Source organism: Dasypus novemcinctus, chromosome 6 (genome assembly GCF_030445035.2).
Source record: "Dasypus novemcinctus isolate mDasNov1 chromosome 6, mDasNov1.1.hap2, whole genome shotgun sequence".
In the NCBI taxonomy this organism is placed as follows: domain Eukaryota; kingdom Metazoa; phylum Chordata; class Mammalia; order Cingulata; family Dasypodidae; genus Dasypus; species Dasypus novemcinctus.
This window is the reverse complement of record NC_080678.1, coordinates 79,713,891-79,849,870: the sequence shown is the minus strand read 5'-3', so window position 1 is coordinate 79,849,870 and position 135,980 is coordinate 79,713,891. Positions and strand designations below refer to the sequence as shown.

Here is a 135,980-nt window from a genome sequence, read left to right as displayed (position 1 = left end):
ACTCCTTTCCAATCAATGCTTTCACTTTGACTGTAGAAACCCTGGGGGGTTCAGATTACTCATACTATGAGTCTGAGTTTGATGCTCAGATATTTCAAGCCTCTGGCTACAAGAGACAACATTTTCTTTCAGAGCACAGGTCAAAACTTGCCCATCATTCATGTGGTGATTAAGTTTCAAATTTGAAGCCTTTAACTCATCTCTTTCTTTTTTAACAATATCCAGTTTATCTAGGAGGAGCCAGCCAACATCAATAAACCTTTTGACTAAGCAAAACTCTGTTAAGGAAGCTGGCTAGTAAGATAGGGAATCAATAGATGGATCTGGAACCTGGCAGAGAGTCCACGTGGACATCAGTAGCCCCAAGACGGCTGCTGGAAGACCCCCCCCCCCCCCAAGATTCTGCCTTTCTGAACAAGACTTCCTCCGGAAGCCAGGAGAAGCCCCAGATATTCCCCAAGGACTTTATCCTTGGGCCCTCCTAGGGGATTGATGGGTGGGGCAATCAATCAAAACAACAAACAGCTGGAATTCCTCCCCTGCCATTAGCAAAGGGGTGGAATAATTAATGGTTCAAAAAGCAGGTGCAAGGCCTGAACTAACTTTCTCTCGCCTTTGGACCCTGATTCTAGCCGCCTTCTCCCCCCCTTGGATCAACATGCAAGTAAACCCTGGGGTTTATAATCTATAATGGGAAACTGTAATGTGTAAATCAGCCCTCTTTTTCACTTTTCAGCCCCTTCCTCTCTACCTGGGGCCCATGGTCGGTTATTTTCTCCCATTTCTCTTCCCTCCCTACCTGAATAAATTACTGGCCCAGCTCACTTGACATCTCTTGAAATTCATTTCTGCAGCAAAGCCAAGAACCTAAACAAAATCCGGTAACATATTGTGTTGAAAACACTCTCAATTACAGAGTAAACTATTATCCACATGGTGCAGCAGTGCTCCAAAATGTGTTCACCGAGTGCGGTGAGTGTGCCACAATGATGGGGGAGGTTGTTAGTGTGGGAGGAGTGGGGTGGGGGAATGGAGGGTATATGGGAACCTCTTATGTTTTTTATAATGTTACCTTTATTGTGATGTATGTATCTTCAAAAAAATACAATTTACAAAAATGACGGGGGTGGGGGAGTGGGGTGTGGGTTATATGGGAACCTCCTATTATTTTTTAATGTAATGTTCTATGTGATCTATTAACTTTAATTTTAAAAGTTTTATTAAAAAAATAAAATATTAAAAAACCAAAAAAAAGAAAAAAGAAAACACTCTCACCCAGATCCTTACTTCTTATAAGCGTGGAAGTAGGGGAATCCAGTGATGATATTTTGTGTATCTCTGTTGGTTTTTTAAAGATTTATTTTATTTATTTCTCATTAGGCGGCTCCGGGAACCAATCCTGGGAACTTCTGGAGTGGCAGAGAGGCAATTACTCTCTTGCGCCACCTCAGCCCCTCTGTTGAGCTACATCTTCTTATTTTCTCTCCTCTGTGTCTCTTGTTGCATCATCTTGCTCCACCAGCTCTCCGCTTTGGCTGGCACTCCTGTACAGGGCAGCTTTCCTGCACAGGGCAGCCTTCCCATGCAGTGTGGCACTCCTGTGTGGGGCTGCATTCCCACATGGGCCAGCACTCCACGTGGGCCAGCTTGCCCTTACCAGGAGGCCCTAGGCATCAAATCCTGGACCTCTTATATGGTAGATGGGAGCCCAATTGGTTGAGCCACATCCGTTTTTCATGTGTATCTCTATTGCCAACTCATGCCATGGACTATTAGTGGCCTCTTCATTATTTGAAGGGAGTCATTAGTACCCTTGAGTCCAATTAGAGTAGAGAGCCAATTGCAAAACTCCCAGAACCAGCTCAGACATCCCATGTTTAAGACTGTTCCTCAAGAACCACTCCCAGTATGAAGTTTTATTAGGCAGGGTTCTCTAGGGAAAATGGAATCAACAGGAGATATCTGTCAGTAGCGAAAGATTTTATTAGAGTCTCTTACATGACCCATGACCATGGGGATGCACAAGTCCAGATTCCGCAGGCAGGCTGCAGCCAGGGGCTCCAATGAAAGTCCAGTGAAGGTTCTTGATGAGTTTCTGGGAGAGGTTTGCTGTTCAAAGACCAGCTGGGAAATTCTTCCTGAATGCTGAAATCACTTCCTCTTTTAAGGCATTCAACTGACTGGATAAAGGGTCACTCCTTGCTGATGGCAATCTCCCTGATTGATGTAAATATAGTCAGCTATCTATGCAGTAAAGTCTCTGGTGACTAAAGTCCATAAATGCCCTTGCATTACAGTTAGCCCAGTGCTTGCTTGACCAAACAGGGGGGCATAATTACCTGGCCGAGTTGACACATTACTCTAACCATCGCAGATAGTGTTCTCACTTTTTCTTAATATTTGGCATTTTGAAATGATTCCTAAAACGATGTACAACCATCATGAATGGGAAAGCTACAAACTCAGCCTGATATGGAAGTGCCGCCTTAGTGACTCATCAGCACTACCATCAGGGAGATGATTTTCTAAAGAGGTAGATCAGGAGTTGATCTCGTTCCAAACAAAATGGACAAGTTACACACAACTTGCAACATGGTAGTCTCATTCCAGGCAGAATAAAACCATGTTTAAAAAAACAACAACACAACAACACTTTCTTATGTGTAAAATGAAGTTGAATCATGGGCTAACATGGTTATAAACTGACTTTTTACTTATGTGAATGTTCTCGTAGGACATTCAAAAGATGTGCAGGACTCAGGACAATTCTTCAAGAGCTGCTCTTGCCATTTCTGCATCCCTATATCCCAGGAGACTCACCCCCATCATCGTTACAACCAGCACTTTCTTAATTTCCAAAATGCCCCTCAGGGGGCCGCTCCGCCCCATTGAGAACTGCTCCTGTGGCCTGAGAACAGGAGGGCAGGCACTCCCCATTTACAAGCCTCTTTTTCGTGTCTACAGCTGAGTATGTGTCGAGCTGAAGGGACTTCAGGACCACGGAGGCTCCAGCTTCCCAGCCAGCCTGGAACATCACAATCTCACCAGGCTTTGCCAGTGCTCTCCTGCAGACCCACTGCCCCAGCAACAGGGCCCAGTCACCTGTGTTTTGTACACCTCTGATAGGAACTACTAAATTCTAAATTCTAGCCCAGACACCCAAGCCCAGAAGATGTAGTGAATCCTATGGGTTCTTGTGCTGGCTTTGGGACTCCCACTCAGTGCTGCTTTGGATGAACCATATACCTCTCTGGGCCTCAACACAAAATTGGGTAGTGAGGGGAAGCTGCTTTCCAGCTGTCAGTCTAGAATTCTCTGTGCCCTACTCAGGTTACACTCCGTTTGGTAACTCCCCAGGAAAGGGCCTCAGGCGCATGGTTATTTGGTTGGGGAGGGTGCCTGCCCTGCGCCTGCTCTGAGGACCGGCCGTGTTGCCAGAGTGCCTGGGAGGCCTGACCTCCTCCCTGCCTCCCCGCCAGTGTTGACACAGATGGGGCCTGATGAAGAGGTCCAGGGTAATATAAGCCCTGGGTAAACAGGACTGAGGGGGTCATGGCGAACCTTGGTGCACAATTCCTCAGCCCCGCCCTGCAGAACCAATTTCCAGGGTTGTCTCAGAGGGGCTGGGCTGGGACAGCACCCGCGTCCCCAGCTTAGCGGTCAAGGTAGACATCCCTCTCCACAAGGTGACAACAAGCCTCTTTTTGTCCTTAAAAAACCAAACTAAAGAATTTTTTTTGAAGACCTGACTTCAGGGCAAAACTCTTCTCTATCCTCAGGAGGAAGCTGAGGGATAAAAGACAGCTTGTACCAAGGGCACAGGATGAGCAGGTGGCAATAAGGCAGGGAGGGCAGGAAGAGCTTTCTGGCCGAGGGAGCTGTGCGTCAAAGTCCAGTGGTGGGAGGAAGGGGGGCTGGTGTAGCCTGAGAGCAGGAGCAAGGGCCAGGGGGGTGCGCAGAGCGACTGGCAGCGCCGCCATCAGGGGCGGGTGTGCGGGGCTGGAGGGGCAGGTGCATTTGCCTTCAGGGGGCCGGGCAGGTGATGCAAGGTGACTGTGCCCACGTGGGCATGTAGGAGGCTCAATCATTCATTCATTAGTTTGGTCATTGAACTATTATTAAATGCTAGGTTGCAATATCCTGGGCCTGGGATATATTTTTGAGCAAAAGACAGATCCCTGCCCTCCTGCCACTGGCATTCTAGTGTAAGGGGACGGACAGATAAACATAAAAAATAAGTAAACTATATGGTAAGTTAAACAGTGCTAAGAGCCAGGAAAAAGAAGCCGCAGAGCAGAGTACTGGGAACGGAGCACGTGGGGCCCAGGACCGGATGTTGTGGGTACTGCAGTTTTAAATAGAACGGGGAAGGCCCAACATCACAATTTTCAAAGGAAAACCAGAAATCTCCAGATTTTTTTATGTTAAATCTTTCCAATGTAAAGTGTTAATGTTTTAGGAGCCCACCAGAGTCAGAGGTTATTCTCATTCTCTTTCCTAGGCCTACTTTTGTTCTCTATGTTAACCAGTGAGAAGTTTCAGGACACCAAGAGACAGAGCCCAGTTAAAGCATTTGTCACTGCCGGGTTAGTCCTTAATGAAGACAATAGAAGCCACCACCTGATAATCCCCCCAGTGCTTTTGAGCCATCTCGGGGAGTCCTTTCTTTCTGCCTATGTCCAAGCTGTTAGCAACTCCCATTTTCTTGGGGCAGACACAGAGGGGTTGCCCGCAGCCTCCTGCTTGCCCGAATTCTTGCCAAGCTCTTGCCCAAGACAGGGCTGTTGCTTCAAAGGGGAACAGGGCTGACATCCAGTCTTATCTCCCTGCCTCCTCCAAGCACTGAGGCACAGACACAACCGGCAGGCTACTCTTCATTCTAAGCAACAAGAAACAGCAAGCCAGCACAGCCTCTGGGCAAGAAGACAGTACTCACAAGAATTTTGGAGGCACATATTGTTTTCTTGTTGCAAACTGCTTAACTTATCTTGCGATTGTGATGTGACTTGCTGAATCACCTTGGTGTGTTAATTCCATTTTTTTTCTCCAACATAAAAGGAAAAAAGTCTCTAGTGGTATGTTGATTGTCAAGAGAGCTAAAGTTCATAAAGGGAAATATGACCAAGGTACCCCCAGAACTTTGGATGACTAATTCATTTTTTGGGGGGTGGGGGGTGAGGTTGTTTCTGTTTTTTTAAGAAGGTCATTGTAGTTTTTATTGGAATTGTGTTGAATCTGTAAATTGTTTTGGCTGGAATTGACATGATAACAATGTTTAGTCTTCTAAAACCATGAGCACATGTTTAAGTCTGCCAAAGGGTGCCAAGGCAAAGTACCAGAAATGTGTTGGTTTTTATAAAGAGAATTTATTTGGGGTAAAAGCTTATAGTTCCAAGGTCATTAATATTAACTTTTTAAAAAATTGAAATACGCCATGTGTATACAAAAGTCCACAAGTCAATGTTTAGAGCTCAATGAACTTTCACAGAACACCACTGTTCAGAACCCTGTTTAAGAAGTAGAACGCCAGGAAGCAGATGTGGCTCAAGTGATTGGGTACCTGCCACTACATGGGAGGCGCTTCATTCGGTTCCTGGTGCCTCCTAAAGAAGACACCGAGCTGGCACGACAGGCAGGTGTGGCACGCTGATGCCACAAGAGACACAAGAAGAAAAACACAGGAGAGAAACAAAGCACGGAGTGGAGGTGGCTCAAATGATTAGGCGTCTCCTCCCCATATCGGAGGTCCTGGGTTTGGTTCTTGGTTCCTCCTAAAGAAACAAGGAAGAGGAACAGACACAGCAGTGCAAACAACGAGGGGGTGGGGAGAAATAAATAAATCTTTAAAAAAAATAATGCAAACGTCATCAGTTCAATTGTTTTTTATTAAAAAGATTTATTTATTTATTTATTTACACTTCCCTCTTCCCCCACCCCGGTTGTCTGTTCTCTGTGTCTATTTGCTGGGTCTTCTTTGTCTGCTTCTGTTGTTGTCAGGGGCACGGGAATCTGTGTTTCTTTTTGTTGTGTCATCTTGTTGTGTCAGCTCTCCATGTGTGCGGCGCCATTCCTGGGCAGGCTGCACTTTCTTTCACACTGGGCGGCTCTCCTTATGGGGCGTACTCCTTGCACGTGGGGCTCCCCTACGCGGGGGACACCCCTGTGTGGCAGGGCACTCCTTGTGCGCATCAGCATTGCGCACGGGCCAGCTCCACACAGGTCAAGGAGGCCCGGGATTTGAACTGTGGACCTCCCATGTCATAGTCAGATGCCCTAGCCACTGGGCCAAGTCCGCTGCCCCCCGCCTTTTTTTTTTTTTAAAGATATATTTATTTATAGTTCAATTGGTTTTTACATGAATGCAGCTAGGGGCAGATGCAGCTAGGGAGCCTCCAGTTTGAAACCTCAAGGTCCTATAGGATGTAGTATTTTGATCTGTATCCAAGAGCAGGGAGCAGCCATTGAGGTCATTTTAATCAAGGAGATGAAAAGTATCACATTTGTGTTTTAAAGCAGTTCCTCTGCCAGAGTATGGAGAATGGCTGGACAAGGATTGGAAAGTGATCTGAATCTGCAGACCAGTTAGGCAGCTTTTGCGTTCATCCAGGTAGGAAATGAAATTTCCTGATTCTAAGACGAAATAATGGCATGAGCCTAGAAGACGGACCCTTGTAAAGTAAGATGGTGGAGCAGAACGAGACCTCCAGAACCACAGGTAGCCCTGGGTCCCAGCCAGCTCTCTCCCACCTGTGCCCTCAAGCCAGGAGTCCCAGGGGAGAAGTCACATATGTAGCTCAATGCAAACTAACCCACGTCTGAGTTACCTGTAACCTGTTGTGGCAGGCTTGAGGTGCCTCTCCCTTAACCATCAGATTCTTTCTGATTTCATAGTCCTCATAAAACAGAGTTGGAAGTAGCTGTTGACAATAGACCAGTTCCCTACATGATGACACTATTTCTATATACTGTAGATTCCCAGGCTATCCCCAATCCTGAGTGGTTTGGGCAGAGCAAGAGTAGGAAGGGTAGGGTGATGAGACCATGCCTCAGTAACCTCGTGTCCCCTCTGGAGAGCTTGTGTCAAGCAGTCAGAGGGCTTCAGAAGCTCTGGAGCCTGCTACCAACGGGCTTCTGGTCAAGTCAAAGCAGCAGCAGTTGGCCAGAAGTTGGTCTCTTTAAGGGGACTGCTACATCCCATTTTGGGGTACAAACCAATGCTTGCCACTTAGGGACAGATGGTGCAGAGGACACTGCAGAGGGAACCACTCACGTATTTGAAATGCCCACTCTTACTATCCACTCTCCATGTAGTTCAAGCATTTCAAATGTTTAAATCATTCCCACTGGCTGCCCACTTCAAAAATCTGATTCAACACCCAAGGTTATTGCAGTACCTTAGAGCCAATTAAACTCACTTCATTTGAATATTCTTGCCAGTCTGTCCAAGACACAAACCATACAATCCTTTAAAACAAGTTGTTTATGGCTAGTAGGCCTGCTCCTGACTCTAGCTATCGCTCTCCAGGGAAGCCTTTTAAAGTTTCTAGAGGGGAACTGAAGGCCCTGCGGGGATTACCCAATGTTGTCCAGGACACAACCTCACAACCACTAAAAACAAGTCAAACCGCAAGACCGATTAGCAACGAGTCAGTGATAGGGCTGTATAAACAAGGATCAGCACAGGGTGCCTGACTGTGCCCCAGGCTATGTGGAAGAGCCCTCTGAAAGCCATGATCCAAGCATAATCACCTCCTGACCTGTGTATTGATCTATGAATTAGGTCCTATCTGCAGAAGACAAGCTCAAAGAGAAAGAAACCCTACCAACCCAGTTAACTGGGGGCTCCTCTTGAACTTGGCCCACGAGTCCCTTCTAAAGGACTTCTGCTTCCCTCTGGCTTCATCACCCTCATTTCCACCTCACCCTGACTTCATATGCCAGTCACACTTTTGGTGTCCATGTAATTTATCGCCCACACTGGGACACTTTGAGGCTGAGAGAGGGTATGTTCATATGTTTACTGGGATAACAGGCAAAAACATTCTGTTATGGACAGCCCAGAATCTAAGGTCTCACTTAGAGTTCCCGTAACATGCCACAGGCTCTTATACCTTGAGACTCGCATATGTTATTCTCCCTTCTTACAACATCCTCTCCTCCTTGGTCTGCTCAGAGCAAATGCAATGGTTCTCTTCTCCACAGAGGCGTCCCCAAGGCCCCGGGGAGCTTGAGCGTCTTCTCCCTCTGTGTTTTCACTGTCCCTAGCTCTGCCTACATTCTATATTCATTTCTTTTGCTCCCCACAAGACCAGTAACCTCTTGAGGACAGATATTGCAGCTTTGCATTTTTGCATTATCTAGCTTATATCAGTTCCTGTGTTTAGTTGTAAGCACTCAACAAAAAGGAGTCTGATTAGGCTGGAGAATGGGTGTGTGTGAGAACTAACTTCAAAGATCTGGAGGGTTGTTGCTACAAAGAAGACCTAGATTTGATTTGATTTGTGTGACCATTAAAGATAGAAAAAGTATACCGATTGAAAGTTATATTTCATTTCAAAATTAAGAACTTTCTAGGCAACAGAACTACACAGAAACCAGAGAGGTTTAATTGACAAATATTAACAAACACTTGGTAGGAATTTTGAAGCTAATGTTCAAGAATGTAGTGGAAGAATGGCCTGGATAACTGTCTGAGAGTTTGTGATTTATTCATTAATTCATTCATTCAAAAACTATTTAGGGGGAACTAAATGTACCAGGAGCTTGATGAGTTAGCATAAAATAAGCAAACCCATGGAACCACCACATAGATCAAGGCCCTGTGCTTGGTGATGAGCAAGACAGATGTGGCCTCTCACCTCTTGGTGCTTTCAGGTTTACAGGAGAGATACATGTAATTGTAATTATTTGGACTAAAAGAGAGTATGAGGGGGTATTAGAGGGTAGGAGTCAGAGACATTTAAGTTAGAAACTGAAGGGCAGATGGAGGAAGCTTATTTGGTTCTGTGACCTTGAACTTTCTGGAGAGCTCAGCCTTCTCCTCCCCCTCCTCTGTTGTCTGCTCTTCCAGTTGGGCGACCTTCCTGAATTCTGGCTTAGACCAGCCTGGTAAGAGCCCTGCTCGGATGACAGGTAACCAGGTAACTTTGATCATTCCAGGGGAGACAGGTGGGTAATAAGCCCTGTGGGGTCGTTAGTCACACCCTCTTCTTTCCTCCCCACTTCTCTGAAGGGCCATCAAAAGGCTACTCACACAGAACTCAGGACAATAAAGGCACAGACAATGTCATGACTGGTGTACCCCAAGAGCCTGGCAGAGGCTCAGATTCTCAGCTGACCCCTGTAGCCCAGGAGTACAGGCTATAATCCAGAATGCCATGATCAGAGCACAAAGGACATAGCAGGTGACCCAGGGGGCGTGCAGTCACAGGATTTCCTCCTGCACACTGATGTGCAGCAAGATGACACAGCAACCATCTGTGAGATGTTTACTTTATTTTGGTAAACAATAATAATAAAAGAACTACCACATACTAAGCCTTTACTATGGACCAAGAACTTCACTAGGTGATTACATATGCATTATCTTAATTAATCATTAAGCTGTCTCATAAGGTTGGAAGAATTATTATCCCTATTTTACAGATGAGAAAACTGAGGCCTAGAAGTGGTCAAAATTAGCCTAAGGCCACAGAGCTAGAGAATGGCAGGTCTGAGTGTTTCTGGAGCCTGTGCTTCTAATCTCCGTTCTATGGAAACTTTCATGGGGTTAAATGAGAGCCCAGCAAAGAGTGGCTCAAAATAAGCTATGCTCTTTGAACCCCAAAGGTGGGTGATTAAGTCCTCAGCAGAGAAGCAGTTTAGCAGGGAAGGAACATTAACCCTGGATTCACAGCATAGACAAAGACAAAAGAAAAGCAATAACCTAGAGATAAAACCTAGAAAAAGAAGAGTAAAACCAACTCAAAGCAAACAGGAAAAGGAAAGAATAAGGATAAGAGCAGAAATCAGTGAAACTGGAAACAGAAAAACATTAAAGAAAATCAATGAAACAGCAAGCTGGTTCTTTGAAAAGATCAATAAAATTGAAAAACTTCTATCAAGACTGACAAAGAGGGAAATGGACTTTGGCCCAGTGGTTAGGGCGTCCGTCTACCACATGGGAGGTCCGCGGTTCAAGCCCCAGGCCTCCTTGACCCGTGTGGAGCTGGCCCATGAGCAGTGCTGATGCGCGCAAGGAGTGCCATGCCACACAGGGGTGTCCCCCGCGTAGGGGAGCCCCATGTGCAAGGAGTGCACCCATAAGGAGAGCCGCCCAGCGCGAAGGAAGGAGCAGCCTGCCAAGGAATGGCGCCACCCACACTTCCCGTGCCGCTGACGACAACAGAAGCGGACAAAGAAACAAGACGCAGCAAAAAGACACAGAAAACAGACAACCGGGGGAGGGGAGGGGAATTAAATAAATAAAAATAAATCTTTAAAAAAAAAAAAAAAGACTGACAAAGAAAAAATGAAAGAATCACAAATTACCAACATCAAGAATGAAACAGAATGAAACAGCAGATACCTCTACAGACCCTAAAAACATCAAAAGGATAAATAAGGTAATACTACAAACAATGCTACACAAATAAATTTGACAACTTAAATGAAAAGGCCTATTCCTTGAAAAACACAAACTACCACAACTCACCCAATATGAAATAGATCTTTTGAATAGCCCTGTAATTATTAAGGAAATTGAATTCATAAATTAAAACAAACAAATGAACAACAACTCCATGGGAAGTAAATGTGACTCAACCAGCTGGGCGCATGCCTACCACATTGGCAGTCCCAGGTTTGGGTGCCAGTGCCTTCTAAAGAAGACAAGCAGATGCCCACACCCGCTGCAAGAAGCGAGACACTGCACCCCGCTGCAACAAGCAGACACCTAAACAAGCAGTTGCCATAAGCCAGCAGATGCTGCAGCCCATGGAGAACCGATGTGGTTCAGAGCACTGGGCAGTAGCCTCCCATGTGGTAGGTCCTGGGTTTGATTCCCAGTGCTTCCTGCAAAAGACGAGCAAACAATGAGCAGACAGACGAGAGAACTATCTAGGGGAGGGATGGGATAAATATAAACAAACATGACACATCCATTGCACCCGGCAAGTACATCTCTGGGCATCTCTGCACTTCATTGTCAATGGTGTCATGATGAGGGGAGTGAGTGTTGCTGGGGGGGGAGTGGTGGGGTGGTGGTGGTGGGGCTGAATGGGACCTCATATATATATATATATTTTTTTTAATGTAACATTTTTACAAAATCAATTAAAATATATATATATATAAACAAACAAATCTTTTTTAAAGATGAAAGAAGTCCTATTGTAATAAAAAACAAAACAAAACTCCAGAGGAGCAGTTGTAGCTCAGTGGTTGAGCACCTACTTTGCATGTTTGAGGTCCTGGGTTCAATCCCTCATACCTCTTAAAGACACAAAACTCCAAAAAGAAACCTCCAGGCCCAGACGATTTCACTGGAAAAGTCCATCAAACATTTAAAGAATAATTAGCACCAATTCCACACAACCTCTTTCAGAAAAGAGGAGAGAACACTTCCCAATTCATTTTGTAAAGCAATTATCACCCTGACACCAAAACAAAAGACAATACAAAAAAGAAAACTACCAGCCAATATCCCTCATGAGTATATATGCCAAAATCCTTAACAAAATATTAGCAAATAAGAATTCAGCAATAAATAAAAAGAATTATACACCATGGCCAAATGGGATTTATTCCCAAGATACAAGGCTCGTTCAATTTGCAAAAATCAATGTAATCCACCATACTAATAGGCTAAAGAAGAAATCACATCTTAATGCAGAGAAAGCAAAATTCAACATTCGTTAATGATAAAAACTCTCATAAAAAAAAAACAGGTATAGAAGGGTGCTTCCTCAACTTGATAAAGTGCATCTACAAAAAAAACCTTACAGCTAACATTATACTTAATGGTTAAAGACTGGATGTTCCCCCTCTAAGATTGGGAACAAGGTACAGATGTCCACTCTCAACGCTCTTTTGTGCTGGAAGTTCTAGCCAATGCAAGAATGCAAGAAAAGAAAGGGCATACATATCTAAAAGGAAGAAATAAAACTGACCCTATTTGCAGATGTGATGATTGTCTGCATAGAAAATCCCAAGGAATCTACAACTAATGTAGAACTGATAAGTGAGTTCAGCAAGGTCTTAGAATACAAAATAAAAGCCAAGTGCATTTCTATTCACTAGCAAAGAACACATGGTTCCTGAGATTAAAATTACAAAACCATTTATAATTGCTTAAAAAAAAAACCCAAAACACCCAAAAACCTGAAATACTTGGGTGTAAATCTAGTAAAACAAATACAGAGCTTATATGCTGAAAGCTGTACAACACTGATGAAAGAAATTTTAAAATTCTAAGTAAATGGACATACATACTATGTTCACGGAAAGGAAGGATCAACATAGTAAAGATAACAATTCTCCTCCAAATAGATACACAGGTTTAACCCAATTTCTATTAAAATCTAGCTAGATATTTTTGTAGGTATAGATAAGACTATTCTCAAATTTATATGGAAAGCAAAGGAAGTAGAACAACCAAGTCAATCTTAAAAACAAAGCTGGAAGTTTTATATTTGCTAGATATCAAGTGTAAGATATAGATATATAGATATATAATATGTATTTTTTAGGCAGTACCAGGAATTGAACCCAGGACCTTGTACATGCAAAGCAGGCACTCAACCACTGAGCTAAACCCACTCTGCAATATCTGCTGGATATCAAGATGTATTTAATGTTACAGTGATTAAGGGATTGCAGTATTGGTGCATGGATAGACAGAGTACTGAAAAGAACAGAGTCCAGAAATAGACCCACACATATATGAATACTTTGATAAAGACTTTACTGCAGAGAAGTGGAGAGAGTTGTGTTGTAAATAATGGTGCTAGATCAGATGGATATTTATATGGAAAAGTATATGAGTCTTCTCATATCATAAGCAAAAATAAATTTCAGGTTGATTGTACACCTAAATGTCGTTGGTAAAACCATAAATCTTCTAGAAAATAACACAGGAGAATATCTTCCTAACCTTGGGTAGGTTTCTTAAACAGGACACAAAGCATTAACCATTGAAGAAAAGATAGGTAGATTGGGCTATATTAAAATTAGGAATTCTTCCTCATCTTTTAGAGACAGAAGAACAAGCCACAGAGAAAAGAATATATTTGCAATACATAAAGCTGACTGAGGGTTTCTCTGATCGTTACTTTCCTCATCTATAGGGTCTAAAGGGGTCAGCCTACAGGAAGCATTCCATAAATACTTTATTTTGCTCCTCTTATATCTACAGCATCCAGGTAGGAGGACTGTACCTCAAACCATTTTTGGGCAAACAGAAACTCCCTCCTTTTTTTGTCACTCCACCGAGAGCCAAGGCAGAAGTGTCTGCTTTTATAAACCTTCCAATGTTGAAAACATTTCCCAAGTTCCCACCTTCTTCTGCCCAGCTGCAGTCTGCATGCAGAACCCTGTTTTCTGTTCTAAATAATAAAGTGGAATTGTTAAGAGGCAGCAACAAGAAGGATGAGTGTGGGTTTTACTCTCATCTGGCTGAGCTCATGTGGTAGGAAATTCCCCAAGAATGCTGAAAGCAGCAGAGAGGGGGTGGTCAGAAGGTAAGAAAGTCCTCTCTTGTTTCAAACATAATATTATTAATCAGAGCAGTCACCAGGATTTTCAGAAGCACGGAAGAGGGGCTTTCCAAAGGGGTCACCTCAATCCTGCAGAGACAGGCCCAGGAAACGGCAGAGCTTAACAAGGAACGTTCTGGCCTGTGTGGATGGAAGAGCATTTGGGGACAAGGCCAAGATCAGAGGCCACCGCCACCCCATGGGCCACCAAAGTGGTTTGACTCCTCCCCAGGCCTCGGGATGGAAGAGAAGGCAGGATTTTGAAGGGCCTGGGTTCCACCTCTAGCCACCCTCCCTCCTTTCCTCGCTCCGACTAGGAGAGTCTGGAAGGTTCAACGTGAAGCCAGGGAAGAGCAGAGACGCTGGAAGAGGCCCAGCCCCCCTTAGTTGTGAGGGCCACGGACCTCATTCCTTGCACGGCATCAAGCACCATCTGCAGACCTTTCCAGGGTGCACGGAGCCTGTTTTCCCTCCTCAGGACCTCGAATCTCAGCACAATCGAGGACGAAGGATTTTCCTTACCCCCATTTTATAACCATCCAAATCGAGCCTCAGGGAAGTGAATTACACAAGGAAGTTCCAATGACTCGTCCCTCTATATAATCCTATCCCCAATCAAGTTACCAATAATTATGATTATTATCACTTCTCAGCATCTCTTTGGTGCCAGGCAGATGACCTGGCTATTTGTCCTTCACAACAACCCCAGAAGTAGGTGAGAATACTCCATTTAATGGGCATAGAGAAAGTAACAATAGTAAGAGATAGTGCTGGGTGCCAAACAGTCCTAAATACTTCAATGTACAGAGTAAGTCAATCTTTACTAACAATCCTACAAGAATAAGTGTTAATATCATCTCCATTTTAGAAAGGCTCAGAGTCATCAGGTAAATTGTTTGAGGTCCCATAGCTAGGAAGTAGTAGAACTGGGATTTGAACTCAGGATTCTGCATCTCTAGCAGAATAGGCAACTTACTCAAGGGGACACATCTAGGGCCCCTCTGAACCCAGGCTGAAGCCCCTACCCAACTGAACACCCCAACTCTTTCCACCCAGCAGTCCTGCCTGGAGTGGGCTGGGGGGTGGCTCGGGGCAGGTGGGCAGTCTCTTTCTCGCCACCTAAGAGACAACTCTCTGGAAATCAATCCCCAGAAACAGGACCTGTGGAGACAAACGCCTCCGTGGGCATCAGCTGTTCAGGCTGACAAAACGGGGACCCAGCCCAAACAACGGCCTTTGCCAGCTTTTCTCTCTGTCTGCGGCTCGCTAGTTGAAACAACCACCAGCCCTGGACTCTTGCTCTGTCCCTTGGTGCCCGCTGTCAGTTCCGAGGTGAGCCCAGGTGCCCCTTGGGGAGGGGGAAGGGGCGTGGGTGGGGGGTGAGGGAGAGGGGCGCTGGGGAGTGGTTCTGGAGTTGTTGGGCAGGGGTAGCCTAGCAACCACTGGGCTCAGTGCAGTCACAAAGCAGACAAACTTGTCCACAGAACTGAGGAGACTTCATGTTGATTTGCCTCTCCTGCTCGGGTAGCGGGGCTTCTCACCCACACACTCTAGCGGGCACTTTCCCTGGTGAGTCCAGAGACCTCTGTGGGGAGGAGTGGACCAGAGAGCCTGGCCACGGCCCAGAGGAGGGCCCGGGGGGTGGAAAAGGGGAAGAGGGAAGTGCTGGCTCTGGATTGGAATAAGCGTCCAGACCCCTCTGGCCTGACTTGATGGGAACCAGGGGGAGAAAGGAAGGGGGCAGGGCAGGGATGGACCCCAGTGGGGCTCGGCCTGTCCCGCCCTGGAAAAGGCAAGCCTGGCCTGGTAGAGTCCCTGTTAATCTCTACAGCACTGGGGATTGTGACCCATCAGCGACTTATGCAATCAAGGTAATGGGTCAAGTCTAATGCTTGCAAAGCAAAAGCAGTAAAACAGGATAAACATATCACTGTGCATCAAACATGGTAGGGTAAGTATTGCTTCAGGACTTTCTTGTTTTAGTTTCATATACACACAAGCGTGTGCATACACGTGTGAATTGGGTCATGATGTGAAAATGAATTTCTTACTGTGGTCACAGTCAAAAGCACTTTAAAGTCTCTGGTCTACAAAGTACCTTTCACAGGTGAATCCAGGGCTTCCAAATGCCCTGCCTTCAAGCCGGCAGCATCTTAAGTCTAGAGCCCAGCCCAAGGATATCCTTAAGATATCTGCTGTTTTTCTCTTTAGAGAAAAGAACAGGAGCCTTCGAATCAGGTTGCTGTGTGGCCTCTCCCTTCCCTGATCTCAGCCAACATTGACCCATCCACCCTAGCCTGAAGAAGGGCTGCCATGGGAGGACTTCTGGGGTCCCTGCAGGTCCCTGCAGGGTTAATTCTCAGAATGTCCTCTGATTTCCAGGCCTACTGCCACTCCATCCCTGGCACCTGCAACTCCGGTCCTTTGGTTGTACATTTATGTGTATGTGCATGTGTGTATACATATATGCATATGCAGACACATATACATGCACATGAAATATGTGTGTATATATTTTTCCAGGTCCGTAGATTGTTAACCACAATTCTGGGATTTGACACCTATCATCTTTCATCTATTTTATTTATTAGTTTCTTTAATATAAATAACACCAGTAAATGCAACACCCAAACCATAAACTAGAATATTACCAATAACATATCTCCTTCCGAATAACACATCTCTTCTACCCCATCTTCCTGTCTTCCCTCGGAAATAACCACTACCTGAATTATGCACTTAGCATTTTTTTTTTCATTTTATCACATATTTATGATAACTTTTCTTTCAACTTTCAACCTTTCAACAAAGGTCCCATACTATGTGGTATTCTCAAACTTGCTTTCCTTCACTAAGCATTACATTTGCATGATTCATCCATGTTTTTGCTTGTGGCTATGGTTTATTCATTTTCATTGCGATATAATGTTTTGTTGTTTGAATGTTCCACAGCTTGCTGATTCATTCTTGCACTGGACATTTGGGTTGTCTCCAGGTTTTTGCCATTTTGAACATTAGTATAGATGTTCTTATAAATAACCCCCACAACACATACACAAGAGATCCTCTTGGTATTATATCCGGGAGAGAAATTGCTGGGTCACACAGCATGCCAGTGTTCAATTTTACCTACTTTTGCCACGTGTCCATCCTGTTCACACTCCTATCGCCAGGTCCCGAGAGTTCCTGCCACCACCACCTCTTCAGCTCTGGTTTTTACTCCATTAGCAATCCTGCGATGGCTTCGGAGGTGAGAACCCAACTGGCTGAACACCCGTTGATGAGGTAAGGCCCCCAAAGCTGGCCCCGATGGCCAAGGTGGGGGCAGGGTGGAGGGAGACACGGTGGCCTTGGTGGCCCCCAGCAGGCGGGGCTCCAGGAGAGGGAGCTCCCGGGTCTCCCCCTGCCGGGCAGCCACGCCTCCAGGGGCTTCTCAGCTAACTCAGGCCTGGGGCACAGGGCTCTGGGTGGGGAGAGGGCGGCGGTCAGGGGACAGGAGCACTGAGTACAGGAGCCCGGGGCTTTGCAGGGGTGATAGCCTCTGACAGCTGGGGGAGAGGCCAGCTAGCTGTGACTCTCAGAGAAGGTTCACTTTGTTTCTTTAAGTCCCAGATGCCTTACAGGCGAATCAAGAACGCAGCGGGAAGCTCAGGGGCCTGGTCAGCGAAGGCCTCAGAGGGTGCCAGGGCAACACACCTTGCTTAGCACTTCCAGAGTCCACCTGGACTCCTCCAGAGGGCCCCCCCCCAGCCAGGGCCCCCAGAAGGCAGTGCCGACTGCGAGCAGGCAGGTGGTCTTACTAGGGCCCATGCAGGGAGCAGCCCACCTTTGGGTCCTTGCTGGACTGACGTCCTCCCCCCGGGGACAGAGGCTCAGCATCCTCAGGAGGGCGGAGCGGGCACAGAGGAGAACCTGAGCTGGCTTGTCTCCAGCGAAGCGAGAGCACCACGCTTCCCTGCAGCGTCACAGCCTGACAGCTGCCCCCAGCTCCTCCTGGGTGGTCTCCTGGGAGGGGCCTCGCAGGAAAAGTACCTGCTTGCGTGGTCTGGCCTCGGCCCAGCTTTGGCCTGTGGACGCAGAGTCGGGGCTAAGACTGCCCCTGCGGCTGTGGGGGGAGGTGGTAGCCCCTAGATGGTCTCTCCTGGGCTGCCAGCAGCTTGCTGGGCCCGGCCCCCGCCCCTGGGGTGTATATAAGGTGCCTTTGCTCTATCGCCGAGTATTTGGATGCAAAGGTAGGTCTATGGCTGCTCCTTCTGGCTTTAGAGATGGTCTCTGGGAGCAAACGGGGGCCCTGGGAGATAGCACCTGAGGGATCTCAGATGGATTCTAGCTCCCTGCTTAGGCATCTTAGGAAGAGAGAAGGGTCGCTGGGACTGGATTGCATCAGGTGGGAAAAGACTCTGGGGGAGGCCCGGCTTTGGGTGCCACAGGGAGGGGTGGTAAAATCCTGGAAACCAGATTCCAGGGTACTGCAGAAACGGGATCTATAGCCAGCACTGAGCGGTGAGCTCTGGTGGCCCTGCTGCCCGAAGGAGGCTCCATTAGCGTCTCCTTGACCCTCTCCTCCAGTCCAAGGGCTGAGTCGAAATCTGAGAAGTCAGGGCACAAGCCAAAGAGCAGCGGGGATGGCGGGCAACAGAAAGAACTGGTGATACCGGGGATCGTGGATTTCCAGCTGAATGAGGCAGGGAGGACCCCTAAGCCCCAAACGCCCGGCACCTACCGCTTTGGCCGCCTCAGCCACCACTCCTTCTTCTCCCGGCACCACCCCCACCCCCAGCGGGTGACCCACATCCAAGGTAGGGCCGGGGTCAGCCAGGGCCTGGCTGCTAGGCGGGCTGGGGGAGGCGGGGAGGCAGGAGGGTCATCACTGATTGGTCTTGAGGACTGGAAAGGGATTCTTTGCTCCCGTCCCTGCTTCCAGGCTGAGGCCCAGAGAGGGTGGAGACATGGCCAGGGTCACAGAGCTGCCAAGTGACCAAGCCAGGACTCAGACACCCTCCTGGAGGCCAGGCCAGGCTCCCTCTCAGAGGGCAGGAGAGCAGCACAGGCTACAAGGGCAGATCCCTCACAGGATTCCCCACTGCTGGATTTCCCCCATTTTACAAGTCAGGGAAACCCGTGCATGCTCTGCCCCAGATCTGAGCTCCGTTCTCCAAATCAGGCTGCCTCATTCACTCAACCGTTCACCCATCAGATATTTCTAGAGTGAAAACTATCGAGTCAGGCGCTTTTGGGGGCCTTGAGACATAGCAGTGACCGAAGTAGGCCCAGTCCCTGCCCTCATGGAGCTGACGCTCCGTGGGGAAGGAAAGTGAAGGTAGGAGACATCAGAGAGCCGTAGGGCGGGCAGGGGAGAAGGCTCTTTTTAAAAGGTGGTCAGGGAAGATCTTGTCAAGAATGTGACGTTTGAGCCAAGATCTAAAGAGAGAGATGTGTAACCCACGTGGCTGCTAGGAGAAGGAATGTCCCAGGCAGAGGGAAGGGCGAGTGCAAAGGCCCTGGGGCAGGAGCGGGTTGTCTATTTGAAGGACAGCAAGGAAGCCCCAGAGGCTGGAGCAGAGTACGGGAGAGGGGAGAGAGGAGAAGACATCAGAGGGGCAATGGGGGCCCAGGTCCCGGGGGCCACGTAGGCCACCGTAGTCGCCGTGCAGCCGTCTCACTGAGGTGGACAGGGGCCGCTGGAGGGGTGAGAACCAAGAAGTGACCGGATGTGGCCTGATGGTGGCTTGGACGGGGAGGGCAGCAGTGGAGGATGTGGCCTGATGGTGGCTTGGACGGGGAGGGCAGCAGTGGAGGAGTTAACCTGTAAACCTGCCTCCCCACCTCCTCCAGGCAGCCCCCACGTAGCCTTGCTCAGGTTGACAAGGGAGCAGGAACGTTTCTCCAGAGGATCTAGCTAAATCTCTCTCTGTAATGTGAGCTCGCACCTCTGTCACCACAGCCTGTAACGTCTTCATCCTTACGCCGCCTCCCCCCGGGTCCTCACTTTAAGCCGCCTCCCCGTGTGCTCACACCGCGATTCCTTGCCCTGTCCCCGGCAGTCAGGACCGCCTCTGGGCTGGGCTCCAGGAGGGCCTCGGCCCCAGCGCGTCCCACCTCCTCACCATCCGAGAGCCCCGCGGGTGAGGTCTAGGTGGCGCTGCTGTAGGGGCGCGGAGGCCTCGCCAGCTCTCCTGAACTGGGAGGAGGGAGGCCGGCCTCCCCCTGCCCACCGGCCTCCTTCCCACAACCTCCGACCCTTCGCAGATCTCACCGGAAAGCCCGTCTGTGTCGTCAGGGACGAGTTCTCTCTGGCCCCCTTGCCTGAGACCTCACTCTTATCCCACTGTCTGATGGGGATGCCCACCATCTCTGTTCCCATTGGAGACCCGCAGTCCAACCGGGACCCCCGGCTTTCTTCTGGTGGGTACTTGGGCCATGCCCCCTCCCTCTCCCCCGAGGGCTGCCCCACTCGGGCAGGTGCCTGAGGAGGGGGCCGCTGCTCTTCGGGCCGTGGAGCCCCGTGGAGGACGCGGCTTTTCTCCTCGTTTCCTGGGGCTGACGCACCTCTGCAGTACTTCCTGCCTCCTGTGCTAACCCGCAGAAAGGCACCCCTCCTTGGTTGACAGGTATTTGAGGAGTAATAACAAGCAGAGGGCAAGCAGATGTGACCTACAGCTATAGACGGGAATGAGAGTTGAAATGTTTAGAAACTGCTGTGCTCACACATGGGCAAGCAGAGCACACCGGGCGCTGGGGCTGCGTCTGGAGACCTCTGCTCGGCCAAGCCTTGCGACTTCAATTACTGGAGTTGGTGGGGACACCCTGAGCAAGGATCAGGACAGCCAGGGCAGGACAGGGGGGTCTGGAAGACTTGCAGCAGTGGCTCTTTATCAATCTATCTGGGAAGCATTTCAATATTCAATACTGGGTCAGCCCCATCGACCGAATCTCGGGCCTGGCAACAGGTACCTAAAAGAGGCCAAACCGCCTTGAAGCAGTGCCTCTTGCCTCACATAGCCAAAGGTCCTCGAGCATCTCCCGGTAATGCCACAGGCTAAGACCCAACGCCAGCCCTTTCTGGGAGCCACGTGGCCCTCAGCCGGCTTTGATGCCGAGCCTCCTCCCTCCAGGGCACTGCCTCCCCCTTCCCCTTGAAGATACACGGCAGGAAGGCCGGGAAGGACGGGAGGCTCTTCTTCCTCCACCCACCCTCCCCTCCCTTCACCTGGTGCCAAGGGAGGGGAGGGAGGCTTGGGGCAGGTACCAGTTGGCAGGCTCTTGTCCCTCCTCCCAGAGGCCTGGAGGAGGGAACTGAAGGACCTGGCAGCCCGGGTGGCGATCTTCACCAAGGAGAATGAGATGAAGAGCAAAGAGGTGAGTGTAAAACGCAGGAGCTGGCCCGGGAGGAGAGGAAGGGCCACCCCTTCGTAGAGGAATCCCCCTCGCTGGTCAGCCCAGCCTTAGAAGCCCTGCTCTTGGCCTGGGAGGAGGGAGCCGAGACACACCGACAGAAGGGAGGAGGGTCACAGGGAGGGTTCAAAGGAGGGGGAGAGAACACCTCTTGGTGACGATATCCAGGAAGGTTTCGTAGAAGAGGTGGCATTTGGAGGCCTTCGGCCTAAGTGGGACGTTTACGAGTGGACTGGGGACGTTGTCTGAACAGAGGCAACGAGCACAAAAGCACGGAAGCTGGCAAAGACAGGCCACCTCTGGAGACCAGCAGTGCCGGAGTGCAGCACAGAAGTGGGTGGCGATGGGGGATAAGATCTTTGACTACCGGGAGGAAGAGCTTGTTCTTATTTTCTGAATTTAGTTTAATCTCTAATCTCATAAACAGGAGAATATCACGGAAGGTTTCAAACAGGGAGGGGGTGACATCATGGGCCCTCGTTGGGGATATAGTGAAGACAATTGGGGGGTAGCTTGCAGGTGGGTAGAGAGGTCTTAGGACAGCCCTGGACTACAGAGGCCAAGTCTGGCCATGGCCTTGGTTTTGGGCCACCAGAGTGGAGGTCAGGGATCCGGTTTCTCGTCCCTCCTCTGAGGTGAACTCATGGAGGGCTCTGGGCCCCTTGGCTCAGTTTTGGGGTCTCACTTTAAAGTCGACGTAAGGATATTGCCAGTCTTAACTGGCCTTGCAACAGCAGGAGCCCCAGAACTTGTGCCCGGGGCCTGGCTTGGGGTGGGTTTCCCAGGGCAAAGAAAAGATGCTGAGCTGGGGGGGAGGAGCTGGGGGCAGCTGAGCTAAAAGCTAAGATAGGTGCAGGGCCCTGGCACAGGATACTGTTCTCAAACCCTGATGGGCCAGGGGTGGGGCAGCAGGGAGGACCCGTCCGGGCTTGGGGCTGAGTGAGGACCACCGGAGAATGTCCAGCCTTCAACCCTCCCAGCCGAGCTCAGGGAAGAAGAGCTTGTGTTGCTTTGAGCCCACCTGTAGCTGAAGGGCTCAGCCCCGGAGCGTGGGTCAGGGATGTCGAAGGAGGGGTGGAGGACGGGTGGGGCGGCCTGTTCCCCTCACCCCTGCGATGCTGTGTCTCCGCAGAGGAGGGAGGATGCTAACGTGCTCGGCAGGGCTGAGAGCAGGCAGGGCTGGGGGACTCGGCCTCCCCCTCTCCAGCCCCTGCCTGCTGCCCCCCACCACCCTTGCCATCCCCCTTCTCTCACTACCTGGAGTCTCTGGCCACTTCTTTCCCAGCTGAAGGAGGACCCTCCGCGGGAACAGGGAGCAAAGTACTCCACGGAGACCGGGAGGCTCATCCCAGCTTCCACCCGAGCTGTTGCCCGCCGCAGCTCCCGCCAGGGCCAGCGGAACCAGCCGGCAAGCCGAGGTGGAGGGGTCCAGGCCTTCATCCTGCAGGACCAGGACCTGCTGGTGAGTCCCCGGGAGGGCTGTGCACTGCGAGCCCTGGGGAAGCCCTGCTCAGAGAGCTCCAGCCGCCGGGCTCACAGCTGTCCCAACCAGGCCTCATAAATCTGCTTCAAGGGGTGGCCTTGCCCAGGGATACGTGCCCCTAAGGCACTGAGGCTCAAAACCCCAGACCTGGGAGCCAGAAGCCTGGGCCCTGGCCGCAGCTGCCTCTCGGCTTCTGCACATGTCCCTTCCCCTCTCGAGGCCTTAGTTTCATGAGCCATACAAACCAGGAAGCAAGAGCACACGATCGCCTAAGGCCTGCTCCAGCCCTGGCATGTGTGAGGCGGAGAGGGGGCTAGAGCATGGAGTGGTCCCACCTCGTTAGTTCTGGAGCCACACCCCAGTACGCTGTGCCCTGCAATTCTGCGGGGCCGGTCCCAGCTTTGTCTTTCCCACTCTGAAAGGGGTCGGTCCTGTGCTTAGGCAGGGCACAAAGCCCACCTCCGCCACATTCCAGTCCCCCCCTCTCAGGGCCTGAAATGGGTCCATTGCCCATGCTGGTGGGTTGAGTCTTTGAAGGTCCTTGTCAAACGTACACGTGTTCTCCAGGATCTGTCAGGCCTGTTGAGCCTTCCCTGTGCCCAGCACTTTCAAGCACGCAATCCCTTTGGAGCTTTAAGACAGGCCAGTGGAGAGGAGAGAGCAGACAGGGTCCAGGATCCCCGTTCCAAAGATGGGGAGGCTGAGGCCCTGCCAGGTGATATTCCTCGGCCCAGGTGCCCGAGAGGGAGCAGCACAGCCGGGACTAGAATGCAGTGCTTTCTCCACCATAGGGCGGCCTCACCTTGCCTGGAATTAGGTTCTCGGGCCCCGTGGGGAGGGGGCACAGGGCAGGTAAGTTGGATGCAGAGGCCAGAGATGGGCCCCAGGGCCGACCAGGGTGGGTCCCTGCAGTGAGTGGATACCGGGGCTGAGGGTGGGCGCCCAGGCAGGCGGGGGCCTGGGGACAGGCCTTGCCCATTTCCCACTCTGCCGAGAACGAGGCAGACCTGTTGGGAATCGGCAGGCCCCGACAGGTTCTGGAAAGACTGACCACCCAGCACTGAAGGGACCCCATTTTCCTAGGGCACCAGGGGCTCCTCCTCCCACTGCGGGCCCCAAATCCAGCCAGCCATAACCGCTGCCACCATCAGCCACCTGGCCTAGCAAGCCCCCATAGCCTGTCCGAGCTGCATCTTTTCCCGGTGACACTTGGCTGGAGCACGCAGAGAGAAACGGGTCCCGAAGTAGCAAAGATGCCCAAGGCTGCGACAGCAGCCGGGAGCCCAGCGCATGCGCTGCTCTGCAGGAAGGAGCCCCCATCCGGGCGGTTTGCAGCACCACCCGACCCCGACCCTCAGGCTGACCGCTGGGATTGCCCCTCCGCTGTGCTAGCACCTGCAGACTCGCGAAGCTCCAGGGCGGGGAGGCCCCTGAGGTTCCCCAAATCCCTGCACCAAGGACCCAGGTGTCGGGGACGTGGGGCGTCTCTGAGGAGCTGGCTGGCTGGCTCTGACTTAGTCCTCCCAGCAGGGACCCCGGGGTTCCAGCCATCGCTAGCAGAGCCCAGAGGGATGAGGGGTCCCCCCACCCGATCACTCCCACAGCTCCCCATTCGGCCGCTTCCTCCCGGGTGGCCTCTGACTCCTCCCCGGCCCTTGGAGAGGTCAAGCATCTCCCTCCAGGGCTGCTGTGAGAGAAAGCCTGCTGTCAAGTGTGCACTGCCAGGCGGAGGAGACCAGTTGAGCCAAGCGAGGGCTGGCTGCCGGGGAGAGGCCCGTGCCGCCCTCCCAGCCCACGGCCAGGGCTCCGGGCGGGGACTCGCCGACCAGGCTCCCTGAGCCAGGCCTGTCTCCTCCCACAGATCCTGGAGCTCCTCTCTCAGATCCTGCAAACGGACTCGCTGAGTGCCATCCAGTTCTGGCTGCTCTCTGCGCCCCCCAAGGGTGAGGACACAGCGCCAGGGCCCTCTCCTTGAGGGAAGGCTGTTACCCGAGGACTTGGGCCTCCAGGGGTCCATCCTCGCTCTCTGGTTCTGTCCGACTCAGCTGTCACTTGGGCGCACTTGCCCCTGGGCCTCTTCTCCCTCTGGGGAGCTCCTGACCAGCCCTTGGCAGCTGGACAGGGTCACCACTACCTCCGCCGCGTACCTTGGCAGGATTTCCATGGCCCCTCTCCCTCCTGCTGAGCGCAGACCTGGGAGCTGGGAGAAGAAACCCAGGCAATGACCTCGAGGCAGCGCTCACAGGAGCACGGGGGACACACACCCGCGGAGAGAAACCCACACAGGATGGCCCATGCGGCCCGTTCTCGCTGTTTGCAGTGGTTGTATTCTATAAAGTCACAGCCAATGCTCCCCTTGCCTGTGCTGCACCAGTGCTCCCAGGCGAAGCAGGGCGGGCGGGTCCTGTGAGCCGCTGGAACCAGCTTCATCACTGATCAGCGCGAGGCCTTGTTTTAGGTGTGTTCTGTTTAAAGGTAGACACTGAACTCAGCCAATGGCACTGCCACTCAGGCTGAGCAAAGCTTACCCAACACGGAATTTTCTTTGCAAGACACAACACAGCCTTCTTCTCATGCTCAGGAAAAATAAACAGAACTTTAGCATGACACTTGGGGACCATTTTAGACAGCAAAATCACCAGCAAAAAGCCCTCAAATGTGAGAAACGTGGTAGTGCGTACACCACGAGAAGGGCTCTTTACAGCAGGAGCTGAAACAAGAAGGCCGAGCGCTGCCTTGTTCGACCTCGGCTGGAACGAGGGCAGCAGGTGACTCGGAGTCACTCAGAGCCACCTAAATATTGACTTTGGAATAGCAAATAAATTTTAGCTAGTAGGCTAATCCACAAACAGAATTTGTAAATAATGCGCATCAACATTATCTGCACATGACTCAGGAATACACACGCGTGTAACTCTGGTACAGAGCATGAGGGGCGTATCCAAGTGGGAGAGTGAAGAGGGGTGAGAGCAGGGGAACCCACTGGAGAGGGCTTCCTGGGGGTGGAGATTGGAAGGAAGTGGGGCGTGGCTTCCCAGGCAGGGCAAGAGGGTGTGCGGGCAGGAGGGTGGGGGAGCAGGAGGGCTGGGGGGCAGGAGGGCTGGGGGGGCAGGGCCAAGAGCAAGGTCCACATGGGTTGTGTTTGCGTGGTGGGGGGGTGTAGAGGGCTGGGGGCTCTGCACACCCAGGAGCAAGGTGGGGTGGCTGGGGAGAGCTGATCTGCCCAGGGTGGGGCTGAGGAGCTGGGGGCCCTGCTGGCCCCACGCAGGGGTGGGAGAGGGTAGGGGGCATTCATGTGAGGAATCCCCCCACCTGTGCTTACAGAGAAAGACCTGGCGCTGGGGCTCCTGCAGACAGCTGTGGCTCAGCTCCTCCCCCAGCCCCTCATCTCCATCCCAACAGAGCAACTTTTGTGCCAGCTCCAGGAAGTCCAAGAGCCTCCACAGGGGACGCAACAGCTGCAGCACAGGTGGGCTTCTCGCCCCTCACGTCCCAGGTGAGGCCAGCAGGGCCCAGAGAAGGGAGCCTGGCACCGACCAGAGCTGCCTGGCTGAGCCTGTCCTGGAGAAAGAGGCCCTGCCCCTCCCACGGGGACCCCGCGGGTCCACCTATGGTGCTGGAAGGCCTGCTCTGCTTGCTGAACGCAGCTGCGGGTGCCAAGGAATCACCACTGTGGGTCCTAGCGGGAGAGGGCGGGACAAGACACAGTAAGTCCTCCACAGTTTCCGGCTCGTTGGCGATGCTCCTCTACGGCAGGGCATTGGGTGCCCTGGACAGCCAGAGGAGAAAGATTAATTACCAACTGGGCAAAGGGTAGAGGAGGGCAAAGCCTCACGGGCCAGGTGAGCAGGGCCTGGATGTCAAGGCTGCTTGGCGCTGGCCTGGCCTGCTGGGTGTTTTACGTATTTCTGGTCCACACAACAAACTGAGATCGAGTTCCTCATTTCACAGATGAGAAAACCTGAGGCTCAGGGGCAGTTAAACAACATTCTCATGGTCACTCAGCTGGTCAGCCCGAGAGCTGGGTCAGTGGCTCTCAGATTCACCTGGAACTTGTTAACAACGCAGATTTCCTGAGATCCTAATACAGCGTTTGGGGGGGCAAGCACAAGGGTCTGCATTTTTCACCATCGCCAGGTGTTTCTGCTAGAGCTTGGGAAGTACTGCCAAGGGATGGAGAGGACTTGGGCGTGCAAAGGGGAAGGTGAAGATGAGCATCCAGAAGTGAGAGCAGCCTGGGCAAAGCTGGGCGTCACAATGTGCATGGTTCAGGGGACGTGAAGTTGGATATGGTTGGTGACAAGAGAAGGGAGAGGCGGGTGGCGAGAAAGAGAGGTCGGAGTCAGACCGTAGAGGGCCTTGAATGCCAGGCTACGGAGCCTTCTTCTAAGGGTAGTGGGGAGCCAAGAACGGTTTTGTCTTGTTTTGACATTGAAGGAGGGAGGCGAGCAGCAGAACAGACCTGTACTCTGGAGAGATGATTCTAGAAACAATGGGGTGGGAGGGTTGCGGGCCTGGGGCTAGAGTGATAGGATGCGGGGGCTGAAGGCAAGGCAGAGGTGAGGGTGCCTTCCACAGTCTCTCATTGGCCAGGACAAGATCCAGAATCTTCCAGGAAGGGCTGGGGGGTTGGGAGGGGGGTGCTTAGGTTTGTTGAAGGGTCGGATTCTTGCTCTGACCCTGGACTTGGTTTTCCTTTCCACCTTGAGAGGCCAGAGGAGGCACGCCTGGCTGTGACCTTGGGCACACTTCCTTCTCTCCGTGAGCCTTGGTGTCACCGTCCCTCAAAACCCTCTCTCCCAGAGTTGTAGGGAAGAGAAATGACAGAGGGGACAAGAAAGGGCCGGGGGAAGTGTAAGCTCAATACAACATCAAGCACATGATTCATTGTTTTAGTTTCCCAGGCTGCTCAAGCAAATCCCATGAAGTGGGGCTGGTGGTTAAACAATGGGAATTTATTTGTTCATGGTTTAAGGCTGGGAAAAAGTCCAAAGCAAGCTTCTTCGGGACAATGCTTTCTCCCCAAAGATTGTGGTGTTCTGGGGCTGGTTGCTGGCGATTCTAGGTCCTTATTTTATCACATGGCAAGGCATGTGGCAGCCTTTCCTGATCTCTCCCCTCTTCCGGTTTTCACCAATGTTCAGTCTCTTGCTTCCATGGCTTTCTCTGTGTCTGAATTGCACTTGGCTTATAAAGGACTCCAGTAATGGGGCTAAGATCCATCCGGATTGAGGTGGCCACCCCTTAACCAATGTGACCTCATCAAAAGGTCCTACTTCTACTGGGTTCACACCCACAGGAATGGATTAAATTTAAGAACATACAGCTTCCAACCACCGCGCTCATGTTTGTAAGCAATTCCTTAGGAAGCAGGGGTTCTTGTCTTCTCTGCTCTCACAGGAAGGCTTCTTGTCTGCGAGAAAGTCAGGGAGCCAAGGGAGGAGCTGGAGAAGGGCTGGTGCCAGTGGCCTCCCCTTACACCCAGGGATTGGTGGGGCCTTGATGCCCTGTGGCCTCAGTCAGCCGTGGAGCCTCAGTCCTCTGGGCCCTCAGTGGGGCAGGGCAGGCAGGCCAAGCCACGGACAGATGCTTCCTGCCTCTCTAGGAGAGGTCACTCGCCTCTCGCTGCCGCGTACAGCTGCCTGCACGCTGCGCCACCCTCCTCACCTCTTGCCCACCTCCTGCTTCAGTGCACTGGGTTCCAGCCTAACCTTCCCAGCCTCTCCTTTGTTTTGGTTACAGCCAATCCCCAAAGAAGACAAAGACACCGCCCATACCAAAAAGCGAAAAGCCAGGTAAGATGCCACGCAGTAGGTCAACCTGGAAGCCCACCCTGGCGGATTCCTCAGGGGACTTCAGGCACTCTGGAGATGGGCCTCTGCCCAAGGAAGCCTCTCATCCCACCCACCCACAGATCCATCCACCACCCATCCATCCATCCATCCATCCAACCACCCACTCACCCACACCCACCCATCCATCCACCTACCCATCTACCCATCCATCCATCCATCCACCCACATATCCATCCACCACCCATCCATCCATCCATCCACCCACCCACCCATCCATCCACCCACCCACCCATCCATCCACCTACCCATCCACCCATCCATCCATCCATCCATCCATGCATCCGTGCATCCATCCACCCATCCATCCATCCATCCATCCATCCATCCATCCATCCATCCATCCATCCAACAAATACTTATTTAGCACCTAGAATGGGCTGGGCTCTGGGAATCCCTGGGAAAGCTCAGACCAATTTCCTGCTCATATAGAACTTATATTCCAGTGAGGAGGGGCCAGACAACACAGGAAAACATCTGAGGGGGATAGATGCTGTCAGGAAAAGAGTCAGATGCTGTGATAAATAATAAGAATGGCTGGCAGGGTGAGAGAGGGCTCCTTGACCAGGACAAGCTCAGGTGTGGGAGACCCCCTGCCAGCAGAGCTCACCTGGGCCTGGCCTATTCGTGGAAGAGCCAGCGGGCTGCAGTGGCCGGGGCCACATGAGTGAGGGAAGTGGTCAATGCGACAGGTAGGCAGGGTGTGTCACAAAGGCCTGGGGAAGAGGCAGTGTGTGTGGTTTTCCTGCCCAGCACGGTGGGAGCCAGGCTCGGATGACCTAGCGACTTTTAAAAGACTCCTCTGACTGCTGTGTGGAGAATGGACTGGGGGCAAGGAGGGAGACCAGGGAGGAGACTCTTAGAGTTGGGTGTTGGAGGAGAGCCAAGCGGGCGGATGGCCGAGGTGTGCCTTATCCCACCCACCCCCACTAGACTGCTAGGCCCCTGAGGGCCACCCGAGATCCCCAGCGCCCAGCACAGGGCAGGCTCTTACTATTTGTTCCCTGGATGCTGAAAGAACAGAAGGTGGTCGGCTCAGAGAAGGGAGCCAGCTGTCCCTGGCCACCAGCAGAACTGAGAGCAGAGGCTGGGCTCGAGTCACGCCTCCTCCCTCTGCCCAGGACTTTGCAGGGAGGAGCAGTCAGGAGCTACCCCGCCAGCTCCCAGGCAGGGGCCCGCCCCTCCTCCCTCTCTCCTGCCAGCTGTCTCTCCCCTTCCCCCAGAATACATCGGGAAAGCACAAGTCCTCCGGATGCATTCAAGCCAGAACTCAGAGGAGAAAACGTCGAAGCCAAAGGCAGAGAGCTGAGGCGTTCTCGCAGCTTTGCCTCCCAGGCTCAAAAGCCGCCCGCAAGGTTAGGGGTGCTTCCATCCCTACCGCCTCCACGGCAGCACCTGCTTTCCTACTGCACAGAGTCCATTCAATAAAACGCTGTCCTCTCCTCCTTTGGGAGGACAATACAATGCTATCCGTCGGTAGTAGCCATGTGCTTGGGGTTGCTTATTCCAGGGGCAGGGATGGGCTGCCCTGAACCATCCCCACTCCCCTGGAGGGAGCCCAAGTGCTACGTATGGGTCTCACCTGGTTCTCATGTTCTAGAGAACAGGAGAGCAGGGTCTTTAGGGAGGCCTGAGAAGGGGGCTCTTCTGGAGCCAAGAAACACTGGGCTCTGGGCAGGTGGGAGCAGAGGTCAGGGAACAGGCAGGTCTCCTGAAAATAATAGTCATTGCCAATTATTGAGCTCCTACCATGCCAGGCACTGAGGCGAGGACTCAGATAATAGCTGGTGATGAATTGCTAATAGCTGGCATAGGTAATAGCTGGCACTACACGAATTTGTTCTACACACTTCATATGCAGTGATGTATTTGATTCTCCAAAAAGCCCTGTGAGGGGTGTGGATGTGGCTCCAGCGGTTGAGCACCTGCCTTCTATAGGTTCAGTTCCCTGTGCCTCCTGAAAAAAGGAGCTAGTAAAACAAAGGAAAAACCAACTCAGGGGAAGCTGATATGGTGCCAGCTTCACACATACAAAGTCCGGGGTTCAGTCCCTGCCCCCCGATACCTCAAAAAAAAAAAAAGCCCTGTGAATGGGTACTGATATTATGTCACCCCCATTTTACACATGAATAAACTGAGGCTCAGAAGGTGAAGTGACTTGCCCAAAGTCACACAGTTAATAAGTGATGTCTGGCTCTAGAGTCCCAGATGTTTTTTTTTAAAGATACTTAGATTACATAAATGTTACATAAAAAACAGGAGATTCCCATATGCCCCACTCCTTACCACTCGCACATTTTCCCACATTAAAAGCATCATTGGTGTGATACATTCATTACAATTGATGAACACAGTTTGGAGCATTGCCACTAAACATGGATTGTAGTTTACACTGTAGTTTTATACTCTCTCCTGTACAATTTTGTAGGTTATGGCAAGATACATAATGACCAGTATCTGTTGTTGCCCTGCCATTCAAGGCAATAACTGAGTCCCCAAAATGCCCCCATATTACACTTGTTTTTCCCTCTCCCTCCCTTCAGAACCTCCAGTAGCCACTGCCTCCACATCAATGATATAAGTTCTTCCATTGCTAGAATCACAATAAGTCTATAGTAGAATAGTAGAATATAGTAGAATACCAGTCCATAGTTCATGCCCCAATCCTGAGGATTCTAGAATGGTGATGGCTATTCTACCTCTAATTGGGAGGGTGCTTCAATCCCATAGAGTATATGAACGAGACTATCTTTCTTGCAGTTGCAGATTCTCTCTGTTTCTTGTGATCGTTATTGTTCACCATCTCCTTGTTAGTTGTCCCGGGTGAGTCCAATGAACTGGAGAATAGGTGTTTCAACTCTGTTGAGATTCAGGGCCCAGGTGGCACATGGACAGCCCAGAGATTTAAGTCTCCTGTATGTACACCTATCAACTCCAGGACTAACTATAGGTTGAAATAGAAGGGGCAGAAGAGCCATGTGTAGGGAAACCACAACTGAGTCCAACTCTGTCACACTTAGGAGCATAAACTTCAAAGTAGGACCCATTGGCAGGGCACCAAACTCTTGAGCTGTCTGCCTGCCAGTAGTGTCTGGATGTCTTCAGAGCCTTCAGGAGCCCTGCTATTTGAGGTAGTATTTACTTAGGAAGCCAATGAGATCCTGCTGAGATATGCATAAGCATAACCTCTGGAATGACCTCCCAACTCACTTCGAAGTCTCTTAGCTGTACAAATTCATTTGTCTTTACCCTTTTCCCCTTTTGGTCAAGGTCTTTTTCCAATTGCTTTGCTAGTTGGTGCTTGGTAGTAATACTCGGTGTCAGGGAGGCTCATCCCTGGGAATCATGTCCCATATTGGGGGGAAGGTAACATATTTATATGCTGAGTTTGGTTTGGAGAGATGCCACGTTTGAGCAACAAGGAGACTCTCATGAGGTAACCCTTAGGCACCCTATAATACTAGGCTAAGTTTCTATTTCAAAAGTAAAGGTTCATAAGTACATTCATCAATATCAAGGGCCCATCAATGGACCATCTTCCTTCACTAGTTACTGCCTGTGTACTTGGGAGATTCTTGCTGTTCCATTAGAGAATGTGGCAGAGCTCCCCAGGATGAGAATTCAATATAGTTTCAGTTATTGTGTGACTCTCCACCCACCATGACAATGCCCATGAACACTTGAACACATTTATGTGCCCTATAGGTATGCTCCAGGTGAACCTCCTCCCATGCATCCCCCATCATTGACACCCCACACCAGAGATCCTCCCCTGTCGTAGTTGTAACCCTTCTGTGATCCAGAACTTCAAAAATGAAGCCAACAAAATAACCAAAACAATAAGAAAGTGAAATAATAATGTTAGTTTTAAAAATTAGAAGTAAAAAAATTTTTAAATAAAAAATTTAGAAAAAAATAATGAAAAATTATTTTTAAAACATTTTGACATTGTCATCACTGTAAGATCTGTTGTCTTGCATGTGCAGTGACATTTTCTTCAATTTATTCCCCCAGTGTCTTGCTTTTTTAATTTTGTCTTCAAAATAAGTTTACAGAAAAGTCATGTACCAGAATATAGGGGATTCCCATATACCCAACATCCTCTCCCTTTTCCCCTTTCCCTTATTAACATTTTACACTTGAATGGTATATTTGTTACAATTGATGTACAAATATTGAAACATTGTTACTAACCATGGTCAATGATTTTCATTATGGTTTACATTTTGGACCATACACTTTTATAAATTTTGATGAAATTTAACATGGCCTGTACCCATCATTGCAAGATCATGTACTGCAATTCCATTGTCCCCAAAATGTCCCAAGTTCCACTATTCTATTCCTACCTCCCCTTCCCTGAGGACCTACAGCAACCACCATGCTTTGCTCCTGATGAACAAGATTCATTGTTACTTGCAATGACATTGAGGGCTTGACACACTGGCCTGTCCTCCCCTATTAGGCACTGACTGTGCTCTTGAGAGACTCCAGCCCCTCTATATGAGAATATAGCAGGACTCCCCAGGACGGGAGTCCAACACCTTCCGGCTCATTATGTGAGTCTCCACCCACTGATACAACCCATTAGGACAAGATGAACCCTGCACACTCCCTAGAAGCCTGCCCCAGGTGTGCCCTGTCCCACGTCTCCCACATCCAACATCCTAAGCCAGTAACCCTCCCCTGCCGTATTTGCCGAAAGAACATTCCCAGCATTGTAGTTTCAACCACATACCCACAAATCCCCCGAGTTCACCTGCTCTCTCCCAGCCCTCCCTCCAGTTCCATGAGTCCCAGCTTTTAACTGCTGTTTACTGCCTTAAGAATAGCAACCGTCACCAAAAGCTGTGGTTCCATGTTTGAAAAGTTAAGGGTTAGCACAGTGGTGATAAGGCGAGACCAAGGAGGAAAGTGCATCACAGAAATGTAACCCAGAAGTCAACTAGACCAGATGGCCTTGAAGATCTAGGGAACATGGGTTTGAATCTCTGGAAAGTTCAGTGTCTTCCTTGAGATTGCTGAAAATTCCCTGGAAGTGGGTGTGGGAGGTGGTGGGTGTTGATTTACAGTTTCCTGGTCACCCATGGCTGTGAGCACCTACTTCTACCACTTAGTTCGCCCGTGGGCAAGGGCTCCACTCTACATGCTGACCCTGCTCTACCTTACATCATTTCACGTGGATTCAGTCCTCTTGGATTTCCAGAATTCCTCATTTGCACAGAACATTTTTGCGCAGCAGGCCTCAGGGTATGGGTGGGGATTTGTTGTGTGGTAAACAGCTCCATGTTGAAAATTAACTCACCTTCATTTCAAAAGTCCTTTGCCCACCCTTCCTCGGGGATGTTTCACTGCCTACAGCCCCCTTCCGTGCAGCAGTTCTCAGTGTCCTCCAGCCTCTATGCCCAAACACTCTTGTCCAACCTTGTCAAGAGGATGAGCTGTGCAGGGTGTCCCCCACATCGGGGAGCCCCATGCACAAGGAGTGCGCCCCATAAGTAGAGCCGCCCAGCATGAAAGAAAGTGCAGCCTGCCCAGGAATGGCGCCGCCCACACGGAGAGCTGATGCAGCAAGATGACTCAACAAAAAGACTCACATATTTCCGGTGCCACTGACAAGAATACAAGTGGACACGGAAGAACACAGCAAATGGACACCGAGAGCAGACAATTGGGGGAAGGGGGTAGGGAAGGGGAGAGAAATTTTAAAAATTAAAAAAAAAAAAAGAGGATGAGCTGAACAGAAGTTCTGCTCACGAAAGAGGAGCCAGTCTCCTTGCTGCTGTTGTGATTGTAAATATCATTGTCCTCCGTAACAATATGTAAAATCCGCACAGTAAAAATTCTAGATTTATGCTTCTAAAATAAACCATACTTGTTGGTATGAAAACTTTGGCCCTGTAAATAATACTAAAATTAAATCATTTTAATTTTTCAGAAAGTATGACTGTGGCATTCATATTTGCGACTGCAAATTTTCCATTTCAACCACTCCCAAGCATACAATTTGGTTGGATCAATCACGTTCACAATATTGTGCTACCCTCACCACCATCCATTTGCAAAACTTTTCCATCACCTTAAATAGAAACCCTATACCCATTATACATTAACTCCCCATTCCCCCTTCCCAACCAGTACTCTAGTTTCTAACTCTATGAATTTGTATATTCTATTTATTTCCTATAAGTGGACTCTTGCAATATCTGTCCTTTTGTGTCTGACTTATTTCACTTAACATGATGTCTTCAGAGTTCACTCATGTTTTAGCAAGTACCAGAACTTCATTCCTTTTCACTGCTAAATAATGGTCCATTGTTGGGCTAGACCACATTTTATTTACCCATCAGTTGATGGGCATTTGTGTTACTTCCACTTTTTGGCTATTATAAACAATGCTGCTATGAACATCCATGTACAAATTTTGTGTGGACATGGTTTTTCAATAGTCTTGGGTTTACACTTGGGAGCGAAACTGCTGGGCCATATGGTAACTCTATGTTTAAACTTTTGAGGAACTGCCAGACTTTTCAAAGTGACTCCACCATTTTATATTTCCACCAGCAGGGTATGAGCATTACAATTTATCCAACCTTGCCAACACTTATCCATTTTTGAGTATAGCCCTTGTAGTGGATAAGTGGTATTTCATTGTGTGTTTTTTTTTGTTGCTATTTTATCTTTTGTTAGGAGGTACAGGGGCTTGAACCTGGGACCTAGTACATGGGAAGCAGGTGCTCAACCACTGAGCTACACCTGCTCCTCTCTTGTCGTGGTTTTGATTTGCATTTGCCTAATGGCTAATGGTGTTGCCCACTGTTCATGTGTTCATTGGTCATTTGTATGTCTTCAGAGAAATGTCTATTCAGATGTAGTTTCGTTTTTAAAAACAAAAAAATAATTGTTTTGTGTATGAGGATACTCCTTCTTATCTGGAACTTTCCTAAATCTAGGAGGGATGCCCTACAGGAAAGGCCTGCCAGTTGTTTTGGTCTCAGGGTCTCACGTTTTGTTTGCTTTTGATGTAGCTCAGCATTGGTTCATTCCATTCAGCTGAAGCTTTTGTTTACTATCAGACATCATTAGCCCAGGATAATTATTGCTTACATACTTTATTTCCTAGCAACTGGGAGAAACACACACACAAACAGTGCATATAAGAAGTTCTTCCAACTGCATCTGGGATACCTGTTATCCACAACGGGAGAGAAGTGCCAGGGGTTAATCTGCCCCTGTCTGCCCTGAACCACCCCAAGCCCCAGGCCTTGTCCCAGTAACTGAGGGGTACCTGAGAGGTTGTAAAGCTTCTCTTTGCCTAATTGCTATGATTCCAGCGCGTTCAGGGAACAAGGCCTGTGTCCATTCCTGGAGACTTCATTCCCTCTGGCCTAAATTGCCCCTCTCTAGATGACCCTTGGGGAAGCGTGCGGCTTTCGTTGGCACCCTTCCCAGGTTCCAACACTAGTGGCCCATCCCTTGCTATTTTTATTTTCTTTGGGTCATGTCAAGCTGCAGAAGGAAATAGAAGCAGCAACAAAGATGCTGTACTGGTAGTTGTTTTAATTATTGCTGTCTGGTTGTGAAGGAGTAAAGACCTGACTGGGACCGAAAGAGTGAAAATCAGCTGGGACTGAAAAAGACCACAGCAGCCTGCCATCCCACAGGCTGGGAGACCCACGCAAAGCCAGCTGCGGAGCTCAGAGGAAACAGTCCTTCTTCCCGAGGCCACACGGCAGCTATAAAATGCCCAAACCACCCCTTCTCTGAGTGACTCTTGCGTTCTTACCAGCGAGGCCCCAGAGCCGTTCTGCTCTTCCTGCATTACCAGGGATACCCAGACCCTTGTCTCATGACGACACCCAACCCCTCGTCAGCCGCCACCTCCTGATCCTGCCTCAGAAACAGCTGCCCTGCTCCCCTTACCCTCCTCAGAACCTTCAGTGGGAACCCAAACCTCACCAAAGGCCCTTTCCTCCCTGCTGAGTGACACCCCCGGTTCCTCTGCAGGGCCACCCTCGTCGCATCAAGTCAATAAATCCAATTTTGTCGAACTCCAGGCTTGTCTTCGGTGGTCTGTGGCTGACTGGGCTTTAAGAGTTGGTATTAAATTGTCGTCGCCCAGCTTTGATTTTTTCTTTTCAGCTAAACTTTTATTTGCCCTCAGAGATAACTGACTCAGAGTAATCATTGCTTAGTTTGACAGTGGTGCCTATTAGTAACTCTCAGATCTGTTTGTCTGGTCTAGGATAGGACTGTGCCACTAAAATTCTCATAGGTAGCACTTTTCCTGTCCATACAGAAAGGTGGACAATCATCCAGTCTGGAACATGGAAAGCACATGGGTGAAGGGCCAGTAATCTCCCAGAGCCCTGCCAGGGTCCAGTGTGGGCGCCAAGGCTGGTCCCTCACCAGCTGTTTGTTCCTGGGCAAGTCCAGTCTCCCTTTGGGCCTCAGTTCACTGCCCAGCTCACTGTGGTCATTCATCTGTGATTCTAAGTTCAGAGTACAGAATTAAGTCATAACTTAAATAAATAAAGTCATAACTTTTCTTAAGTGTTTCCTGTGTCTCTGGACTACAGTTTATCCAGAAAGCTTAAGTAACTCAGTGTGTAGCTAGTAAGTAGCAAACCGTGCATTTAATTAGCACTGACTTCCTAAGTGCCCTGGAGAGATCTCTCCGCACAGCCTGGAAGGCAAAGGAGGGTCTCCCGAGAAAAGAAAAAGCAGCTCTTGGTGCTGGCGGCTCCGGGAAGGTCCAACTCAGCCCACGGTCCCGTCCCACTCTGGCTCAGCCTCTCTACCCAGCTCAGCTTCCCAGGGCAGGATTATTGATTTGCTCTGACCCAGGACAGGCAGTGTGACGGCTGTGCCTGTCACCTGGTCACAGTCCCTCTCGGGACACGTGGGTGGGCAAGCCACGAGGGTCAGTTATATCCCTCTCGCCCCTCCCTGTCTCTGCTGGACTCTCCATGGCTCCACCAGCCATCCTGGGACCACAGAGGCCACCCCTGTCCCTTTAGCCTGGCTTGGTCTAGCCCTGTCTCCTCCATGCCTGCTTTCCAGAGCAGCCCCTGCCCAGGTCCACCTGGCACGCCCACCTCCCCAGCCCCAATGTGTACCTGAACATGACTCACATGTTGGGCTCCCAGTGATCCCAGGGGCCACATTCACTTACTTGAATTGCATGCAGCACCTTGCGGTTTTGTTCACCACCTCAGAGGCAAACTGGAGAGCTGTACTCCTGGAAACCAGGTAACCAGAGAGTCTCAGCATTAAAGGGCAACTTTGGAAGTCCTCTAGCTGCATCCCGCTATGCACAGCATCTAGCCCATCCTCAACCACCTTCAGGGAAGGGAAGCTCACTAGCTCACAGTGATTTCGAATGGTTCTACTGGTTTCTGCTCCTCAGGTTGTGAAATAGGTGGTTTTGCCTTACAGACGTGAAAATCTGGTGGTCTTGAGTCAGCCTTGTCCTGTCTCTGGGAGTAGCTAGCAACGATCCCCACTTGGAAGGGACCGCCCCTCCCCTCTTCCCATATGCTCCTCCATCCTGCTGTGAGTCAGAGCCAGGCACCTGCCTAGCCTCTCTAGCCAGAGAGCACCAGCTCCGGTCTGGCTTCCTGCCTCTTGTCCTCGCCCTTCTCTGGGGTCCATGGGGAGCTCCAGCCTGCCCCTCCCTCCAGGGTAGCAGGATGATGACAGACCTGCGCCCACCAAACCAGGGAGCAGCTGCTGCAGCCACAGGCAGGACCCCCAGATGTGGGGGCACGGGGAGTGGGTGGTGAAGGACGTGCCCAGGATACCTCTTCCTCCGTCCGTTGCAGCAGACCACGAGCCCACGACTCCAACCCAAGTCACCTCTCGGAGCAGAGCCAGGAGGAGGTGGGCTTACTTCTCCCTGTTCCAGAGGGGTGGCAGGGGAGCTCAGGGACCTCCCTACCCTCACCCACCAAGTCCTAGAAGCACAGAGCTCAGACCCACCAGGCCATCCCACACACCAAGCTTTGCAGCCGGTTGTGTTTGACCTTTGGACTGTTTAATTTTTGCTAACATTTTAAAATCAGGATTCAAAACTTCTCCTGAAACATCAGAAGGTCGGGAAACACGGACTTCTTGTCCTGCGTGGTGACGGTCTGCTGGTACGGAATGAGGGCATAAGCTCATCGACAGGATTTGCCTTGAGCTTGAGAGCCCTGCTCTGGACACAAGCCTCCTCTAGGGCGTGTTCTGGCTGGCTGAGCACTCAGCTCTCTAGCTCCCCCATCCCTGGAGTTCTGCAGCTCCATGACCATGACCTCAAGGCCCCAAGACCGTTGTCCTCTGTCTCATCTGAAACAATTACCTAATGACCATTTATGTCAATCACCTGTTTCACAGAAGACACTGAGTTCTTCAGAGGGAAGGGTTTCACGGACAGTCACAGAGCGGGGGAAGTTCCATGCAAAGTGTATTTTACTACATTCTGAATCACAGAAATCAGGACTATGGAGGTCAAATTCCATTGCGTGCAAAAGGCGCTTGTTGACCACTGAGTTTTGTCCAGTTTCCAGGACTCTAGTTGGAGGAGTGGAAGGAGGACACTTTTAGTGGCCACTCACAGCCTGGGTGACCCTCAGTGGTTTCATCATTCTCTGAGCCTCGGCTTCTTCGTGCATATAGGAACTGTGCTCAGTCAGAATCTCAGTAATCCAGTATGGACTATGTTGATTAATATCAATATGTGGACTCTCTGGGCTCTGATTTCAGTACTAAGAAAGTACTAAGCCAAGGCCATCTCTTTCAGGAACACTGTCACTTACTGGGTAACAGAGATTGTCCTGCACATAGAATTCCAGCAACAGCATGGCCTTTCCTCAAACCGCCTGTATGGAGATTGTCTGCACCCATCGCCAGCTGTGTGACTGTAGGCAGGTTGCTCAACGTTTCTGAGCCTCCGCGCCTCATCTGTGAAGTGGGGCTAAGAACAGCACCCACTTTGTAGGCTTTGGTGAGCTGTTAGGATAGTAGGTGAAGGGTATAGCACAGTACCTGGCACATGGTATGTGTTCACTAAACTATCAATTGCATTCCCCTTCACTGAAGCACTCTTTTCCAGAGAATTCATTGAAAATGAAAGGCACATTATTACTACCATGCTCACTTTCCTAACGGCTCTTTACACAGGGGACATGCTAGTGTTCACGAAGTGCTCTCACGGTCACTCTCTCATACAATCTTGACAACCATCCCATGAAAGAATCAGGCCAGAGGTGGCTGCCCCCTTTTTCCAGTAGCAGGTAAAATGAGGCACTAAAGGTCTAACATTACGACAGGCAGAGCTGGGCTAGCCCAGGAGATCCTGCCTCCCCGGCTCTGCCTGCGTGTCTGCCCGGTCATTTAGCAAGACAATCGACTTGCACTGAGGATTCAGAAGCCACTCGAGTGCCCCAGGCTTTTGGGGACGTCATTACAAATGCTACTTCTTGCCACGCCCCGATGGCATTATAAACGGTTCTGATAATGGCATCTGTTTGGATGGCCAGGACTATGTACATGTTTTGAGAGAAGATAAGGAAAATCAAAACATTTGAAGTTTGGGTTATCCATTAAGGCGACTAAACTTTGAACATTGCCGGAAGGCAATTTGGAAATGCATATCACTATTAAAGTATGTTTGGGTACATAGTTCTCTTCAGTTCACTTCTAGGAATGTTTCCTAAGGAAAATTAGATAAGCATACAAATTTTTACCTTATGAAAATGCCCACTGTTGTTTATGATACCAAAATTTATAAGTGGTTTAAATTTCACTAGTTGGAGATTTGGTTAAATAAATTCTCACCTAGTCATATAATGAGTTACTATATAGGCATTAAAAATAAAGATATAGCTCAATAAATATGAAGATGGCAAGAGGTCCTTACTTGGGAGGGTGGGGAAAGTTACTGATAGCATGAATAGTAATATCCAATTTATGTGTGTGTGTGTGAACAGACACACACACTCTTACACGTGCTCATACATGCACATAACTGGAAGTATAAATAAACTGTTAACAATGGTTATGTAGGTAAAATATGGATTTTTTTCCTATAAGGTTTGTAAAACTCTCATTACACACGTTATTTGTGTAATTTGTGTAATTAAATTTTTTAATTAGCGTGGTTGTATGTTTACAGAAAATTCATGCAGTGCTAAGTACAGAGTTCCCACATATACCCCCCCACACACACATACACAGCAATCCCTATAATTACACTTATGCATTAGAGTGGCCCCTTTTTTTACAATTGGTGAAACAATATTATTTTAATCACATTATTAATTATAGCCCACCATTTACATTAGGGCTCATTCTTTGTTTTGTAAAGCTCTATGGACTTGTAATTTTTTAAATTGTGATAATATATATATGACCTAAAATTTCCCATTTTTCCCACTTCTAAGTATACAATTCAGTGGTGTTAATTACATTCATAATATTGTGCTGCCATCAACACCAGCCACTATCAAAATGTTTCCCTCACCCCACAGAGAAACTCTGGACCAATTAAGCATTAACTCCCCATGCCCCAGCCCCACTTCTGCCTCTGGTAATCTGTGGTCTAATTTCAGACTCTATGAATTTGCAAATTATAATTATTTCCTGTAAGTGAGATCATGCAATATTTGTCCTTTTGTGTCTGGCTCATTTCATCCAACATGATGTCTTCAAGGTTCATCCATGCCACATGTATCAGAACTTCATTCCTTTTTATGGCTGAATAACCTTCCCTGGAATGTATATCCCTCACTTATCCATTCTTCTGTGGATGGACACTGTTGATAGACACTTAGGTTGCTTCTACCTTTTGGTAAGTGAACAATGCTTCTGAGAACATCAGTGTGCAAATATCTATTCAAGTCCCTGCTTCCATTTCTTTTGGGGGTATATACCTAGAAGTGGGATTGCCAGTCCTACAGTAATTCTATGCTTAGCTTTCTGAAGACCCGTCAAGCTGTTTCCCACAGCAGTCATACCATTTTACATTCCTACCAACAATGTATGAGGGTTCCAACTTCTCCACAAATTTCACCAACACTTGTTATTTTCTGTTTTTTAAATAGTAGCCATTCTAGAAGGTGTGAACTGGTATTTCACTGTGATTTTGACTTACATTTCCCTAATGGCTAATGATGTTGAGATCTTTGCACAAGCTTATTGGCCCTTTGTGTATCTTCTTTGGAGAAATGTCTATTCTGGTCCTTCAACCATTTTTTAATTGGGTTATTTATTTCTTTGTTGTTGAGTTGTAGCTGTCCTTTATATATTCTAGATATTACAATCTTATCAGATATATGGCTTATAAATATTTTTTCCCATTCTGTAGGTTGTGTTATCTTTTCACTTTCTTGATGCACAAAAACTTTAAATTTTGGTGAAGTTCCATTTATCTGTTTTTTTTCTTTTTTTGCACATGCTTTTGGTATGAAGTCTGAAATCACTACCTAATCCAAGCTCCTAAAGAAGTTTCCCTATGTTTTCTTCTGGGAGTTTTATCGTTGTCATTCTATTTAGGTCTTTGATCCATTTTGAGTTAATATTTGCATACAATGTGAAGTAGAGGTCCACTTTCATTCTTTTGCATGTGGATATCCAGTTTTCCAGTATCATTTGTTGACAAGACTGTTCTTTCCCCCATTAAGTGCTCTTTGTTCTCTTGTCAATAATAAGTTGACCATAAATGTGAGGGTTGATTTCTGAGATCTCAATTCAATTACATTGGTCTATATGTCTGTCTTTGTGCCAGTACCATGCTGTTTTGATTATTGGCCTTTGTAATAAGTTTTAAGATTGGGAAGTGTGAGTCCTCCAACTTTGTTCTTTTCCAAGAGGGCTTTGGCTATTTGGAGCCCCTTACCCTTCCATGTAAATTTGATGATTGACTTTATATTTCTGCAAAGAATCTTGTTGGAATTTTAATTGGGATTGCATTGAAGCTGTAAATCACTTTGGGTAGAACTGAAATCTTAACAATACTTAGTTTTCCAATCCATGATCATGGGATGTTCTTCCATTTATTTGGTCTTCTTTGATTTCTTTCAGCAATGTTTTGTAGTTTTCTGTGTATAAATTCTTCACATGCTTGGTAAGATTTATTCCTAAATATTTGATTCTTTTAGTTGTTATTGTAAATGGAAATGTTTTCTTGATTTTATTTTTGGATTGTTCACTGCTGGTATATGAAACACTACTGATTTTTGCATGCCGATCTTATATCCTGTCATAGTGTTGAATTTATCAGTTTATTAGCTCTAGTAGCATTCTTGTATATTCTATTTTGTATAAGATCATGTCATCTGCAAATAGGGATAGTTGTACTTCTTTGTTTACAATTTGGATGTTTTCTTTATTTTTCTTTCCTAACTGCTCTAGCTAGGACTTTCAGATATTGAAGAGCAGTGGTGAAATGGACATCCTTGTCTTGTTCCTGGTCTTAGAGGGAAAGTTTTCAGTGTTTTACCATTGACTATGACGATAGCTGTGGGTTTTCCATGTATGCCCTCTTTTTAATCAAGAAAACTGGTTTCGGGCGGCGGACTTGGCCCACTGGTTAGGGCATCCATCTACCACATGGGAGGTCCGCAGTTCAAACTCTGGGCCTCCCTGACCTGTGTGGAGCTGGCCCATGCCCAGTGCTGATGCGCGCAAGGAGTGCGGTGCCACGCAGTGGTGTCCCCTGCGTAGGGGAGCCCCACGTGCAAGGAGTGCGCCCCGTAAGGAGAGCCGCCCAGTGTGAAAGAAAGTGCAGCCTGCCCAGGAATGGTGCCGCAACACACGGAGAGCTGACACAACAAGATGACACAACAACAATAACAAAAAGAAACACAGATTCCCATGCCACTGACAACAACAGGAGTGGACAGGGATGCTCAGGGGGTATGGTCTGATGCGGCACGGACTCCGGAGGGAATGGCTGAAGGCTCATTTTGCCAAGGTGGGTTCTACCATTGGGTGGGGTGGACCCATATCCTGGGGAAGACTAATGCCGTCGAATAGAGAGAGCTGTATCTCTCGTGAGAAAGGATGGCTCCCAGGGCATTAGATTGGCAGGCGTTGTGGGCCCTAAGGGGAGGGGAAAATGGATGTGCAATGGATGGAACAAAGGTAAATAAGGGGGCAAAAGAGGAGTTATGTGAGAGTACACGAGGATGAATATAAAACAGCTAATATTACACCAAAAACATATAGGGGATGACAGACTAATAATGAAATCCATAAGACAAAACATAGGATAACTAAAAAATTTAGAAAACTGTACAACCTAAAGTATGGACCACATAGTAAGCACAAATGTTACCTTGTTTGAAAACTATAGTTTCGGAATCTGTACATCAGTTTCAGGAAATATGATATGAATAAGTTAAAAGATTATTGCTGTAGAAGGGAAAAGGTTTTATGGTGGATCTGGGGAAATACTGTATATTGTATATAAGAACTTCGGTGATCTAAGACTCTTCTGAAGCTGACATTATGTTGGGATTCACTTTACGGGAAGTTTTGGATCACAGAGTGGTTCAACAATGGCAGCGGAGGAATACTGATATGGGATGTTATTGACAAGATATATATGGTTGACAGGGAGTTTATACAGGGCATATGCCCAGGGTATATGGTAATGTCTATATATACTCATAGTGGAAACAATTAAAAACAACAGCTGGGGGGGTACTGGGCTCCTGGCCGGGGGGTCACTGTTGTGGGCCCTGGGAGAGCAGCGGCAATCCTCCAGGTGCAACGGCAAGAACCAGGAAGGAAGGAGGGCCCAACAGTGGGCTCTTGATACTAATGGCTACACTTTTGAGCCTATACACCTGCAATAAGAACAAGGCCTAGAGTAGCATTGTGCCTGGGGGTTTCCTCCTGACAGCCTTCATGTTACTCAAATGTGGCCACTCTCACAGCCAAACTCAGCGTGTAGATGTGATGCATTCCCCCCAGCGTGGGACACGACACCCGGGGATGAGCCTCCCTGGCACCGAGGGATCACTACCACATACCAGCTGAAGAAGCAACTAGAAAATGACCTTGAATTAAAGATTCAATGCGGAACAGCAGAATATACCTGTCTACATATAATAACATGACTTCGGGAAGCGGTTTGACCTAATGTAAGGGGGAAATGGAAAGGAGAAATGAGATTATAAGGCTGTGAGTCTCTAAAAAAGAGTCTGGAGGTTGTCACAAGGAATACCCCTATGTACAACTGAACAGAGTCTAAGAGACAGATAAGGTAGATACAACCCCAGGTATTGGTTCTTTTGAGTCTGCGTGATGGAATTGGACTCAGAGGGGATCTCTTTTCATAAGACTTGCATGCTACTTTATTGGAATTGTAGTTGGTGCTGGGTTTGAGATATATGTAGGGGATTTGAATCTCTGGACTGATAATATGACACCCAGGCCCAGAGCCTCAACAGACTTCAGCTCCTACACTTTGATTTATTGGACTTACTCCACTCAGCTAACATGGAGTTGAAGAAGGTCAACCACCACAACATGGAGCCTAGAGTGTCTACAACTAGAAGCGGGAGGAGTGCATCCAGTACCCATGTGGAATCTAAGCCCTCACTTGACATAGGTGTGCAATGGACACAACCAATCCAATGTCCACAGAGAAAATGTGGAATGGGTGTGGGAACGGTAGCCATGGGGGCTGCTGGGTGTGGGGAACGGGAGGAAGAGATGAGATGTGGAGGCATTTTCGGGACGTGGAGTTGTCCTGGATAGTGCTTCACGGACAATTACGGGACACTGTAGATCCCCCCAGGGCCCACTGGATGGAATGTGAGAGAGGCTGGGCTATGATGTGGACCATTGACTATGGGGTGCAGTGATGCTCAGAGATGAACTTTACCAGGTGCAATGGATGTGTCATGATTATGGGAGAGAGTGTTGCTGCGGGGGGAGTGGGGGGGGGCGGTGGGGTTGAATGGGACCTCATATTTTTTTTAATGTAAATTAAAAAATAAATAAATAATTAAAAAAAAAAAAAAAAAGAAGACGCAGCAAATAGACACAGAGAACAGACAACCAGGGTGGGGAGGGAAGGGGAGAGAAATAAATAAATAAAGCTTTAAAAAAAAAAAAAGAAAACTGGTTTCAATTGAGGTGATAATGTAGGTTTTTTCCCCCTTCGTTCTATTAATGTGGTTTATTACATTGATCGATTTACTTATGTTGATCCATCCTTGCATTCCTTGGATAAATTCCACTTGGTTATCATGTATAATCCTTTTAATATGTTGTTGGATTTTGTTTGCTAGTATTTTGTGGGGGATTTTTGCATCTATATTCACAAGAGATATTGGTCTATAATTTTCTTTTCTTATGATATCTTTACCTGGCTTTACTATTAGATTGAGCCTCATAGGTTGAGTCAAGAAGTGTTCCCACCTGTTCAGCTTTCTGAAACAGTTTGGGAAGGATTGGTGTTAATTCTTCTTTGAGTGTTTGGCAAAATTCCCTAGTGAAGCCATTCGGTCCTGGGCTTTCCTGTGTCGAGAGGTTTTTGATTACTGAGTCAATCTCTTGTCTCTTTATTGTTAATATTATTGGTTGAGATCTTCTATTTCTAGAGACAGCTTAGGTAATTTGTGTGCTTCTAGGAATTTGTCCATTTCATCTAAGTTATCTAACTTGTTGGTGTACAATTGTTCATAATATCCTCTTTTTTTTTTGGTCTCTATTTATTTCTTTAACGTTACGTTCAAAAAATATGAGGTCCCCACACACCTCCCACCCCCCTCCCTCCACTCCTCCCCCCACAACAACAACCTCCTCAATCATCATGAGATATTCACTGCACTTGGTGAATACATCTCTGAGTACCGCTGCACCTCATGGTCAATGGTCCACATCATAACCTGTAGGAGAGTGTGGGCTATGATGTGGACCATAATCCTCTTGTAGTTCTTTTTTTTCTCTAAGATTGGTAGTGGTGCTCCCCTTTCATTTCTAATTTTTATTAATTGTGTCCTCTCTCCTTTTCACTTTGTCAGCCTAGCTAAAGATTTGTAAATTTTATTGATCTTTTCAAAGAATCAACTTTTGGTTTCATTTATTCTTTTTGATTGCTTTTCTGTCTTCTATTTCATTCATTTCTGTCCTAATCTTTATTATTTCCTTCCTTTCCTTTGGGGGTGTAAGGTTAGGTTACGGATTTGAGATCTTTCTTCTTCTTTTTAAAATCCCTGCCCTTGTGTAGTTTACATTTTATTAACTATCAAACTTTGTAGGAGTCTTATAAGCCAGACACTGTAGTAAGTGCCTATCTTATATTTATTTCTCTCAACAACTCCTTGAGTTAGATACAGTATTCCCACTTTGTTAATGAAAAAAATGGGACATATTGAGAGGTTATGTAATTTGTTGATTACACAGCCAGTAAGTGGCAGTACTGGAATTTGAATCCAGGCAAGCTGTCTTCAGAATCAGTTCTTTTAGCTGCTGTGGCATATTGACTACCACTTTCTTCTTCTAACGTAATCATTTACAGGTATAAATTTCCCTCTTGGTACTGTCTTTGCTGCATCCCTCAAGTTTTGGTATATTGTGTTTTCATTTTCATTTGCCTCAAGGATATTTCCTAATTTCCCTTGTGATTTCTTCTTTGAGCCATCAGTTGTTTAAGAGTGTATTATTTAATTTCCACATATCTGTGAGTTTTCCATTATTGGAAATAATTCCATTATTCTATTATTGATTTCTAGCTTCATCCCATTGTGATCAGAGAAGATATTTTGTATTGTTTTAAACTTCTAAAATTTATTGAGACCATAACCTGTAGTCTATCTTAGAGAGTTATCTGAGGGCACTTGAGAAGAATGTGTATTCTGCTGTTGTTGGGTGTGGCACTTTGGAGTTTTGTGGACACCAGAAAATCCTGTTCTTAAAGCTAATCCATTCCTTTGTGTGTAAACCTATGATAGGCAGGCTATTTTGATTAAATTACTTCAGTTAAGGACCTTTGATTAGATTACATGACCCAAGGGTAGTCTTACTCCTGTTATTAGAGTTCTTTATAAATGGAAGAATAAGAAGCCACTGACACAGTAAAAGAAAGCTGCAGAGACAGAGAAGCTAAGGGAGAAGTCCCTGGGAGTGAGAAGCTGAAGTCAACAGAACACAGAGGCAGAGAGGATGCCACTTTAGCCAGAAGCTGAAAGCAACGAGGCCAGAGGAGAGGGGAGAGATGAGTGGACACCGCCATGTGCCTGATACAGCTGCAGCTCAGGGTGAAAATACCTGATGACGCCTTGATTTGGTCAATTTCATGGCCTCAGAACTCTAAGCTTTTAAATTAATAAATACCCATTGTGAAAGTCAATCTATTTTTGAGATATTGTTTGGCAGCCTTTAGCTAACTAAAACATTGGCTGAAGTGTGGTATAATGTCTGTTATGTCTAGTTGGTTTATAGCATTGTCCAAATCGCCTATTTCCTTACTGATCTTCTCTCTAGATGTTCTTTTTTTTTTCTTTCCAAATTCTACTCAATTTATTCATTTAAAAAAAAATTACATTAAAAAAATATGAGGTCCCCATTCACCCACACCGCCCCCACCCCACCACTCCCCCCACAGTAACACTCTCCCCCATCATCATGACACATCCATTGCATCTGGTGAGTACATCTCTGGGCATCGCTGCACCCCATGGCCTGTGGTCCACACCATAGCCCACACTCTCCCAAGTTCCATCCAGTGGGCCATGGGAGGACATACGACATACAATGTCCGGCAATTGTCCCTGCAGCACCACCCAGGACAACTTCAAGTCCCGAAAATGCCTCCACATCTCATCTCTTCCTCCCATTCCCTGCACCCAGCAGCCACCATGGCCACTTTTTCCACACCAATGCCACATTTTCTCGATTATTAACCACAATAATTCATGAATAGAATATCATTATCTAGATGTTCTTTTGCTGTCCTGTCCATTCACAGTGTCCTCTTGCAGTGTTCTACATCTTAAGAAGGGTGTGGGTACCTGTGGCCTGAGGTGTGGCTTGGACTCTCAAGGCTCCCAGTCCAGGCAGGCTTGGGCCACCATGGGAGAGGGCCATAGGGAGACTGGAGAAGCAATAGGATTCCATGGGTTGAGGTTTGGAGTTTCTGGGGAACCCAAACCCTGACTCTTGTCCTCATCTGTGGCACAGCCAGCAACTTACTCTATCCTCTCAAGCTGTCTAGATCCCTTAAGCTTCATCCCAGGAATAACCCAGCGACTGGTGTCACTCCTGGGCTCACCACCACCACCACCATCAGTCCAGCACCGCACATTCTCTGGTCACAGGTTTTCAATGTGTTTTCACAGGTAGGCAAGGCAAATGCATTCACTCCTGTTTTTCAGATGAGGTGATAGGAAGCCTCAGAATATTTTTCTTTTTGGGGGGAGGGAGGGATGCAGGGATTTTATTTTATTTCGATTATTTTATTATTTTATTTTATATATATTTGTCTTACTATCTGTCCATCTACTTGAGCAGCCAGGACCCTTAACTCCTCCCTACTCTTCCCAATCTTTTATATTTAGTAAGAGAACACAACTCTCAAAGAACCGTAGGACAGGAAGTCAGTATAAGAGAGTAGAAAGTGGAAGCTAGCAGTGGTGCACATATTACTGTTGCAGTAATAGCAGCCTGAGTGTCTGTTCAGGATACCAGCCTCAGTGGTGGAAGGCCTGTGCTGTCAGCATGGGTGCCACGAGCAGAGGGGAGATACGAAAAACAACCACTGGATCTTAGAGACCCCAGACTCCCTAGAAATCCCTCATCCCCACACTGGGCTGTTTCTCAGAGGCCGGTTTCTGGGTCCTTATTCCTTGACTCAAGCACTGCAATCTTTCCTCTAGATGTTAACCTTCTGCTTGAGGTGTTGATTGAATGGAGGTCCCCATTGCTGTAAAATTCAGACTTACTGATCCAGTTCTGCACTCTGGCCCCTTGACCTGGTATGGCAATTGTTCAGTGGTCACTACCTGGTATGCTATGTTAAAGAAGGATTCTTGAGGGGAATCCAGGGAAGAGATCAGCAATAGATTAGCAATGTCTGCCGTAGACATGATAAAGGCATGTCAGCATTCAGCTCTGGATTAGCAATGCCTGCCATGGGCATGATAAGGGTATGTGGGCATGCATTTTCCATGTGTTACCCCTGCCCCACCCAATGTGTCAGGACTGCTGTTAGAGTTATGTTGCTGTGGCCCCATTCTGGCCCCTCTCTGCCCATATGACCCTGTGGGCAAGGACTGCACTGGGCTAAGGGGAGGTGGAACCCACAATCTGCTTCCTTGCAGACCACACTCTGGGTACCTGGGTCCACATAATTCCTGCCCGAACCATCCTGAGCCCAATTCTGAGCCCTGAGCCAGCCTCTGCCTTGGGCCAGTCTTCCTAAGTTCTGACCAGGTTACCCTAAGCCCAAAGAGTAGCCAAAAAGAGGCTTTTATCAGAAGGATAGAACTGGACTGTCCACACACGTGCAGGATGAAGTCAGATGTCAAAGAGAGGTAGGCTCTGGGCTGGGGAGGTCTCAGTTTGTGCTTTTATCCTGGACCCCACAAATGTTAGCAATGGGCCTATGAAATACACTGAAAGAGTGTGGTGATGGGCTAGTGATGTCTGCCATGGGCAAGGGTGAGGAGTGGTCAGTAGTTTCATATTAAGCCTCCCTGCCCAGAAGATGCATCGATTTCTACTGCACTCTCATGCACGCTCTTGGCCCACATTCTAATCCACGTTCGCTCAGACTCTCACAAAGGAAGACCGTACACCACCTTCCAAGGAGACCTCCCTGGCATGTGTGAACAGCTCTGAGGGTTGGAATGGTCTTCCCTAAGCTGATCCCAATGCTGCCTCCCTAGCACTTATACCCTTTGGCCCAAATTCTGGATGGGGACTTGCCCAGGGTCACAGAGCTCTCAGTGGCAGAATCCAAGTGGGACCCCAGGACTCAGCCCTGTTCTTGCCTCTTCACCCTAACTTGATGCTCAAAGGAGCCTCAGGATGAGGAGCGCCAAGTTGGGGGAGCAGGGCATCCAGTCTGTCCCATTCCCCACTCCCGATAATCTTGCCAAAGTGTAACACAATAATAAAGAGGAAAAAAAGAATACACACAACACAAACTTTCAGGGATCCAAATAATACACCAAGGACAATCTTAATAAATACTTAAAATTTAAAAGCTCTGGATGTCAAAGGCACAAGAATTTACACACCTCAACACTGGCAGGCTGGGTTCTCACGGGAAGGATTCAATGTGTGCACCAGCATCCCAGAGCGGGACTGCAATGGGTGGAGAAAGCACCTGCGGTCACCCTCTCTGGGGCTTCTATTCTCCAAGGGGGGGTTCAAGTTGGGGGACCCCCTGCTCCTATTCATCAGGGCCGGCTCAGAACAGCCCCCTTGTCCCGGCTGAGGAAGGGGAAAGAAGAACCGACAAGCACCTGTCTTGACGTGGGGGGGTCTGGGTGACCCTCTCCATGAGTTCTGGGAGTGAGGACCCCTGGGAGGCATCCTGGAGCCTGAGCAGCGTCCTGAGAGTCTAGGGATGGTGCCGCCCCTTGGCGATAGCCCGGAGGGCAGCTGAGCACCGCAGGGGCCTGGCAGGACTGCACCTCAGTGTCTCCTCCCTGCCCCAGGGGCGCAGAGGCTCCAGGCCGGCCCTTGGCCCCAGTCGCCCTTGTCATCCCCGAGGTCTGGCTCCGAGTGGACTCCCTGGTCCTCAGCCCTGGGGCCTGGCCAATCCCCACCCCCCACCCCCACCCCGAGCACCACAAACCTCTGGCCAAGCTTGAGCCAGGTGGGAGAAATGCCGGCCGGCTCCAGCAGGAGTGTTCTTTGGTGGGGGGCAATGACTGAAGCCACGGTGGGGAAGGGGCATGTGCTCAGGGCCTGGCGCGGCCTGTTAAGCCGTGCACCGCCTGTGGTCCCCGAAGTCCCCTTCCAGGCCCACCTCCCTGCAAGCCCCAGAGCGATGACTGACGCAGCCACTCCTGGTCCAGGCAGGGGTCAAGCACCAGTTTAGAAACCCTGGATGAGGAGGACATGGTTCCAGAGTGTTCCAGACCCCTTCTCTGCGTGTAGGGGTGGGGTCCCAGCTTGCTCCAAGGCCGACCCGTAACCTGGAGCCACCAGAAGCAACAGGAAGAAATAACTTCAGGGACACAACAGGGCTCAAACGCTGCTCTCACGCCGGCAGGGGCGAGCTGGACTCTGCTCCTTGCCTTGGCCAGCTCAGTGTTGGCAACTAAGACCTGGGCCTGAGCTGGCCTTACCTTCCCTGTCCCCAGCCCTGAAGGGGGAGGCCTCATGGCCAGATTCACCCAGACTACCCTTGTCCCTGGCCCCACCTTGCCTTCCTGGGCAGAGGGGCTGTCCTGGCGAAGGTAGGAAGCGCTGACGGCCTCCAGCTTGGGCGACAGCCCTGCCCCGGGCCCAGGGGCTGTGAGGAGTAGGTAAGAGCTGGCCCGCGACCCTGGCAGGTGAACAAACAGGAACCCCTGAGAAGTTCAATTCTGCTGCCTGGGGCCGCTTGCTGAGGTATTTCTGGTTAGGGCTTTCCCTGATCTTTCTCTTCTTTCTATCCCTTCATGGGTGAAGGGTGTCCCACCCTAGACAAGAACGACAAGGAAATAACTTAAAGGGAAGTCTGTGCTTGCCCCTGTCCGCAGTATGCATTCTCTGCGCCAGGGCCCGGGGGCAGCACACGACGTGTAAACTTGACTGCCAGAACAGGAGGCAGGGCTCAGGTCACGGGGGCGGGGTGGGGAGCTTGGTGCCTGGGAGCTCCCGGCCTTCCCGGGGCTGCCCTGTATCCTGGGAGCCTGGCATGGGCGCCGCAGTCGAGGCCTGGGGCAGCCCCCAGAGGGTGGGAGGGAAAGTGCCCCAGAACGCCCCAGGGCTCGGCTTCCGGGGGGCAAAGCGGCTCTGGGTCACTGCGGAGCTTCTGTCCAGAGGCTCTGGGAGCTGTGTGGTGAGGTCCTGCCGATGGCCGGCTGGCCCCGCCAGCCCCCTGGTGGGCGCCACAGCATCTGGGGGGGCCTTGGGTCCTGCAGAGAGGCTCCCGGGGGTGGTGATGGGTGGTGGTGAGGCCAAGCCGGGGTCCAGGCTAGCATCAGAGGCTGGCACCTTCCCGGTGCAGGACCCACAGCACAGCCGGTGGTAGCCGGGGATGGAGCAGTAGCGGCCGAGCGCTTTCATCTGGCAGAAGATGGACCTGTCCCCCCGGCATGGCTCCACTGCAGGCACAGCACAAAGAGGGGCGCGGGAGGGGAAAAAAGGGCACCCGTCAGCACGGTGGTGCTGGACAAGGCCCCCTCCTCCCACCACCCCGCCAACCGCCGGCCCTCCGCGCCCTTCCTTGCTGGACTCACTGTGAAGCTTTTCCTGAGGAGGGACCACAGGGCTCCCTGACGGGAGGGCCAGACTGAGGGAGGGAGCCCTTGCCAAATGCAAGAACTAAAATCCTCAAGATCCACGTCCTCAAAGCGGGGCTCCCAGACCCACAGCCCCTGCCTCACCCGGAAGCTTGTTAGAAATGCACATTCTTGGGCCCCATTCAGACCTATGGAAGCAGATGCTCCAGCGGAAAGGGACCAGCTCCGTGTTGTAACAAAATCCTCCAGGTGATTCTGGGGACGCTAACATCTGAGAAACCCGCCCTACATCATTAGTCCCCGACCTTGGCCACATTCTGGAATCACGTGCAGAGTTTTACAAATGACCGGTGCCCAGCCCTGCCTCTGACCGTCTGGGGTGTGGGAACTGGGGTTTTTAGAAGCTCCCCAGGCCCAGGAGATTCAAAGCTTGAGAAGCTGCTCTAGATGGAGTTAGAACACTCACCCTTCCCAACCAGCCCCAAATTGTCTGCTCCACTCTAGCCTTGGGGCAGGGGGGGACGGAATGCCCACGGGCTCACAGTTCTGGCACGCAGATTCGATACCGTGCCACCAGGTAGCACGCATTTGAAACATGCAATCCTACACCAAGAAAGTGCAATTCAGTAGATCTAGGTTCAGATCCAGGCTCCACGACTTAAAAACTGTGAAGCCTTGGGCCGGTCCCTTCAACTCTCTAAGCCTCAGTTTCTTCACCTGCAAATGGGGAAATGCTGACGACAGTGAATAATCAAAGGAAATTTCACATTTGAAGTGCCTGGCATAGAAGCACTACACCGATTTCCTTTTCTTTGCTTTCTCTAAAAATGTCTGTGTGGTTACTTCAGGTATGTGAAAGCGGGACTCTTCAGACTGCGTGTGAAGGTGGGACCTTTCTACTCATTTTTGACTATGGCAGAGAAAAAGAGGCTCAGGGGAAGCCCGGAAAGAGCAGGGAAAATGGGAAGCCGCTAGATGGCGCCAGAATTCTAGGCCCAGAATCAGAATCCAGGCCTGGGGAGGAAAGGGAAGGAAACCTGGGGAGTCCGCGGGCTGGAGCCGCAGCCCAGATGCACAGAAGCTGCAGTCTGGAGGTCCTTGGAGCTCGCCCGGTCCAATCCCTTCATTTTACAGATGAGGTCACCGAGCTCAGAGAGGTTAAGGGGTTTGCACACGGGTGTGTATGCGTGTGTGTTTGTGTCTTTCTGAAAAGCACCTTGCTGGACCCTGGTCCTTGGGAGGGTAGGGAGGGGAAAACGAAGGCGCCTAGAAAGGCGACATGAAACCCGGTGGCTGGCGCAGAGCAGGTGCCCTGTAAATACTGGAAGGACAGTGCACGGGAGGGGGGCAGGCTGAGCGATGGGCAGGGAGCAATACTGCCTCCCTTGGGGCCGTGCTTGTGGCTCGCGGCGGCCGCGCTCTGTCCATCATCTCAGCCGCCCTGTGAGGACAGCTAGGTCTGCTGTGGTCCCTTACCCAAGTATCACGGAGCCAGGCATGAGTCAGAATCTGGAGCTTTCGGAGTTTACATATACTGTATGCTACATAACGTCCCCAGTGGAGCCTGGGCCATCGCCTTATAACCAAATAGGGCAATGGTTCTGCAGCCAAAAAGGCCATTATCTCTTGTTAGCTCAGATCAGATTTTACCGCCAAAGGAGTTTGCACCAAATTTAGGACAAAAGTTTCAGCATTTTGGAATTGCAGATAGTCTTTGGGATCCTGGCTCATGATACTTGGGCTTCTGGAAGGTTTGGGATAAGGGGTGGGGGTGAGGGACTGCACTTACTTGATGATACCTTGTTGATGGGGGGTAAAGGACCAGATTGTGGTGCCCACTGCCCCTCTGGGGTCACCAGTTTCCTGACGTCATCCTCTGCTGTGGAGTTCTGGAGCCCTCCTGTGGGCGGGAAGAAGGGGCTCTAGCATTTGGGATTTCTAGGGAGCGAGGAGGCAGAGGGGGCTGGGACTCAGGTGGAGGCCAGAACTGGGCCTGTCCAGCCCATTGCACCTGCTCACCCTCACACGCGGGCAGGCTGCAGACTTGGACGCTGTCTGGCTTGTCCCCGTCACACTGCCCGAGACTGTTGGCACTGGTCCGGCACACCACCTGCCGCTGCTGGATGCCCTCCCCACAGGTGGCGGAGCACTGCCCGCGGGAGGGCCAGGCCACAGCAGCCGGGGGGAGGTAGAGAGACAGAGGAGGGGGACAGTGAGCACCAAGTCCAGCCAAGGCCCGAGGGCAGAAAGGGTACAAAAGAAGGTGCCAACTCAGTCTTTGCTTGGCCAGAAGGGACATGTCAGGTCTTCCAAATAGCCAAGCCAGGACACCACACCTGTGGCCAAATACTCCTGTGCCAGTTTGAGCTTAGAACCCCATGGGCCTTTCCCTGAACTAAACAGTTAGCCCCTGGCTCGGGAGGGCACTCCCAGGACCCCATTTCAGCACTACTGCCTGCATCCACTCTGTCTGTCTGTGCCTGGGTTGTAAAGTATTTTGTGTGTCACTCCCACTGTGGTTCACCTCACTGCGCAAACCGGGGCAGATCTGCTTACTTGATGGTCTCTCACTTACAGGATGTGGGGGCCCAGATTGTGTCCCTACTGCCCCTCGGGCCATTTCCAACTCTAAACTAAGAGAACTGGGTGACAGGGTCTTCATGGACCCATCTAGCTCTGACAGTCAATGACTTAGTGACTCAATTTACCAAAAATCAGCTTGAGAGGCATTCTGCCCAAGAGGGAAAAGCATGGGTACAAGAAGCAGAAGGCAGACAGATAACAACTGCTGCAAGGGCAGCCACACCTACCATCCTCGCACCTTGCACACTGATGATGGGTGGTGTGGGGTGCTGGGGGTGAGGGGCGGTCCCAGACAAGCCAGAGGGCCCAGTGTGACAAGGGCACTGGGTCGTTTAGGCACTGATCATGGACACTCTTGGTTGGCTGGGGAAGAACTTGCAGGCCCCACTTCTCACACCAGGACATGGGACAACCAAGGGAGACCCGAGAGTCACGGGAGCGCAGAGCCATGGGACAAACATGGCTCTTCCTCCCAACATGGACAATTAGCGACCCCAGCTAACATCTCAAGAACTTCGTCAGTCTTGCAAGTGGTAGCTATCGCCACAATCTGTCGTCTCTTAGTTTTGTCTGTGAAGTCCTTTGTAGACTCAAAATTTTTGTTTTATATTAAACCAAATAAAGATATACATTATGGATATCTGGATTTGGGGCATTTAAAAATACTTATTTTGCAATATTCCAAACAGAAAAGAATAGGGAATTTAGCAAATGCACATTCAAATGCTACCATGAGCTTTAATAAATCAGCAATTTAACATATTTTCAAATCTTACTTTGTGTCTTTTGAAACTTTTAAGTAAAATGGTATCCTATTGGGAGTATCCTACTTCAGTGCTTTTACTCTCCTACATTAATTTTCCTGAGATTTATCTATACTGATATGTACAGTCCAAACATTCATTATTCTTACAGTATAATATTTTATTGTATTTATTGAACAGACATAATTTCTTTGTCCAGTCTCCTAGAGATGGACTTTTTAGGATATTTCCTAATGTTTTGCTATTATAATAAGCATCACTGTGCTTTTCTCCTTGATAAAATTAGTTTTTAAGAGAAAATGCATGTGTGATAGTTAATTTCATGTGTCACCTTGGCTAGGTTACGAGGTTATGGTATCTAGTTCTTTGGTCAAGCACTGGCCTGCTTGTACTGTGAGGGTATTTCAAGATGGGGTTTGCCCCTATGCTCAATGATTGCATCTACTGTCAACAAAGGAGATTGCCCTCAGCAAAGTGGGCATCTCCTCATCCAATCAGTTGGAGGTTTTAAGAGCCAGAACTCAGGATTTCAGAAGTCAGAAGAGGAATTTGGACTCAAGTTCAGCATTGTTCCTGCTGGAATTCCCAACCAGCTAGCTTCCCTGGGGAATTCAGACTGAGGTCCTTGGCATCATGTTTATCAGAATTTCCAGCTTGTGGCCTGCTTCAGAATTTGGTCTTGCCAACCTCCACGGTTGTCATAATAAATCTTATATATGTACATACACACATGTATGCTGTTGCTCTGGAGAACCCTAAAACATCACAACATAAAATATTTTCCTTTGCGGCAACCTCCAGGGCCCAAGGCACTAGCAGCTGTCTCCTGAACTACTCTCCTTCTTATTGCCTCCCTCTCGCTCTCCTGGTCTCCCGACATTGAACTCCTTATGGGACCATCAGAGTGATCTTTTAAACCTGCAATCAGATGGTGCAGGACCTTGCAAGGAGCTTGAATGTATTCCAAGAGCACTATCTCACTCTTGCCTGCCTCTCCAATGTCATCTTGTAGCCCCCTGCCCACCCCACCTCCCACCCCGTCAAGCTCCAGCCCCACTGTCCTTACGGTTTCTGGAACACTGCCAGGCTGCTGCTGGCCCGGGTCCTTTCCCCACCATTCCCTCTTCCTGTGGCTCGTCCCTGTAGCCACACGTGCACGTCACCTCCTCTGAAAGGTCTTCCCAGTCCGCTCCCCACTTGGGGTCACATTCCCTGCTTGGTCCCCACACCCCACCTGCAATCTGCAGATACACCTGCTATTAGCTTACTCGTCTATTGTGCCTCCCTTACTAGACACGAAGCTTCGTGAGGGCAAGAGCCAGGTCTGTCCACTCTCTGCTGGACTCCCGGCATTCCTAGTACAGTGCCTGGCATGGAGGTGGCACTCAGTAAACATTTCCAGAATGTGCTTCAATTTGTGTATCTGATACACACGGACACTGACCCAGGCCTCAGCGCAGGGTGAAGCTTAATGTAAATGACTGTGAAGGCCTTGCCCAGAGCCACAGCAAGGGACATGGGAGCTATTCAACCTGGTTTTGAGAAAAGCAAGATCCAGTCTGGGGAAAAAGATATTCAACCACAAAGTCTCTGACTGCTGAGAGCATGAGAAGATCCCTCAGAAGCTCCCCCCGAAGCCCCGAGAAGGTGTCCCTTGGGCCCAGTCTCCCCCTCCCCGAGGGCAGCTCACCTGCGACCAGGCTCCCGTCCTCCACTGGGCTGGGCAGGGCACGCGGAGGCAGGGCCGCCGGGCCTCGGGACGGTCCCCAGGGCAGGCCGTGGCCAGCAAGGCCTTGCGGGTACCGTTGGAGAGGGGCAGCAGGCACTGCACCAGCCGAGTCTGCACCCCCAGCTTTCCGCAGCTCCGGCTGCAGGCGCCCCACTCCTCCGTCACCCACCTGGAGACAAACAAGGTGGGAGATGGAGGGGAGGTGGGATTTCCTCCAAGGTGTGTGGCCTCCCACCCACAGGACGGCTACAGGCAGTGGGTGGGTTTGGAATGCTTGGGGGCCAAGCCAACCGTCCCCCTGGCTCTGCAGCGGGGTGGCCTTTGGGAGGTGACCTACTCTCTCCTGCTCTCTGAATCCTCACCCAAAAAATAAGTATAGTGCATATTTAAACCCTGGCACCCCGAATGGCCTCAGGCAAGCCCTCAACTCCTCTAAGCCTCGGTTACCTCGTCTTTTAAAAAGGTTCCTTTCAACACCCCATTTTCTGAGTCTCTTCTGCCTGCGGGCACTGACCTAAGTGCTGAGTGCATAAAACAGGTAGAAGCCGCTGCTTTCATTGTAGACCACCACCTACCCAGGGGGCTCTGGAACAAATAAAGGACTCTTTAGAAGTAAAGAACTTGGCACACGGTAGGCACTTAATAACGAGAGGCACAGTTTCTCTCCTCGCGGCCCCCGGAGCTTTAGCACTGCCCCGTCTAAGCTGAGGGCCCCAGGGTCCTGCAGCCGCAGAGCTCCTTCTCAAAGCACATGCCGGGCAGGAGCCCAGCGGCGAGACAGACAAAAGCAAAGCTGCCCCGGCAGGGTGGAGGCAGGGGCGGCTCCCCAACTCCTAGGCCCCCCCTCGGTTCCTTAAGGCTTCCTTAGGTAAAGTCAGGCTCTTTCAAGCACATTCTCAAAGATAACCGCTTCCTTTAAAATGAAACAAGCCATTTTACTATTTTACAATTGAGGAGTTGACTCAGCTCACTCTCTACACAACTTGTGATCACAGGAATTTGTGAGGAAAGTGGGCCAAATAATAGTATATGGAGCAAAGTGAAAAGTCAAAGAGGCGCCTGGAAGGTGCAGGCCTAGCTGAGGCTGGCCAGGGGGCTGGTCGGCAGCTCTCGCCCTCGCCCTGATCACACGGCCCACCCTGGGGCCCCCCGCTGCAGTGGGGGGGCATTCTCTGCAGGTTCCTATGTCCAGCTACTCTGATCCCTGCCTGGTGGTGCCTGGGGGAGCCGGTGGGGAGAGTGCTTGGAGGGGGGTGCTGGGCACACTGCAGGCTCAGGGAAACCTGCCCTTGACCTCTCCCTGAGTCACAGCTTTCATCTCCCCACAGCCCCTCCAAATAATACCAAGAACATGACCTTTGGCTCAAAAGAGCCTGTATCCTCAGGCAGGGAGCCCCAGTCAGGGGCTGGGGGACTGGCAGACCAGGACACATCCCTGCACCCCAGATGAAGAGGTGAAGAGGAGCTGGTGGGCGGTACCCTGGCCTGGGGCCTGAGGGCTCAGAAATCCTCTCGCCTACACGGACCAGCCAGAGCACTGAGGGGAAGCTGCACCCCCCAGGTTAGGCTGTCTCCCCGTCTGTAAAAGAATGCCAAGGGCCAGAACAAAGGGCGCCTCTGGGTTCTCCTGGGAGCAGAAGTTAACCACCCAGAACCCCTGAGGGGACGGAGTGGCAGGGAGGGGGAGGCTGGCCCCTGGCCTGCTCGCTGCCCTGGGAGCCCTGCTGTAGGCAGGGGCGTGGGGGGAGGCGCGGGGGGAGCAGGGGGAGAGGGGGCGCAGGCCCCTCTGTCCTCCCGGCACACTCACGCAGGTGGGGCGCAGGCGTGCTGGTTGCAGCGCCGGCGGATGGGCTTGGGCCTCTTCCTGGGGTCGCACAGGTGCCGCTGTACCATGTGGTGGTCGCGTCTGCGCCGACAGCCGTACTTGGTGAACTGGACACCTGTGGGGAGGGCAGGGGGCCGTGGCCTGTCCAGACAGGACCCTCACTGCCCTGCCCCTGGAGAGCCTCGAGGGCCAGTGCCCCCTCCCCCTGGGGCTGGAGTGTCTCTGAGGGACCCTTTCGTGATTGGTCCCATCTCCCGTGCTCCTGGTCGCTCCGGGGGGCGCTTGGCCCTGGCGGCTGCCTCTCCACACCTGCTGGGCTCGCAGAGGACAGAGGTCCCACCCGGCTACTGCTCCAGTACCCCAGCCCCATCCCAAAGACCCTGCCAGGAAAAGGCTTCTGTACACTGGAGCTCTCCAAAGAGCAACCGAGGCATGAGCTGGGGGGACACGCACATGGAGACAATGTCAGCCCCTCGCCCGCTGGCCACTTGGGCTCCTCTCCCCGAGAGCCCTGAGCTGCCACCCCTGGGTGGCCGGGCGGCTGGGGTGGGCCAGTACCTCCTCCGCAGGCCTTGGTGCAGGGGGCCCAGCTCTTGAGTGCCCACTCGAAGGTGTCCGTCTCCTCCAGGAGCACGTTGTTGCTCCCGATAAGGGGCAGCAGGTCCTCATGGATGACATACTTGTAGGCCAGGCTGCTGCGGGGGCCACTGTCCCCTGGGGGGAGCACCTGGGGCGGTCATATGGAGGAGGTGGTGTCACCAGGACAGGAGAGCAGAGGAGCCAGACCAGGAAGGGGGCAGGTCAGGAGAAGGACATGTGCTCAGAAGCAGGAGCGGCGCGAGCCGGGAGAGGACGGCACCCTGCGTGGCCCTGCGAGGACGTTCCGGCCAGCAGCCCGGTGGCCCCCCCAGGCCGAGTGCCGACTATGCACCAGGCCCGAGAACAGCCGGTGTGCCCAGGGCACCGATGTTTTCCCTCCCACGGGCCCAACTTCTAAGTGGGCAGGAACCTCATGTGTTGGTCTGTGTTGCTCCCCAGGGCATCTGCGCTGCCTGACCCTAGCAGATGGTCAATAAATTCAGGGAGAATGGAAATGTGTATTGGATTGAATTAACATGCCTCCCCGTTGGGGAGGACGAAGCTAGCATCAAAGTCCGGCGCAGGGCCCCTGCCACCAGCTGGGGCCAGCAGGCCCTGCAGGTGGAGCCCCTTCCAGCATGGCTGCTGGCTTAGCAATCCCTGCTCCTCAGGCCTCAGTGGTGGACACAGTCAGGACAGCAGCCTGACCCCTCTCGGGAGGCCAGCAGGGCCACACAGCAGCCACGGGCCGACTGCCCTATGGGCTCAAGAAGCCACTCCCAGCCTCGCTTGCTGGCAATGCCATAGCACACGCTGATGCTGGAGAAAGCCAGGATGACAAGGGCCCTTCCTGTGTCCCTCCTGCCCCTGCCTTAAGGAGCACAGACATCCTGGGTGCAGCGTCCTGTGGTCTGGCGGCAAGACACCCATTTCTTTTTCCCTCCACGCTGGCCGCCTGGGGCCGGGGAACCGTTCAGTCTTGAAGCACCACGAGGAGCCTCCCCAGGATGGAGAGGGTCTCCTCCAGGCCCGTGAGGCTCGGCAGCAGAGACAGAGTCAGGGGGCCGGGGCTGGGGCAGCAAGGTGGGTGCAGAGAGCAGAGGTGGCTGCGAGAGGCCCAGCTCCCGCCGTCCTGCCCTGGATGTCTTCCCACCTCCGGCCCAGAGGGGGAGGGCAGAGGGGCTCACCAGGACGGCGATGGCCTCGGGCAGGGGCCCGCTGGTCTCGAGGCTCTCCTTGGCGTCCTCCACCGTGTACGCCCACTCCAGGCCCATTGCGGTGAAGTTCAGGCTAGTGGCTTCCTTGCCCTTGGGGTTGAGGATGACGCTGCCCGTGACCTGGTTCTTCACCACTGGGTGGGGGGAGAGGGTCACACAGATTTCTCTTCCCCTCCTCGGGGGCCCATGAACGTGGCATTCGAAGCCTTCCCAGTGGGCCCTTCAGACCTCCCTGTCGACCTGCCACCCTTCTCCACCTGAGCCCTTCCTCAGGTCACCATGCTGCCCCCAAGGGCACTGTGCCTGCCTCTGGGTCCTGGGACGCACCATTCCTGCCCCCCTGCCTTCCCTTCTTCCTGCCTGACTGGTCTCCATGCATGTGTAAGGATCAGCACAATTCCCTCCTCTCCCAGGGAGCCCTCTGTGACTGCCTAGCCCTCAGGGATCTTGCCCTCCCTGAAACGTGTATAGCAGTGCATGGAGGTTAGTTAGGCATGCCCGCTCTAGAAGCAGACTGTCTGACCATGGGGAAGGTACTTAGCTTCCCTTTGCTGTCTCAGTTTCCCCATCTGTAAAATGGGAATGACCATTGTATCAAGCTCATAGGGTTGCTGCCCCATGAGGAAAATAGCACCATGGGGCTCGAGGGTCAACTAAAGGAGTTCATACATGTAAAGATCTTGGCAGGCCTGGCATGCAGTAGGCACTTAATTAATGGTGGGCACTGCGTTATTACTATCATCACCACCATCAGAACAGTGCCTGACAGCACTCTGACTGCACATGCCTCATCTCTCCCAGCAGCTGTCAGCCCTCCTCCATCTCAGTGTCCCCAGCCTGGGGCCTGGCACAGAGCAGTACTTTACAAAATGTCCCTCAATCAAAACCACAATGACATGCCACTTCACACCCACTAGGATGGCCAGTATTTGAAAATAGCAGAAAATAAGTGCTGGTGAGGATGTGGGGAAATAGTAACCCTGGTATATTGTGGGTGGGAACGTCAAATGAGGCAGCTGTTGTTGAAAACAGTTTGGCAGTTCCTCAAAAAGTTAAACATAGAATTACCATATCACCCGGCAATCCCACTGCTGGGTATATAGCCAAAAAATTGAAAACGGGGAAGTGAATACAGCTCAGGCAACTGGGTACCCGCCTACCACATGGGAAGTCACTGGTTCACTTCCCAGTGCATCCTAAAAAAGAAACTGAGCTGGCGCAATGGGCAGGCATGGTTAAGTTGACACAAGATGATGCAACAGGAGATACAAGAAGAAAAACAACAAGAGGCACAGCAAAGCAGGGAGCAGAGGTTCCTGATGTCTAAAGAAGACAGCAAGCTGACACAACAGGCAGGTGTGGCGAGCTGATGCAACAAGAGATGCAGAGAGGAAAAACATAATGAGAGATACAACAAAGCAGGGAGCAGAGGTGGCTCCAACAATTAGGCACCTCCCTCCCACATCAGAGGTCCTGGGTTTAGTTCCTGGTACCTCCTAAAAAAATAAGATAGATGAACAGACACAGCAAGTGCAAACAACAAGGGGGTAGGGAGAAATATATAAATAAACTAAATCTTAAAATAAAACAAAAAACAGGGACTCGGACAGATATTTGCACACCAATGTTCAAAGCAGCATTATTCATGATAGCCGAAAAGTGAAAGCAACCCAAATGTCCATCCCCAGATGAATGAAAAGACAAAATGTGGCTCATATATACAATGGAATATTACTCAATCTTAAAAAGGAACAAAGTTCTGAAACATGCCACTTCATGGATGAACCTTGAAGACATCATGTTAACTGAAATAAGTCAGACACAAAGATGTAGCTATTGTATGATTCCACTTAGATGAAATAGCCAGAATATTTAAGTTCACTGAGACGGAGAGTACAGTACCGGTCACGAGGGGCGGTGGGATGGGGAGTTAACACATGACGGGTGTAGGGCTTTATTCCCACTGAATGGAACGCTGGGGAGTGGCTGAGATGGGAAAGTTCATGTTGCATGTGTTCCCACATATTTTAAAAAGAGCAACTAAAGAGATAATAATTAAAGGCAATACAAGGTCCTGGACTGGATCTAAAAACGTAGGAGAAAAGTTTCAAAAGGACGTTACTGGTGAGAAGAAGTCAGGGGGAAAAAAGCCCATTTACAACAGTGACAAAAAGAATCAAATATTTAGGAATAAACTTAAAACAAGAATGTAAAGCACTTGTATTCAGAAAACTACAATGCATTGCTAAAAGAAATAAAAGTAGACCTAAATAGATGGAAGAATATTCTGTGTTCATAGATGGAAAGGCTAAATATTGAGATGTCAATTACACCCAATTTGATATACAGAGTCAACGTAATTTGATAAAAATTCAAAGTCTTTTTTAAAGTAATGGAAAACCAAATTATCAAATTTATTTGGAAGAGTAAGGGGACCCAAATAGCCAGAAACATCTTAAAAAGGAAGAATGAAGTTGGAGGACTCTCACTTCCAGATTACAGATCATATTACGTAGCTAGAGTGGTAAAAAAGAGCATGGTACTGGCATAACGACAGACATATAAACCAATGGAACTGAATTTATGGTTCAGAAACAGACCCTCACATCTATGGCCAAGTGATATTTGACAAGCCTATCAAACCCAGCCAGCCAGGGTAGAACAATCTATTTCAACAAATGGTGCTGGGAGAACCAGATATCCATATCCAAAAGAAAGAAAGAGGACCCCTACTTCACACCTTACAGAAAAATTTACTCAAAATGGATCAAAGACCTAAATACAAATGCTAAACTCATAATGCTCCTAGGAGAAAACATAGGGAAACATCTTCAAGATCTGGTGGCAGCTGGAGTTTCTTAAACCTTCCACCAAAAGCATGAGCAACAAAAGAAAAAATGGATAAACAGGACTTCCTCAAACTTAAAGACTTTTGTGTTCCATTCAAGGGACAAAAATATTTAGAAACTACATTTCTGACAAAAGTTTGATTTCCAAGCTATATAAAGAGATCACACAGCTCAACAATAAAAGAGCAAGCAATCTAACTTAAAAATGGACAAAAGACTTACATAGACATTTTTCCAAAGAGGAAATATAAATAGCCAAAAAGCACATGAAAAAATGTTCTATTAGGGAAATGCAAATCAAAACTACAATGAGGTATCATCTCACACCTCACAGAAGCCATTACTAAAAATAACAGAAATCAAGAAGTGCTAGAGAGGATGTGAAGAAATAGGAATGCTCCTTCACTGTTGGTGGGAATGAAAAACGGTGCAACCTCTGTGGAAGACAGTTTGGCAGTTCCTCAGAAAGCTAAATATAGAACTGCCAGATGATCTAGCAATCCCTCTACTAGGAATATATCCAGAAGAACTGAAAACAGTGACGTGAACAGACATTTGCACATGGATGTTTATAGCGGCATCATTCACAATCGTCAAAAGATGGAAAAACACCAAGTGTCTACAAACTAATGAATGGATAAAGAAAATGTGGTATATAAATATGGTGGAATACTATGCTCTGTAAGAAGAAATGAAATTGGGACACCTGATAACATGGATGAACCTTGAGAACATTATGCTAAATGAAATAAGCCAAACACAAAAGGACAGATATTGTATGGTCTCACTAACATGAACTAAATATGAAGAATAAACATATGGAGTTAAAACCCAGATATAGGTTATTAGGAGACAAGGTGAGGACTGAGAAGGGGTACTGATGCTTAATGTATGTAAAATTTTCAATTTACTTGATAGTAAAAGTGTAGAAGTAGATAGAGTTGATGGTAACACATTACAGGGAGTATAACTACCAGGACTTGTTTATAAATGGGACTGTGGCTGAAAGGCTTAATCTGGGAATGTAAATGTCAACTGAGAGAAAGCTAGAGAATAATCTAGGGACTACATAACATAGTGAACCTGGAGGTGGATGAGGACTGTGGGTAATAGTACAAATACAGGAATGTCCTTCTACAAACTAGAACAAATGTACATCACTGTTACAAGGTGGTAAGAATATAGGGGTGAATGGGAAAAATAAAATTAATGTAATTTATGGATGATATTAACAGCAATATTGTAATATTCTTACATCAGTGTCAAAGAAAGTGCTATATCAATGCTAAGCGTCAGTAATAGCGGGATATGGGATTTTTTCTTTTGGACTAAGGAAAACGTTCAAAGGTTTACTGGGGCAACGACTGCAGAAGTCTGTGATAAGAGCAAGAGCCACTGATTGTGTACACTTTGGATAGACTGTACAACACAGTGAACCATGTGGTGGAAACGGACTGCAGTTAATGGTACAAATATGAGAGTGTTCTCTCATGCACTATAACAAGTGTACAACACTAATACATAGTGTTAATAATTGGGGTGTAAGGAAAAAAATCTATCAAATGTACACTATGGACCATAGGTAGTGGTAATCATCTGATCATGTTCTTTCATAATCTGTAACAAATGTTCCACAATAACATAAGGTTTTGGTGGAGGGGTAATGTATAAGAATTCTGCACATCATGCTTGATTGTTTTGTAAGCTCACAGCTCCTCTAATAAAAAAGTGGAAAACAGGACTTTATTGGGGCAACTGAAAAAACTGGAATATAAACTCTCAGCTTACTATCCATGCTAAATTTCTTGAACTTGGTAACAGCACTTAAGGTGGATACATAAGTGAATATCCTTTTTCTTAGGAAATGCACATGGAAGGATGATGTATTCAAGGAGAATGATGAATACAACGTACTCTCAAATGTTCAGAAAATAAATAGCTAAAGAGATAAATGAAGAGACGGACAGACAGACAAAAACAGATAGACAGATGATGGGTGGATAGAAAGAATGATACTGCAAATGTGACCAGATGTTAAAACTGGTGGGTTTGGGTATCTGGGGGAGGGAGGTATATTGGATTTCTCTGTATGGATTTTATATTATATTTTCAACTGTCCTGTGAGTTTGAAATTATTTCAAAATAAAAAGTTTAAAGGAGAAAAAAAAAGAAAAAGCCAGAGAGATTTCAAAAGAAAACTGACCGAAAGTAAAGCTTAAACAAATTCTCTTACCATGAAGTAAAATGGTAAAAGTGAAATGGTGAGAGTGAAGGAAAGCAACCAGCCAAAGGGAAAAGGTGAGGCGCGGCTGGTTCTTCCTGTCCAGTGTCCAAAAACCGCTGCCTTCCTCTCTGGCCTGGATGCCAACTGATGATCCTCCGCCCTGCTCTCTAGCTGTGAGGCTCAGAAGGCCCTACACAGCGCCTTTATTTGGAGAAACTTCAAAGGAAACCTGGAGGAGGGGCACCTGGCCAGCTGACATAAAACCTGGGCAAGGGAAGCTCTGGGCTAGACGCCACAGCCCTGTGTCTTAACAAGAGGCTGCTCTCATGGTCAGGCTACACGTGCCAACCGTTTTCTTTATTTCTATCCAACTACAATGGCTTTGTAAATTAAAGGCCACGCTTCAGAGGAAAAAAATCTAACTGAAGCAGTCTGTGAAAATGCTTTGCCTTTAAAACACATCCACATGCACACACACAAGAAACCGGTAACAGAGGTTATCCCTGGAGAAGGAAAACGAGAGCAGGGGACAGGGCTGGGAGGGGATCTCTTCCCTGGATCTCCTTGTATACATGTGAAATGCGAGCCAGGTAGATGGATTGCCTCGTCAGCATAAAGTAAAAAATAAAGTCAAAGGGGGCTTCTGCCCATCACTCAAATTTGCAAATTCCCATCTATACCTCCTCTGCTCTCCCAGCTTCCCGCAACCTGAGGGCAGATCCCAGAGCTCTGCTGCCCATGCCCCAGCACCCTGCCACTCACCAACGTGGTGGGGGACCTTGTCCAGCGCCTCAATCTGAATGTGCCTGGCACCCGCCGGGATCTGCACCATTTTGAGAGCTCCTGCCAGAGAGGTGGACCCGGAAAAGAAGTGAGCATCCTGAGCAGGTGGCCCCACTGCCCAGTACCCTCCCCCCGCAGGTCCCCAGGGCTCTAAATCTCTAGAGAACCTCTCATTTGGTCAGTGAACCTCTCTGAACCTCAGTTTCCTCATCAGTAAAACAGGGAAGCACAAGGTTGGTCTGAGGATCAAATAAGATATCAGAAGTGCCCCTTAAACTCTAAGGGGCTCTCTGTGTGTATGTGTGTATATGTGTGTGTGTGTTAGCTGCTATCCCTTTCCACTTTGTTGACCCTCCTCTTTCTCTCTCTTCTGCCTTTCCCCCTCCTTTTCTCTCCTCTGACTTACTGTCTCTCTCGTTTCTTCTCACCTACATGAAGGTCCATTGAGGCCTGGACACAAGCCTTGCTCAGAGCCACCAGTCTTCCCTCTCACCAGAAAGGTGAGGCAAAGCGGAAACATCTCCAAAAGGGGAGTCCTTCCATTCATACTAAAGTGTGCAGAACTAACATCTGGTCCTTCTTATTAGCAAATTCAGCGATATGGGAGGTGAAGAGGGGAGTCGTGGCAGTGCTGAGGCAGAAGCATTGCAGGTTTTTTAAAAAATGGTGAGAGGAGAGGAAAAGAAATTTACCACTCCCTCTTTGGCAACACCTGCCTGACCCCTCACTCCTACTGACAGCCCAAGGGCCAAAGTGCTGGCTGAGCTCCTGGGACAACACACTGCCCAGCAGCAAAGCGCTTCTCTGAGGTATCCAATGCCGACTGTGGGCAGCAGCACACGTGAAAGTTGGGGTGACGAGTGGCAGCTCTGGCTCACCAGCCCTGGGCAGCTTGGGAAGGTCCGGGAATGGGCTCTGGGGTCCTTCCTCCCTGCCCTGCACCCTGACGCAGCCCCTGAAGGGAGGGCCCCTGGCCGGTCCCTCGTCATCGTCCCCCAGCCGCAGCCTCCAGCTGGCTCACCTGCCTGCTTGGGCGCCTTGCCCAGTGTCCCCTTCACGGTCCTGCAGTGGGAGTTGTCACCGCCGCAGACGCCGCACTTGTCATCCGCCTTCATGGACCCGACCTCCTTGTCACAGCCGACGGGCTGAGGCCGCAGGTGTGGGGTCAGTGGGACACATGCTGGGCCGACAGCCCCTGGCTCCCTCCTCCCCACCCCAGGCCCTGGCCGCCTGCACCCACCCCTGGGCAGGCGCGGAAGCCTGGACCCAGAGGCTCTCCGGATGGTGCTCGCTGCCGACTCACCACGGGATGGGGGCAAGATCCTGAACTTGACTTGACCACGGCCCTTGCTATCTCTTCTCCTCAAATGGGGCTGGGTGGGAATCCCTCTCCAGCATCCCGGGGTTATTTGGGGAAACAGGGGTGTCCTGGGTTGTTTATCTTCCCAGGGAGCAGGGGCAGGGCCAGGCAATGCTGCCTCCAGCCTCCCTGGGCTGGTGGAGGGTGGGCGGCCCGGACAGGGGCACCTACCACGCACTCGCCGCGGGCGCAGACGCTGTACGGGTCGCGGTAGCTGCAGCGTGTCCCGTCGTGGACCACCTGGTTCATGAACACCACGTCGCCGGTGTCCGCCGACCGGCAGATCAGCTCACACTTCTGGGCGTCTGCAGGGTGAGGGCCCCCGTGAGCCCCTTGCTGGGCTCTGGGGACGCAGGCTGGCCCAGGAGGACATCCACGTCAGCTCCAGGCGGGCAGCCCCGACAGCCAGCCCTGGGCAGCGGTTGCGCAGTTGGGAGCTAAAGTCCCTCAACAGCGCGTATTTGTTAGCCCAACGACCTCGGGCCTCTCTGAGCCTCACATCTCTATTTTTATTATCCTTGATCAGTAAAATGCCACATCAGATTGTTGAGAAAAATGAACTGATAAAACAATAATAATAGTAGCAACAGCCGCAGCACCGTGGGAACACCAGCACTTGGTGATGCTCGCCACGGACCAGACACTTCAAAACCTTCGTGAATTAACTCACTGAAACATCCCAGCACCCCAAGGAGGGAGGTTCTAGCATCAGAGAGGAGGAAATGGAGGACCAGAGAGGGTAAGGAATTTGCTCAAGGCCACATAGCCACTCAGGAAGTGGTGGAATCAGGATCCCAACCCAGCAGCCTGGCCCGAGTCCTGCTCGGACTTCTGCATACACTTCACCAACCGCAGGCACAACTGTGCCCTGAGCACATCTGTGGACAGGAGAAGCTGCGCGAACGGAAGACGGCCACTCATGTCGGGGTCGGTAAGTGCAGCAGCAGTGAGGGTTCTAACAATGACATGTTATCTTCTCTGTCTGGGCTATTGGCGTCCTAAAAAGGAGGTTTCTAAGCTGTGCTGCTTAGAAAGGGGGAGGTTGGGCTTAGCTCATGTCCTGGAATTTGTCTGAAGGCCCTGGGAAAGCCCAAAGGCCAGTTGCCCATTGGCCTCCCAGCCCCTCACTGATGCTCTAGCCGTGGCTCGTTTGCTTTCTGAACGGACTGAGAAGGCATGCTAAGCAAGCCCCTCCCTCCGATTTCAAAGAAGCCTGCCTGGCTCCCTGTTCCGGTCCCTGGGCTCCCAGACATTGGTGACATCTGGAGCCACGACATCCAATCCCGCCTCGGGGTTTTGTGCACGTGAGCCTGATGCCTGATGGGACCTGGTGGGGCCTCTGCCCCCCAGAACCCAGGCAGGCCCCTGACCAGTGCCCTGGGGCATGCGGGTTTCTGGTCAGGAATGGGAAGCCAGCCCAAAGTGGCTTGGTGGTGAGCTCCCCAGAGTGGGAGGAATCCGAGCGGAGGCTACTCCTGCAAGGGTGTTCCGGAGGAGTCTGTGACTGGCGGGCAAAGGGCAGGCCTCTGAGGTCCCTTCCGACCAGAAGCTGCTGAAATTCCAAGTGGGAGGTGAAATGCTCAGGGCTCTGGGGCAGGATTCTCAGGGGGCTCTGAGGAAGCTGCCCCGGCTCAGGAGAGGAAGGGCCTTTCTAATCGGAGCTGTCGGGACAGAGGACTGCATGGGGGCCCGGGAGCCGGGTCAGTGGGAAGCTGGGAGACGCTCGTCAGGGCCCGCGGGCTGGGTGGAGGCAGCTGGGGTTGGAGGACGGCAAAAGGCCCCTCCGACCTGAGGCTCTGGCTGAGGCTCTGGGACGCTGCCCGGTTTCCGGGGCTTTGATAACAAGCACCACAGGCCGGCTGGCCTAAGCCAGGAATTTACGGCGTCACAGTTTTAGAAGCTCGAAGTCCAAAATCAAGGTGTGGGCAGGCTGGGCTTCCTCTGAAGCCTGCAGGGCCCGGTGGCAGCCTGCCGGGGGCCCACGGGCAGGGCCCGCCTCTGGCTCCCGGCCGCGGCTGGCCCTCTCTGCCCGCTGCCTCCTCCCCCTCCTGCTGTGTCCAGGGCTCCCCGGCAGGCTCCAGCCACATGGCCCGAGGCCCTCCCTGAGCCTGCCCGGCCTCCTTACAGATGAGTCCCCATCCACAGGACCAGGGCTCAGGGTCTGCCCATGGCTTGGGGGGGCCACGGTTTAACCCAGGACCCGAGAACCCCAGCACCCCCCGGCTCATCTCCACCACTGCAGGAGCTCGGAAATGGACGGGAACCGACACCGGTGTGGGGCCACGTCCAGACCTTCTGCGGGAGGCCTCAGAGCAGCCTGGGGGGTCAGCCTGAGAACCCCACGGGCTCCCACCTGCCCCCTTTCAATCACCTGCGCTGGCTTCTGGAACAGCAGCACAAGGAGTAAAACTTGAAAGAACAGCAGGTGGGAGGACTGAACTTTCCAGGGCAGTGGGTATGGAAAGCGAGGGGCACCCACACTCTGCAGGGCCGTAGGCAGGCAGAGCCACCCAACCCCAACGACCAGCCCTGCTCCCTCTGGGTAGAAGTGCATTAACGATCATAATATACTAATAGGGATGACTTTGACAAGGACAGTGCCCCCAGCAGCAGGCGATGCACAGGCCTGCACGAGGGTCTGTGGCCAGCCTGCAGAACACAAGGTCCCTTTGGCACCCCCACCGCCCCCTCCACCTTCACCGGTCAGTCCTGGCAGGGTCCCGGTGGCAGTAGCTGGAAAACAATGGGAGGCCCAGCCTGGGACACCCCCGGAGAGGCTGAGTGGGCGTGGGCGGGGCTCACCGTCGTCAGGCTCGTAGGGGAGCCAGCTGTGCTTGGCGTTCCGGTGGGTGTAGTAGGAGTTGCGCTTGGCACACTGCTGGGCCCGGAAGTCCTCGTGGGGCCCCGGGCACTCCTCGCTGTTGCAGACCTGGTACTCGAACATGGGCCCTGAGCACGGGCGGCCGCCGTAGGCTGGGCTGGGGCAGGCACAGAGAGACGGGTGACGGCTGGCAGGGAGGGCCCGACAGTGGGCTTCCCCAGGGCCCCCAGGGGAGCTGGGCCCTTTAGGGTGGCACAAAACAGGGCTCCACGAATTCATACACCCCAGAGAGACCCCTGGGCCGCTGAGCTCAGAGCCTTCCTCCCTGACTGCTCCTCCCATCAGGCAATTCCCTCTTCTCCTGTGTGTGAGAGACAGACAGACAGAGGCTGAGCCCCACCGATTGGGCTGGGACAGAAATGAGTCTTATTCATCTTGGGTATATCCCTTCAACTTGTTACAAAGGGCCTGCATACAACAGGCACTTAATAAGGAACTCTACTCCTATTTGCATCCGACTCCATTCAGTATCATGATAAACTAAGGAGGGTTGGAAAGAGCCTTGGGTTTGGAATCAGAGCAGCAGGCTTCCAAGTCCGGACCGGGCAGCCTTGGGAAAGTCAGGTAACTGTGCTTGCCTTAACTTCCCCTTTAAGAGAAGAACAGTATCTCTTATTTCACCTGCCTCCTGGTGTGTCTGTGAAGAATAAATAAGAAAAAGTGCTTTAAAGCAACTTACACTCTTCTCCATTAAAGGAAGAGGTGAGGTGTGACTGCTGAGACAGTGGCCAAGAACTTGAGGCTGACAGTTTCCCACTCACAGGGTAGGATCCCACGGGCTGGGAGAACTATATGGATTTATGCACACAAGTGCTTAGCATCTCACCTGCCATGGAGGAAGTGCTCCATACACTAGAATAACAATAATTATCACAGCAGCTGCCATTTATTGAGTCCCTACTCAGTGCTGGGCAGGGAGTTGAGGGCACACTTATTTCATTAAGCCCTCAAAAATAAAAAAAACTTATTATTACAGCAAAGGAGTTCAGTAAATCATAGCTTTGATCAAAGGGATAGCTTTCCTCCTGACTGCAAGGTAGTTGACTGAGAGTCAGAACTGCTGGGGTCTCTCGACAACCCAGCGTTTGTGTCTCCAACAGTTGGAAGGACAAGGTAACTCATTTTGGCTCATATTTTTGAAAGATGAGTATAGCCAGCTGACAAAGGAACAGGCTGTGCCAACAGGTAGTGAGTGCCCCATCCCCAGAAGTAAACAAGCAGAGTATGCAGGATCATTCCTGAGGATGCTAGAGGGAGTATGACCAGTCCAGGGCTGCTGAGATTCTAGTACTCTGCAGGCCTGCCTCATTCATCACTGGGCGCCGTGAGGGGTCAGCGGCGCCCTGCCTGTGTGGTCTGAATTCCTGCTTGCCTACAGCCGGCTGACCTCCGTGGTGGGCGTGGCCAGGCCCCTCCCTCAGGAAGCTGTTCCAGGCAGCCTCTTTCAGTTTGGGAGTTGGAAGCCCCGGGGTGGAGACTCAGAAGTTCCAAAACCAAGGAGGGATGAGAAGGGAGAGAGAGATTTCTTCTTTCCCCAGAATGCTGAAATTCAGGTGCGGACGGGAAGGGAGGGATTTGATGTTAGAAAGAGGTAAGCTGAGGAAAAATTAAGGAAGCTTCACTTCATGTGATAGAAAACACACTGGGAGAGTTCATTTTCCCAAGATGCAGCTACTGAGGGTTTAGGTCAGTGTTTTCTCAAAATTTAGCCCAAGAAGCAGAATCACAGGAGAACTTGCTGAACAGGCTGACTCAGGCCCCCCTGGACTTTCTGGGGAAATATTCTGCATAAGGAGGATTTGAGAATCACTGGTTCAGGCATCCTCACAGATGTCACTCCTGATTCATCATTTAAAAATCCGAGTGTAAAAAAATAAATGCAAGTGGGAGTGATCTGCTGCCCCCGCCCGCAACAATTTTGGGTCCTCGTCCGTTAGAAGGCACAGCCACCTGCAGGGGCCTCTCTCTCCTGTCCCCTGACCCCAGGGCCGCCCCTTCCCAGCCACTCAGCCCTTGGAGCAGGGTCCCCTGCCCTGCCCGCCCCAGCCGAGTGCACTCACGGGGGGTAGTCACAGCTCCGGCTCCGGGACCGCACTCCTCCCCCACACGACCGCGAACATGATCCGAACTTGGTCCAGGAGCTCCAGCCTCCATCCTGGCCGTAAGTCTGCTCCAGAGACTTCCAGATGCAGTGACCTTTGAAGCACCACTGGGATGGAGCAGAGGGTACAGAATCACCCTGTGGCCACTGCCACCTAGACTGTCCTGGAGGGTGTCCAACCCGGTGGGCACACGTCAGGGCCAGTGGGCACTAGGGGTGAGTACAAAGAAAGGGGACTTGAAGAGGGATAAGCACCCTCTCAGATGAGAGGTTAAGAGCAGGAGCTTTGGGGTACCATGAACTGTGTCCTTAGGCAAACGGCTAAACCTCTCTGAGCCTATTCCTCAACTGTGTCCTTAGGCAAATGGCTAAACCTCTCTGGGCCTATTCCTCAACTGTGAAGTATGGATAATAACATCTGCCCATAGGGTGTTGATCTTGGCTGGGTATCTCAGCGTCCCCTTGCAGAGGCCACCAGTGGGCATGTCCCTGGGAGACAAGCCAGCCACGTGGGGAGGCTGACCTCACAGTGGAGGGAGCACGTACGCTGGAGACAGAGGCCGGCTTTGAATCCCAGCTGGGCCACTTCTCCGCTGGGTGTGGCTTTGGGGGAACTTCCTTCACCGTGCGGAGCCTCCGTTTACTCACCCGCTAGGGTTCTAAGTCCTGCGGCAATTGCACCTACAGCGGACTCAGCTCAGGGCTAGGCACCAAGGAGGCCTGGGCCCAGGGGAGCTCCCTGCTCTCTTCCTGCAGGCAACAGGAGAGAAGGACAGCAAAGCTCTCTGAGCCTTTTCCAAGAGAGTAACTCGCTGGTTCTCAACCTTAGACTCACCGGGGGAGCTTTTAAAACTCTGAATGCCAGGTCTTCATCCCAAACCAATTTAGGCAGAATTTCTAGGGGTAGGGATCTTTCTGAAAGCTTTATAATAAGGTAAAATTTGCAGAGCATGAAATTCTTTAGTTTCAAGTGTACAAGTCCATGACTCTTTGGTAACTTTGCAGAGTTGTGCAACCATCGCCACAATCCAATTTTAGAACATTTCCATCACCCAGAAAGATCCCTCAGACCCATGTGTAGCCATTCCCTGTTCAAGGGGTGGGGATTTTCAAAATTCCCTAGATGATTCCAACACAAAGCCAAAACTGAGATCCTCTGATTAACTCTCACATGAAATTGTGACTGAAGAGGGCCTGGAAATTTGAAACGGATAAGTGAAGCGGAAATACCTAGAGCAGGCGGAACCAGCTGCCTGGCGGCAGCCTGTTAGGTTTGAAGCCCACCGGCCCGGACAGGGCCATGCGGAAGCCCCGTCCACTCCCCAAGGGGCTGACCGAGGCTGCTCAGCAAGGCGGGCACCAGCGGGCGAGGGCAGAGGGTAGGCTAGAGCCGTGGCTGGGCTCACAGCTGACACGGAATAATCACCACCCTTCTCTCAACATCTTTATTAAGAGTTGACACAATTCAGTGACTTCAGAACAACTCTGAGAGGTGGGAGGAAGGTTTGGTCAGGGTGGGGGTGAGGCTGGAGAGGCTGAGTGAGTGGCCCAAGGTCACCACACAGTGATCAAGGGCAGGGGAGGCAAAAGAGCAGAGGCAAGGGATGAACCTGGAGGACATTATGTAGAGTGAAGACACAAAAGGACAAATACTGTACGACTGCACTACCATGAACTAAATATGGAGTGTAAGCTCACAGAGTTATTATAATAACTTGAATAGGGGTCACCAGAGAATAGAAAGAGTATAGAGAATGGAAAGTTGAGGGTTGTACAGAATCTGTAAAAAGGATATGTGTTAATCTTTGGAAATGAATAAAAAAGGTGAAAGCCCGGCATGAGGTTTGTAACTAGCAGGACTATTATGAGGGTATGAAAATGGTTTAAAGGGGCAGTCTAAGGTCATGATTATTACTAAAAGGAAAACTGAAAAAAATGTAACATGGGAATATATAGCATGTAAAACCACATGTGAAATATGAATATGGTTAAATTACATACAAAAGACCATTTTTCTTTGAAGTTGAACAAATGTATGCTAATACTACAAAATGTTAATATCAGACCAAAAAAAACATTACACTAAGCGAAAGAAACCAGACACAAAGTACTACATATTATATGATTACATTTATATAAAATGTAACTATAAATCAATTTATAAAGATGAAATTAGATTAATGGTGATGTAAGGCTGGGGAAGGAATGCTAAGGGGTGTGGAGTCTTTCTTTTTGGAGTAATGAAATTGTTCTAAATTTTTTGTGGTGATGAATGTACAACATTGTGATTATACAAAAGTCATTGATTATATACTTTGGGTAGATCATATGGTATGTAAATATAGCTCAATAAACTGCTTAATAAATAAATAATTGTGCAAGAATAGCCAGAAATAGCAGCTATGTGCAGAAGGGGAAACAGACTGAAAGGTGAAGAATTTTCTGGCTTGTTTGTTTTTTGTTTATTATTGTTGAAATAATGAAAATGCTCTAATACTGATTGAAGTGATGAATGGACAAGTATGCGATTATACCAGATACCATTGGTTGTATACTTTGGATGGATTGTATGCTTTATTGATATGTATCAATAAAATTGGTTGGACCACGAAGCCCCCTGGCAAATGTGGCACTCATGTATGCATAAGTCAGCAAACACATAGCAGACAATACATGAAAGGACAGATTTGGTGGCAATGGGAGTGGGAACGTGTGTGGAAGCAACAGAGACAACACAAGGGACAGGCGGGACACCTGGAGGCTTCCCTTCATCCCTTCTCTGCTATTCACGCCGTGTGACCTCAGACAAACTCCTTAACCTCATTCTCCCCATCTGTAAAATGGGAGCCAATCCTCAGCCAGTTGGACTATGAGATCACATCAAACTGCAAATTGCAGAGACAAATGGGGGGTATGGGAGAGAAGAAGGGGTGTGTGTGAGTCCGTGGGGCCCCTCCATGCTTATCCACGTGCACACGGCTGGCACCTGTCCTGTAGCAGCCCCTGCACCCACATGCACACCCACGGTTGGTGGGAAGGCGGGGCGGGGGTGGATCTCCTGCACCCCAGGACGGTCACTCCCTGCAGCCCCCGGCCCACCTGTACCTTGCCGGGCGCGCACTCGGTCCCGTCCAGCGGGGGCCCCTTCTTGGTCTTGCAGAAGTAGGGGTTGTCAGGGTGGCTGCACCACAGCTGCCTGCAGGGCTCGTGGGTCTGGAACTGCGTGTCAAGGGGGCCCGGGGTCACCGGCTGGGCTGGCTCTCCAGCTCGGGCCAGGTGTCCTTGGGGCAAGAGGCCGTGGCAGGGAGCCGGGAGGGCATGAAGGACGGGAGGACGGCAGGAGGGACATGCAGCCAGGACCCCCACCCCCTCAACCCTCAGGTTCAGTCCTCCAGCGCCAGTGACCTCCGTGGGCCCCTCCTCTCCAACAGGGCGCAAGCCCCATCCCCTTGTCTCCCACCTCCACGCCGCTCTGTTGCTGACCTGAGACCAGGGCTTGAGCCTCTGGGGAGGCTGGGCCCACCCAGGCCCCCTGACCGCTATGTCATGGGGCCCAATGAGGGGCTGCTGGTCCCCAGCCCAGCCCCCTGAGCCTCCAGACAAGGGTGGAGAACCCCATCTCCCTCCCACTTTGACACCCAGCAGTGCCAGAGGTTGGTGATACACGTGTCAGATTGTCCGGGAAAGTCCCAAGGTCCTGACATGCTCTCTCCTCCCACCCTCTGCCGGCCACACCGATGCCCCACAAACGCCAGCCTGTGGGCACTTCCGTCTCAGCCTGTCCCTCCAGCCCAGAAGCTGAGCTTCATCACAGCACGTGGCCCAGACAGAGGGGAAGGTGCCACCACACAGGAGCCCCTCAAGGTGCCAACCTGAGCCTCGTGGTCCCACAGAGTGAGGCGTGGGCCTGCAGGCCCCGGACAGGGCTGGGAGTCACCGAGACCCGAGCCGTCCCCCTCCCCTGGGCCTCAGCCTGGTCCCCCGTTAGCAGCTGTCGAGTTCTCTCCCAGGTCCTCTCGCCAGTCCCCGAGCCCGGCCTCTCCCCCTGGCCTGGCCTGCTGGGCAGGGGCAGGGTTATGCTCCTTGTAGCTACCTTTCCAGGCATGGAGCGGTGGGGGTAGCAGGGAACATGGAGTTGATCCCCAGGAATGAAGTGATATGGGGGGACAGGAGAATTTCACTAGGCTGGAGAATTAGCCCAAAACATTCAGTCACAGCCCTGAAGAGCAGGTGGTGGGAACGATTCCTCCCCCAGGCCAGAGCCCACCACCTGCTCCTGCAGCGGGCAGCCTTGCAGATAAGCTCCCCAGGTTACCAGCCCAGCCTGGACCCACCAGCCGCCCTCCCATCTTTCCCAGGGCAAAAGCCTTCTCAAGCCACTGCTTACCCCCCATGCCCCACAGGTGTGGCTGGGCAGGGGCTGGGTCCTGCTCACCCTGCCTCTCCCCCCACACCCAGTGCCTAGCACTGAGCCTCCCATCACCGGGCCAAGAGGCTGGTGGGCGGAAGGTGCGCTGTGAATGGCCAGCGTGGTCGCCCAGGTGCTGCCCCGGCCTGGCCGAGACCAGGTGGGGACTCACCGCCGAGCAGGTCTGGTACCCAGTGCCAAAGTCAAAGCGGCACTGCTCGTCCATGGAGTAGTCAACGCCGGGCAGCTCGGGGGGGCGGGGCCAGGTGGGCTCAAAGGGGTCATCGAGGAGGCAGGCGTAGGAGCTGCCGGCAGAGAGGAGGGGGTGAGCCAGGCCCAGGCAGGGATCCTCCAGCTCTCTTTGCCCAGGGATGGGGGATGTTTAATGAGCAAGGAAGACCTGCAAGATTGCGCAGCCATGGCCCGATGAGCTGCCTCCTCCAGGGTGGACGGGCCGCCCCAAGCATCCCCTTCCCTGAACCTCTCTTCAGCCAGTGACTGTGTCGGGGGGAAGGGGCTGCACTTACAGGCAGAGGCACCCAGGAGCTCAGCTTGTAGCTGTCTCAGCAGGTCAGCTTTGCCCACGGTAGAGGGTCATGCCATGGCCAAGCTTAAGGGTGAGTCATGGACAATAGGAGACAAGTTAACCCACCAGGCGGGATGCCACTGCGCAGGCTGGCCTTGGCCAGCGGCTCGTGCGGTCAATGACAGGCCCCACCTGCCCCCTGCCCAAATCCACTCTCACCCCACGCTCGGGCCTGAGCCTAAAACTTGTCCTGGACCCCAGCCTCTCTGGAGACCCAGGCGCTGACCAGCAAAGCCGTGAATTAAAGTTCTGCTGCTGGAGTCAGGGCCGGAGCGGGGTGGGGTCACCCTTCTCCAGAGCCTTGGGGAGTCAGCGGCCCCGCATCTTCAGTGGGCACAAGCATCGCCTGCAGCGCCCGGTGAATCCAGATTCCCAGTGCAAATTCTGCCAAGATGGTTTAGTCATCTTGGGTGGGGGCCAGGGGCTCTGAGTTTTTAATAATTCTCTGCAAGAGCTCATCTGAGTATGCTCCGAAACACGGGGCTCACCCACCTGCGAGGCTCTTGGGGGAGTTTTAGGCCAGGCGGGGGGAGTGAGAAGAACCCAGGCCTTGGGGGTGGGGTGGAAATGACCTGGGGGAGGGAGGCGGCTGAGTGGCCCTGCCTGGGGGGCATCCTCCCCGCCCCGAGCCCCCACCTACGGGAGGTAGCGGCCGAGCTCCAGCCTGCTGCAGCGGGACCAGTGGAAGCGGTGGAAGGCTGCCTGCACCAGGGGCGCCATGACGCTGCCCAGGCTGGTCTCGTCCGCGCAGCCGTTCCCCTGGCCGTCGTGCTCCATGCCGAGCCTAGAAGGGAAGCGGGAAAACAGTCCCGTCCTGGGCGCGTCCCCCGGGAAGAGAGGCAGGCGGGCCAGCGGCGGGAGCCCCTGCCCTGACCTGCGGCTCGGACTCTGCCCTCTGGCCTCAGTTTCCCAACCACACAGCAGGAAGGACCACCCTTCAAGCTGCTGGGCAGGAGCTGAGGCTCCGCCCTGCCGCCCCCCCCAGGGGTCAGGCTCATCCTGCCCGCCCAGCCTGGGCACCCAGAATGCCCTGTCCCTGCTCGAACCCCACCCACGTCCTTGCAGCCTCTGAGGCCAGGGCAGGCCTCACTCCTGCTCCCGGACGGCCCCTGCCTGCCCCAGCCTGTGGGCTGAGCGCCTACAGCCCGTCACCTGGCCCATCAGTTGGCACCTCTCATGTGCTGTCCTCCCACCAGACCAAAGGTCTTTGATGGCCAGACTGGGTCTTGTCCATTCCCAGCCAACATCACTCACTGAACACCTCTGCGGGGCCCCTGAGGCTTCCCTGGCTCCCCATCCCATGCCCCCATAAGAGTTGACATTTACAAGTTTGCTCTTTATACTCAGTATGTACTGCCAAAGCCCCAAGGTTCTAAAATCTTAAATACTCCCGGGTGGCTGCAGCTGGCCTCGGGCAGACAAGTGAGCCTCGAAGTCCGACTATCTCTCCACCAGACAAGATGGAAGCCACCCCCCCAGGACAGAAGGACACGCTTCAGGCACCAGGACATATGGCATCCTCAGCTTCTACGTCAGGAAGGGTCCCAGAGGTTCCCCTGGGGCCAGCTCCGTGTCCCTGATGAGGAAACCGGGGCAGGAGGAGGCACCTGGCCCCTGCACAGGGAAGGGCAGTGTGCGGGCCGGCTCCCTCCTCCTTTTCCCGGTCTCCCGTTGTCTCCAGAGAACAGCCCTCATCTGATTAGGGGTAGCCGCGGGCTGCGGACGCATGTCCCTCAGCTCTGTCCTGTGCACAGACGGACGCCCGGACGGACGAGGCCCAGAAGCACAGCTGTGGCCCATAAGCACCGCCGTTGCCCACGCCGTGGTGGAATTTGTTGAATGAATGAGTGAATGTGCTATAAACAAGTCCAAGCCTGAGCGCCAGGCGAGCCATTCCTTGCCTGGCCCGCTGCCTAAGCGCTAAGTGTGTGTGTTTGTGATGGGTGCAGGCCAGCTCTCTGGGGTGCACTGAGCGCCAGCACGGGCTGGAACAGGCCTCAAGGTGTGGACAGGGTGAAGGGATGGCGACCACCCAGAGAGAGCAGACAGCGGCTGTGGCAGCGGTTCTCCCCGGGCCCTGCGCCCCCATGGCCCTGGCGTTTGGCTGCTGGGTGGGCCCAAGGCAGGCCTGGAACTGCCATCTGCAGTCCCTTGGCTCCTCCAGCTCAGGGCAGGTCTCCCTCAAGGGGCAGCTGCAGACACTGCACCCCAGCCGCAGGCCAGATGCCCTGGCATGTCCCAGGATGCAGGCGCCCGGGCCTGCTCGGGTCAGGGCATGTCACTGCCCCCCTCCCCACGGAACTCCTCGGCTCTCACACCACAGCCCCAAGTCACAGAGCCGCCAGCCCCGCGGACCCTCCTGGTGCCACTTACACGTGGCCTGTCTCGTGGGCCACCACGAAGGCCGAGGAAAAGCCGTCTTCATGGTTGAGGGCACAGCTCCTCAGGGGGTGGCACATGCCAGTGACGGGCGCGTACCCTGCTGGCCGAGAGGGCGAGAGATCATAGGCAGTGAGGTGGGGCACACTGGAAGTGTGGACCCTTGAGGGCCACCACAGGGACAGCCTGAGCTTGGTCACTGCCCGAGCATGCTTTCAGAGTCCCAGCTGCAGCAGAGTGAGTCGGGGCCCAGCTGCACCCCACATCCTAAAGCTTTATGGCTTCCCTCTTGGCCTCCAGCTGCCCAGAGCCTAAACAAGGCTGTGGGACTTCCAGACACGACCCGAGGCCACACACACTCCTCTAGCAGCCACATCCCTCCAGACAGCCACTCAGTCATCAACAAACAGGTTCCAACCATTTCCTTTGTGGGGGGCTGGAGGTGACACACTGTGGGGAAAACAGTGAGGAATCATCCCCAAGCCCCCCGCCTCACCTGCAACACACCCTGACACTTAAGGAGCAAGTGGCTTAGCGGGGAGGGAAGGTGTGGGCCGATGGCTGGACTCCGAGGAGGCCAGTGGGGTGTGCAGGAGTGATTTGGAGGAAGGGGATGGTTTCAGCTGGAGGGTCGAGGAGGACCAGGGAATGACTTATGGGGGGGCATGGGAGCCTTGAAGGACAGGTGAGAGCCTTGAAGGACTGGTGGAGGAGAGCATGGCAAAGTGCAGACACGGGTCGGGCAGGGTCTTCCGGGAGCCGGGGGCAGTGCAGTGGGCTGGGCTGGGCAGCAACAACAGCAGCCGACACCGGCCAGGCCATGCCTGGGGCCAGGCGGTGCTGAGAGGCCTGCTCCCGAGACTGACCCCGGGAAGTGGATGTGGCTCAAGCGATTGGGCTCTTTCCTACCATATGGGAGGTCCCTAGTTTGGTTCTCGGTGCCTCCTAAAGAAGACAGTGAGCTGGCATGATGGGCAGGCATGACAGGCTGATGCAACAAGATGATGCAAAAGAGACACAAGAAGGAAAACATAATGAGTGGACAACAAAAACAGAGAGGGAGATTCCCGGTGTCTCCTAAAGATGATGAGCAAGACAGGGAGCTGGCATGATGCACAGACCTGGCGAGCTGACACTACAAGATGATGCAACAAGAAACATAAGAGAAAAACATAATGAGAGACACAACAAAGCAGATAATGGAGGTGGCTCAAGCGATTAGGCACCTCCCTCCCACATCGGAAGTCATGGGTTCAGTTCCTGGTGCCTCCTAAAGAAACATGGAAGACGTACAGACACAGCAAGTGCAAATGAATGGGGTGGGGGGGAACAGAAATAAATAAATAAATATTTTTAAAAAAGATTGACCCTGGGCCCAACTATGGGCTGGGGAGGAGACTGAGCCAGAGAAGGCCCTACCGCACCCCCCTCTGAGGCAGGTGATGGTCCAGAGTGCCCCTTGCCTGAGCACACTGCGGGCCTGCAGCCACCTGACAGCTATTCGCTGTTTCCAGAGTTGCTGAAATATTCATTCATTTGAGACCGTTTGGGGAGTATAATGATAAGGATTTTGTGGGGAGGGGTTTCTGGGACCCCTATTGTACCAGAGGCCTGGGATTTGCTGTGTGTGGTGCAAGTGCATGCATGTACGTGTATGTGTGTATCACACTTAGGGTGGCTGATTCAGACAAGAAGCCTTTTGGGGGGTGTCACTGCTAACTGACTCACTTCCAGCATCAAACCAGAAAAAAACAGGAAGCCCTCAATTTAGAGCAGGGGTTCTTACCAAGAGTTGAACTGAAATTCAAAAAAAAAGAAACATTATTCTTGTGGGGATGTGTTGGTGTGAGTGTGATATATTTATTAACTAATACACAGCACAGTGTGGACTTAGTAAGGGGTCTGTGGTTTTCACCTATCTGGCAAAGGGGTCCTTGAAACAAAAAAAAAAGGTTATGGGGAGCAGATGGGGCTCAAGCAGTTGAGCACCCACTTCCCACATGGGTTCGGTATCCGGTGCCTCCTGAAAAAAACAGAAACAAACAAGCAAAAGAAATGATGAAACCAACTCAGGGAAGCCGATGTGGCTCAGTGGTTGAGTGCCAGCTTCCCACATACAAGGTCTCGGGTTCAATCCCCAGCCCCGGGACCTCAAAAAATAAAAGAAAAAGGTTAAGAACCCCTGATTTGGAGCCTGGAAATCCGAGTTTGAGTCTCAAAATCTGTCCCCACTCTACAGTGGAGCGTGGGGAGATGACTTGACCACTTTGTGCCTCGGTTTCCCCAAACAGAAACATAGCTTCATATGTCTGCAGAGCACCTGCAGTGCCAATACTGCCAGCCCTGAAATGGAGGAAGGAGGTATTATTATTTTCCCCACTTGATAGCAGGGAGAGCTGGAATCCAGGGAATCACGAGCTCTCGGCCATCTGGGCAAGCAAGGCGTGGAGCTGGAGGCAGAGCCCAGACAAAGAGCTCCCCAGCCCATGCAAGCTCCACCCTAGGCACCCCAGAGGCAGCCAAGAGGAGAGAAGCACCCAGAAGACACCCGGGGCTCGTCAAGCCCATTCACAGCTGCCTCCAGGGTCAATCAAGGCAGCAGGAACCAGAGTGTGGACCCTCCGTTTCTCCTGGTCCCCAAGAAGCCATTCCAGAGCCCACCCACCTGTCCATCCATGTCTTGACCCCAGAGTCCCACAGGTGATATGCTGACAGGGAGCGCTGCCCCTCGTGCCTCCCCGGTGGGCCCCAGAGAAAGCCCATTTGCCACACCTGCACACACCTGCCCGTCTGCACACACCTGGCCATGGCAAACACAGCACCTTGCATACCTGAGGGCCCAAAGTTCTGCCGGGTGAGGAAGACGACGTGGTCGTGGTGCTCAGCATGGCCGGGGTCCTGGCGCTGCTGGGAGTGCGCCCAGCGGCAGACCTGCTCCAGGCTGCGCGTGGGGTTCCCGCGCTCGATCAGGCTCAGGGACTGCAACGCAGGGTGCAGCGGTCAGAGCCCTGTGGCCGCCCTCCTTCCCTTTACAGCTGAGGACACCGAGGCCCAGGAGCACCCGGCTGTCCTGACCCAGCCCTCCCTACTTCAGGGGAGTATCGAGCACCCATGTGCCAAGTGCTGAGCTGGGCCCTGCACCTGCTGTGTGCCCCAGGAAGCTGGCACACATCATTTCTCACACCCTCAACTAATCTGCAGGGCAGGTGTTGTTACGGACAAACGTGTGGACATAGGAAAAGCATTTCCTCTGTGCTGGCACCTCACATCCACTAGGTCATTTAATCCTCACACTAGGATCCTGTTCGTCACCCATTTGGGGAGCACAGGGGCAGGTCTGAGGTGGCAGGGCCCAGGGCTCAGCCAGGGCAGCCTTGGTCTCATCACTGCCCTCCCGCCACTTCCTCAAGGATAGGCCCTTCCAGCTGGACGGCCCAGGACAGGCCGTTCCCCCGACTGGAGGGGACCCACTTACCACCCCCAACTGCCTCCACCACTGAAGACCTTCATTCCTAATGCTCTCAGGGTTCTGACTCTGGGGTCCACTTTTCTCCTAGATGCCTGTCCCCTCACCCACCCCACCCCATAGCTGGCCCGACCCCACCTGCCCCCAAGGCGTTCACCTGTCGGTAGCCGACCATGATCAGGCGGACCAGGGCAATGTTTATGTGGACCCCCAGGGACTCGTCGTGGTATATCTCATCCACCTGAGAGGAGAGAGGAGCATGCAGTGTAAGGGGACACAGACCCTGGGAAGGACCTACCACGTGCCCAGGTGATCTTATTTCACCCTCTCCGTAAGCCTATCAGGCGGGCATTCTTGTTCCTACTTGACAGGTGAAGACATTGAGGCTGCGGGAGGGAAATACCTTGCCCGAGGACCCGTAGCCAATAAGCTGCAGAGCCAGGATCCAAAACCCTGAGCTCTCTCCACCAAGCCGAAGCCTGGAGGAGCCCGGCCTCAGGCTCCGCGCCTGTGGCCATGACGCGCGCCCTTCCATTTCCGTTTCCCTGCAAGAGCCCCTTGCAGAAACGTCACACGGCTCAGGGAACCCCAGCTCAGGTCGCTCCTCCTGGCCTCTATCTTCCCAGTGACCATGGAATCATCTGCCTGCCCCGCAGTGCCCAGGCCCTGGGGGCAGCCACGGACACCCCTTCAGGGCGAGCCCAGGAAAGCTGCAGGGCCTGGGGGCAGCAGTGGACACCCCTTCAGGGCGAGCCCAGGAAAGCGGTGCTGCAGGGCCTGGGGGCAGCCGCGGACACCCCTGCAGGGCGAGCCCAGGAAAGCTGCAGGGCCTGGGGGCAGCCACGGACACCCCCTCAGGGCGAGCCCAGGAAAGCTGCAGGGCCTGGGGGCAGCAGTGGACACCCCTTCAGGGCGAGCCCAGGAAAGCGGTGCTGCAGGGCCTGGGGGCAGCAGCGCCGGCACCCACCGCCTGGAACCACTCAGACACGCAGACTCTGGCGGCACCCCAGACCCAGCGAGGCAGAATCTGCACTTGAACAAGACTCCAGGTGACTCTCGGGCATGGTCAGGTTTGAGGAGCACAGTCTTGGAAACTCCCTTCTCCCTGTGGGCCCCGGGAACGGTGGGGCAGTTCCTCACACGGTTCTCAAAGAATCCGAGCATCGCGGCGACGCCCCAGTCCCATCCACATCCTGTCCAGGAAGGCCCTGAGCAGCACCCATGACAGACGGACCTCGGCCCCTGCTTGTCCACTCCCAAGGGCAGGGAGCCCACCCACTCCTGAGACGCCAGTCCCATTACTGGAAAACTCCAGCTTTTTTGTTTTAAAGAACTTCTTTTCTCGTGGATATAAAACATTTCACTGTGAAAAAATTTGCAAAGTACTAAAAAGTAAAAGAAGAAAATTAAATCCCCTAGACTATTATTAGCCGGCTACATAACCACAGCTACCACACTTCCTTCCGCACCTCTGTGCTGAGTACGTGTATCTACACATCGAGGTTATCTTATAAAGCTGACTGAATATACAGTCTGTATTTTGCTTGTTTCATTTAACATTATTCTGTGTATTTAAAACACATGTTATAGACCATCACTTATTTAACTAATCCCTTATCGTTGGGCATGTAGAGACTCAGAAAGAAGTCACTTCTTAGAGTGCTGGGTTCAAATTCCGACTCTGCCCCTTTGAGGTATGTGACTTGTGGCAGGTCAGGTCACTCCATAGAACCTCTGTTTCTTTTCCTGTAGAATGAGGATAATAACGGCCCTGTGATGGGGCTGGCACGCTAGCACGCGAAAACATCCGGGACCCATGAGTGAGCCACACAAGGCAGGCAGGCCCACGGGCACGGGCCCCGCCTCCTCTCTCCTGCAGGACTTGCCAGGGCTGGGGGCGGGTCTCCTGCCTGCTCCGGTTCTCATCACTCCTGTCTCTCCATGTCCCTCAATCACCAATTCTTTTTTCATAAGCAAAGGAATCGACCTACAAGCCACAAAGGGGGCGGTTGTCAGCCACACACGGAGCGAGGGTGCTTCCAGGCCGACAGGCCTGAGCGTCTCTGGGGGAGGGGAGGGGGGGTAATTGGAGCCCTGCATCTGGACAGACACCTCTTCTGGGCCAGCCGAGGACTGACAGCCAGGCTGGGGCCCAGAGCTTGGCAGCAAAAGCGGCAGGCACTGTGGAGGCCCAGCCCCAGCACCGGGCTCTCTAGTGCCCAGAACTGGCAGCTGCCCCAGTACAGGAGCGGCTGGACTTCAGAGCAGCCGCGTGGGGCTCTGGCTGCAGGCATGCCGGCGCCCACATCCGGGTCCAGTTAATTAGTGAGACTGAAGACCAGCACCCACTGGGGCAAACCAGTCCCCTCCCAACACCCTACAGCAAGGACGGACTGACAGAAAGTTCAACTGACAGGGGGGCTTCTTTCTGGCCCTGCTCCCCTTCCCCAGAGGAGCAAAGAAGATGGGAAGGGGGGCGGAATGCTTAAATGCTGTGATGGTTAGGCTCATGTGTCAACACGGCGAGGTACTTGTGCCCAGTTGTTTGGTCAAGCAAGCACTGGGCTAACTGTAATACAAGGGCATTTATGCTAAGCCCCCTCTTGAAGTAGAGGGACTGGACTTCAACACCCCAGGGTCCACAGGATGGAGGAATAGAGTGTAGATTAGAGCGGACTTACTGGTGTTTTGCTGGGGAACTACTGTGATTAGTAAGGGAAGAAATTGTAGAAAGTGGCCATGGTTGTTGCTGAGGGTAGGGAGAGGGAAGAAGAGATATGATGTGAGGGCATTTTCAGGATTTGGAGTTGTCCTGGGTGGTGCTGCAGGGACAGATGCTGGACATCGTGTGTCCTGCCATGGCCCACTGGGTGGGCTGGGGGAGAGTGTAGACTACAACGTAGACCACAGTCCATGTGGTGCAGCAGACTCCAAAATGTATTCACCAGGTGCAGTGAATGTGCCACGATGATGGAAGAGGTTGTTGATATGGGAGGAGTGGGGTAGATGGGTGGGGGTATATGGGGACCTCATATTTTTTTAATGCAACATTTAAATGAAAATAAAGGAAAAAAAAAAAAAGAAAATGGCTTAAAGAGATCCAAGTCCAAACATGAAAAAATAATTTTTTATAGTAAGTGTTAAATAAAAGGAATATGCATGAAAAAAAAAAAACAACAAGGGCATTTATGGACTTTAGTCACCATTGACTTTACCACAGTGGTACATCGTATACCTGATTACAATTACATCAATCAGGGAGATTGCCATCAGCAATGAGCGACGATTAACCCAATCAACTGAATGCCTTAAAAGGGGAAGTGATTCCAGCATTGAGTGAGAATTTCCCAGCTCGTTTTTAGACAGCCAACATCTCCCAGAACTCATCAAGGACCTTCATTGGACTTTCATCAGAACCCCTGGTTTGCAGCCTGCCTGCGGAACTTGGACTTGTGCATCCCCACGGTCACGTGAGAGACTCAGATAAAATCTCTTACTACTGACAGATATCTCCTGTTGATTCTGTTTCCCTAGAGAACCTGACTAATACAAATGCCTTCAGCCATTGTCCTCCTCAACCCCAATACCCCGGGCTTGTCCTAGGAGGACTTGCTATGCTATACATTCCCATGTTAGGTATTTTAGCTCTACTTTTAGTAATATGTATAACCTTGGACTTTCCCTTTAAACCACTGTCACACTACATAATAGTACGCTAGTTACAAACATTATGTTGGGCTTTCACCTTTTCTATTGAGTTCCAAAGATTAACACACATCCTTTATACCAATTCTGCATACGTTAAGCATCAGCTTTCCATTCTCTAACTCATTCTATTTTCTGGTGACCCATATTCTAGTTATTAACTCCATGAGATTACACAATATATTTAGTTGACAGTAGCTCAATCGTGCAGTCTTTGTCCTTTTGCGTCAGGCTTGCTTCACTCAGCATAAAGTCCTCCAAGTTCATCCATGTTGTCATATGCTTTACAATTTCATTTCTTCTTACAGCTGCATAATATTCTATTACATACATATACCACATTATCCATTCATCAGGTGATAAGACACCTGGGTTGTTTCCATCTTTTGGCTATCGTGAACAACACTGCTATGACCGTAGGTGTGCAGATGTCTATTTGTGTCACTGCTCTCAGTTCTTCTGGGTATATACCAGTAGAGGTATTGCTGGGTCACGTGGCAAGTCTATATTCAACTTCTTTAGGAACTGCCAAATACTCTCCACAGTGGCTATACCATTCTCCATTCCCACCAACAGTGAAAAATTGTCCTATCTTTCCACACCTTCTCCAATACTTGTAGTTCGTTCTTTTTAATAGTAGCATTTTTAACAGATGTGAAATTATAGCTCATGGTAGCTTAGATTTGCATTTCCCTAATTGCTAGTGATGTTGAACATTTTTTATGTGTTCAGTTTTTTTTTGCCATTTGTATTTCTTCTTTGGACAAATGTCTACTCAAGTCTTTGCCCAGTTTTTCAATTGAGTCACTTGTCTTTTATATTGTTGAGCTGTAGCATCTCTTTACATATTATGGATATTAAACCCTTATCAGATATGTGATTTCCAAATATCTTTTCCCATTGAGTCAGCTGCCTTTTCACCCTTTTGACAAAGTCCTTTGAGGTGTGAAAGTGTCTAATTTTGAGGAGGTCCCATTTATCTATTTTTCCTTTTGTTGCTTGTGCTTTCAGTGTAAGGTACAAGAAACCACTACCTACCCACAAGATCTTTCAGATGCTTAGCTACATTTTCTTTTAGTAGTTTTATGGTCTTGGCTTTTATATTTAGGTCTTTGATCTATTTTGAGTTGATTCGTGTATAGGGACTGAGATAGGGGACATCGTTCATTCTTTTGATTATGGATATCCAGTTCTCCCAGCATCATTTGTTGAAAAGACTGTTTTGTCCCGTTAATATGGCTTTCATAGGTTTGTCAAAAACCAGTAGCCATAGAGGTGAGAGTTTATTTCTGGACCTTCAATTCTATTTCACTGATTGATGTATTTATCTTTATGCCAAATACCATAATGTTTGGACCACTGTAGCTTTGTAATGTTTCAAGGTCAGGCAGTGAAATTCCTCCCATGTCGCTCTTCTTTTTAAGAATGCTCTTGGCTATTGGGGTGCACTTTCCCTTCCAAATGAATTTGATAATTGCCATTTCTATTTCTATAAAGTAGGCTGTTGGAATTTTGATTGGTATTGCATTGAATCTATAAATTGGTTTGGGTAGGAATGACATCTTCATGATCTTTAGTTTCCCAATCCATGAACATGGAATGTCTCTCCATTTGTTTAGGTTTTCATTGATATATTTTAGCATTGTTTTGAAGTTTTCTGCATGTAAGTCCTGTACGTCTTTGGTTAAATTGATTCCTAGGTATTTGAGTCTTTTTGTTGCTATTGTAAATGGAATTTTTTCCCTTATTTCCTCCTTGATTGTTCAATACTAGTGTACAGAAACATTACTGATTTTTGTGTTGATCTTTTATCCTGCCACTTGCTGAACTTGTTTATTAGCTCAAGTAGCTTTGTCATAGACATCTCAGAATTATTTAAATATAGGATCATGTCATTCATCAATAGTGAGAGTTTTACTTCCTCTTTTCCTATTTGGATGCCTTTTTCCTTCTTGTTTAATTGCCCTAGCTAGAACTTCTAGCACAATTTTGAATAATGGTGACAGTGGGCATCCTTGTCTTGTTACTGATCTTAGAGGGAAAGCTTTCAATCTCTCCCCATTGAGTATGATGTTGGCTGTGTGTTGTTTATATATGCCCTTTATCATATTGAGGAATTTTACTTCTCTTCCTATCTTTCCAATTGTTTTTATCAAGAAAGGATGCTGGCAGCAGAAGTGGCTCAAGTGTTGAGCGCTTGCTTCCATGTATGAGGTCCTGGGTTTGATATTTGATACCTGTTAAAAAAACAAACAAACAAACAACATACCAACAAATGAAAACACCAACTCAGGGGAGCCAGTCAGTGTAGCTCAGTGGTTGAGCACTGGCTTCCCATATACAAGGTCTAGGTTCAATTCCTGGCACCAGTACCTCAAAAAAAAAAAAAAAAGAATGTTGGATTATTTTGTTGAATGCCTTTTCTGCATCAATCAAGATGATCATGTGTGGTTTTTTCCCCTTCAGTTTGTTAATCTTGTATATTAAGTTAAATGATTTTCTTATGTTGAACCACCCTTGCATACCAGGGATAAGTCCCATTTGGTCATGGTAGATAAGTCTTTTGATATGCTGTTGGATTCTATACGCAAGTAACTTCTTGAGAATTTTTGTATCTCAGTTCATCAGAATGATTGGTCTGAAATTTCTTTTCTTGTGTCTTTATCTGGTTTTGGTATTATGGTGATGTTGGCTTCATAAAATGTATTGGGTAATTTTCCTTCCTCTTCAATTTTTTGGAAGAGTTTAAACAGCACTGGTATTAATTTTTCTCAAAATGCTTGGTAGAATTCACCTGTGAAACAAACTGGTCCTCGACTTTTCTTTGTTGGGAGATTTTTGATAACTGATTTAATCTCTTTACATATGCTTGATATGTTAAGTTCTTGCTCTGTGACTGTAGGTTGTTTGTGCATTTCAAGGAATTTGTCATTTCATCTATGTCGTCTGGGTTGTTGGCATACAATTTCTCATAATGTCTTCTTATGACCCCTTTTATTTCTGTGGGGTCAGTTGTAACTTCTTTTTCTTTTCTGATTGTATTTATTTGTGTCTTCTCTCTTTTTTTCTTTGTTAGCACAGCTAAGAGTTTGTCAATTTTATTGATCTTCTCAAAGAACGAGCTTTTGGGGGAGCAGATGTGGCTCCAGCTGTGGAGCACCTGCTTCCCAAAAGGGAAGTCCTGAGTTCAGTTCCTGGCGCCTCCTAAAAACAAAAAAACAAACAAACAAAAGGAAAAACCAACTCAGGGGAGCTGATGTGGCTCAGTGGTTGAGGGCCAGCTTCCTACATATGAGGTCCCAGGTTCAATCCCCGGCCTCAGTACCTAAAAATAATAAACAAACAAACAAACAAACTTTAGGTTTTGTTGATTTTCTCTTTTTTTCCCCCTCAGTTTCATTGATTTCTGCTCTAATCTTTATTATTTCTTTCCTTCTGCTTGCTTTGGAACTGGCTTGCTGTTCTTTTTCTATTTTCTACAATTGTTCAGTTAGATCTTTGATTTTAGCTCTTTCTTTATTTTAAAATAGGCATTGAGGGTTATAAATTTCCCTCTCAGGACTGCCTTTGCCGTATCCCATAAGTTTTGATAGGCTGTGTTCTCATTTTCAATTATCTCAATATATTTACTAATTTTTTTGGTCCACTGATTATTTAGGAGTGTGTTGTGCAGCCTCCACACATTTGTGACTTTACCTCTTTCCTGTGTATTATTGATTTCCAGTTTCATTCTATTATGATCTGAGAAGGTGCTTTGCATAATTTCAATCTTTTTATATTTATTGAGACCCACATTGTGCTTTAACATGTAGTCTATCCTAGAGAAAGATCCATGAGCACTTGCAAAAAATGTATACCTGCTGAATTTGGGTGCAACGTTCTGTATATGTCTGTTACGTCTAGCTCATTTATCGCATTGTTTGAGTTTTTTGTTTCCTTGTTGATCTTCTGACTAGTTGTTCTTTCTAATGATGTGAGTAGTGTGCTAAAGCCTCCAACTATTAATGTAGAGGTATCTATTTCTCCCTTCAGTTTTGCCAGAGTTTGTCTCATGTATTTTGGGGCATCCTGGTTAGGTACTTAGATATTTATGATGTTACTTTTTTCCTGGTGAATTGTCCTTTTTATTAACATATAATAGCCTTCTGTATCTCTTAGAACTTTTTTGCATTTAAAGTCTGTTTTGCCTGATATTAATATAGCTACTCCTGCTCTTTTTTCATTATTATTTGCATGGAGTATCTTTTTCTAACCTTTCAATTTCAGCCAGTTTGTATCCCTGGGTCTAAGTAGGCAGCATATGGATGGCTCATGCTTTTTTATCATTCTGTTAGCCTTTATCTTTTGATTGGGGAATTTAATTCATTCACATTCAATGCTTTACTGTAAATGCATTATTTACTTCCACCATTTTATTTTTTGGTTTTCATATGTCATGTCTTATTTTCATCTGTCTTTTTCCTCTTTGATTATCCTTTCTGCTATTCTTGTCTTCTATACTTTACTCCAAGCCTCTCTCTCCTGGTCTTTTTCTTTCAGGTTGTAAGACTCCCTTAATATTTCCTGTAAAAGTGGGTTCTTTTTTACAAACTTTATTAGTTTCTGTTCATTTGTGGATATTTTAAACTCACCTTCATATTCGAAGGACAATTTTGTTGGATAAAGAATTGTGAGCTGACAGTTTTCCTCTTTTAGTATCCTAATTGTATCATATCACTGTCTTCTCACCACCATGGTTTCTGATGAGAAATCCACACTAAGTCTTGCTGGATGTCCCTTGTATGTGATGGTTTGCTTCTCCTTTGCTGCTCTCAGAAGTTTCTCTTTATCTTTGACAGTTGACATTCTGAGTAGTATGTGTCTTGCAGTAGGTCTATTTGGATTTATCCTAAGTGGAGTATGCTGTGCTTCTTGGACATGTGAGTTCATTTCTTTCATGAGCATTGGGAAGTTTTCAGCCATTATTTTCTCAAATACTCTTCCTACACTTTCCCCCTTCTCTTCTTCTTCTGGAATTCCCATGACATGAATGTTGCTGTGTTTTGTGTTATTCAACTCCCCTCTCTTCAATTTTTTCCATTCTTCTCTCTCTTCAATTTCAGCTGTTCTGTCTTTGGTATTACTTATTTTTTCTTCTATCATTTCAAGTCTTTCTGTTGTATGCCTCTAATGTGTTTTTTCATCTCACCTATCATGTCTTTCATTCCCATAAACTCTGCTTTCTATTCAGGTTTTCAAATTCTTCTTCGTGCTCTCTCAGTGTCTTCTTGATGTCCTTTTATCTCTTTAGGCATATTGTTTTTCAACTCATTAATTTTATTTTGGAAATTTCTGTGCATCTTGTTGATTGGTTGTCTCAAATCCTATGTCTTTTCTGGGGCTTTGATATATTCGTTTCCTTGGGCCATTTCTTCCATTTTCTTAGTGGGTCTTGTAATTTTTTTGCTGATGTCTAGGCAACTGATTATGATGGTAAGATTACTCAGATGCTCTATTTCTCTCTCATAGGGATTTAGTGGCAGGAGGTTGTGTGTTACTGCTGTTCTTGATTCTTGGTTTAACCTGGTCTGGGTCTTTAGAATTTTCCCTGTTAGTTGCTCAAATCTGGGCCCTGGACCCAGTAATGGGTTGCAGACCTACTTCCAAAGGCCTTGGGTAGGGAGGCTGGAAAGGCTGGAAAAAACTCTAACTTGCTTTTAATTTCCTCATGTGCACTTCCTTAGTCTGTCAGTAGATGGTGCTCTTTGCCAGCCCTCTCAGTTCAAAGCCTGTCAGCATTTGCGGCAACACAGACTGGATCAAGGTGGAGGCCAAGACCCTCGTAATTCAAACGTTTCAGAGGCAGTTCTCCAACCTTTGCTGGCAGCCCTCTCTATTTTCCCAGGCAGGGAATAATTTCACTCCCTCTGAGTCTTCAACAACCATGCCCAGTCAGTAGAGATGCTGAGTGAGAGCGTTATATCTCTTTAGTCCCTTGCCAGCTCCTAAGGCAAAAAAAACGGTGCGGCCCCACCCAGCCTGGAAGGGGTCCTGGGACACAGCAGACCAAAATTGTGGGTCAAAGCTGATTCAGGCTTAGGCTGTGTCCTCTCTCTCCCCTTTCCTGGGGAGGCTGATCCCTGCAGCCCCCTTTGTCTGTAGCTGTTGGCCCTGAGGCCTGAGAACTCAAGTGTCTGTAGGATGGGGGAGGATGACAACAGTTGCAGCTGTTGCTTTTAACTCACAGGTGTGCCTTCACGATTCTTTTCCTTGTCCCTCTCTTCTGGGCATTGTCTAGCCTTCCCCTCATGTCCTAAAACCGAGAAGATTTTTTTCCCAGGCTATTCTGCCTGTCCTCTAGCTATTTTTCTAGGAGAGAAGAGAGTCCTGTATCTTTCTAGTGTACCATCTTCGCGGAAACCTCCTGGGCCTGTTTCTAGAATCTGCTTTCAAATATCTTCTCCTCCTGTCAAGCAGGTACCCTGACTGGACCAAATGCAAGGTGGTGGTGTGTTAGTAAACTGCAGAGGGCCTAGGCCGGGAATCGTTGTAAGAAACCCTTCCCTGTTCTCCTGTAACCCTGCAGGGTGAGGCCCAGAAGGCTTCGGGGTCATGCCCTGGGAGCAGGAATTCTGGAAGGAGAGTCCTTTGGTGTTGGAGCTCTGGGCACCTCAAGCAGGAAGGCCTGGTCTTGCCTGTGCCTGGAGGAGAGAGCTGGGCCCGGGGGAAGCCCATGGGAGGGCAGCTGGCAGCCTGTCCTGTGGGCCAAGCCAAGACCAGCCTCCCCTTGGCAATCCCCAAGCTCCCTGACTTAGGGAACATCTGCCCTGCGGAGCTACAGAGCAGAATGTCCACCTACTGCTTGGCAGCCAGATTCAGGCAGTTTTCAAACAGGGAGGGCTGAGGGGGGCTAGTCCTGGCAAGACCCTGGGGCATTAAGCCCACCCCGCACTCAAACAGAAGAGAAAGCAGTAACTGCAGCTTGAAGGCTGGCACAGCCCATGAGGTCCCCTCCGTCACCTCCCTGAAACCTCCCAGCCACCTGCCCACAAGGAAGTACTATCCCTATTTTTTCAAATAAACTTTTTATTTTAGAAACCTTTTACATTTACAGAAAAGTTGCAAGAATATTACAGATTTTCCTATATCACACACCCAAGTGCCCCTAGAGTTAACATTACTACGGTACATTTGTCAATCTAATGAACCAATACTGACACATTATCATCATCTCAGGTCCATTCTTATTTCAGATTACCTTCATTTTTGTCTAATGTCCTGCATCTGTTCCCAGGATCCCTCATGAATTTGGTCATCATGTCTCCTTACAATTCTCTAGGCTGTGACAGTTTTTTTTTACTTGCCTAGTGTTTGACGACCTTGACGGTTTTGAGGAGTACTGGTCAGGAATTCCATGCCTGTCCTTCAATCTGAGGTTCAGCTTCCATTTGCACATACTTAGACAGGGGTGACGGGTTTTGAGGAGGAAGACCCCAGAGGGAATGTGCATCCTTACCACGTCACGTCATGAGCACATTCTGTCAGCACAACTCATCCCCCAGGTGAGCCTCTGCACCTGGCGGAGGGAGCGTTTGCCAGGGGTCTCCGATGCCAGGTTACTCTTTCCCCTCCTTTCCACACACACTACACGTATGCTTTCCATTCATACATACTCTTTAGAACGGAGTCACTAAGTGCAACCCACACTTGGTAAGTAGGGAGTCAAGATCCACCTCCTTGAGGAAGGAATATCTACATAAACTATTTGGAATTCTTCTGCATGGGAGAATTGTCTCTTCTCCCCCATTTACTTATTTGATCGTTATTTATATCAGTATGGGCCGTGGATATTGATATTATACCCTGGGCTATAATCTATCCCTACATTATTTTGTGGCTCAACTTGTTCAGCATTGGCCATTAGGAGTTCTTTCATTTGGCTCCTGTGTTCTTTTAACATAACCCCATCATTTTGGGTTTTTGAGCAGTTCTTTACTTTCTAGCACTACAAGATACTCCAGGCTCATATTGTATATTCCCTGCCCCAGACCTGGAATCAGCCATTTCTCCAAGGAGCTCCAGGGAGAAGGGTATATTATCCTGATGTTAATGGTGAGAAAAGGAGGCCCAAGGCGATGAAGTGATCGTCTAAGGATAGCAAACACGGTCAGAGTTCAAACCCAGGTCGCCTGAACACCTGAGTTGCTCGTGTGCTTTCCCTGCTCTGAACTTGCTGCCTCTGAACATTGACAGCACTGCTTGAAGACAGGGGGACAGCCACAATGACCTCTCCTGACCTTTCTAAGTCCTAGGGAGGTGAATGCAGCATGAAGTCCCAGGAGCTTGGATCATCCCTCTGGCCCTGCAGTCCCGGCCCCACTAACAGCTGGGCATGCGGTCACTGCACGGGCCGTGAGTGCCCACGCCCTGGGCACCTGAGACACATACTGCATTTCATCGCTCTTCTCACGTTTACGATGGCTTTAGGCCAGGGAGCAGGTGCCACGTGGTGGTCATTGCCTGTGCAATCCCTTTGTTATTCCTGGTGGCTTCACGGGACACCACAACCCTGGATGTTTCGGGCAAGGAACCATTTCAGGACAATCAGAGAGGAATGTGAGTGCTCGCAGGTGTCTGAAAACCTCCCACTGACACCCTCAGGTAAGGCTGAGAACTCGCCAGCATCAGGACTTGTAGAATGGGTGTCAGTGGCTTGGACGAAATCCCAGGGGTAAGAGTGGAGCGCACTATTACAAAGTGCGGCCTCACCGGTGCTCCTGAAGGCGCCGGGGGCAGTACTGACCGTGATTACTCTGCTGAAATGTGACTTGGAAGACTAACACTCTGAGTGAAAGGAATTTTTAGGAATACCTTCGTTTTCCATATTTTCATATCTATGTGAAATGTAATAAAATCTATGTCTAAATAAGTCTAAAAGAGCTCTTGTAATTAAGTATAAAATAAAAAATGCTAAATCATAAGATTGTATCATAGTTTAATTGGTGGCATGTTTTTCTTTCTTAAGTACATAAAATGATGGTACATCTGACAATCAACGGTGTCCTAGACTTAATGAAATGCGGCGTGTGTTCATACGTATGCATGAGCTTGTCTGTGTGTGCACACTAGATTTGGTGTGGTACATGTGGGTACATGTACCTACACAAACATACCTGTATCACTCGCATGGGTAATGACTACACGTGTGCATGTATATATCATGGGTGTGCAAGCATGTAATTTATGTGCATGTGCATGCCCGAGTGTGCATGAATGTATATCAGTAACGTACTTGCTGCCTGCAGACTGAGCTCCCTGCCCTTCCCAGGCCCTCGGGGACTGACCATGCAGTGGCCAGGGCCGAGCATTGGTTTCCTCTGGGTTGGGACGCTGAGACCTCTCCATGATGCATGTTCACTTACGTGTCCCATGGGCAGACCCTGTCTGGGAGCTCACCGGTCAGATCTTGGAGGCTGAGGTGTCTCACTGAGTGTCTTGATTTGTTTCTTAGTTGCTGCAAGCTCAGCAGTTCCATTCCCTCGCCCCAAGTTCATGGTCATGGCCCCGTTCTTCAAAGGGCTTGTGTGGGCTACGCTAGCACTTTCAACCGGCATGCCTCTTGGCTGAGAGTTCTCCTGGCACCCAGCTGCTCAGCACACCTCACGCCCAGGCTGTTTGTGTAGTGTGGCTCCAGAGAGCACAAGGGACGGCCCACCCAGTGCAACAGAGTCCCTTTCACAAGGCCACAATGCTCAGCACTTATCCCCCACAACCAATTTGCAAAATGCAGGCGCCTTTACGTCCAGCCCGGGTCTGCCCGTGTGCATAGAGAGGCAGTGTGGAGGCCCGGCTGTGACCTCACCTCTCGGAGCCCACAGCTCCTCATCTGTAGTGTGGAGGGAAGGCACCTTGTGCGTCAAGGATGAGGGTGATGGCAAATGTCAAGCACGGGGAAGGGCAGAGCTAGTACACTGTATGTGCTCCATGAATGGCATCTGTTGGTGTGAACCTTCTCCTTTCCATTTTGGGAGCCGACAGGTGGCCCATGACATCACCCCCAGAAACAGGATTTCAGGAGTCTGAACTCCAGTATATCAACTGAGCACTTGGTGAGCTGCGAAGACACTCGTGGGCCTGACTTCTCCTGCGCACAGAACCTCACCGTTCACTCTTTTGCGGTTCAGCCTGGTCTCTGCCCAGTGGGCTTGCTTTCACAACATAAGCCCCATGTGTGGGGCCCGGTGGCCCTTCCTAGAGTGGGCTTTCCCAGCCATGGCACTAAGGGCATTTTGATGTTGATACTGGTAATTACTGGTTTTGAGGGGACTGTCCTGAGCATTACAGGATGTTCAGCAGCGTCCCTGACCTCTACCCACTAGATGCCAATTGTGACGATCAAAAAATGTCCCCAGACATATCTAAAAGTCCAAGGGGGGCAGGGATGGAAATTGTCCCAGTTGAGAATCACAGCTTTAGAGTGAGTCAGTTTTTGCTTTCAGTTTTTGGGGTCTGAGTGCCTAAAAGCAGTGTTAGGTTTTTGTTTGTTCTGGGGGAGATGAAGGGACAGAAGAAGAGGAAAGGGACAAAAAAAAGGAGGAAGGGATTTGTATCCTTCCACAAGGAGGATGAGCTGCTCTGAAGGCCCACACACCCCTGAAAGGAGAAGGCCTGGCAAGGGAAACTGTCAGCATGAATGCAGTTTTTGTGGTGTTCAAAACCAGACCTCATGATGACTATTTACCATGCACCATGTGCCAACGGAATGCCACCCTCCCTGGCCGAGGCCACCAAGGCCATGCCTGACAGCTGTCCACACCCAAACCTCCTGGGTGTGGAAGGAGCACCAGGCTTTTCCAAGCAGGACGCCTGAATGGGCTCTGGGCTCCGCAAGGGCTCCCAGCCGGTCGGAAGCTGGCACGATGCCCGCAGGAGCACCAGCCAACTCCCCAGCAGCCACTGCCAGGACCTTTGTGCTGTAGTCTGTCTGGGAGGGCGGGGTGGGGGCTGACAGGGAGCCTGCCACCCAGACAGGTGAGCTGCCCAGAGTGGTCCTGGAGAAAGCAGAGCCTGGAAGCTTCTGGCTGCAGCCTGGCTCAGACAGAACCAATACCAGGGCCTCTTCCCCCCGCCGCCCCTCGCGCCAGCTCCAGCCCTGGGAGGACGCCAGCGTCCCCACATCCAAGGAAGTGCTCACCGCAGAGATTGGGCACGTCACCCCAGGCTGAGGAGCGTGAGCAGGCATGAGCAGAGCCTGACTCTGGCCCTGCCCCCCGCTGGCAGCCCCAACCCCAGCCGGGAATCACGCCTGGGAACCACGCTCCAGGTTCCAACTCTGCTTAAGGGCTGCGTCTCAGGAAGCTCATCCGTCCAGGGGCAGCACGCCTCCCACTCCCCAGGCCAGGAGTCCAGGGATCTTCCTTCTCCCTCCTCTCCACAGCTGCTTGTCCCCAAGTTCTGCCACAGCAGCAGAAAGGGAAAAGCACACTCGGGAATCAGACAGATCTGAGTTTGAATCCCGCCTCACCACTTACTGGCTGAGTAGATTTTGAGCAAGACATTTGGCTTCTTGGAGCCTCAGAAGTAAAAGTAGGGAAGCGGATGTGGCTCAAGCAATGAGCTCCTGCCTACCATACAGGAGGTCCCGGATTCGGTTCCTGATGCTTTCTGGAGAAGATGAACAAGACAGTGAACTGGCGTGACAGGCAGGCGTGGCAAGCTGACACAACAAGGAGACACAAAGAGGAAAGACAATGAGAGATACAGCAAAGCAGGAAGCAGAGATGGCTCAAGTGACTGAGCACCTCTCCCACATGGGAGGTCCCAGGTTCGGTTCCTGGTGCCTCCTAAAGAGAAGACAAACAGACACAGAAAGCACAGAGCAAACGGACACAGAAAGCGCACAGTGAGTACAAACAACGGGGTGGGGGCGGGATAAATAAATAAGTCTTTTTCCAAAAAAAGAAGCAAAAGGAGTGTGAACTGCATGAGGCCATCGTGAGGACTCAAAGAGCCATCTATAAAATGCTCAGCTCAGCAACCGACGTGCAGCAGGTGCTGAACAAGACTGACGATTGGAGAGAGCTCTGAGAGGCCCCTCCGTGATCCCATCGCCAGGTCTCTGCGCTCCATCGTTCCTCCCTCAAATCCACCGTGTGTACCACCATCTGGAACCGGTCCACGCCTCTTCCATCCAGCCACGGCTAAACTGGTGAGAGGCAGCTGCAGCCTCCACTGCCACCCCCGCACACTGTCTGCCCTCTCCTCGCTGCCTCCGCAGTGGCTGTGCGGCCCCTGCAGGCTCTGCCCCTCACCAAATCCCCCTCTCCTCCAAGGCCAGCCTCGGCTCTAACCTCCTCCAGGAAGCCTTCCTTTCTCCCCATTCCACGGGGATGGCTGCCTCTCGAAGCTCCTTCGGCGCTGCCCTCAAGTGGGATGGAGCCTTGTTTTGCAGCCAAACTAAAGCTTCCAATACAGGACGTGTTGCCAGACTCTTTCCTCTTCCATTCTAATTTCAAGGCTAGGCACACAGCAGGCACTCACTAAATGCTGAAACAATGTTTCAAAGGGCTCAGTGCAAAGATTTGAAGAACCATTAAGGAAAGTGACCTGGTACAGATGGGTAAATCAAGGCACAGAGAAAGACAAGTTCATCCAGGGCCCACCAGCCTGAGAGGGAGGGAAGAGAAAGGGTCCTTACCAGTCACGTGGAGCTGCATGAATATTTACAGCACGTCTCCAGCTTAATTCAAGAGTTAAAGGAGAGGTGGGACAACCCTGCCTCATTCTCTCGGCTGCCCCCAGAACGGCAGGTCCGAGCACCCGAGCACCCGAGCATTTCACTCACGATTCCTGCCCCTCCTGGGTGAGCGGGACAGAACCATCCAGCCTGGGAACCTCCTCTCTGACCCTGCTAGCCCAGCCCAAGATCAGGATCAGAAATGACCGGAGGCAGGCGGGCACTCCGGGGAGAATGCCAAGTGACACCCTCTTTACTGGCTCTGTGAAGTCCCCCACGGGAGCCGGCGCTTCAGCATCCCAGACAAACAAGAGATCCACACAACGGACAGGATGTGCCGCTGGCCCCCCAGGAGAGGGGACAAGAGGCCTCGAAGAGAGGTTGGCGGCCCGCCATCCGCTCCCACCTGCTCCCTCCACAAGGGGCCGGAACTCTGGCTTGGCTGTCCCTCTGTGCTCCGGGAAGCCAGAATCCCACACTGTGCACCAGGCAACAGCCCCGAGAGCCACGGCCACAGGTCCCAGGGCCTTAACGAGACCCATCTGATCGCGTCACGTTTCTGTCTGGGCAAGCCCTTCAGAAGTAAACTTTGCTCTATGGAAAGTAATATTCCTTTCTATGGCCCTCCAAGAGACCTCTCCCAGTTTCCAAGGGAAGGCCCTAAATTCTGCTTGGGGAAAGAGTTCCCATCAGCACCTCCACTCCCATTACTCTCCTAACTTCCTGCCTTGAACCTCGGGTTTCATCCTTTACCACTGCCCCAAAGAGCTCCATGCCCCAGTCGGCCCCTCGGGGCTCTTGCTAGAAGGACTCGGACCAGACCAGCCACTGGCTCTAGTGAGGACCTTGCCAGGGACATACAGTGGCCACAACTTCTGAGTTCCCACCCCAGGCAGGTGTACTGCTAGAAAAACCCAGTATAATATTAAGGCATTGCACCCAACCTTATAATGTTGGAAAAATTCAGTGGCCCTCTTCCTCACCTCCCAGAGGCATGCAGAGCTAAACTGGATAATCAACTTTGTTTGTTTCAACCGGCATAAAAGCTGTAGGAACAGCCCCTAAGGGGAGGGCAGACTTGAGATTGCAGGTCTCCCATCTCCTGGCCAGGAAGGCCTCTTTCCCTTCTGTCTATTCTGCCACACGGAGTGAACAAACCTGGCTGAGGACCACCGGCCCCTCCTCAGGAACCGCAGGGCCTGGCCCAGGCGTGGCCTCCACCCCGCCCCCAGGACACACTCGCTGTCCTGGGGTCACTCCTGACTCCCCTCCCCGCCTGGGACACCAGCGATGGACAGGGCCATCAGCAGGAGGCCGGAGACCCCGCTGTGCAGAGGCCACGGGAGGGGGTGCCCTGGAGTCGGGGAGAGCAGCCTTGGGGGCACAGCCAGCAAGCCAGAGCCAGCTCCCTGAGCCTGGAGTTTCTGAGTGAGGCCATCGGGGAGAAGACTCGTCCCATAGGGTGACAGGGAGACTCGCCTGAGGCCCCATTTATAAAAGGCCTGAAGGAAAAAAATATATATATAAATTAAAAAAATATATATATATATATATGTATATGGTCTGGCTCCCAGCCAGTGCTCAAAATCCATTCTAGTTCTTTCTGTAATTACATCATTTGCATCGGTCTGTGGTCACACACCAGCGTCCAGGCTCTGAGGGCAGGAACGACGTCTCCTACTCCTTCTATGTCCTCCCCGCAGGAAGCTTCTCGTGCCCTGCTTTCTAGGCACAGGTGCTGCTCCGCCTCACCCCCCAGCGGTGGGCTCCGGCCCGGCTGGCCCAAGCCAACCTTCCAGCTGGGGCACCGAGCCCGGGAAGGGCCAGTGAGCCACCCGGCCAGTCTTCCCTGGGATTTCATCTAACAGCAGAGGGCAGGAAAGGCCCTTTGCCCGCGGGTCCCATAGACCGGGCGAGTGGGAGTCTGGGATGTTGTGGTCTATCTCCTGTCAATTTGTCTCAACAAGCATGGACAGACAGGGACAGGGGCAGGGGGAGAGGGTCCTGATGTGGCGGGACCCTAGTCCCTGGGATCGCTGGAGCTGCCCTGTCCTGCAGTGGGCGTGGTCGGCAGCTTCCTTCCAGTATGTCCCTTTGACCTAAGCTGAGCTGGGCCTCTCTCACCTGCAACCACAAGAGCCCTGCACTGTGGAGGGCCGCGGGGGCAGCTCCCCACCTGGCTCTCAACAACTTAGTGGGTGACAGCCAAGGCTAGGGGTGAGGCCAGCTTGGGGGGCAGGGCTCCAGGAAGCCTGTCCCGCCCTCCCAGAACCTGCTGACCTACAGACACCTCAGGCCAGTCAAGACACACCTGAGGAGAGCAAGAGCCACAGAATTCTCCATGGGGGTACCAAGACCGGAGGGGTTCTCTGAAAGAGGCAGTACAGAACAGAACACACCACCCGGGACTGAGAGCTCGGCTGCCTTTCAGACCACCCCGCCCTCCAGCACACTGCACCTTCCGCATTCTCTCCACACCCCCTCTCCCAGAGAGATCCAGAAGGCCAGAGGCAGGCAACAGAGGCAGTGCTTGTGTTTTGGGGGGGGTCCCCCCCACAGAGCTGCTGAGGATTCTCTCCCACCTGGCCAGAATCCAGGGGTGTGGGACAAGTGAGGTGCCGACTCCGGCAGTGAAAAGCCCGTCTGCAAGTCGGACTCCTGGCTGACACCAATAACGAATGCCCTTGACCTGACACCCTGGTCCAAGTCTTAAATTTAGGGAAAACACATCTACTTCAACGGATACCGTGCACTGTGGACAGCTGCCTTTCTGCCTTAACTGCTTCCGATTACCTGGGAGCTGCTTTACAGCTGAGAGCACGCTGGAGAACAGAGGGCAAAGCGAAACATTTGTCGACAGGCCTGCCAATCCTGCGCCTGCCAAGAGAAGCCACATCTGAGTCCCTACTTCCCCATGAAAGGAACAATTCTGATTCATTTACATATTCACTTCCACATTCCTGATATACACATGCATCCATTCTTTGGGTTCTCTTCTGAATCGGTTAGAACACATTCGTTTTTACTGCCATGGGAGAGTCATGATTTTGCCTTTTCTGCACCTGATCTTTCAACGAACCGAAAGGCTCGAGGGCCATGATTAGGCACCAGCTCACGCCCCTGACTTCTTTATCCACAGCTTCAGGAGCACAGGACTCTCCTCCCGTGCTGCCCACTGGTGGGATTAGTTCCCAGCTGTGTGGTCTGAGGCCGGGCCAGGGATGTGGAGCGTCTGGGTGGGGGTGCTCGGTATGGCGAGTGCACTCACATGCATCCTCTCTCCCCCCCACCCCACCCCCAGGGGCTCCAGGCTTAGGGTTAGGGCAATAGCACATCCCAAAAGGAGGTAGCCAGTGGCAGGCTTTCTGCACCGCCTCCTCCCTGGGGCTCCTACAGTTGGGGCAACTTTTACCCCAGCCCTTTTACTGCCGCTGACATCGCAGGCAGAAACCTGCTGCCTTCGCCCTCCCCCCGCTCAGCCTGGGCTGGCGACCCACCTCTCTCATGGCTGCCATCCTTCCACGTTTACTGACCACCTGTCCCGATGAACACTGTGCTCTGTGCTGTCAGGGTTCAAAGAGGATGAGACCAAGTCCCTACTCCCATTCAGATAAAAAATTAGAATAACTTACACACAGATAAATAGCATAGCTATTAACAATAACAGGCAACATCGTGGAGTACGCGCTGTGTCAGGGACCTTGGGCCTTCTAAAGAAGCCCCACGCAAGCTCTCCAGGGCTACCCTTCTCAGCTCTTGTGTTCCTCTGAACATTCAGAATGAGCCATTCGCCCGGGTCCCCCTGCAGGGACTCAGGGAAGGGTACTTGTCCCGCTGCCTCCCAGGTGGCGCCCCCGGCAACACTGCTCTCCTCCCTCCTCCTTGAGCTGCAGGGTCCAGACGTGCTGAGCCAGGTCTGACCCCAACGAGCCACCCCCCACCTTGCTTCACGGGGGAAGGTCGGAGATCCTCCGCCAGCACCTGGCCTTGACCCGTGCTATTATCCCACCTTAGGGCTCGCTTGTGTCTTGACTGGCTCCCATCCTTCCCAGAGCTGCAGCTGCCCGCACCCAACAAAGCCTCTTGCCGGCAGAGAAATGCAGCGGAGCCCACTTCTGATGTCTGGACTCTTCTTTCTTTTCCGGTCTCCCTGCTCTCTGCCCTTTAGCTCAGGTGCCCACCCGTGTTCCACAGGCCAAATGTGGCATGGTGATGTTTTATTTGGCATTCCCAGTGGTTTTTGGTGTTTTTTTTTAACACCAAATTGTTGAAAAAATTGGGAGTTTTCATTACAGTGCTTTGATTTAACTGTCTCAAAATAAAAAATTTAATAAAAAATTTTTTTTAATTCTGCATTTCTGGGAAACGGACTTAGCCCAGTGGTTAGAGCGTCCGTCTACCACATGAGAGGTCCGTGGTTCAAACCCCAGGCCTCCTTGACCCATGTGGAGCTGGCCCATGCGCAGTGCTGATGCGCGCAAGGAGTGCCCTGCCACGCAGGGGTGTCCCCCACGTAGGGGAGCCCCATGCGCAAAGAGTGCGCCCTGTAAGGAGAGCCACCCAGCGCGAAAGAAAGTGCAGCCTGCCCAGGAATGGCACCGCCCACACTCCCGTGCCGCTGACGACAACAGAAGCGGACAAAGAAACAAGATGCAGCAAATAGACACAGAGAACAGACAGCCGGGGGAGGGGGGGGGGTTAAATAAATAAATAAATCTTAAAAAAAAATTTCTGCATTTCTCACTTTTCTAAAAACTAGCATTTCTGACAAGAGGCCTGCTTCTCTGCAAAACAATCTCAGTAGCAGCTGAGCAGTGCCCACTTTGGACAGGGCATGGGCTCTCCAGGTCACTACCTTCTCAAAATGTGCCCGTGTTCCTCATATCCCTGCTTGCCTGGTCCCTGCAAACATCCAAGTCTGTGACTGCCAAGGCCACGAGGGGCTCCCAGGATCCCCCCGCGCAGGCTGACAGCTCCCCTTTCCTTAGTAAAAGAGTCTCAGAGAAGTCCCTTCAACTCTAAGCCTGCCTGACCCAGCTCAAAAGGCGTCTGCAGGCTTCAGCTTGCCAGGGGACGGTGCTGATGGCCCGGGGGCCACCTCAGCCCAGGGGTGGACAGCTGAGGTCAGGCCCGGGACGGACATCAGGTCGGGCCAGGCCCACGGCACCACGGGACCCAGCCGCAAAGGCACGCCTGCGGGGCCAAGGAGGACGCAGCGACGCCCCCAAGTCCACCGTGGCAAACAGCAGGCGCCACAGAAACATTCGGTTCAGATCAGCCCTGGGCCCCCGCCCGCGCAGTCCCAGGACTCACGATGTTCATGAGCGTGAGGACGTAGTTCTGCACGTGCCTCCTGCCGTGGAAGCGCACCACCGAGTCGTCCACCGCCAGCAGCACCTCGATGCTGTAGCTGCCGGGCTTGGCGTGCCGCCGCTTGCGCTCCGCCTCGCCCAGTCGCTCCTCCACCAGGCCCAGCAGGTTGGGAAGGCCGCCCAGGCCAAAGGCTGGACCGGGAAGGGAAGACACCAAGTCAGACCACGTGAGGGACTGCCCCTGGGAGGACGTCCACCAACTCGGATTAGATAAGGGGCCCAGAAACTACGGCCCAGGGGCCAAACACGGCCCACCCCATTTTGTGAAAGCTTCCCTGGCACACAGGGTCGGGTCATTTGTCACAGCAGGGGCACGTCTTCCTGCCACTGTAAGCAAACACAGAACGAGGGCCCGTTCCATAGCAGCCCTTTTCTGGGCACGAGGGCACGGCTAAACCTTGAAGGCCCTGTAGCCGAGGAGGGAGAACCGGCCTAGGCGCCTGGAAGCCTGGGGCTGGGCCCCGCTCAGGCGACCTCGCTGTGGGCCCAGCCCGGGTCCCTGCACTCCCCTAGGCTGCACCCTGCTCTCCCGTAACAGGAGCAGGGAGAACCGTCACCTCCTGCCCCACAAGGGTGCCGTAAAATTCAGAGGTGATGCTTCTCAATTCCCCCCGATCACTGGTAGGGGCCAAAAACGTCACCCTCACAGCTTTGACCTTTGGGCTAAAAGCAAAATATTTCTTTTATTTAGTTAGCATTTTATTAATTCATACTACATAATTCAGGAGTTGGCAAACTTTTTCTGTAAAGGACAAGATAGTAAATAGTTTACGTTTTGTCGGCCATGGCTCTCTGTTGCAACTGCTCAGGTCTGCCACAAACGACAAAAACAGCCATAGATGATACATAAATGAGTGCATCCATGTTCCAATAAAACTTTATTTACATAAACAGGTGGCAGGCCATATGTGGCCCCTGGGCCTGGGTTTGCCAACTTCTAATTTAATCGAACCCTTACAACAATTCTATCAGGGTATCGTCCCCATCACACAAGTGAACAAACTGAGGTATTGAGGCTGAAAGATGTTAAATAACTTGCCCAGATCTGTCTGAATCAAAAGCCCATGCTCTGAACCATCTCCATCTGGACTGCCACTCCCTTTTAAATGCACAGATGCCTGAGAAACGTAGCATCTCCAATGCTGTCAGTCACTTACACCACAGTGTGAATGAATACTGGAGAAAAGTTTGAGAAGCAGTGAGTGTGGGTGCCTCTTGACAATGTAGGGAGGAAAAACACTCAGAAGGCAAGATAGTCAGACAGGAGGCTGTGTCCTCCCAAGAGACACTTCAAAGTTTTAATGCTTAACACCATTCCTCCCATTCCACCTTGAAGTTGAGACTTGGATCATTAACTTCCAAGAACAATCATTTATCCACAAATATTTGAGAACCTACCAGGTAGCTGGAAGGGACTGAAGTTATAAAGTGGCCACCACTACATCCCCAGCAGGGTCCAGGGCTGTGGCTGCAGGAGGGGCTCTAAATTCATTAGATGGATGGAGAGTGGGTGATCGATGCAGGTGGGGCCCCTGCCCCCAAGGAGCCTGCAGTCTAGTGGAGGCAACAGCTAAGAAAACAGATGGTAGCAATACAGTAGCATCAAGGGCTATAGCAGGACAGACTAGAAAAGGCTTCCACAGTGGAGACCCATCGGAGAGTCAGGGGAGGTGACACCGAAACTGAGGCCAAAGGAAAAGCAGGAATAACCTTGGAGAATGGGGAAAAGAGGGCCTGAGCAGAGGAAACTGCCTGCAAAACCCATAGTTATTTGTTTGTATTACGCACGAGAGCAAGTACCTGCAGGCACCACCTGCATGGAGGAATGGACGGCACCTTTCTGCAGAGATGGGAGTTTTGCCTCTAAGCTGTCTATCAACAGAGGTTCCCTGGAGCTGAACTCTCAGGGCAGGGAACCAAGGAGCTCAACACTTCTTACTTTTACTTCTTTCTTTTCCCTTTGGTTAGTGGCACTAGAGTGCAGTGAAAAAAAATTTTTTTAAATCACTAATCTTAGAGTTAAAAAAATGTGTGATCACTAACCCACTGGGAAAACCAGAAAGGGCAGCCTCTGGGCAGAGCCCGGCCTGGCGAGCAGAGCACAGGGCCTTCGGCCCCTAGGTGGGCGCCTCTCTGCAGGCCACACTGCCAACAGCCCCCAGAGGCCCTGGTGTCTGAGTCCACGGGTGAGTGTGGCAGCCCCTCAGACAACTGCCTGGGAGGGAGGAGGGGGAGCCCAGGAAGGCCCTGAAGTTTAAGGAGTGCAAGTGAAATTCTGCACTTGACCCTGGTAGGCCAGAAGGGAGGCTCAGAGAACTTACTCACCCCAAGTCACACAGCAAGTTAAAGGCAAGTGCCAGAATGTATACCCGGCTCCACTCCTCCAGCAGCATCACTCCCCATCACGGGAGCTCTGGGGCCCACCCAGGTTCTCTCTCAGCAGACAGTGCCGGGACATCAGCCCAGCCACACCCTCTTCCCCCAAGCTCCTGTCCTCAGGCCAGGAGCAGGTAGCCCTCAGGGCACAGCCAGCCAGCCAGGGGAGGCTTGCAGCGAGCCCACCCACGAAGCCCCTTGCGCACAGACTGGAGCAGCCACTTTGGAAAACTGGCGGTTCCTCAAAAATTTAAATACACAGTTACCATATGGCCCAGCAATTCCACCCTCAGAAGAATTGAAAACATATGTTCACACAAAAACCTGTACATGAATGCTCACAGCAAATGCCTCCTAACAGATGAATGGATAAACACAATGTGGTATGTCCATGCCAGGGAGTATTATTCAGACATTAAAAGGAATGCAGGATGGACACATGCGACAGCCTGGGTGGGCCTTGAAGACATTATGCTGAGTCAAAGAAGCCAGGCTCAGACCACCTATCGATAGCATAGGATTCCATTTACACAAAATGTCCAGGACAGGCAAGCCACAGAGTCAGAAAGTGGATCAGCAGTTGTCAGGGGACTGGGGGAGGGAAATGGGTGTGGCTGCTAATGGGTACAGGTCTTTTTTTTGGGGGGGGTGGATGGAAATGTTCTGGAATTAGATAGTGGTGACGGTCACACAATCTTGCAAATATACTAAAAACCACTGGGTTCTAGACTTCAAATGGTTCAAAGGTGAATTTTAAGTTATGTGAATTTTATATCAGGAAAAAGCAGCAGCCGCAAGCACAACCTGGACACTGCACCCAAGAGCGTGAGCTGTTGCAGTGTCTCGGGCAGCCCTAGCCCCGGATGGGGAGCTGGAACCCGGTCATGGGAGCACATGCCCCGTGTGGCCCAGAGCCCTCCTCCGAAGGGGTTAGAGAGAGACAGCAGGACCGTGGGTTGAAGAAGGAGCGCGGGCGTCAGGAGCACCGAGCAACCAGGGCTCAGCCGTGAGGGCCCAGGGGGTCTACAGGGCGAGCCCCGAGGGCTGGGGTGAGAGCCAGCTCCCACCTGGCAGTGCAACCGAGGGAATCTTCTCTCTGGACTTGGAACAGTTTGGATTCCTCACCAGAGTCCTGGGTAAAGAATGACTTTTCTCTGGGGCCGTGGAGGGTTCTGTGAGGGGGTGTGTGCACAAATGCTCACTTAGGGAAGCAGCAGCCAAGGCTGTACCCTGACGGCCGGGGAAATAGCCCATCCACCCCCCAAGTTCACTGGCGGAGGGCAGGCGAGCTCATGCGACTGATGCATGGATGACTAAGCGTCTTCCGCTCGGTGGGGGGTCTAGCTATGGGGATGGAGGGCAGGGGCGGGGAAGGCATCAGGAGAGCCATCATACTGGTTTTCTGGCTCAGCTGTGGCCTGCACGGGGGCTTCCTGCCACCTGGCTCCACTGTGAAGTGTCTGCAGCACGCTGGGGAGGAGATATCTGAGCTGGGCTGACACCTGGGGCAGGGGCTCAGGGTGAGGGACATTTCTCAAAAGCCTCATCACAGGCCACTGAGCAGGCTCCGACCAGCTGGCCAAGGCCTCTGAGGCATTTCTCTATTTGCCAAGAAGTAAAAGGCATGGAAGGAGGTGAGCTAAAACACTTTCTCCTTAACCAAGACTGTGCAAGGGAGACGGCACAACCCGAAATGCTTCTCCACACACAGTGGCTTCTCCCCTACTCGTCTTAGAATGACAGAATGCGGGTCACAGTTTTCCAAGAAAGTCCTTCTCCTCCACCCTGTGTTTCCAAGGGAGGACTCCAGGGGGGCTGGACCAGCCCAATCCACGGCAGCACCCACAGACCTGCCGAGTTTGGGTACGTCAATATTTCCCCGGGCCTGAATCCCAGCCTCCCCAGCAGCCCACTGTGGCTCCAGGGTCACAACCATGGAGCTGGACTTCTCCAGGGTCTCTTCCCAGAGGAGATTTATGGTCCTCTGTTGAGCCAGAAGTTTAAACTGGCCTCAAATTAAGGGGAGCCTGAGGGAGGCTCCTCGTTCCTCCAGGCCGTGGTGCAGGGAGCACAGCCACAGCTGCTCATAAAATCCACACGAGCCCCTGGAGGCTTTCCCGGGCCCTCGGCCCCCTCCCCAGGCCTGTAAAAGCCCTGCAGGGCTCTTGGTGCTGTGGCCTCTCTCATGAATGACACTTGAGAGCAGCTGGTACGTCAAAGGACGCATTGTATTTGGGAACAACTGGTTTCCAGGCATTCCTTCATGCCATGACCAGCCCCGCAGGGCCCTGGCATGAGGGTGTGGGCCGCTCGCCACCAGGTTCCACCCAGGCCTTCCCTCGGCCCAAGGGGCTTCGTGGCAAAGCTAGGCCCGACTGTGAAGGTGGCCGTGCACCAGCCCCACGTCACATCCACGCCTTCGTTCTCTCAACCGTGGTCCCAAGTGCCCCTGGCGTGCAGGCTCCTGGGCTGGTCCCCAGGTGCAGGGACGCCCCTGACCTCAGGGAGCTCCCCACTATCATGTCAGCAGTTCCCCCAAACAGCAACCCTGTAAAGAGAAGACTCATTTCTCAAACACCTACCATGTGGCGAGCACCATGCTGGGGTTTTATATATAATCTCTATCACCAACATACACAACAGCCTTAGCAGGCATCCCCACGTTACTGATTAAGAAAATGAGGCTCAGAGATGTCGAGTAACTTGCCTAGGGTCACACAGTAAACAGTGTTGAGTCAGAAGTTTAAAATGGAATATCTGACCCAAAGCTGACCCTGAAGCACTGACACTGGGGAGTCTCTCTATGAGGCCCTAAGAATCTCCCTTCTGTGGCTCCCAGTTGGTTGAGTTGATTGTTACGAGGGAAGAGCAAACTGTAGCCATGCGACCTGCTGACTTGGCTCAGAAATAGCCTCGTGAAGCAATGCTGATGTCCTCAGAGACCTCTGGAGTCCTGCGGACCCAAGCAGCTCCCGGGCCCCCAACCCCAGCCGGTGACAGTAGCTCCTAATACCCGATGGAGTTTCTTTGCTGATGCAGTAGGTCTACAGGGCCCAGTCCCATTTTACACATGAGAAGACTGAGGCCACAAGTTGAGAAGCCAGAAGTTACAGAAAAACAGCCCACAGGTGTGGACAGAGGTAGAGCTTGGAGCCCCTCCCACAGCCTGGGCCCTCCCACACTCCAGGCCCCTCCCACAGCCTGGGCCCTTCCCATACTCCAGGCCCCTCCCACAGCCTGGGCCCCTCCCACACCCACCAGGCTCCTCCCACAGCCTGGGCCCCTCCCACAATCGGGGGCCTCCCACACTCCAGGCCCCTCCCACAGCCTGGGCCCCTCCCACACCCACCAGGCCCCTCCCACAGCCTGGGCCCCTCCCACACTCCAGGCCCCTCCCACAGCCTGGGCCCCTCCCGCACCCACCAGGCTCCTCCCACACTCCAGGCGCCCCCACAGCCCACCTTCATTGTGAAAGTCCCTGTGCGGCTCCTCCCACTGCAGCCGGCCGCCTTCCCCGCGGCGGTACACCACGTGTGTCCTCCCGCTGGCCTCCTTCTCCTGCTGCCCCCGCTCCAGAGGCTCAATGAAGTAGTCGGTGCTGTCTGTGCGGATCAGGCCGGCCTGACAGGGTCACGGGAGCAGGGAGAAAGGGAAGAGGCATGAGTACACCGCAGAGGCACCGGGGAGCATCTGTGAATGCGGATTCGCGTTAGGGCCTTAACTCCAGGGCCTTGGTTTTCCATCGGGGACGTGGGAGCCCCTGGGATTCCAGGAAGTGTCATGAAGGCCCCGGCAGCGAGCAGGGAGGCTGAGCAACCCCCAACCCCATTTCAAGCAAAGCTGATCCACTTTTCCTGAGTTATGTAATCATGGGGTTCCACATTAGATTTCACACACAGGTTTCAGTTGCTTTAAAAAGGGTGTAGGCATGTCCCCTGCAAGGGACACAAACACGAGGGAACCACATGCCAACCCATGGAGCCATGATATGGATCTGGCTTCACCTACAATCACACAAGGAGATGAAAACCCTGCAGCAAAGGTTAATTGTCCCTGAGGTCGGTGCTGGGGCCCCACTCCAATATGAAGCACAATTAGCTCAGATTTAAAGCACGTGTGCGTGCACGCCAGGGAGGGGCAGCTAATGCTCAGCAATCAACCAGCCAGGCAATTGCACCAGGAGTGCATGCTTTGTTTTTAATCTATGTTTTTGCCTACGTCAAAATATTTCCTTTTTTAAAAAAATCAGGCGTTGGCCTTGGAAACAAAAACAAAAAATATACTTAGCCCAGCCCAGCCAATGTGTTACTAGCCCCTGATGAGGAGAGTATTACAGGGACCGACGAACAATATACCTGGGTGTGTATGCATGTATGTGCAGTTGTGCAAGCATGTCATCTCTATAAGGTAATAAAAGCAGCCCACCTACCACAGTGCCTGGAAAATAATTAGGCACTCTATAAATAAATATTTTTTTAATTTGCTTTCAACAACCATCTATTGAGTTTCTACTACTTACCAGGCCTTGCTCCGGGCACTGGGAATGCAGCTGTGAACATAAAGCAGCAAACGAAAGAACTAGCTTTATGAACCTATTGGACCTTCTCCGTGTGAAGGGGAGCTGCCCATTTTTAAAGCAGCCACTTTATGCAACTAAACTCCACTAATGTTTCCACATCTACCTGTTTTGAGATTGCTGTTTAGGCAAATATCTCCAAAACCTACTGAATACCCTCCACTGAATCTCCCAAAGGCAGCAAATCTTTTTCATTTTCCTTCCAGCAATTTCTGAACACTGGGTTCGATCAAAATCAAGATGGCTGCCTTCCGTGCCTCATCAACAGGCCCGATGACCAGGCCAAAAAGTGTTCTAGAGAGAACATCCGCATGGTTGGAATGAGTTCAATGCTCACTTCCGAGGTGACCATTTTATCAGGTGACATGCAATTGTCTGTAAAAGTTCTGTTGTGCTTGTTAAAATGTCAATGTCAAACCTTATATTTCATGCATATTCATTCGTTCAAAATATGCTTTTTTGCACCTACTATGTGCCCTGAGATAGGGAGAAACAGAATAAGCCAGGTCCAGCCTTTGGCTGCAGGTTGCTCATTGTCTAGATGGAGGGGCCCACCAAGGAGGCGCATGTCACACGTCCTTGATGTCATGCTCAGAGCCAGAGCGGGGTGTGGACAGATGCTGGGGGCCGGCAGGGTTAAGGATCACAGAGAAAATGGCATACAAGTCAGGCCCTGAAGGCAGGTGTTCATCAGTCAGCTCTCGGTTGCCAGGGATAAATTCAACTCAAAGTTCCTGGGCCCAAAGGGGAAACATTGGCCCTGTGACAAAGTGGGGCAGGGGCAGGAACTGGAAGCAAGGGACTCGATGTCCTCGGCTTCACTCCCTCAGACAAGGCTCTCCGTCCCATTCTCCCAGGCACATCCCCGGGCTTTGCCAGGAGAGACAAGGGCTGTTTCCTTTCCCGGCCCCACCAGCCCAGCCCGAGGCAGGCCTGTGACCGCTCCAGCTGCAGTCACGTGGCATGTGTGGGGCCTCTCACCAAGCCCCGCAGGCCAGGCCGGCTCCAGCAGCAGGAATCTCTAGCCTTACAATGTCAGGGTGTCAGCAGGCCACGGCTCCTCTGAACTCCGCAGGGCTCTGGTGGCCGCCTGCCGGCGGTCTCCACTTCCGTCGCGTGGCATGTCTCTGCCTCCTCCTGTGGTTTCGGCTGTGTCCAATTTCCTCTGCTTCTATGGACTCCAGGCACACTGGCTGAGGGCCACTTGCTGCAGCTTGGCCTCGTTTGACGGGATCTTCAAAGATCCCATTTACAGATGAGTCCACACCCACAGGACCAGGGCTTAGGACTTGAATGGACTTTGCAGAGAACATGATTCCATCTACCCTAGGTAGTCACTCTGGGCAGCCCCCGCGAGACCCCCATGGCCAGGGAAGGCTGATGACTGCTCAGGAAAAGGGAGAAGCCGGATGCAACAGGGCTGGGCTGCAAGCTGCGGCCTTCCAGCCTGCCCTCTCCTTTCCTGCCCTCTGCCGTGGACCAGAGGCCTTTCGAGATCATTGCTCTGGCCCTATCCAAGGTTTCAGTACCTCAGTAGCATCCCTGTATATTGAAGGAGGCGCTAACATATTAGGCCTGTTTCGTGGATGAGGTAACAGAGGCTCAGAATGGTTAAGTAACTTAACCAAAGTCATCCAGCCAGTAAGTGGCAGCACTAGAAAGCAAGCCCAGCTTTGAAGGCTACTAACCACTAGGGTGCCCTCCCTCGGGTGCCTGCTCCTGCCCTTGGGACCCCTTGGAGCAAGGAAACATTCCTTTCAGAGTTGCAGCTGCTTTGTAAAACCCTTGGGCCGGGTCTGGTCTGACGGTGCAGGGCAAGCGGGATACTCACTTCCCACCCAGGCAAACCCTGCCCACCAAGGGCCTGGGACAGAGGAGACACTTCAGCACACAGCCCTCAAAAGAAAGGAACCCCACCTCCCCAGCCTGGAAAGATTCTCAGCCCTGGCGCCACACCATCTTCACACTCTAGCAATTCTCTATCCCTGGAATCCCAGGACTCCTGGCTCTGGGCCAGCTCTACACCCTCAGGCCTCTCCCCAGGGAAGGGTTAAAGAATCTGTCTTTCCCCACCCAAGTTAACTGTTTAAAAGGACCAAAAGCCAGGCGCAAACCTCTCTGGAATTGTGGATCCCATCAGTCCTCCTAGCCATAATGGATCCAGGGCAGAACCACCCAAGAGATGGTCCTTGTCCCCTGTGGTTCATTATGTTCAGACCTTGTCCCTTCTCACTGCCTTCAACTATATGCATAATAATTTTCTTGGGAACACCTGTAACTCTCATCTCCTTTCCCTCCTTCCTATTTTTCCAGAAAACCCTCAAGCTTGGTTCTACCAACCATCCACCTCCTCCACGTCCAGACATGGATGGGGACACACACCCAGGTGCCGACTGGTCTTGCTTGAGATCTGCAGCACAGCTCACACACGAGCGCGGAGCCAGCTGGCAATTCTGCAGCACTTCCCAGTTATGTCTCCAAAACAGTTGACTCGTGCACCAAGGCGACACACGTGCATGAAATGAGACACAGATGGAGACAACAGATATGCACGGAGATGAGAGGCACGCACGGGATGACACACACACACAGGGAGAACTGCAGGCATGCACCAAGATGGCACACAGGCATGGTGACGAGAGACCACAAACACGCAGACACGACACACACAGAGATGACACGGACACCCTAAGATAATACACATGCATGGAGGCGACACACAGACACACAGAGGTGGATGACATGCCCTGAGATGACACACATGCACGAAAACAGACACACAGAGACGACACACACACGGCCCCCCCGCTACCATGGAAGCATGAGTCAGCGCGGCTCGCATAAAAGACTGTGATGCTCAGATTCCGTATAATCCAAACCTGATGTGGAAGCTCCAAGCCACAGGGGCTGAGCCGGGGCTGCCAAGGCCTCTGCTCAAGAGAAGGAAAGACTGAAAGCCGACTTCCACTGAGCCGCAGGCTTGGGGACAGGCAGGAGGAAGGAGCCCTGGGAAAACAGGGCAAGAACCACTAGGCTTGTCCTGACCAGGGACGCCCTGCCACCCCTGCACGGCACCATCAGATTCCAGAACAGGCCACAGGCTTGGCAGAAATGCCAAGCAGGGGAGGGCTGCTTGGAAGCAGCTTGGGGGGCATGACTTCTACAGACCCCACGCCCTGGGAGGTGCTGGGTGAAAGGATGAAAATCGGGCCCAGCCCATTTGCAGCAAGAATCTTTCTCAAGAGAGAGATCACATGGGGGTGGGGTGGCTACACGCAGAAACCCCAGAGCCAGAGAATGTGTTCAAATCCTAACTGCACTGCTCCCAAATCATGTCATCTCAGGCAGGCTACTCGCTATCCCTGTGCTTCAAGATTATAAGAGCCCCTACCTTGGGGGCTTGCGCCAAGAAAGTAACACACATAGAGCCCCTCACCTGGTCCCTACCATGCAGCAAGGGCTATGTGAGCGTCTGCCTTTGCTGCTGTGATGAGCATGAGTCTCGTTCCCACGGAGCCTTTGGGTGACAGGAGCAAAAATCTGGGCCCACATGAAGGTTTGTCTTTAATTCCCCCACTGTGGTCTGGCTTTGACCTGCTCGGCTGCCCCAGCCTGCACACTGGAAGAAGTCTCCAGTAAAAGCATGCCGGTGGTTAGCGAGGGAGACTGGTGCAGGGTAACATTCAAGAGGAGAAAGAGCACGCCCCGACCAAAGGCTGGGGGGAGATGCACCCAGCTGTTAGGCAGTTGTCTCTGGGTGGTGAACCCATTAGGTACTTCCTCACTTTTCTATCATAGTCCTATCTCACAAGGGAAGCCAATTCTGTACAGAATGTCTGTGGGAGCATGCGCCCTGCTGTGAACAGGCATTACTCTAATAACTTTCCTCCTCTCCAGCAAATCTTTAAAAACGGTAAAAACCACCATGCAACCCTTTTCTGTCATCCAACTTCCTGGCAACATGGCACCATGGAAAAGGCTTTATGGAGTTCAGTCCCACTTGGGTGACTCTTACAGTCCCTCATCCTCTCAAGCCTCAGTTTCTGTGTCTGGAACCAAAAGGCTGCTGGGAGGATTAAATGAGACAGTGAATGGGAAATGCCCACCTGGGGCCCAGGCCACAGGAGAGAGGCCGTATTTTCTTTTCCTTCCCTTCCTTCCTTCCTTGGCCTGGCTCTCCTCGGTCTCCATCATTTGGTCCCCAACTTCTCTGTCAAACACACGGCAGACTTTTCTAAGGGGCCAGGGTTAGATGCACATTAAAATCACCTGGGGAATTTTCAAAACCACTGATGTCCAGGTCACACCCAGACCACTGAAATCAGAGCCACAGTGGGTGAGCTCCAAGCATCAGAATTTTCTCAAAGCTGCCCAGGTGGTTTTACTGCCCTACACTCTGGAAGCTTCCAATCATGGAATGGTGCTGAAAGGAATGATCATCTGGGTTTCCTATAGAGAACAGCAGCAGCATGGAGGCATTCGACCTGTACCAATTCGCCACACTGCCGGAAACAGGCAAGAAAGAGAGGGACGAGTGGACAGTAAGTGCACGCCTGAGTGAGGGGTCCGGGCAGGCTCCGTCCTCCAGGTGGGGGTGCTGAGTGTGGCCAGGTTAGCTGGACCACAGGTGATTGGTGCCTGATGTGCTCTCGCAGCACTGAAGCACCTCCTGCCCTGCAAGGCGCAGCTCCACTGTGAGTGAAGAACAAGCTGTCGAAACTGCCCCAGCGGGCGGAAGTGGGTATGTGAGCTGCTGGGCAGCCGATGGCAAATCACTGTGGTCACAGCCACCCAAGCCAGGAGTCCTTCATGCAGAGAGCAAGGGGCGATTATTAGTGTGACCTCTATGATGATGCTGATGCCGATGCTGGTGACGACGAATTCAACTGGTTCGTTCTCTGGTGTGCTGGAGAACAGGGTCGCTCAGGTCTTGAAAAGCTCAGTAAACGCTTTCTCTCTGTAGCGCCCCCACCCCCCATTCTAGAGGAAGGGGTCCCGGCCCCAAATAAGGGCGGGGCTCGCACCCACAGGTGCTCAGAGATTTGCCTTTGGCAGCCTGCCGCCCTGGAGCTCAGTCAGCATCAAGGGCAGATCCCGCCAGGCGGGCGGCCACCCCCAGTCTCCATTCCCCAGTGCCCGGGAGCCAAATGGCTCTGACGGCCTCCCCCCCCCCCCCCCCGTCACCCCCACGGCCTACCACACTCGGGGCCGGGAGCTCTGCCTGGCCACCGCTTGGCCCTGAGTCCTGGCAGCGGCCAGCCGCTTCGGGACAAGGAGTCGGGAAGCAGCCCTCGGGTGCCAGGAGGCCGAGCCGGCGGCCAGGCTGGGCTGAGGAGCGCCGGCTCCCGCGCCAGGCCCTGCCGTCTGCCCCCCGACGGCTCAGACCCGGCCCGGCTGACGGCCGCGGCTGCACCGGGGAAAGGTGCGCCGGCCCCTCCCGCGGCTGAGGGCAGCCTGAGACTGCCCCGCGGGCCACTGCTGCAGCCAGGCCTCCCCTCAGGCTGGGCGATTTCACAAATCTGCCCCGAAGCCTAGGGCAGCCTGGCAAGAGGGCTGCAGACCTTTTTTTTTTTTTAAAGATTTAGTTTTTATTTATTTCTCTCCCTTTCCCTCGCCTACCCCCAGTTGTCTGCTCTCTGTGTCCATTCGCTGTGTGTTCTTCTGTGACCGCTTCTATCCTTATCAGCAGCAACGGGAATCTGTGTTTCTTTTTGTTGCATCATCTTGCTGTGTCAGCTCTCCGAGTGTGTTCAGTGCCATTCCTGGGCAGGCTGCACTTTCCTTTGAGCTGGGCGGCTCTCCTTACGGGGTGTACTCCTTGCACGTGGGGCTCCCCTACGCGGGGGACACCCCTGCATGGCAGGGCACTCCTTGCGTGCATCAGCACTGTGCGTGGGCCAGCTCCACACGGGTCAAGGAGGCTCGGGGTTTGAACCGCGGACCTCCCATGTGGTAGACGGACGCCCTAACCACTGGGCCAAGTCCGCTTCCCCAGACTTATTTTTAAACAATGCCTTTCCCCAAATGGGCAGGTGCGTGTAAAATGTTTATCACTGAGTCTGACTCATATGACAGGTCTGTAGTGAGTGATAACAGGGATGTGGAGGTGGCAAGGGGAGAAAGTCCCCTACAGAACACGGGAAGGAGGCAGGCGAGCACAGGAAAACAGGAAGGGGTGGATATAGACACCAGGTGCCTGCGTTCAGCCCAGCTCTAGTCCTTAACCCCCACACCAACACCTGTCTCCTCTGCAAAAAGAGGAAAGAGCCAACGAAATCTATCAGCCAGGAGCACCTACCACACAGTGTCTCCCGTCCTGCGTCCTGCCAGGGACGAGCGCCACTCACATGTTTCCCAAACTTCTTAGAACATTGACACTTTGCCAAAGCCCTTTTGGGTCAAGCCCTGTCAGTTACTTACAACAAAAATGTCTGCACGCTCATTAGGTTCCCTACTTATTTTGTAAGTTTGTGTACATCTGCAATTTTGCTTCTGCTACAGTACCATTCATTCGTTCGTTCATTCATTCATCTGATGATTCTCGAGCAAGCCCTGTTCTAGGAGCTGGGGACACAGTTAAAAATTCCTGCGCTCACGGTGCTAACTTCCTACTGGGGTGTGAGCTGGACACTAAGCAGAAATGTGGCATGCCAGAGGGCAATAGAGCCATGGGGTCAGATTCAGCAGAAAAGGAGTAGAACTGGGTTTAGAGCTTTAAATAAGGTAGTCAGGAAAGATGTTACCAGACAGGTGACCTCGGGGCAAAAGCCTGGAGGAGAAGAGGGGGTCCACTTGGAGATGCCTGGGGGACGAGTGTCCCAGGCCAGGAGAGCGATGATGGCAGCGAGGCAGGAGGGGAAGTCAGAGGTGGACGGGAGGGGTCTCGGTTGCACAGGCCTTTTGGCTTCTCCCCCTGAGAGGCGGGGGTCTCCGGAGGCTTCTGAGCACAGGACGTCATGAGATGCCTTGGATTTCAGCAGGACCACCCAGGCTGCTGGTGGAGAACAGACTGTGGGGGCAAGGACAGAGGCTGCCACCACACGCCAGGAGAGAAAGCAGGGGCTCCGAGCCCCAGTGCGCTTGTGCTTGCTAAGCCCTACGTGCTTCCTTTAGGAATTAATGGACAAGAATCCCGCGCCGCACACGGGGACCTGCCCCACGCACAGCAACCCGTTCACACGGGCTTCACCCTGCCCTGAGCCCGCCAGGAGCGTCCTTCCCGCCAGCGCGAACGTCTTCCCATCACCCACCCCTCTCCCTGCCCAGTCACTCCGGGAGGTGCCCTATTCCTGTCCGGAGATGTCTGTCCCTTTTCTAGACCCAAACTTCAGGGGGATGAGCACCAATCGAAGCCACCGACGGCCTTCAGAATAAACACCTTTGGGCCAAGCCTCCAAAAGGAACTGCCCTGGGTATATCTTCCTGAACGAGCCATCTGCTTTCCAACCAAGTGTGGCTGTGGATGAGGGAACTGCATATTTTACTTCATATCTCCCATCGAGGAACGTGAATTACGAGGTGATAAACTAACTCGACCTCAAGGGGCCAGCAGCCCGCCAGCTGTGGGGCACGAGGCCCGCTAGGGCTGGAGGAGCTAGTTGAGAGGGCGGCGCCTCCGCCGGGGCTGGGGTGGCTTGCGGGGATGGAGATGTTCTTGGTAGATCAAAGGCGCGGCTATTTGGTTGGCTTAAAAGCAAAGGCTGACGAGGGCTTGAAGCGACACTTGGAGAAGAGGGTTTGCATCCAGACGCACCAACCATGTCCTGACAAACACCCGCAGCTTCCGATGTTTCTCTAGCAAGGGCCCGTTCTAGCGCCCTGTTGGCCGTGTTACTGAAAGCAGAAGAAAATCAGACTGCAGCGTTTCTAAAATGTTCCATGACAAGTGACACGTGCATAAGAGCACCCCAGCCCCACCCCACCCCCAACATTATGAAGATGGAGAAAGCAGCGGCGACGGTGACTTGGGGCCGAGATCCACCAAAAGATTCTGTTTGAATTTCCAACTGACTCGCTGTGCCGTGGACACTGGATTTTCTCAGCTGCCTTCCAAGTCTTAGGGAAGAGAATGACGCACAACCTCCCTCAGCCTCCCTCCTGAAGCTGGGAAGCCCCTGGAAATGCAGTGGGCGGCAGACACACCTCGGCTAAGTACCCGGGCCCAAGCACTCCCAGGACACCCCTCCAGTCGGCAGCTGTTGGACCAATGGCTTTCAGCACTCATGGTCCTGAAACCGTCGCCATGGCTACCGCATCACTGGCCATTCCCCCCCATTCATGACCTTGAGTTTTCCACTGACTCAGGAGAGGTCATGTGGGATGGAGGGAGGGGACCTTGGACTCCATTCAGGCTCCAACATTCACCTGCTGAGTGACCCCGGGTGAGTCGCTTCCCTTCCCTGGGCCTCGGTTTCCTCATCTGGACAACGAAGAGGGGAGCTTGGGGCCCTGAATGCTTCCTCCAGCTGCAGCCGTCTACCACCCAACCAAAGCCAAGGTGAGAGGTTGAAATTACACTCAACACAGGGGCGATCTGAGGATGTCAGAGTTTGTCCGAAGTGAGACAGCACACAAATATTATCATTTTTGTTATTATTATTTCTTAGGACTTTGAAGGCAGGGCAAGGCCCACGTGCTGAAACGGAATGCTGGCCCTGGCATGTGCTTTGGGAATGTTCCACTGCGGAGTCAGGAGTGCAGCAATTCCCTGGGTTCTCCCTGAAAGGCCATCCCTGGGCCTCGGCCCCGAGTCTGTGCAGCAGGTGGGAAGGCAGGCGAGCCCCCGCCACACGCCCCTGCCTCCCCGCGGCACCACCTGAAGACACCGGGATGGAAAAGGAAGGCAGCCGCGGCCCTGGGCGGAACGGGAGGCCGGGTCTGTTCCAGAGGCCGCAGGGCGGCGATGTCTGGCTTTTATTCCGTATCATAAATAAGCTATTAATCCCAGGCAGGCAGAAAGGCATGGCAGTGTGGAGACAAGGGAGATGGCACGCTGCACGGTTAGACCACCCTGCGGACTGCAGAAACCCCCAGGACGGGGACCCCAGAGCTCCACTCAGACAGACGGGCACAGACAGAACGCGCCTCCTGCGGGGAGAGGGCAAGAGCCCTGGGTGGGCATCCAGAGGCCTGGAAACGAGCCTACTGGGGTCATACCTTGTTCCCTTCTATTTTCCAAGATGGCAACAGTAATAATAATGAAAGCCTCAAGGCTACCCATTACAGTTCCAGGTTCTGTGACAGCACTTTAAGTACACGGTTTCTAACAAAACCACACAAGGTAGGCACACTCACTTTACAGAACAGGACACTGAGGTTCAGAGAGGTCAAGTCACTTGTCTAGAGTCAGAATGGAAGAATATCTGCCAAGGCGGCTGCAACAATTCCTCCCTTGCCTGCAGCCCCGCCTTTTTGCATCAAGACATGGCTGCTCCTCTCATCAAGAGGTGGCATCCACTTCCCCACTGCTGGAAAACCTGGCCTGGCCTTATGACTCACTTTGACCAGTCGAATGAGGCAGAAGTGACATTGTGCAACTTCCAGAGCTAAGCCTTAAGGGGCCCTGCAGCTTCGTTCTACCCTGAGGCTCCCAGGAAAGAAGCCGGGTGCCTATAGGAGGCCACACAGGAGAATGGAGGCAGGCAGCCCAGACAGCAGCAAGCACCAACGGCCAGATGTGGCCATGCTGACCTCCCACTGAGTGCAGTGGCTCGAGAGAGCTCAGGCACAACCAGCTGGGAGCCACTCAGCCAACCTATGGAATTGGGAGAAACAGTTGGTGGTGGTTTTAAGTTCCTAAATTTGGGGCTGGTTTGTTACACAGCAACAAATAGCTGATACAACCACTCAGTCACCAAGTGGGCAAGTACGGAACCCTTTCTCCACACTGACTGCCTCCCCAGGAAAGCCTGTGCTGCCTGCCTCCTGGGATTGGGCTGGGGTCAAGGTACCCCAACCTGACTGCGGCCCTGCCCGAGGCCCAGGTGCCGAGACCCCTCACAAACCAGGAGCGGACAGAGAACACACTCTACAAAAAGTAAGAGGGGGCTACAGGCCACTTTCTACACAGCAGATCCGTGCTCACCCTGGCAGGGTGGGTCGTGGGCAGCTCCCTTTCTCTGCAATGAGGCAATTTCTTGTTTTCAGTCTACAAACATAAATTCTGAGAAACAGACCCTGTGTTTCTCAGGGAACTGTGTTATCTGAATAGCAAACACGATAAAGCAGATCGCACCCACAGAGCAGGTGTGAGCACTGGAGAAGGGAGTGCCAAGGGCAGGGTGGCCAGTGGGTTTCACCCTTCATGCCCGCGGGGGCTGACTGGTAGTGGGAGCAAGGGGCCCCTGTGGGACACTGAGGCTCACCGGGGAGCGAGCCACCACCAACCCAGAGCATCTGCCAGGGGTACAGGAGGGGCAAAGGGCGAGATACATGATGCTCAGGGACGGATGGACAGTCAATCACAGAAAGAACGACAGATGTGCTGACGCTCCTCATCAAAAACGTGAAACGTGGGCTTTCTGTCACTCTGAAAGCGAGCCCTCCTCACTTCCTCTCCAGTACCCCAAAACCACTGAGTGCGCCCTGGCTGGGGCCCACCTGGGGTCCTAGGACACGTGGGGAGGACGCCTTGACCCTACCTTCAGGAACTTCCAGGGCGAATGCTCAGGGTGAGAAATGAAAACCGCGACGGGAGCAAGTTGCACCCTTGGACAAACGGACAGACCTGGGTGATGTTCGGACCACTATCCCAGCATTCACCCAGATGGACTCTGCCTGCCCAGCTGAAGGCCCTGAGGACACACCCAGAAGCCCCTTTGGGGGTGGCAGTTAGCAAAATGGGGGGCTCTTGACTTCCTCTTCTTTCCTGCCACCCACCCCCTAGGACTCAGCAGGCTCAGCCAATACACACCTAAGGACTCTAATAGGTGTATACTATTACTCTACCTGCTTACTTTATAGAGGAGGAAACCGAGGCACAGAGAGGTTAGGTCATTGTCCAAGGTCACACAGTAATCTGGTTCTACTACACATACTGCCTCACTAGCACTCTGAGGCCTCCAGTCAACCGCCATGCTGTGTTTGGTCCCTATACTGTTTTTTTTTTTTTTTTAGATTTATTTTATTTATTTCTCTCCCCTCCCCCTCCCTTGTCTGCTCTCTCTGTCCATTTGCTGTGTGTTCTTCTGTGTCTGCTTGCATTCTCAGTGCCACCGGGAATCTGTATCTCTTTTTTGGTGTCATCTTGCTGCGTCAGCTCTCCGTGTGCATGGTGCCACTCCTGGGCAGGCTGCACTTTTTTCACATGGGGCAGTTCAATGCAGGGTGCACTCCTTGCGCGTGGGGCTCCCCTATGCGGGGACACCCCTGCGTGGCAGGGCACTCCTTGCGCACATCAGCACTGCGCATGGGCCAGCTCCACACGGGTCAAGGAGGCCTGGGGTTTGAACCGCGGACCTCCCATGTGGTAGGTGGATGCTCTATCATTTGAGCCACATCCACTTCCCCCTATACTGTCTTAAAATTAGGAAACTTTACTTAAAAATCCATATTTCTGATTTTGCCTTAAAAAAAATTCAGAGACCTTGCCACACTAGATTGGCACTCCCAATCGACAGGGCATGTCCTCTGCAGTTTGCCACCGTCCCAGGCCTCCACACTCCACACCCAGGGCAGAAGTGGAAAGCAGGACAGAGCTGGGGCCTTCCCAAGGGGTCAGCCCTCACCTAGCCAGCAAGGAGCAGCCTGGGGGGGGGGGCGGGTAGGCACCAACAGCAAGGAGCCGCAGGCAAATCTCCTTCCTACCTGCACCGGCAGCACAGCTGCAAAGATGAGTATCTAACCCAAATACTATGGTACCTCCTGCTTACAAACCCCTCATGGCTCCCCATGGCCTCAGGAGCAAATCTAAGCTCCCCGGTGAGGCAGAGACTTTCCAAACTCTATTTCACCACCCCTCACCTCTCCCATGGAGAGCAAGAATGACCTGCCTCTTCTGGAATCCAGTGTAGGCAGAGGATGGACCTCCCTGCAGAATACCCACAGTTCTTACCCACTGGCTTAAAAACTCCTATGTATCCTTTAACACCCAGCCCAAATGTCCTCTTCCCTGAGTACCTCTTCTTCTCGGCACCCATCTCCAGGCCAGGGCATGCCTCCTGCATTCCCACAAAGCACGGAAGTCTCCCGCAATATTTGCTGTTTCCTATTGGCTTATGTACGTGCCCACCTTCCCTTTAAAATGTGTGGCTCTGGAGTCTGGGGAACGGAGGGCTGTATCCCAGCACCTGGTGCAGGGCCTGGCCTGAGCAGAAGCCCACCGACCCTTGGCGGAATGCCCCACCTGGTACCCCTCGCCACTCCCTGCCCTGAAGGGTGCCTGGGGTTATTAGAGCAGCCGAATTACTCAGGCACTGGGCAAGCTCCATTCAGCCCCCTCTGCAGAGGAAGCCACGGGAGTGGGAGGCAGGGCTCAGCCTCCAGCGATGCGGTGCTCACACACTAACACCAGGGTCTACGCCCGCCGTCTGGGTGGGGTGGAGGGCTCTAACAGCGTCTCAGCATTTGTCTCCATTGTTGGCTACCAAGAGCAGTGGCTAAAATAACCCCAGGCGGTGCCTCAGACAGACCCTGCACGTTACTTTCATTCCTTCAACCCCCTGAAGGCCCTGCAGACGCTGCTCTTCTCCCCTCCTTACAGGTGAAGAATCTAAACACAGAGAGATTTAGAAACTTACTCAAGGTCACACAGCTCACTTGCACCCGTGTCTACAGACCCCACACTTCCCTATCTAACAAACAAGGCTGCTCGCGGGCGCCTTGCAGCAGGCCCGGCCCTCCATGTCTGCTGTGTCACTAATTTTTACAACGGCCCCCAAGGGAGGTTTTGTAATGGCATTTCTTTGAGAACAGTTTTATTGAAATATAACTCATGTACCACATGTGCCATGTGAGATGTGCAATTCAGCGGTTTTTAGTACATTCACAGAAGTGGGCAGTCATCGCCACGATCGATTTTGAGCATTTTCATCACCCCATAAAAACATCCCATACCCTTTCACGGTCAAGCCCAAGCCCTCCGACGCAATCCCGTTTTCAAGACAAAAAGACTGAGGCTCAGAGAGGTTCCATGGCGGGCTCACAGCGCCGCAGGGGCGAGCAGTGGGGCTGGGGCCCCTGTCAGGACTCTGCTGGGTGCAACTCGTGAAAACAGGCAGGGTCCGCCGAGGGTGGGAAATGGAACCAGATGGTGACAAAGCTGACGTGTGGGGCTGCTTCCGCGCAGGCCCGTGACTCATGGAAGGCACTGAAGGAAAGGGGGGAGCACAGCGCAGATCAGCCCCGAACGCCCCAGCGCAGGAACAGCGGGCCCGGGGACCGGGCGGTGGGGACCAGGCAGACAGAGATGGCCACGGGAAGGCAGACCTTCCAGAGGCCGGCAGGCTGGGTTCTACGTGGCCCACGGCCCCGCCCAAGACACGGGGGCTCCATGCTGCTCCCCCCATCCCTGCTCCCTACAACCCTCCAGGACCCACAAAGAACTGGCCTCCACATTCCTCCCCGGAATTCAGAATCACGGTTGCCGGCAGAGGCCTGCCCTGCACCAGGCCCTCCCACCCACGGGCCTTCCCAGAGGTGAGGGGTCACAGGCCAGACAACCTGAGGAGGGCTCTGCGAGCTGCCATCAGGTCGCTTCCCAATGTGGGGACCCTCGGTGTGACAGCACCCCCAACCCCGGAGAAAACACTTGTGCCTGGAACCAGGCTCCCCCACATCTCTTACCCCCTGTTCCCAAGCCTCTCCAGACTGCCTGGTCAGTTGCTCTTCTGCTGCCCAGGGGCCTGGCATTTTCCTTTCATGGTTATGATGCTTGATCAGTCTTAAGACAATGTCTCCTCCTCCGGGGAGCCTTCCTGGCACCCTAACCCCAATAAGCGGGTCCTCTGGCTGCTGCCCTTTGCAGGATTGTAATGTGTCTGCTTCAATGTCCAGCTTAGCCAGGGAGGGACCCCGGCTTCCTCATTCCTGGGTCCTACTTCCCTTCTCCCACAACACGCAGAGCCATGCACACAGCCCTCCGCAGCGTCTGTCTCAGGTGCCCCCGGGTGAACAGCTCCCTGGGATGGCAGAAGTGGAGGGGATGCTGGTCTCTTCACTCCCCTGCAGGCTCCAGCTGGCACTGAGGATCTAGCCACCAGGTTAGACGTCTCACCAAGGCAGTGAAGATGCTCGATGGCTGCAAGCCTGTGCACACCGAGTGGGATTCGTCCCATTCCTCATCCCATCCCATTCCTCTGTCCCTGCAGCCCAGGCCAGGCCTGGAGCCCAGCAGGTCCTCGGTACTGACCAGGGGAAAGAGGAGTTGACGGAAGGTTCCTCCAGCAAGGCCTGCCCCAGAGTCACAAAGTGCCGATCAGAGCCGGACAGGGCCCTGGGCACGTTGCTTCCAGGCTCCGCAATGCACCAAGGAGGCAAGTGAGGCCTGGGCGGGGGGTGGGGGGTGGGGAGCAGAGGTTCCCCTCCCTGCCCTCGGCCCCTCTGCCACCCTGCCCTGCCTCCTGCCTGCCCACCACGTCTTCTGGGCTCCACTCCCCAGCCCCGCCAGCATGATGCTCCCTCCACTGTCTGACCATGAATCTCTCGCTCAAGCTCTTCTCTCTGCCAGAATGCCAGTAGAAGGGAGCTTCTACTCATCCTTCAAGGCCCAGCTCAAAAGTCACCACTTCTGATACCAAAAATAATCACTCCCATTTAGCAAGTCCCCACTGTGTTCTGGAAAACCAATCAATAGAATGTTAGTGTTGATGTTCTGGGGTCCTTCCTGTTTGGCGCCCAGGCTTCTCAAGGGCAGGGAATGACTCTCTGCAAAGCAGGGGAATAACAGCATCCGCACACTCACCTCACAAGACCTAAGGGATGGAAGGGCTCTGCACACTGTGCAGTCCTGTGCCCAGAGAAGCGATCTCTAGCATCTTCCCATCCCCTCCCTATGACTCTGTGTTCTCATCCAGTGCTGCTCAGTGAGGCACACCGGCTGTGCTGGGCCCCTGGGACTGCTCAGTACTACTGCTGCTATTTCTTGTGTTACTCTCATTGTCTTTTTTTTCTTTTTCAGATTTTTATTTATTTATTCCCTCCCCCCACAATGTTTTGCACTTGCTGTCTGTTCTCTGTGTCCATTTGCTGTGTGCTCTCTGTGTCTGCTCGTCTTCTCTTTAGGAGAAACTGGGAACCAGTGGCAGTCAATTGCTTGATCCACCTCAGTTCCCTGATTTGTTGTGCCTCTCATTGTCTTTCCTCTTTGTGCTTCCTCGTTGCGTCATCTTGTTATGTTAAAGGAGAGGAGGTTAAAACCCAGAGACCACATAAAGATGCAGAGTTAATCTCGTCATCGGAAAAGCTACACCATGGCTTTGAATCTAAACTTACGTTCAGCTGGGTCACTGTGAAGCAGCCTCTGGCTCTCATGCAACACAGGGCGTTTTTCAGGAGTGGGCTGGAGGTCAGGAACCCCCACTGCAAAGGCCTCTGTGTGGGCTGGAGGTGACAGGCAGAGTGGAGGAGAAGAGCCCGAGGGCCGGGCCCTGGGTCTGGACAAGGAGCCGTGGGAGCTGACCTCAGGGGCTGACCTCAGGAGGCCGCCGAGGGCACACGCAGTGACGTGGTGCCCGAGCAGGCGCCAAGCCCGAGGCTCAGACCAGTGAGGCCCATCTCTGCCCCTCACAAGGTCAAGAGAAAACTAGGAGAGCCGTTCCCCGGAACCTTAGCTCCACACGGGCTGCGCGGACCCGCCAGCAGAGGAGCGCTCTGGAAGCCCATCGCGGACGACCTCTGAGCCCGGACGCAGCCCCTGCAAACGTCCAGCGGAATCAAATCCCCTCTGCCAGCGAGCATCAGGAGCAGCCCCCCTTTGGACAAACGAGAAGAATAAGGCCTCTACCATGTGGGGTCCCCACTGCTGGGCACAGACCTAACCGGAAACAGGGACTTGGACAGAAACTCACGCTCCAACGTTCCAAGTGGCTTTACGCACAACTGCCAAGAGGTGGAAGCAACCCAAGTGTTAGTTAATAGAGAAATGGATAAACAAAACCTGGTCTATATAGAGACAATGGAATAACATTCAGAAGTTCTCACACATACGACAACATGGATGAACTTCAGAGACTTCAGGCTGAGTGAAACAGGCCGGACACAAAAGGATAAATAGTCTATGATCTCAGTGGTATGAAAGAATTACAATAAGCCAAGTCCTAGAGTCAGAAACTAACTTACAGGTTACGAGGGGCTGGGGTGGGTGTAGGAAAGGGGGAATTGAAGTTTCATTGATACAGTTTCTGTTTAGAATGATGGAGAGGCCCCAGTAGTGGATGGCGGAGATGGTGGCACAATTCTGTGAATGTAGTTAACACATGGGATTGTATACTTGAAAGCGGTTAAAATGGGAAATTTTGGGCTGCGTAAGTTACCAGAATAAAAAATAAAATAAGATAACCCACAGAGCTGTACAACATAAAGAGTGAACGCTATAACTATATAGTTAGTAGTAAAACTATCATAATATTGTTTTATCAACTGTAGCAAAGGTAGCACACTAATGCAAAGTGGTAATAATGGAAAACCCAGAAGTGAGGAGAACATATGGGCACTCTACTTTTTGCATGATTTTTCTGTAAACTTACAACTGCTGCAATACACAGTAAAAATTTTTTTTAATTTTAAATCTGACTTGGGGTGTGCCTTGCCCAAGGACATTTAGTCAGAGGCCAGCAAAGTCAGCAGACGGGCTGAGCAGTGCCCAGGCCCACCCCCCAGTGACCGCACGGTTGCCCCACACACAGCACGGCTTGTCGTCACGCACAGGCACCACGTGTCCCCAGGATCACGCCTCTCAGGGTGCGGGGACAGAGTCCCTGATGGCAGACGGTCAGTGACCCCTGTGAAAGGGCTGCTGGGCGGGTTCAATGACAGGGAAGGTTTGCAGGGCCCAGAGGGGTGGCCAGTTCCACACACAGCGTGATGATTTTGCACTCAACCCCTGGTTTCGGTCCCCAGGGTGCACTGATTACAGAACACCCACTCTGCCTCACGCCAGGGCAGCCTTCAAGGAGCCCCGGGGCTGAAGAGCTTGGGATCCACCTGCTTGATGACTTTAGAAGGAATCTGCCATGCAGTTCAGCCGCTTTCTGTCGCTCTATCCACATGGACACCACATCCTGGGAGATTCCTTATATCACTTTGGATTTTTCAACCAGAATTCATGGCCACTGCACAGCTTGAGCCAAATGGCTGACTGAGGGTGGCCTACCCCAGCTCATGCTGGAATCAGGGCAAGGTTTGGACTTCTCCAACTGACCTTACAAGCTGTGTTTCTCCAAGTCTGCTCCAGGGAACCCCTGCATCAGGCTCACCTGGAGAGCTTGGTAGAGACGTGGCCCCTGGGTCCCTCCCTACAGAGACTCAGATCCTGCACCTCTGACCAGGTGCTCAGGTGGTTCCAGCATCTGCTCAGCGTTGGGAACCAACCTAGACCACACCTTCTGAATGGGGTAAGAGCACCCCAAGGGGATAAGAACTGGTTGGGGGAAAGGCAAAAATATTGTTTTTAGATACAAAGCATATACAGAGAGAGAGACAGAGAGAGAGGGACTGCATATATATAAAAAAACAGATATTTAGTGTATCCATGATTTTAAATTTTCATGGAGGGACAATTAGGAAAATAATTTTTAAAAGGGCGAATGCAATAAAAGGTTGAGAAACACTGGCCTAGACAAAGAGGCAGTTATGACATCAGCAGGAAGCCACCTCTCGAGGATGGGAAGACGGTGACAAGTCCTCTCAGCCCCGGTTCATCCCTTCCTCATCTGACTCAGAGGGCACCTCAGCTCCCACGTGATGTTGCTGGCAAAGCAGAGGCTGTGGAAAGGGCCACCCTGACTTGCCGAGGACAGAGCAGCAAGGAGAAGACCTGTGGGAGTGGAGACTGAGAGACAAGCCACCCCGCGGCTTTCGGGTGTACAATATGGAGTCAGCCAGGCAGGGGGCATTCCCAGCCCCGGGGAGGAGGGAGAGGTACTAAGAGAGGGACGGTGCAGAGCAGCTGGGAAAGAGCAGGCTGGCTGTGGAACCAGAGATGTGTGGGAGAAGCGGAAGGAAGTCATGGTAAGGATAATGACAGCAGCTAACGCCAGCAGGGCCTTGACCCTGTGCTGGGCAGGAGCCAGCCACCCGACACCGCCCGAGAGGTCGGCGTGGCAGCATCAGGAGGGCAGGGGCCGTGCCTGGCTCGTGCACTACTGCACGCCCCGGCACCCAGGGCAGTGCTGGGTGTGCAGGACGTGGAAAGGACGTGCAGGAGGAATGCCCACTGGACGCAAAAGGGAACAAGGGACAGAACCACGGAGGGGCTAAGGACCTGGCCCCAGTCCTCACCGTATGTGAGCAGCACCGCCCGCCTCCGGAAGCCGCCTCCCCAACCCTGGCGGTCCCAGCCAGCTAAGTTGTGGTCCGGGTGGGTCACGTGGATGAGGGGACAAACAAGACAAAGGAACCATCCTAACCTGGCCAGTTCACCCCGGGGAGAGCCTGGTAGCCAGCAGGGAGCACGCGGGGCTATGGAAGGCAGCGCAGCCCTGCCTTGGCCCAGCCCGCACGACAGACCCGCAGGAATCCCAAACACAGGGAGCCAGGGGCAAAGGCTGTCGAGCTGGCTCAGCCGGCGAGCACTGGAGAGGTGGGGCTGGGAGGCGGAGAGCCCCGGGATGCGGCCGGATGAGAGGCTCACCCCTTACCAATCCATCGCAGTTGCTGATGGCGACAGCTGCCCGCGGCATGCCTGTGACACTCCCGGTGTAGACACACTCCTGCTGCAAGGGCTGCCGGAACAGCTCCTGAAAATCCTCCTGCCACTCCACGGAGGCTCCCGGCACCACCAGCCGGCGGTTAGGCCGGAGGCGCAAGTGCAGTTCCTTCCCAAAGATGGTCACGTTGAAGTAGAGGGAGGTGTGGCCCGCCCTGCCAGGCGGCGGTGTCCCTTCCTCCGGGCGCGGGGGGCTGCGAGCCACCCGGCGGGGACTGGAGCTTGATGGTGGGGTGGGTGGCCTGCCCACTGCCTCCCTCCCTGCGGAGGCTGCTGCTGGGCCAGACACCACATGGGAGAGGAAGCGTCCCTGAACATCTGTGCTGCAGGGCACTGTCACGACAAAGTCCTGAAGCTTCCCAGAGAGGTGCAGCTCTGTTGAAGTAAACAGAGAGTTACTGCAGTGCAGTCTGTGCAGAAGTAAAGGGAAGCCTGACATCCTGCAGGGGCAGGGGACCGAGCAATCTGCTTCATCCACTTCCCTGAGTGTCACCTGGGGTGGACCTTTTCATCCGCCATCCATGTCCCATCCTCTGGGTCTCTAAAATGGGATGGATGGTGGTCAAGCACTTTGCGGGCATAAATTGCTCCCTCTAACCCTCAATTTGGCTGAAGAAAAAACTGGTGCCAAACAGAGCCCTGTCACTCTGACAACAAGCGTTCCAACCTTGGGCACTGCCTAGGAATGCAGTGAAATTTCCCAAAAGCCCCCAGGGCAAAGAGAGGGAGGGCCAACTCTGCCCAAACCTCCCAATGTCTGAAGTCACCAGCCCAGCCTGGGGTAGGGCCCTCCTCGCCATGCTCCCAAGCATGCAGCTGGCAAAACAAACACACCTAGAAACCCAAGGGATGGTGGGCATGTGTCAAGGCAGGAGGAGCTGCGGCGGAGAGGGAGGGAATACTCATTCTATATTTTCCTAAGTTGAGAAAGAAAACTTTTTTAAGAAGCGCAGTGGCTCCCAAGATTTCTACATGGCCCAGCCCCAAGGTGGGTAAATATAGATCTTCAAAAATAAAGGAGATGCACAGGATGACCTGCCCACTGGGGCTGAATTAAGTGTGAGGTCATGGCCCCACGCTCCAGGCTGCAGGCCAGTGCCCCGTCCTCACTCCCAGGCAGGAGTGACAGTTCCCTGGCTTCCAGGCCGGGTGAGTCATGGATACAAGTTCAGAGGAATTTTCATTTCCACAAAGTTCCACCGCTCACCACCCCCCACCTCCCATTCACAGCACTGACAAACCCCAGGAACGATGTGTCCTGAAAATCCCCTCTGCCCAGGGCAGTTGTGGGGGGGGGGGGGCGGGGGAAGGCGGGCGAACCCTCCTCGGGTTTTCCCCATATCAGCAGAGGACCCCCAAGAATGCTGCAGGAGGGCTCCCACTTGGATGCATGAACAGCTCACAGACAAGCAGGCAGCCTGCCTGGAAACCGCAGGAGCCCCCTGCTCACCCCATCTCAGAGCCACCAGGGGGACATTCCCTGAGCAAGGTGAGGGTGTCTTTGGGGTGCGCCTGTGTGAAAGGCTGTCTGCACAGGGGGCAGGCGCCGGGGTGGGCGGGGTGAATGTGCTCCTGTGCAGGGGGCGCCCCCTGTGTGTGCTGAGGTGGGGGCAATCACCTGCCAGCCTGCCTGTAAAAGACAGACACACATAAGTGCACGGGAGCACACACAATTGGGCACTCAGAAAACAAGTTTCATTCAGAAGAGAAAGCAGACAGAGAGAAAAACATACGGAGGCAGACACACAAGCCCCTAAGAGGAGACTCCGCGTTCCAGGACGCCCGGCCTGCTTCCCAAATCCTCCCCGGGGGTCTCTCCCAGGTGGCACACGGGGAGAAAAGTGAACTCAGCCCCAGGTGAGCTCAGCTCCCTCTGCTCGAGTCCTCCCCGCTCTCTCCGGCACCCCGGACCACCCTAACTCGGTGCACTGGGGATCCCCCGCGCCCCTGCGCGCCCGCACGCACGCACGCACCTGGGGTCCGGCTGCCCGCGGCGGTGGCTGCGCGCAGCGCGCAGTGCAGGGGAAGCAGGCAGGAGAGCAGCGCGCCGAGCAGAGCCATGTGGCCGCGCGGGGACGCGGGCCGAGTGGGCCCCCGAGCCCCGGACTGCGCGCGGAGGCTCGGGCGCGCCCGAGGCGGCCCCAGGGACCGCCGGCCTCCGGCACCGCCGCCTGCCTTCTCGCAGCGCCCCGCCCGCCCGCTGCGGGCCCCACGCGCGGCGCCGCCGCCTGGCCCGCTGGCTCCCGGGGCCCGAGGCTGCCGGCGGGAGAGCGGAGCCGACGCGCCAGCGCCCGGTGCCAACTGCCCGCCGCTCGGTCCGCCCGCGCCGTGACGCTCCGGGACGCGGCGAGAGCCCGGCGAGCGGGCAGCGGGGCGGACCGGGGGTGGGCACACCGGGCGGGGCGGGGCCGGGAGCCGTCGGAGCGGGGGGCGCCTGGCGCCCGGGGGCGGGGCTGGGGTTGGGGAGAGCAGCGGCTTGTGGCCCGGCCTGGGATCGGAAGTGCCACGCGGAGCCCGGGCAGGGGCTCCAGGCGCACCGGGCGAGTGTCCTCGCAGACGCCTGGGCTCCGCGGGAGTGACCGCCCGAATTCTCCGTCCACGGCCCTGCCCCCGCCCCTCCCGCTCGGTCGCAGGGCCCGCTCTCTCCAGGTTCCTGAGCCAGGGCGTGGAGGGGATGCCTGAAGCATTTGGGGTGGACGGAGACAGTGAGTCTTCCGTAGGGGCAAGTATACCCCTTTTCTTCTCATGATGGTCTCCACTCTTGGATCTTGGGTCTACCCATTTTGAAGACTAGACGACCTGGACCCCGGTGACCGGTGGTGTCCTAGACAAGAGCAGGACTGAGGAAGGTGAGCTGAGAGCCCTGGTTTTACTGTCCCACAGTCCTGATTGAAATCCTAGCCTGGGGCCCCAGTTTCCTCATCTGTAAAATGGGTATGGTATATAGCACTTAGTAGGCAATCAATAATAGTTGCCCTCCACTTTCACCCCTGGCACCAGAAGCCCCTGCCACAATCCACCCTTAGTGGGAATTACCAAGAGGTAATGAGATGAGAGTGGTCCTGAGAAGACAGAGAGGCACATGGCAATATTGTTAAGAAGTTTCAGCAGTCAGGGTAAAGAGCCTGACAGAAATTTGCTTTACGCTGTAAACGTAACCCTAACAATCTGCAAGTAAACTATATTCCAAATAATCCAGAGGTAGGAATTGAAGAAAGGAGAGGGGTTTTTCCCTAAAATTTGTGAAATAAAGAATCTTTGTGTAAGTTGCATAAACTCTCTATTCTTTCTGACTTTGAGTTCAGACATTTTGTTGTGGGTTTCCTTAAGGGGAGGTGAGCTTGTGAATTAAAATTCTCTGCCCAGACTTCTCGGGAACTCCTGCACTGCCACCACTCCCCCCTCCTGCCCCCCAGAAGATACGGGTTCTTCCTCTCCTCTCATCTGAGCTCTTCTAGTCCTCCACCCTTGCTGTGCTCCAAACCTGGCCACTTGTCCACCTTCCCGCCGTGTGGACAGAGAAATGAATGCTTCGTCATTGTGGCCCCCAGGACCTGGCTTGGGACATCCTGAGAGATGGAGCTTGCTGAATGAATGAGATGAGGCTGGGGTTTTGGAGGGCCACTGTGCTTTTGAAGCTGCTTTGGAGGGCTTTAGTGATGTGTCCTAGGTCACACAACTCCTTAGCAGCAGAGCTGGGACCAGCACTCAGGGCTAGTGCTGAGCAGCAGAGAAAGAGACGATCAGGAGTCAGGAGGCTCGTCTAGCCTGAACTTGAG

At 51.9% G+C, this 135,980-nt stretch overlaps 2 protein-coding genes across 5 annotated transcripts; one reads left to right on the top strand and one right to left on the bottom strand.

Annotated features, from left to right (window-relative positions):
• The first annotated feature begins 16,849 nt into the window (after positions 1-16,849).
• Positions 16,850-30,010, top strand: TBATA (thymus, brain and testes associated). Of its 4 annotated transcripts, none has more exons than XM_058298980.2 (9): positions 16,850-17,018; positions 18,303-18,532; positions 19,983-20,138; positions 21,013-21,092; positions 22,414-22,590; positions 24,473-24,554; positions 25,936-26,080; positions 28,354-28,406; positions 29,666-29,932. In XM_058298980.2, exons 1-9 carry the CDS (start codon positions 16,972-16,974, stop codon positions 29,770-29,772), a joined length of 1,077 nt encoding a protein of 358 aa, XP_058154963.2. In that variant the 5' UTR covers positions 16,850-16,971; the 3' UTR covers positions 29,773-29,932. The 4 variants fall into 4 exon arrangements, with proteins under 4 accessions (XP_058154963.2, XP_023448088.3, XP_071071944.1 ...); XM_023592320.3 differs by having other exon boundaries at positions 16,883-17,018; positions 29,687-29,932; XM_071215842.1 differs by lacking the exon at positions 24,473-24,554 and having other exon boundaries at positions 16,947-17,018; positions 29,687-30,010.
• A 20,599-nt stretch (positions 30,011-50,609) lies between these two features.
• Positions 50,610-134,289, bottom strand: ADAMTS14 (ADAM metallopeptidase with thrombospondin type 1 motif 14). The gene is made up of 22 exons (XM_058298978.1): positions 134,175-134,289; positions 132,134-132,576; positions 112,225-112,384; positions 106,329-106,519; positions 84,753-84,836; positions 83,961-84,108; positions 81,124-81,229; positions 79,391-79,534; positions 78,337-78,469; positions 76,862-76,975; positions 73,716-73,864; positions 71,577-71,752; positions 68,946-69,079; positions 68,436-68,559; positions 67,394-67,474; positions 61,529-61,692; positions 60,321-60,489; positions 59,745-59,877; positions 57,899-58,106; positions 54,881-55,010; positions 54,651-54,761; positions 50,610-52,723 (listed from the first exon to the last, which is right to left on the bottom strand). The coding sequence occupies exons 1-22, from the start codon at positions 134,260-134,262 to the stop codon at positions 52,236-52,238; spliced, it is 3,678 nt and encodes a 1,225-aa protein (XP_058154961.1). The 5' UTR covers positions 134,263-134,289; the 3' UTR covers positions 50,610-52,235.
• Between the last annotated feature and the right edge of the window lie 1,691 nt (positions 134,290-135,980).

What these genes read in the sequence shown, in the direction of transcription:
- TBATA (XM_071215842.1), top strand. Translation starts at nt 16,972, where the DNA reads ATGGCTTCGGAGGTGAGAACCCAACTGGCTGAACACCCGTTGATGAG. An exon ending in GCGGGTGACCCACATCCAAG is followed by an intron (nt 18,533 to 19,982) that starts GTAGGGCCGGGG and finishes GACCCTTCGCAG; the next exon opens with ATCTCACCGGAAAGCCCGTC. An exon ending in GGACCCCCGGCTTTCTTCTG is followed by an intron (nt 20,139 to 21,012) that starts GTGGGTACTTGG and finishes CCCTCCTCCCAG; the next exon opens with AGGCCTGGAGGAGGGAACTG.
- ADAMTS14 (XM_058298978.1), bottom strand. Translation starts at nt 134,262, where the DNA reads ATGGCTCTGCTCGGCGCGCTGCTCTCCTGCCTGCTTCCCCTGCACTGC. An exon ending in CAAGGTCCCCCACCACGTTG is followed by an intron (nt 61,693 to 67,393) that starts GTGAGTGGCAGG and finishes CCCCCCACCCAG; the next exon opens with TGGTGAAGAACCAGGTCACG. An exon ending in GGACGGGAGCCTGGTCGCAG is followed by an intron (nt 55,011 to 57,898) that starts GTGAGCTGCCCT and finishes TCCCGCGGGCAG; the next exon opens with TGCTCCGCCACCTGTGGGGA.